We start from the raw sequence: 144179 nt of genomic DNA, 5'->3' as shown, positions 1-144179 counted from the left end.
AATGAAACCCTATTCCCTATATAGTGCACTACTTTTGACCAGAGCCCTATGCACCCTGCCCAAAAGTAGTGCACTAAATAGGGAGTCATTTGGGACGTACACCATGTCACCTAATCTGATCTGGTAATCTGTGACAGCTCATGCCCACTTTCACACACACACACACACACACTCCTCAAACACCTGTCCCAAAGCGACAGACCCAACAGCTGCTCTGCCCCCGATGGTCGAGCAGCACACACCAGTCTTTGTGTGTTAGCAAACTGCTGACCACTCAACACACACTTTTTGCCCACATACTGTCAGCTGAGCAGTTAAAGGCCGCAGAGGGGTGTGTTAGTGTATGGCTTTAACATGCTCGAGCATGGCACGGACCACGGCTTTCATTCCACACAAAAGACAGATGGTTATATCACACGCCACAGGTCATCAATTCATTTGACTTTGGTTTCAAATCCCCTGCAAGCACATACGATTAAGGAACAGTAAACTGAGCTGTGCTGTTGTAACAGTAGGTTCTATCCCTGTCCCTCACTGGGCGCAAACCAGTTACGTTCTGCACAACAATCCTTTGATTCCACATCAGCTACTACGTACAGATGTAGGATCAGATTCCCTTCCCCCAATCCTAACCTTAACCATTAGTGGGGAAAATGCAAAACTGACCCAAGATCAGCAACTTCACTCTACACCAAATCAGCTACACTGTCATAAACCAATAACCCACTTCATTTTCAGCAAGCATTTAGTATACAGAGGAGAGGGGACGATTTTCATACGTTATACATTTATTCCACAAATATTACAAAGACATATTTAATGACAAGGTTATAGACATGATCATTGTTGGGGGGTAGGGGGAGGAGTCTGTTTAGGGGCAGAGGGCGGAGTCAATGTATCTGAAACAGTTTCATTGACTGATCCTGTGGGCACCTCAACCTGCAGAGAGGGAGAGGCATTAGGATTAAATCTGCAGTTCAATAATTAAGTATGAATAGATACTGATAGAGATTCTTAAAGGGATATTTCACTTTTTAAAGGATCACTTTACTCAAACACATGTATTTTGTTCATTAGTCAACTGTTGATATGGACCAAAAATGGTGCACGTCAGCAGAACAGATTTTCGAGATAGAACCCTTTCAGTAAAAATCTAAAAGTGTGATGATGCGTTTTAACTCATTTTTGACTTACTTACGGTGCTGTTGTTTCATCCAAACCATTCAAAATAATGTGGAAGCGTAACCTGATCCTCACAACATTTGTAATGCTTTTGAATGCACCGCTAGCTGTCTCCATCGATTTCCAGTAGCACTGCTACATGCTGTAAAAATGCCAGCCAGGTGATTCTGGACATTGGTAAATAACCAGACAACAACCTTAAAAACAGTTCAGATGAAATGACAACACCCTAGGTATGTCGCATACAAGCTACAACTTCAAAAAAGTAATGAGGTTATTTTCTTTACCAGCTTCTCTGCCCTGCTCCTCAGTTTCCTCCACACAGTGTGGTGGGCCTAAGGAAAGAGAACAGAAGAAATCGATGAATGACTCACTCAGTGAAACTAATCACCTCACTGACACTCACTCACAAATCGGATACATTCTAAGATGCTTCATACATAGACAGAAACATCTCCTGCAGATGTGTGTGTGTGTGTGTGTGTGTGTGTGTGTGTGTGTGTGTGTGCGCGTGATTATGTACCTGTAGCTGGAGGGGCAGTGAGAGCCCCTGGGCCCGGCGGTGGAGACCCCACTCGTCCTCTCCTAGAGGGTGGATGGCGGTGACCTCGTACTGAGAGCACAGCCCTGTCCTGGCCACCAAGGGGCCCCCACTCAACAGAACATGGTCCCCACACCTAAGAGACAGACAGATAGGAGGTGAGACAAGAGTATGTGTGTCATATATGTGTATGAGTGTGTATGAGAACACAGTGAAGATGAGTGTGTCTCAATAAGGATGTGAATAGTGTGTGTGTGTGAGAGAGAGAGAGAGAGAGAGAGAGAGAGAGAGAGAGAGAGAGAGACATCTACCGCGGTACAGTTCCTGTAGCTCACCTGTAGAGCATCACTGTGCCTTTAGGACTTTGTGCTGACTTCTCCTCCACTTCCTCCTGCTTACACCTGCAAACACAGACAAAGACACAGGCACAGCTAGAACACTGGAAGAGAGAATATGAAACAGAGTAAAATAAGTGAAAAATAGCTATGAAAACATGGAGGAAAAGGGATAGAAGGGAAAATATTGCAAGAGAAGAGAGGTTTCGAATCTGGCTTTGCCAATAGACCTTCAGTCCAGAAAATAGCTACCAACAAGCCATACACATCTATGACCTAAGGTGAAATCCAACGTTTGTATTGTGTTTCTTTTCCATTAAATACCTATGTAATTGAGAATGCTAGTTCTGTTCACAAACACAACGTCAGCTCTTATGTAAGTAAGCATTTCACTGTAATGTCTGCACCTGTTGTATTCGGCGCATGTGACCAATAAAATTTGATTTGATTTGATTTGATATGGGTCTCATAGAGCTGGTTGTTGCATCTGCCTTATTTTCATTTAGGAGGTTATAACCTGTTATAACAGCACGTAACAAGCTGCTACACATTCTCAGTCCTCCGAAAGGGGGTACTGATAGCCAAATTCAATACCTTTGCATTATTTAGGTTTTGTCTTGTATATTCTATCCCCCAAAAATGATACAATTGAACAACAGAGGGTCTAGAAATAAAGTACCTGCTGTGAGAGAAGACCTCCAGGGCCACTGGGGGCGCTACCTCCAGAGGCTCCCAGGGCAGGTCCTGATGGATCAGCTGCTGAGCACCACGTGTCAGAGAGCGCAGGGACTCCTGGGACACACACACTCTCAGGTCATTTCACTTTGCTCAACACACATGCACTGTGGGGTCCGAAATGATTGACACCCTTGATAAAGATGAGCAACAATGACTGTATAATGTATGCAATATTTAAAATATATATATTTTATATAAGTGATAATGCCCAAGAAGCCGGTGTTTGGAGGATATATTGGCACAGGTGTTGTTAGGCCGGCAAACTGTGCCAATATATCCTCACAGGTGTTGTTAGGCTGGCAAACTGTGCCAATATATCCTCACAGGTGTTGTTAGGCTGGCAAACTGTGCCAATATATCCTCACAGGTGTTGTTAGGCTGGCAAACTGTGCCAATATATCCTCACAGGTGTTGTTAGGCCGGCAAACTGTGGCAATATATCCTCCAAACACCGGCTTCGAGGGCATTATCAACATATTCAAATAATGATTGACATATTTTCAATAAAAACGTAATTTTGATGAATTTATTCATACTATTTCATCCTTCCACAAGATATAGTCCCGACACAAATCTAGGATTGCTACCCAAGCCGGCTGGTTGTTCGTTCTATCGGTTCGGTTGCCAGAGACGCGACCCAGTCGCTCAGTCTTTTTTTGTTCTGTATCTATGGACGCGACCCAGTCATTAGTTCTAAATGTTACATTGCCATACTGGCTGTTCTTATCCCTTGCTTGCTAGTCAACTACGGCTAACTTACAGTCACGTCAAACAGTGCAGCCAGAATAACAACAGTAGCGGCATTTGCATTTGTTTAAGCTGTTTTTTAGTGACATTTATTTGGAGACATCCATAACAATGAGCTAATGAGGTGCAATTTCGCCTGGCTTAGAAAATGTGCTCTCTCGTCAGGACACTGTTGTTCAGAGGAGCAAGCCAACAACACAGCTAACACAATCACTTCAAACTGAAGCTGGAAAGACTGCAAACTAGCTGCACTTCGTTTCATTTTACTTCTTTCAACAGACATTTCTTTGTATCCATAAAAATGCCAGCTGATTCATGATTTCGACTGGCTGAGAAACGCTGCCTGCCTTTCTGTCTCGTCCCGACACGTTCATTACTATGGGACAGCAGGAGATCGAATTTGAATATCGAAACAAAGTTGTAAATGTCGGAGAGACAGACAGCAAGGTTTATACAAATCTCCGCTGTTGAAAACTACATTTTAGTCTAAAAGAAATGTGAGAATGTCTAGATGCTTTTTATAGTGGAGATCAAGTTTATAAAGTGCCTGGCTGGGTTGATGAGACAGTGGATTGCGCAGTGAGATGGAACAGAGTAAATAGGCATTTTAACATGGTGGTAACTTGTGGAATAGACACCGGCTGGAATGCGGTTTTAACCAATCAGCATTCAGGATTAGACCCACCCGTTGTATAAACTAATACAATTGCTCAGAGAAAGAGATTGTTTAACAAGTTTTTTTAAAATGATCTAAAAAAAACTCATTGACACCCGTAAAGATTCTTATAAATAAAGTAGTCAAAGTCAAGTAATTGGTCCCATATTCCTAGCACGCAATGACTACATTAAACTTGTGACTCTACAAACTTTATGGATGCATTTGCAGTTCGTTTTGGTTGTGTTTCAGATTATTTTGTGCCCAATAGAAATTAATTGTAAATAATGTATTTGGTCATTTTGGAGTCACTTTTTTAATAATATGTTTTTAAAGACTTCTACAATAATGTGGTGGCTGCCATGATTACGGAGAATCCTGAATAATGATGATTGAGAAAGTTAGAGGATCAAAGATCATACCCCCCCAAGACATTCTAACCTCCTCTGTTACTGGTAATGGTGAGAGGTTAGCATGTCTTGGGGGTATGATCTTTTGACCCTCTAACTTTCTCACTCATCATTATTCATGATTCATTCAGGATTATCCGTAATCATGGTAGCATTGCACATTAATGTAGAAGTGTTTAGAAACATATTCTATTCTTACTTATAATAAATGTGACTCCAAAATTACAAAATACATTTTTTACCATTATTTTCTATTGGGCACAAAATAATCTGAAACACAACCAAACCTTTGACTACTTTATGTAAACTCTTTAGGGGTGTCAATAACTTTGACCCCTACCTTTTTAAGAAACAAAACTATTACTTGTTAAACAAAATCTATTTCTCTGAGGAATTGTATTAGTTTAAAATAATATAATAAAAACAATATTTCCATACAATATAGCTCAGTATTTGAATTTTTGATTTTATACAGTCATTATTGCTAATCTTTATCAAGGGTGTCAATCATTTCGGACTCCACTGTAAGCACACGAACACAACAGAGAATAACAAGTGTTTACACACACCAGAGATTAACATACATATTTACACAAACCAGAAAATAACACACATACACTGACCTCTGAAGGGCTCCAGGCGTCTAACTGAGGATCCAGCACCACATCACAACAGAATGCTCCTGAAGTTACTGCAGAGAGCGAGAGCGAGAATAAACATTGTATGTATTATATACACTGTGTGTACAAAACATTAGGAACACCTTCCTAATATTAAGTTGCACCCCCTTTCGCCCTCAGAACCGCCTCAATTTGTCAGGGCATGGACTCTACAAGGTGTTGAAAGTGTTCCACAGGGATGCTGGCCCATGTTGACTCCAATGCTTCCCACAGTTGTGTCAAGTTGGCAGGATGTCCTTTGGGTGGTGGACCATTCTTGATACATATGGGAAACTGCTAAGCATGAGAAACCCAGCAGCGTTGCAGTTCTTCTGACGTGGAAATTCTAACCAATGAGGAGAGACTTTGTTATTTCTTCAAACAATCACACTTTATTTATCTATTAATTATTGCAATAATGGAGCTGGTCAACGACCACCCGAATGACACGAGGAGTACAGAAACCTTATATAGGCAAGCCATCTTATGCAAGCATGTACAAAACTCGTGATCTTGGTGCGTGTATTTTCTGGACAATGAGACGGAACTGGGGTACAGGGTACAGACTAACTGTGAAAAAGGTAGTCTCATTCTGAGAACAATAGGTGTTAAAACAACAGGAAATCTCCCCAGACATAGTTCCTCAAAAGTAGATTAATGATCCCTCGAACCAGGCAAGCAAGCATCTTTCGCTGTCTGCCTAGATGTGTGGGATTTGACACCCAAACACACACAGACGCTTGAACCTTTTGCCCAGCAACAGGCCCTAGCCAGGACACCAGCTTTATCACTAGTGCGCCGGATTCAACACTTTGCTCTGGTTTCAGTAGATTAAGAGGAACAGGTTATTTTCCTTCTGACTAGCAGGAAACCATAGGTCTCGCCTGTCAGCTCTTGGCTGTGCGCCCAGACATCATGCACATATTTCTCTAAACCTAGGTTCCTATGCTACACACATAGAACAGTTAGAAACAGGCCCATACCCATGCACACATAATCCCATCTCATATGATCTAGTTATATCAATAATCTCAGAATTAATGCCTAAGCAACTAGGCTTAAAGAAAAAGCTTCTAGTAAACAAGCATGATAAAGGTTTAACAGAAATTCCCATCACACTTCACACCCTCAAACCGGTGCGCCTGGCACCTACTACCATACCCTGTTCAAAAGGCACATCAATATTTTGTCTTGCCCATTCACTCTCTGAATGGCACACGTACACAATCCATGTTTCAATTATCTCAAAGCATTCTTTAACCTGTCTCCTCCCCTTCATCTACACGGTTTGGTTACTACTGAAATGAACTGTATTTCATTATCCTCATTGCATTGTACAGTATTTACTGAAATGCTGTACCACTATACTGCTTTGTCAATATCTACAAATTGTATTTCATGCCAATAAAACAATCTCAATTTGAGAGAGACAGCGAGAGCCAGAGAGAAAGAAAGAGCAAAAAAGCGAGCGAGAGAACGAGCGAGGGTAAATAAAAGCTGGTTACAAACAGTGCCTTCGGAAAGTATTCAGACTCCTTCACTTTTTCCACATTTTGTTAGGTTATAGCCTTACTCTAAAATTGATTACATCTTTATTATCCTCATCAATCTACACACAATACCCTATATTGACAAAGCAAAAACTGGGTTTTTAGAATTTTTTAAAAATGTATAACAAATAGAAAGATTGAAACATCACATTTACATAAGTATTCAGACCCTTTACTCAGTACTTTGTTGAAGCACCTTTGGCAGCGATTACAGCCTCAAGTCTTCTTGGGTATGACGCTACAAGCTTGGAACACCTTTATTTGGGGAGTTTCTCCCATTCTTCTCTGCAGATCCTCTCAAGCTCTGTCAGGTTGGATGGGAGCGTCGCTGCACAGCTATTTTCAGGTCTCAACAGAGATGTTTGATCGGGTTCAAGTCCGGGCTCTGGCTGGGCCACTCAAGGAAATTCAGAGACTTGTCCCGAAGCCACTCCTGCGTTGTCTTGGCTGTGTGCTTAGGGTCGTTGTCCTGTTGGAAGGTGAACCTTCGCCCCAGTCTGAGGTCCTGAGGATCATATACCTTACCTGTCACACTAGACCCACTTCAATTTGCTTACCGCCCTAATAGATCCACAGACGATGCAATCGCCATCACACTGCCCTATCCCATCTGGACAAGAGGAATACCTATGTAAGAAAGCTGTTCATTGACTATAGCTCAGCATTCAACACCATATTACCCTCGAAGCTCATCATTAAGCTTGAGGCCCTGGGTTTGAACCACGCCCTTTGCAACTGGGTCCTGGACTTCCTGACGGGCCGCCCCCAGGTGGTGAATGGAGGAAACAACATCACTTCGCTGATCTTCAACACTGGGGCCCCTCAAGGGTGCGTGCTCTGCCCCCTCCTGTACTCCCTGTTCACCTATGACTGCGTGGCCAAGCACACCTCCAACTCAATCATCAAGTTTGCAGATGAAACAACAGTAGTAGGCTTGATTACCAACAATGACGAGACAGCCTAAAGGGAGGAGGTGAGGGCTCTGGGAGTGTGGTGCCAGGAAAATAACCTCTCACTCAACGTCAACAAAACAAAGGACATGATCGTGGACTTCAGGAAACAGCAGAGGGGGCACTCCCCTATCAACATCGATGGGACCGCAGTGGAGAAGGTGGAAAGCTTCAAGTTCCTTGGCGTACACATCACTGACAAACTGAAATGGTCCACCCACGCAGACAGTGTGGTGAAGAAGGCGCAACAGAGCCTCTTCAACCTCAGGAGGCTGAAGAAATCTGGCTTGGCACCTAAAACCCTCACAAACTTTTACAGATGCACAATTGAGAGCATCCTGTAGGGCTGTATCACCGCCTGGTACGGCAACTGCACCGCCCGCAACCGCAGGGCTCTCCAGAGGGTGGTGCGGTCTGCCGAACGCATTACCGGGGGCAAACTACCCGCCCTCCAGGACACCTACAGCACCCGATGTCACAGGAAGGCCAAAAAGATCATCAAGGACATCAGCCACTGCCTGTTCACCCCACTATCATCCAAAAGGCGAGGTCAGTACAGGTGCATCAAAGCTGGGACCGAGAGACTGAAAAACAGCTTCTATCTCAAGGCCATCAGACTGTTAAATAGCCATCACTAGCACATTACAGGCTGCTGCTGCCTATTGAAATCATTGGCCACTTTAAGAAATGGAACACATGTCACTTTAATAATGTTTACATATCTTGCATTACTCATCTCATATGTACAGTTGAAGTCGGAAGTTTATATACACTTAGGTTGGAGTCATTAAAACTCGTTTTTCAACCACTCCACAAATGTCTTGTTAACAAACTATAGTTTTGGCAAGTCGGTTAGGACATCTACTTTGTGCATGACACAAGTAATTTTTCCAACAATTGTTTACAGACAGATTATTTCACTTATAATTCACTGTATCACAATTCCAGTGGGTCAGAAGTTTACATACACTAAGTTGACTGTGCCTTTAAACAGCTTGGAAAATTCCAGAAAATAATGTCATGGCTTTAGAAGCTTTTGATAGGCTAATTGATATCATTTGAGTCAATTGGAGGTGTACCTGTGGATGTATTTCAAGGCCTCTTTGCTTGACATCATGGGAAAATCAAAAGAAATCAGCCAAGACTTCAGAAAATTTGTTTGTAGACCTCCACAAGTCTGGTTCATCCTTGGGAGCAATTTCCAAACGCCTGAAGGTACCACGTTCATCTGTACAAACAATAGTACGCAAGTATAAACACCATGGGACCACGCAGCCATCATACCGCTCAGGAAGGAGAGGCGTTCTGTCTCCTAGAGATGAACGTGCGAAAAGTGCAAATCAATCCCAGAACAACAGCAAAGGACCTTGTGAAGATGCTGGAGGAAACAGGTACAAAAGTATCTATATCCACAGTAAAACGAGTCCTATATCGACATAACCTGAAAGGCCGCTCAGCAAGGAAGAAGCCACTGCTCCAAAACCGCTATAAAAAAGCCAGACTACGTTTTACAACTGCACAAAGATCTTACTTTTTGGAGAAATGTGTTCTGGTCTGATGAAACAAAAATAGAACTGTTTGGCCATAATGACCATTGTTATGTTTGGAGGAAAAGGGGGTAGGCTTGCAAGCCGAAGAACACAATCCCAACCGTGAAGCACGAGGGTGGCAGCATCATGCTGTGGGGGTGCTTTGCTGCAGGAGGGACTGGTGCACTTCACAAAATAGATGGCATCATGAGGAAGGAAAATTATGTGAATATATTGAAGCAACATCTCAAGACATCAGTCAGGAAGTTAAAGCTTGGTCGCAAATGGGTCTTCCAAATGCACAATGAACCCAAGCATACTTCCAAAGTTGTGGTAAAATGGCTTAAGGACAACAAAGTCAACTCCCCTCCATGTCTCCGACCACTACTCTGTATCCTTTTCTCTCTCGCTCTCCTCCAACACTACTCACTCTGCCCCTACTCAGATGGTAATGCGCCTTCGCAACCTTCGCTCTCTCTCTCCCGCTACTCTCTCCTCTTCCATCCTATCATCTCTTCCCTCTGCTCAATCCTTCTCCCTCCAATCTCCTGATTCTGTCTCCTCAACCCTCCTCTCCTCCCTTTCTGCATCCTTTGACTCTCTATGTCCCCTATCCTCCCGGCCGGCTCGGTCCTCCCCTCCAGCTCCGTGGCTTGATGACTCATTGCGACCTCACAGAACAGGGCTCCGGGCAGCTGAGCGGAAATGGAGGAAAACTAGACTCCCTGCGGACCTGGCATCTTTTCACTCCCTCCTCTCTACATTTTCTTCATCTGTTTCTGCTGCTAAGGCCACTTTCTACCACTCTAAATTCCAAGCATCTGCCTCTAACCCTAGGAAGCTCTTTGCCACCTTCTCCTCCCTGCTGAATCCTCCTCCCCCCCCCCTCCTCCCTCTCTGTGGATGACTTCGTCAACCATTTTGAAAAGAAGGTTGACGACATCCGATCCTCGTTTGTTAAGTCAAATGACACTGCTGGTCCTGCTCACACTGCCCTACCCTATGCTTTGACTTCTTTCTCCCCTCTCTCTCCAGATAAAATCTTGCGACTTGTGACGGCCGGCCGCCCAACAACCTGCCCGCTTGACCCTATCCCCTCCTCTCTTCTCCAGACCATCTCCGGTGACCTTCTCCCTTACCTCACCTCGCTGATCAACTCATCCTTGACCGCTGGCTATGTCCCTTCCATCTTCAAGAGAGCGAGAGTTGCACCCCTTCTCAAAAAACCAACACTCGATCCCTCTGATGTCAACAACTACAGACCAGTATCCCTTCTTTCTTTTCTCTCCAAAACTATTGAGCGTGCAGTCTTTAGCCAACTCTCTTGCTATCGCTCTCAGAATGACCTTCTTGATCCAAACCAGTCAGGTTTCAAGACTGGTCATTCAACTGAGACTGCTCTTCTCTGTGTCACAGAGGCTCTCCGCACTGCTAAAGCTAACGCTCTCTCCTCTGCTCTTGTCCTTCTAGACCTGTCTGCTGCCTTTGATACTGTGAACAATCAGATCCTCCTCTCCACCCTCTCCGAGCTGGGCATCTCCGGCGCGGCTCACTCTTGGATTGCGTCCTACCTGACCGGTCGCTCCTACCAAGTGGCGTGGCGAGAAGCTGTCTCCGCACCACGTGCTCTCACCACTGGTGTCCCCCAGGGCTCAGTTCTAGGCCCTCTCCTATTCTCGCTATACACCAAGTCACTTGGCTCTGTCATATCCTCACATGGCCTCTCCTATCATTGCTACGCAGACGACACACAACTAATCTTCTCCTTTCCCTCTTCTGATAACCAGGTGGCGAATCGCATCTCTGCATGTCTGGCAGACATATCAGTATGGATGACGGATCACCACCTCAAGCTGAACCTTGGCAAGACGGAGCTGCTCTTCCTCCCGGGGAAGGACTGCCCGTTCCATGATCTCGCCATCACGGTTGACAACTCCGTTGTGTCCTCCTCCCAGAGTGCGAAGAGCCTTGGCGTGACCCTGGACAACACCCTGTCGTTCTCCGCTAACATCAAGGCGGTGACCCGATCCTGTAGGTTCATGCTCTACAACATTCGGAGAGTACGACCCTGCCTTACACAGGAAGCGGCACAGGTCCTAATCCAGGCACTTGTCATCTCCCGTCTGGATTATTGCAACTCGCTGTTGGCTGGGCTCCCTGCCTGTGCCATTAAACCCCTACAACTCATCCAGAATGCCGCAGCCCGTCTGGTGTTCAACCTTCCCAAGTTCTCTCACGTCACCCCGCTCCTCCGCACACTCCACTGGCTTCCAGTTGAAGCTCACATCTGCTACAAGACCATGGTGCTTGCCTACGGAGCTGTGAGGGGAACGGCACCTCCGTACCTTCAGGCTCTGATCAGTCCCTACACCTAAACGAGGGCATTGCGTTCATCCACCTCTGGCCTGCTGGCTCCCCTACCTCTGCGGAAGCATAGTTCCCGCTCAGCCCAGTCAAAACTGTTCGCTGCTCTGGCACCCCAATGGTGGAACAAGCTCCCTCACGACGCCAGGACAGCGGAGTCACTCACCACCTTCCGGAGACATTTGAAACCCCACCTCTTTAAGGAATACCTGGGATAGGATATGAATGCACCAATTTGTAAGTCGCTCTGGATAAGAGCGTCTGCTAAATGACGTAAATGTAAAAAAAAAATTCAATGTAATGTATTGGAGTGGCCATCACATAGCACTGAGCTCAATCCTATAGAACATTTGTGGGCAGAACTAAAAAAGCGTGTGCGAGCAAGGAGGCCTACAAACCTGACTCAGTTACACCAGCTCTGTCAAGAGGAATGGGCCAAAATTCACCCAACTTATTGTGGGAAGCTTGTGGAAGGCTACCCGAAACGTTTGAATCAAATTAAACAATTTAAAGGCAATGCTACCAAATACTAATTGAGTGTATGTAAACTTCTGACCTACTGGGAATGTGATGAAAGAAATAAAAGCTTAAATAAATCATTCTCTCTACTATTATTCTGACATTTCACATTCTTAAAATTAAATGGTGATCCTACTGAACTAAGACAGGGAATTTTTACTAGGATTAAATGTCAGGAATTGTGAAAAACAGAGTTTAAATGTATTTGGCTAAGGTGTATGTAAACTTAAACTGTATATACTGTATTCTATAATATTCTACTGTATCTTAGTCCATGCCGCTCGTCCATATATGTATATATTCTTAATTCCATTTCTTACTTAGATTTGTGTGTATTTGGTATATGTTGTGAAATTGTTAGATATTACTTGTTAGATATTATTATTGATATGAGAGAATGCCAAGAGTGTGCAAAGCTGTCATCAAGGCAAAGGTTGGCTATTTGAAGAATCTCAAATATAAAATATATTTTGATTTGTTTAACACTTTTTTGGTTACTATCGATTCCATATGTGTTATTTCATAGTTTTGATGTCTTCACTATTATTCTACAATGTAAAAAATAGTAAAAATAAAGAAAAACCCTTGAATGAGTAGGTGTGTCCAAACTTTGACTGGTAGTGTATGTAAATAAGGTATTTGTGTTTTTTACTTTTAATACATTTGCAAAAACGTATAAAAACGTGTTTTCGCTTTGTCATTATGGGGTATTGTGTGTAGATTGCAGAGGATATATATATTTTTTAATCCATTTTAGAATAAGGCTGTAACGTAACAAAATGTGGAAAGAATCAAGGGGTCTGAATACTTTCCGAATGCACTGTATACTGTTGATTAGAAACACAAGAAACACCCCAATCCCCATAGGATTCAGTTCCTATCTGTTAGCTAGATGCTAGTAATTTCTTGATGTTTTTTTTACTGAAAATGGTAGGGAAAACATGGGTGTGAGTGTTTCCTGGCATATACCTGACACCTCTGGGACTCTGAGCAGCTCCACAGAGAAGTCCTCTTTAAAGGCATCCTGAAGGACCTGGCCCAGGAGGGCTGCACACGACCGCCAGTATGCCTATGGAGGGAGAGAGAGGCCACACACACACATAAATATAAACCATCAGCCAATCACTACAGTCACATTATTCTGAGATCAGTCAGTAACCACCACCAGAAAACCACCACTTTGGGGGCAAATATGGCTGGTGTTAAAAGTTTGCTGTATACAGGATCTATGGCCCTGTACACTAGAGTCTACATGTACACTGCAGAAATGTTGATCTTACCTAGATACTGGATCTCTTAACATTAGAATGCAATGACTTGACGTCTTAACAAGGTCAATTATCTTAGTGCACTGGCAAATCATTTTGCTTACTTTAACCTAAAAAAAAGGCTTGAAACAAGTCAGAATATCTTAAAACAAGACCAATTATCTTGATGCATTTTCTGGGTGAGCGAGATCAATTCAAAACAAATATATATATATATATATATATATATATACACACACACATACAGTGCCTTCAGAAAGTATTCAAACCCCTTGACTTATTCCAAATGTTGTTGTGTTAGACAGAATTTCAAATGGATTAAATTGAGATTTTGTGTCACTAATCTACACACAATACCCCAAAATGTCAAAGTGGAATTTTGTTTTTAGAAATATTTACAAATAAAAAAAAACTGAAATGCCTTGAATCATTAAGTATTCAACCCCTTTTATGGCAAGCCTAAAAAAATAAATGTGCTTAACAAGTCAGATAATAAGTTGCATGGACTCACTGTGTGCCATAATAGTGTTTAACATATTTTGGAATGTTTACCCCATCTCTGTACCCCACACATACAGTCGTAGTCAAAAGTTTTGAGAATGACAAGTATTGGTCTTCACAAAGTTTGCTGCTTCAGTGTTTTTAGATATTTCTGTCAGATGTTACTATGGTATACTGAAGTATACAGTATCTATGGCCCTTTTGTTTTTAGATATTTTTGTCAGATGTTACTATGGTATACTGAAGTATACAGTGTCAAAGGCTTTTATTGACAATTTCATTAAATTTATGCAAAGAGTCAATATTTGCAGTGTTGACCCTTCTTTTTCAAGACCTCTGCAATCCGCCCTGGCATGCTGTCAATTACCTTCTGGGCCACATCCTGACTGATGGCAGCCCATTCTTGCATAATCAATGCTTGGAGTTTGTGGGTTTTTGTTTGTCCACCCGCCTCTTGAGGATTGACCACAAGTTCTCAATGGGATTAAGGTCTGGGGAGTTTCCTGGCCATGGACCCAAAATTTCAATATTTTGTTCCCCAAGCCACTTAGTTATCACTTTTGCCTCATGGCAAGGTGCTCCATCATGCTGGAAAAGGCATTGTTCGTCACCAAACTGTTCTTGGATGGTTGGGAGAAGTTGCTCTCGGAAAATGTGTTGGTACCATTCTTTATTCATGGCTGTGTTCTTAGGCACAATTGTGAGTGAGCCCACTCTCTTGGCTGAGAAGCAACCCCACACATGAATGGTCTCAGGATGCTTTACTGTTGGCATGACACAGGACTGATGGTAGCGCTCACCTTGTCTTCTCCAGACAAGCTTTTTTCCGGATGTCCCAAACAATCGGAAAGGGGATTCATCCGAGAAAATGACTTTACCCCAGTCCTCAGCAGTCCAATCCCTGTACCTTTTGCAGAATATCAGTCTGTCCCTGATGTTTTTCCTGGAGAGAAGTGCTTCCTCGCTGCCCTTCTTGACACCAGGCCATCCTCCAAAAGTCTTCACCTCACTGTGCGTGCAGATGCACTCACACCTGCCTGCTGCCATTCCTGAGCAAGCTCTGCCCCCCACAGCTGAATCAACTTTAGGAGACGGTCCTGGCACTTGCTGGACTTTCTTGGGCGACCTGAAGCTTTCTTCACAACAATTGAACCTCTCTCCTTGAAGTTCTTGATGATCCGATAAATGGTTGATTTAAGTGCATTCTTACTAGCAGCAATATCCTTGCCTGTGAAGCCCTTTTTGTGCAAAGCAATGATGACGGCATGTGTTTCCTTGCAGGTAACCATGGTTAACAGAGAATGAACAATGATTTCAAGCACCACCCTCCTTTTAAAGCTTCCAGTCTGTTATTCTAACTCAATCAGCATGACAGAGTGATCTCCAGCCTTGTCCTCGTCAACACTCTCACCTGTGTTAATGAGAGATTCACTGACATGATGTCAGCTGGTCCTTTTGTGGCAGGGCTGAAATGCAGTGGCAATGTTTTTGGGGGATTAAGTTCATTTTCATGGCAAAGAGGGAATATGGAATTAATTGCAATTCATCTGATCACTCTTCATAACATTCTGGAGTATATGCAAATTGCCATCATAAAAACTGAAGCGTCAGACTTTGTGAAAATTAATGTGTGTCATTTTCAAAACTTTTGACCACGACTGTACTATTATCTGTAATGTCCCTCAGTCGAGTAGTGAATTTCAAACACAGATTCAACCAAAAAGACCATGGAATTTTTCAATGCCTTGCAAAGAAGGGCACCTATTTTGTACCACCAGGTGTGCAAAGCTCTTAGAGACTTACCCAAAAAGACTCAAAGCTGTAATCGCTGCCAAAGATGATTCTAACATGTATTTACCCAGGGGGTTGAATACTTATCTAATCAAGAAACATTTTTTTTTTTTTACTTTGACATTACATAGTATTTTGTGTCGATCGTTGATATTGTTTTACAATTAAATCCATTTGAATCCCAATTTGTAACCCAACAAAATGTGTAAAAAGTTAAGGGTTGTGAATATTTTCTGAAGGCACTGTAAGATTTAAAATGTTTGCAGTGTAGATCCATTGTGCTGAACACCTCCGTTCATTATTATCTGTGGTGCTGTACGCTCCAGGGTGAAGTTTCCCCTTAGTACAGATTGAGGATCAGCTTCTCTTCTCCCAACCCTAACCATTAGTGGGGGAAACGCAAAACTGATCCTGATCTAAGGGCAACTTCACCCTACACGGGTCCTATATACCTCAGTGCATATATACCTATATACAGTGAGGGAAAAAAGTATTTAGTCAGCCACCAACTGTGCAAGTTCTCCCACTTAAAAAGATGAGAGAGGCCTGTAATTTTCATCATAGGTACACGTCAACTATGACAGACAAAATGAGAAATTCTTTCCAGAAAATCACATTGTAGGATTTTTAATGCATTTATTTGCAAATTATGGTAGAAAATAAGTATTTGGTCAATAACAAAAGTTTCTCAATACTTTGTTATATACCCTTTGTTGGCAATGACACAGGTCAAACGTTTTCTGTAAGTCTTCACAAGGTTTTCACACACTGTTGCTGGTATTTTGGCCCATTCCTCCATGCAGATCTCCTCTAGAGCAGTGATGTTTTGGGGCTGTCGCTGGGCAACACAGACTTTCAACTCCCTCCAAAGATTTTCTATGGGGTTGAGATCTGGAGACTGGCTAGGCCACTCCAGGACCTTGAAATGCTTCTTACGAAGCCACTCCTTCGTTGCCCGGGCGGTGTGTTTGGGATCATTGTCATGCTGAAAGACCCAGCCACATTTCATCTTCAATGCCCTTGCTGATGGAAGGAGGTTTTCACTCAAAATCTCACGATACATGGCCCCATTCATTCTTTCCTTTACACGCATCAGTCGTCCTGGTCCCTTTGCAGAAAAACAGCCCCAAAGCATGATGTTTCCACCCCCATGCTTCACAGTAGGTATGGTGTTCTTTGGATGCAACTCAGCATTCTTTGTCCTCCAAACACGACGAGTTGAGTTTTTACCAAAAAGTTATATTTTGGTTTCATCTGACCATATGACATTCTCCCAATCCTCTTCTGGATCATCCAAATGCACTCTAGCAAACTTCAGACGGGACTGGACATGTACTGGCTTAAGCAGGGGGACACGTCTGGCACTGCAGGATTTGAGTCCCTGGCGGCGTAGTGTGTTACTGATGGTAGGCTTTGTTACTTTGGTCCCAGCTCTCTGCAGGTCATTCACTAGGTCCCCCCGTGTGGTTCTGGGATTTTTGCTCACCGCTCTTGTCATCATTTTGACCCCACGGGGTGAGATCTTGCGTGGAGCCCCAGATCGAGGGAGATTATCAGTGGTCTTGTATGTCTTCCATTTCCTAATAATTGCTCCCACAGTTGATTTCTTCAAACCAAGCTGCTTACCTATTGCAGATTCAGTCTTCCCAGCCTGGTGCAGGTCTACAATTTTGTTTCTGGTGTCCTTTGACAGCTCTTTGGTCTTGGCCATAGTGGAGTTTGGAGTGTGACTGTTTGAGGTTGTGGACAGGTGTCTTTTATACTGATAACAAGTTCAAACAGGTGCCATTAATACAGGTAACGAGTGGAGGCCAGAGGAGCCTCTTAAAGAAGAAGTTACAGGTCTGTGAGAGCCAGAAATCTTGCTTGTTTGTAGGTGACCAAATACTTATTTTTCACCATAATTTGCAAATAAATTCATTAAAAATCCTACAATGTGATTTTCTGGATTTTTTTTCCTCAATTTGTCTGTCATAGTTGACGTGTACCTATGATGAAAATTACAGGCCTCTCATCTTTTTAAGTGGGAGAACTTGCACAATTGGTGGCTGACTAAATACTTTTTTCCCCCACTGTATGTGGTGTTGTGTTGTACCTGGTTGACCAGCAGTGGGTCTGTGTCTTTGAAGGTGAGCAGGGAGAGGGAGCAGGATTGGGTGAGGGGCTGATGCAGGGGCCAGGGCTTTCCGTCTACTAAGGCCAGGGCAGAGCTGGTTACATACCACTCTTTCAAGTCTGAGAGAGAGATTTAATATGATTCATATTATATACTTTTTCTGACTGCCTTGACAAAATCATACAGCATACAGACAATCCATGCATGAAACGTATTCCACACACTGGCTGTACTGTACTAAGTATGCAGCTGTGTGGCACACAGACACACACACAGGTATCATCCCTGTACTCACGGCGTGCACAGCTGTGTGGTGTGGACACTCCCTTGTTCATGACAAGCAGGGTGCCCTGCAGACCAGGTATTTGCAGGGTCACCTCGATCTTTTCCGTGCGCGGGTACAGGGCGCGCTGGCGAGCCTGCTCCCGGGAAAACACGACGCTGCGCTGACCACGTACCTCCGCAGCCGAGGGACGCACAGACGCAGCACTGGACGCCAACCCTGAGTCAATGATACATAGGCAGTACATGATTAGACAACACACTAGGAATAATACAAATTTCCTAGGCCTAAACTAGTTTGAAGATTAAATATTTAATGGAATTCACAATTTGTTGGTCTTCATTGGAATAGTGTTATTGGGAACTAGCTATTGTCGTAGTAAATATATTATGTTATAGCTTGGTCTGACTAAAATCTTGTGCATAACCCATCTTGTGTTGGGCCTTGGGATTTAATACAATGCACAAAGACTTCTATCTTGTCGGCCTTATCAGCAGGTGGCTATGGACAACACCCACGCCATAGGTCTCTCAGCTCTCCCAAACTCACGAGTTATTGCTCTGAGGACATACACACACACACCCCCCCACACACACACACATACACACACACACACACACACACACACACACACACACACACACACACACATCATCATCGTTAAACATACACACACATACACACACACACATACACACACATACACACACACACATACACACACACATACACACACATCATCATTGTTAAGCACACACACACAAAAAAACCCTTCTCTTAGGCTGAACATCTGAAGACAGAGAACCCGACTCAGAGCCAATGCAATGGAGATGACCTCGACCAACTCATCAGGACCAATCGGAAGATCAGAACTACTAGAATCAACCTACTTTATTTTATTGTATAAAATGTCAGCACACAATGTTTTGGGGCGCGCTCTCAGATATCTCCCTACGAGGTTGACGAACGGGTCCGTGCACGCGATTTCAGATATCTTTACCTCTGAATAAACTGCCTTATATTATACAATTATCCACCTTGTCCAAAAGTCTCTACTTGGTCTCCGTTCTCCAGTAAACTTGTTTCATCAACACTATCCCTTGAAAATCAATTCCCGAAAAAACGCAGCCACATCATCTGACAGCAAGAATATGGCAACTGATTTTCACAATCCCACGTCCCACAAGTTAGCGATGCAGCAACCGAGATTAGCTATATAAACTATCTCACTGTCATAGTTTACATAATTAACATTTGTTGATGATGATGTCCTCATCATCTAATCTTGTACTTAGCAACACCCAAGGTCATTTTGTATACAGTGAAGCTATCTAGTTAGCATTCGGTAGTTAGCCCATGTTTTTTGAGTGGCAGCGGTTGTGTGGTCAGAAATACTGTACTTACGGTGCTGGAGAAGTTGACATACGGTACGACACGCCATTGTTGCGTTTGGGATTTTGGCGATGAGTCTCTGGTACTGGTTTAACAGTAGGCAACCAATGCCGGCCTAAATTATGTGTATTTTACAATGCTATTTTTTGTGGAGTTCGTTTTGACTCCATGCCTGTTTAAAGAGCAACGTTGATTACGGTCCGGGTAGAATCAATTGGTGGGGTGTTGAGTAGTTCCCATATAAGCGCTTGAGAGGACACTATGTTCCAAAAACAGACAGCAGGTGTAGTTGTAATATGTTTCAGTAAAGCATGAACAATTTTATTGATAGTTTTGTCTGTTCAGAGATGTGACTCACTGATAGACCAGAATGTAATTGTTGACATCTGACCTAGGCTCAATGTATGGGGATATCTAGCCTGGACAGCCGCTAGTGGTCGCTATTGTATTTAAATATACAAAATCCCCATGCTATGGCAGGCCCTATAAAAGACAAACTCATTAATATCTCTTTAATTTCATAATTTTTTAGTTATTGCGGGTGTAGTGAAATGCTTGTGTTAATTGCTCCAACAGTGCAGTGATATCTAACGATACCTAAAAAAAAAAAACGAATCTAAGTGTAAAATAATGGAATTAAGAAATATATAAATAGTAGGAGGAGCAATGTCGGAGTCTGCCCCAGAGTAAAATATATATATACAGTGGGGAGAACAAGTATTTGATACACTGCCGATTTTGCAGGTTTTCCTACTTACAAAGCATGTAGAGGTCTGTAATTTTTATCATAGGTACACTTCAACTGTGAGAGACGGAATCTAAAACAAAAATCCAGAAAATCACATTGTATGATGTTTAAGTAATTCCTTTGCATTTTATTGCATGACATAAGTATTTGATCACCTACCAACCAGTAAGAATTCCGGCTCTCACAGACCTGTTAGTTTTTCTTTAAGAAGCCCTCCTGTTCTCCACTCATTACCTGTATTAACTGCACCTGTTTGAACTCGTTACCTGTATAAAAGACACCTGTCCACACACTCAATCAAACAGACTCCAACCTCTCCACAATGGCCAAGACCAGAGAGCTGTGTAAGGACATCAGGGATAAAATTGTAGACCTGCATAAGGCTGGGATGGGCTACAGGACAATAGGCAAGCAGCTTGGTGAGAAGGCAACAACTATTGGCGCAATTATTAGAAAATGGAAGAAGTTCAAGATGACGGTCAATCACCCTCGGTCTGGGGCTCCATGCAAGATCTCACCTCGTGGGGCATCAATGATCATGAGGAAGGTGAGGGATCAGCCCAGAACTACATGGCAGGACCTGGTTAATGACCTGAAGAGAGCTGGGACCACAGTTTCAAAGAAAACCATTAGTAACACACTACGCCGTCATGGATTAAAATCCTGCAGTGCACGCAAGGTCCCCCTGCTCAAGCCAGCGCATGTCCAGGCCCGTCTGAAGTTTGCCAATGACCATCTGAATGATCCAGAGGGGGAATGGGAGAAGGTCATGTGGTCTGATGAGACAAAAATATAGCTTTTTGGTCTAAACTCCACTCGCCGTGTTTGGAGGAAGAAGAAGGATGAGTACAACCCCAAGAACACCATCCCAACCGTGAAGTATGGAGGTGGAAACATAATTCTTTGGGGATGCTTTTCTGCAAAGGGGACAGGACGACTGCACCATATTGAGGGGAGGATGGATGGGGCCATGTATCACAAGATCTTGGCTAACAACCTCCTTCCCTCAGTAAGAGCATTGAAGATGGGTCGTGGCTGGGTCTTCCAGCATGACAACGACCCGAAACACACAGCCAGGGCAACTAAGGAGTGGCTCCGTAAGAAGCATCTCCAGGTCCTGGAGTGGCCTAGCCAGTCTCCAGACCTGAACCCAATAGAAAATAATTGGAGGGAGCTGAAAGTCCGTATTGCCCAGCGACAGCCCCGAAACCTGAAGGATCTGGAGAAGGTCTGTATGGAGGAGTGGGCCAAAATCCCTGCTGCAGTGTGTGCAAACCTGGTCAAGACCTACAGGAAACGTATGATCTCTGTAATTGCAAACAAAGGTTTCTGTACCAAATATTAAGTTCTGCTTTTCTGATGTATCAAATACTTATGTCATGCAATAAAATGCAAAGGAATTACTTAAAAATCATACAATGTGATTTTCTGGATTTTTGTTTTAGATTCCGTCTCTCACAGTTGAAGTGTACCTATGATTACAGACCTCTACATGCTTTGTAAGTAGGAAAACCTGCAAAATTGGCAGTGTATCAAATACTTGTTCTCCCCACTGTATATACACAGTACCAGTCAAAAGTTTGGACACTCATTTAAGGGTTTACATTGTAGAATAATAGTGAAGACATCAAAACTATGAAATAACACATATGGAATCATGTAGTAACCAAAAAAGTGTTAAACAAATCAAAATATATTTTATATTTGAGATTCTTCAAATAGCCAACCTTTGCACACTCTTGGCATTCTCTCAAATCAAATCAAATTTCATTTGTCACATACACGTGTTCAGCAGATGTTATTGTGGGTGTAGCAAAATGCTTGTGCTTCTAACTCCGACAGTGCAGTAATATCTAACAAGTAATATCTAACAATTTCACAACATATACCCAATACACACAAATCTAAGTAAGGAATAGAATTAACCCAAAGCACAGCTCCAAACTATGCAATAACTATTTAGGGAAGAAGCAGTCAGCTGGTATTCTGTCTATAATGGAGTGGCCAGCACAGTCACCGGATCTCAACCTTATTGAGCTGTTGTGGGAGCAGCTTGACCATATGGTACGTAAGAAGTGCCCATCAAGCCAATCCAACTTGTGGGAGGTGCTTCAGGAAGCATGGGGTGAAATCTCTTCAGATTACCTCAACAAATTGACAACTAGAATGCCAAAGGTCTGCAAGGCTGTAATTGCTGCAAATGGAGGATTCTTTGATGAAAGCAAAGTTTGAAGGACACAATTATTATTTCAATTAAAAATCATTATTTCTAACCTTGTCAATGACTATATTTCATTTACATTTACATTTACGTCATTTAGCAGACGCTCTTATCCAGAGCGACTTACAAATTGGTGCATTCACCTTATGATAGCCAGTGGGACAACCACTTTACAATTTTTTTATTTTATAATTTTTTTATTTCTAGAGTATATTTTTAATTTTCATTTGTTTTATATATATATTAATATATATTTTTAAGTTTGTTTATTATTATTATTATTTATTTTTTGTGGGGATGGGGTGGGGGGTGTAGAAGGATTACTTTTATACTATCCCAGGTATTCCTTAAAGAGGTAGGGTTTCAAGTGTCTCCGGAAGGTGGTCAGTGACTCCGCTGTCCTGGCGTCGTGAGGGAGCTTGTTCCACCATTTCCACCATTTCCACCATTTCCTATGCATTTTGCTATATTTCCTATTCAAACTCATTTCATGTATGTTTTCATGGAAAACAAGGACATTTCTAAGTGACCCCAAACTTTTGAACGATAGTGTGTGTGTATATATATATATATATATATATATATATATATATATATATATAGTTAAGTAAACAAGATAATGGCAACTGCTCTGCCTCTGACCGCAAGGCACTACAGAGGGTAGTGCGTACGGCCCAGTACATCACTGGGGCCCAGCTTCCTGCCATCCAGGACCTCTATACCAGGCGGTGTCAGAGGAAGGCCCTAAAAATTATCAGACTCCAGCCACCCTAGTCATAGACTGTTCTCTCTGCTACCGCACGGCAAGCGGTACCGGAGTGCCAAGTCTAGGTCCAAAATACTTCTCAACAGCTTCTACCCCCAAGCCATAAGACTCCTGAACAGCTAATCATGGCTACCCGGACTATTTGTATTGTCCCCCCCCCCCCCACCCAACCCCCACTTTTAAGCTGCTGCTACTCTGTTTATTATTATTTATGCATAGTCACTTTAACGCTACCCACATGTACATATTACCTCAATTACCTCGACTAACCGGTGCCCCCGCACATTGACTCTGTACCCGTACCCCCTGTATATAACCTCCTACTGTTATTTTATTTTACTGCTGCTCTTTAATTACTTGCTATTTTTAGTTTTTTCTTAAACTGTATTGTTGCTTAAGGGCTTGTAAGTAAGAATTTCACAGTAATGTCTACACCTGTTGTATTCGGCGCATGTGGCAAATAAATTTTGATTTGATTTGATTTGTCATGCATGGCTCAGACCCTGAGGGCCATCGAGAGCAGTCAGATCTTCCTGTCCCGTTCTAGTGTTGCCCGGCCCTGCAGCCCAGCCTGAGCTCCTCCAGCAGCAGTAGCATGGACAGCAATGTCTTCTGCTCTGATGAGCCACGAAGGGTTACAAGGTCCAGGACCAGGTCCAGCAGAACCGCTAGCTTAGCATTAGCCTGTCTCTATGTCTGTGCCTTGTTTGTTAGCATTAGCTTAGCATTAGCTTGTCTCTATGCCTGTGACTTGTTTGTTAGCATTAGAGTTAGCTTTGGCTCCGTTTATTGCCCCTGCAGCTGGCTCATGTTTCCCTGGATCCTGGATCGCTATCCTGCTCTTCCTCCTGAGGGTCTTCCTGACCACCGGTGAGTGTCACATCACATGTTCACACATCTAAATGTCATCCTATGTAACTAATCTGTGTCCCAAATTGCACCTTATTCCCTATGGACCCTGGGCAAAAATCGTGCACTAAATAGGGAATAGGGTGCCATTTGGGATGTATCCTAGATTTCCTATATATCTAACTTGTACTGGTACATGAGACAGATCCCCTGTCCACCCCAAACCTAGTGTGTGTGTGCACGCGCATGTGTGTCATCCACCCCTCTAGCAAAACATTTAAACAATATCTTATCTCTCTATTGGGTAGAATTGGAGTGGTTTACTTTGTGCACAAACAAATACAGAATTTACTGACACCTGATGCTTTTGGTGAGGTTGACGTCTTCTAGTACCAGGTCATTTGTCTACTGGTGGGTTGGCATCACTGCTGCAGGTCAGGGTCACTGAACTGCCCTCCACTATTTCACCAGAGGAACAAATTACATACAAAATATAGTAATGTCATTAACAAAAAATGTTTTACAGGCCTACATATACAGTTGAAGTCGGAGGTTTACATACACTTAGGTTGGAGTCATTAAAACTCGTTTTTCAACCACTCCATACATTTCTTTTTAACAAACTATAGTTTTGGCAAGTTGGTTAGGACATCTACTTTGTGCATGACACAAGTAATTTTTCCAACAATTGTTTACAGACAGATTATTTCACTTATAATTTACTGTATCACAATTCCAGTGGGTCAGAAGTTTACATACACTAAGTTGACTGTGCCATTAAACAGCTTGGAAAATTCCAGAAAATGATGTCATGGCTTTAGAAGCTTCTGATAGGCTAATTGACATAATTTGAGTCAATTGGAAGTGTACCTGTGGGTGTATTTCAAGGCCTACCTTCAAACTCAGTGCCTCTTTGCTTGACATCCTGGGAAATCAAAAGAAATCAGCCAAGACCTCAGAAAAAAATGTGTAGACCTCCACAAGTCTGGTTCATCCTTGGGAGCAATTTCCAAACTACTGAAGGTACCACGTTCATCTGTACAAACAATAGTACGCAAGTATAAACACCATGGGACCACGCAGCCGTCATACCACTCAGGAAGGAGACGCGTTCTGTCTCCTAGAGATGAACGTACGAAAAGTGCAAATCAATCCCAGAACAACAGCAAAGGACCTTGTGAAGATGCTGGAGGAAACAGGTACAAAAGTATATATCCACAGTAAAACGAGTCCTATATTGACATAACCTGAAAGGCCACTCAGCAAGGAAGAAGCCACTGCTCCAAAACCGCCATAAAAAAAGCCAGACTACGATTTGCAACTGCACATGGGGACAAAGATTGTACTTTTTTGAGAAATGTCCTCTGGTCTTGATGAAACAAAAATAGAACTGTTTGGCCATAATGACCATCGTTATGTTTGGAGGAAAAAGGGGGTTCCTTGCAAGCCGAAGAACACCATCCCAACCGTGAAGCACGGGGGTGGCAGCATCATGCTGTGGGGGTGCTTTGCTGCAGGAGGGACTGGTGCACTTCACAAAATAGATGGCATCATGAGGAAGGAAAATTATGTGGATATATTGGAGCAACATCTCAAGACATCAGTCAGGAAGTTAAAGCTTGGTCGCAAATGGGTCTTCCAAATGGACAATGAACCCAAGTATACTTCCAAAGTTGTGCCAAAATATCTTAAAGACAACAAAGTCAAGGTGTTGGAGTGGCCATCACAAAGCCCTGACCTCAATCCTATGGAAAATTTGTGGGCAGAACTGAAAAAGCGTGTGCGAGCAAGGAGGCCTACAAACCTGACTCAGGTACACCAGCTCTGTCAGCAGGAATGGGCCAAAATTCACCCAACTTATTGTGGGAAGCTTGTGGAAGGCTACCCGAAACATTTGACCCAAGTTAAACAATTTAAAGGCAATGCTACCAAATACTAATTGAGTGTATGTAAACTTCTGACTCACTGGGAATGTGATGAAAGAAATAAAAGCTGAAATAAATCATTCTCTCTCCTATTATTCTGACATTTCACATTCTTAAAATAAAGTGGTGATCCTAACTGATCTAAGACAGGGCATTTTTACTAGGATTAAATGTCCGGAATTGTGAAAACTGAGTTTTAATGTATTTGGCTAAGGTGTATGTAAACTTCCAACTTCAACTGTAGTAATGTCATTAACACTTTTTTTTTTCTGCACTTCATTAGGCCTACATCAAGTAGTCTAAAACTCCAAAACTGTCTTAATCACTATTCTCTGTAAAAAACGTTTTCAAATAACTTAAAAAGGCATTTTCTAAAAGTAGTTTGTCGTTATAATTTGACACAGTTCCAATATGATTCTATATACCCATTGGGCTCACTCTGCTCAAAATTAGTGCACTACGGAATAGGGTACAATTTGGGACAGAGACCTTTACTGCAAACAACACAATTACTTACCCAACAGGATAAATATTGGCAGTAAATACCATCAGCCCCTTTGTATTTACCAAGTTCCATTCTATTCCAACAGCACAACATGCAGTAGATCGTAACTGGATACAGAAATCACCAGTCTGGCTCACACAGTTAGTTTTTTGTAAGGCGTCCAGAAACACAACAACTACCTAATCAAAAAGATGACTTCATAAAAGCCTGTAAAATGTGGTGTGGGAAGTTATGTTCAAAGTCTAGAGTTTATTAATAATTGTAAAACAAATCTATCGCATTTCATCACACCGTTCAATGTATAACATCATGTCATTAAATACATTTGACTATTTTTCCACGTTTGTTGAAGATTAATTTAATGAGGTGCAAAATAAAACTTTTTTACCATTTTGTCTCTGAAGTGGGAGATTAAATGCAACTGTACACATAAAAACATCTGAAGTCAACCACGAACCTCAGGTAACAAGGCAAACAATTTGTTGTGTATGGCAACAGAGATGCACAGATGACGTCAGCCTGATCTATGTGAAGCATTACAGATTGCACAATAGAAACGTAAAGGTTATTTCCAATTGAGCCGACATATGCAGTCTCCGCTAACACCAGAAAATTGGCTTTAAATTTCTATCACACTGTAACGCTGATCTTTCGCGATACGGATTTAATAGAGCGTTTAGACTGTCTTTCTGTCTGTCTGTGCTTCTGTCCATCCTTCTGTCTTGGTGAGTTTGATTGTACGTACTCAACAGTGTCCCATGCTCTGCGCCATCCTTTTGAGTCAACACACTATGTAGGCCTAGAATGTTTATCTGTTTTCTTTGACCCCTGTTGCCACATGCTTCTCTGGCGAATGTGTAATAGAGGGAGTTCGGTGTATCACTGTCGCATGAAGAATAACCTTGCCTGAGACCTAAATACTTGGATAGCTCACCGTCACAAACGTGTTTTATTCATTGGGGGCAGTATTGTCCTGTCTTGGCCCCTCCCGCTGTCACCCTCTCACACCGCCACCCCCCTGGAGCTGGTAAATACTGCAGACGGAGCAGCAGGGCTCCTATTTGTCCAGCCCCCTGTCCGCCACACTCTCACAGACCCCCCCCCCCCCCCCCAAGCTATTGTATACGGCAGGATAAGCCGCAGCAGGGTTCCTCTCTGTCGGGCAGCGAGGACGAGTCCATCTGTCGGACGATCTCAGTGAACAGCTCGTCCACCATGTTCTTGCTCTTGGCTGAGGTCTCCAGGAAGGGACAGCCCCAGTCCTCGGCCAAAGCCTGGCCCTCTCCACACGACACCTCCCTCTCTCCCTCCAGGTCCACCTTGTTCCCCACAAGGATCACCGGCACACTCTCGTACCTGGGAGGGAGAGAGAGAGAAAGTGTGTGAGAGAGAGAGATGGGGGAGATACATTATATCTGTGTGCATCTCTGTATTTATTACAGCAATGGGAGCTCTATATTCATGTACAGAATAGAGATAGAGAGAGACATAGACATATACAGTGCATTCGGAAAGTTTTCAGACCCCTTGACTTTTTCCACATTTTGTTATGTCACAGCATTATTCTAAAATGGATTAAATTGTTTATTCCTCTCATCAGTCTACACACAATACCCCATAATGACAAAGCAAAAACAGGTTTTTAGAATTTTTTCCAAATTTATAACAAATAAAAACTGGAAATATCACATTTACATAAGTATTCAGACCCTTTACTCAGTACTTTGTTGAAGCACCTTTGGCAGCGATTACAGCCTTGAGTCTTCTTGGGTATGACGCTACAAGCTTGGCACATCTGTATTTGGGGAGTTTCTCCCATTCTTCTCTGCAGATCCTCTCAAGCTCTGTCAGGTTGGATGGGGAGCGTCGCTGCACAGCTATTTTCAGGTCTCTCCAGAGATGTTTGATCGGGTTCAAGTCCGGGCTCTGGCTGTGCCACTCAAGGACATTCAGAGACTTGTCCCGAAGCCACTCCTGCGTTGTCTTGGCTGTGTGCTTAGGGTTGTTGTCCTGTTGGAAGGTGAACCTTCGCCCCAGTCTGAGGTCATGAGCGCTCTGGAACAGGTTTTCATCGAAGATCTCTCTGTACTTTGCTCCGTTCATCTTTGCCTCGATCCTAACTAGTATCCCAGTCCCTGCCACTGGAAAACATCCCCACAGCATGATGCTGCCACCACCATGCTTCACCGTAGGGATGGTGCCAGGTTTCCTCCAGACGTGACGCTTGGCATTCAGGCCAAAGAGTTCAATCTTGGTTTCATCAAACCAGAGAATCTTGTTACTCATGGTCTGAGAGTCTTTAGGTGCCTTTTGGCAAACTCCAAGCGGGCTGTCATGTGCCTTTTACTGAGAAGTGGCTTCCGTCTGGCCATTCTACCATAAAGGCCTTATTGGTGGAGTGCTGCAGAGATGGTTGTCCTTCTGGAAGGTTCTCCCATCTCCACAGAGGAACTCTAGAGCTCTGTCAGAATGACCATCGGGTTCTTGGTCACCTCCCTGACCAAGGCCCTTCTCCACCCATTGCTCAGTTTGGCCGGGCGGCCAGCTCTAGGAAGAGTCTTGGTGGTTCCAAACTTCTTCCATTTAAGAATGATGGAGGGCACTATGTTCTTGGGGACCATCAATGCTGCAGACATTTTTGCCAAGAGTTTGCAAAGCTGTCATCAAAGCAAAGAGTGGCTACTTTGAAAAATCTCAAATATATTATAATATATATACACTGCTCAAAAAATAAAGGGAACACTAAAATAACACATCCTAGATCTGAATGAATGAAATAATCTTATGAAATACTTTTTTCTTTACATAGTTGAATGTGCTGACAACAAAATCACACAAAAATTATCAATGGAAATCAAATTTATCAACCCATGGAGGTCTGGATTTGGAGTCACACTCAAAATTAAAGTGGAAAACCACACTACAGGCTGATCCAACTTTGATGTAATGTCCTTAAAGCAAGGCAAAATTAGGCTCAGTAGTGTGTGTGGCCTCCAAGTGCCTGTATGACCTCCCTACAATGCCTGGGCATGCTCCTGATGAGGTGGCGGATGGTCTCCTGAGGGATCTCCTCCCAGACCTGGACTAAAGCATCCGCCAACTCCTGGACAGTCTGTGGTGCAACGTGGTGTTGGTGGATGGAGCGAGACATGATGTCCCAGATGTGCTCAATTGGATTCAGGTCTGGGGAACGGGCGGGCCAGTCCATAGCATCAATGCCTTCCTCTTGCAGGAACTGCTGACACACTCCAGCCACATGAGGTCTAGCATTGTCTTGCATTAGGAGGAACCCAGGGCCAACCGCACCAGCATATGGTCTCACAAGGGGTCTGAGGATCTCATCTCGGTACCTAATGGCAGTCAGGCTACCTCTGGCGAGCACATGGAGGGCTGTGCGGCCCCCCAAAGAAATGCCACCCCACACCATGACTGACCCACCGCCAAACCGGTCATGCTGGAGGATGTTGCAGGCAGCAGAACGTTCTCCACGGTGTCTCCAGACTCTGTCACGTCTGTCACATGTGCTCATTGTGAACCTGCTTTCATCTGTGAAGAGCACAGGGCACCAGTTGCGAATTTGCCAATCTTGGTGTTCTCTGGCAAATGCCAAACGTCCTGCACAGTGTTGGGCTGTAAGCACAACCCCCACCTGTGGACGTCGGGCCCTCATACCACCCTCATGGAGTCTGTTTCTGACCGTTTGAGCAGACACATGCACATTTGTGGCCTGCTGGAGGTCATTTTGCAGGGCTCTGGCAGTGCTCCTCCTGCTCCTCCTTGCACAAAGGCGGAGGTAGCGGTCCTGCTGCTGGGTTGTTGCCCTCCTCCACGTCTCCTGATGTACTGGCCTGTCTCCTGGTAGCGCCTCCATGCTCTGGACACTACGCTGACAGACACAGCAAACCTTCTTGCCACAGCTCGCATTGATGTGCCATCCTGGATGAGCTGCACTACCTGAGCCACTTGTGTGGGTTGTAGACTCCGTCTCATGCTACCACTAGAGTGAAAGCACCGCCAGCATTCAAAAGTGATCAAAACATCAGCCAGGAAGCATAGGAACTGAGAAGTGGTCTGTGGTCACCACCTGCAGAACCACTCCTTTATTGGGGCTGTCTTGCTAATTGCCTATAATTTCCACCTGTTGTCTATTCCATTTGCACAACAGCATGTGAAATGTATTGTCAATCAGTGTTGCTTCCTAAGTGGACAGTTTGATTTCACAGAAGTGTGATTGACTTGGAGTTACATTGTGTTGTTTAAGTGTTCCCATTATTTTTTTGAGCAGTGTATATATATATATATATATACAGTTGAAGTCGGAAGTTCATATACAAACATAAAACTCGTTTTTCAACCACTCCACAAATTTCTTGGTAACAAACTATAGTTTTGGCAAGTCGGTTAGGACATCTACTTTGTGCATGACACAAGTAATTTTCCCAACAATTGTTTACAGACAGATTATTTCACTTATAATTCACTGTATCACAGTTCCAGTGGGTCAGAAGTGTACATACACTAAGTTGACTGTGCCTTTAAACAGCTTGGAAAATTCCAGAAAATGATGTCATGGCTTTAGAAGCTTCTGATAGGCTAATTGACATCATTTGAGTCAATTGGAGGTGTACCTGTGGATGTATTTCAAGGCCTGCCTTCCAACTCAGTGCCTCTTTGCTTGACATCATGGGAAAATCAAAAGAAATCAGCCAAGACCTCAGAAAAGAAATTGTAGACCTCCACAAGTCTGGTTCATCCTTGGGAGCAATTTCCAAACGCCTGAAGGTACCACGTTCATCTGTACAAACAATAGTACGCAAGTATAAACACCACGGGACCACGCAGCCGTCATACCGCTCAGGAAGGAGACGCGTTCTGTCTCCTAGAGATGAACGTACTTTGATGCAAAAAGTGCAAATCAATCCCAGAACAACAGCATAGGACCTTGTGAAGATGCTGGAAGAAACAGGTACAAAAGTATTTATATCCACACTAAAACGAGTCCTATATCGACAAAACCTGAAAGGCCGCTCAGCAAGCTCTTAAATGCTAGTAAAACTAAATGCATACTCTTCAATCGTACGCTGCTTTCACCCGCCCGCCCGACTAGAATCACTACTCTCGGCGGGTCTGACTTAGAATATGTGGACAACTACAAATACCTAGGTGTCTGGTTAGACCGTAAACTCTCCTTCCAGACTCACATTAAGCATCTCCAATCCAAAGTTAAATCTAGAATCGGCTTCCTATTTCGCAACAAAGCCTCCTTCACTCATGCTGCTAAATATGCCCTCGTAAAACGTACTATCCTACCGATCCTTGACTTCGGCGATGTCATTTGCAAAATAGCTTCCAACACTCTACATAGCAAATTGGATGTAGTCTATCACAGTGCCATCCGTTTTGTCACCAAAGCCCCACCAAAGCCACCATTGTGACCTGTATGCTCTCGTTGGCTGGCCCTCACTACATATTCGTCGCCAAACCCACTGGCTCCAGGTCATCTATAAATCACTTCTAGGCAAATCCCCGCCTTATCTTAGATCATTGGTCATATTAGCAACACCCACCATAGCAACACCCACCTGCAGGTATATCTCACTGGTCATCCCCAAAGCCAACACCTCCTTTGGCCGCCATTCCTTCCAGTTCTCTGCTGCAAATGACTGGAACGAACTGCAAAAATCTCTGAAGCTGGAGACACTTATCTCCCTCACTAACTTTAAGCATCAGTTGTCTGAGCAGCTTACCGATCACTGCACCTGTACACAGCCCATCTGTAATTAGCCCACCCAACTACCTCATCCCCATATTGTTATTTACATTGTTCATTATTTTGCTCATTTGCACCCCAGTATCTCTATTTGCACATCATCTTCTGCACATCTCACTCCGGTGTTAATACTAAATTGTAATTATTTTGCACTATGGCCTATTTATTGCCTTACCTCCATAACTTACTACATTTGCACACACTGTATATAGATTTCTATTGTGTTATTGACTGTACGTTTTGTTTTTTGTTTATTCCATATGTAACTCTGTGTTGTTTTTTATCGCCCTGCTTTGCTTTATCTTGGCCAGGTCGCAGTTGTAAATGAGAACTTGTTCTCAACTGGCTTACCTGGTTAAATAAAGGTGTGTCAGAGGCGTCAGTGACGTGGATGTGGTGTAGGAGTCAAACACAGGACACAGAAGCTTCGTCCAACCGACTTTACTAAACAAACAAATAAACACTGGCCTCAACTAAACAGGAGGCGAACTATACGCAGCAGTGCGTAAAACACCAAAGTGCAATAGCGCACGAAACACAGTGCGACTATCCTAAATATACAAACATGCGAAAACGAGCAGCACCAAAAGACAGGCGGAACAATTACACACAACACACGACTAGCAAAACGAGAAACTTATAGGATACATAATTAACACTAAAAGGAAACAGGTGTACAAAGAAGACAAAACCAAACAAACATCGATAACATACAACGGTGGTAGCTAGTACTCCGGGGACGACGACCGCCGAAGCCTGCCCGAGCAAGGAGAAGGAGCAGCCTCGGCCGAAACCGTGACAGTACCCCCCCCTTGACGCGCGGCACTAGCCGTGCGCCGACCCCGGCCTCGGGGACGACCAGGAGGACGCGGAGCAGGGCGCGTGGGATGACCACGGTGGAACTCAGTCAGGAGAGACGGGTCTAAGATGTCCCTCCTCGGCACCCAGCACCGTTCCTCCGGGCCGTACCCCTCCCACTCCACGAGATATTGGAGACCCCCCATCCGACGTCTCGAATCCAGGATGGACCGAACTGTGTACGCCGGAGCCCCCTCGATGTCCAGTGGGGGCGGAGGAGTCTCTCCTATCTCACAGTCCTGGAGTGGACCAGCTACCACCAGCCTGAGAAGAGATACATGGAACGAGGGGTTAACGTGATAATCAATAGGCAGTTGTAACCTGTAACACACCTCGTTCAGTCTCCTCAGGACTTTAAAAGGCCCCACAAACCGCCGACCCAGCTTCCGGCAGGGCAGGCGGAGGGGTAGGTTTCTGGTCAAGAGCCAGACTCGATCTCCAGGTGCGTACACCGGACCCTCACTGCGGTGGAGATCGGCGCTCGCCTTTTGTCGACAGATGGCCCGCTGCAGATGGACGTGTGCAGCGTTCCACGTCTCCTCCAAACGCCGCACCCACTCATCCACCGCAGGGGCCTCGATCTGGCTCTGATGCCATGGTGCCAGAACCGGCTGGTACCCTAACACACATTGGAAAGGGGTTAGGTTGGTGGAGGAGTGGCGGAGAGAGTTCTGTGCCATCTCTGCCCAGGGGATATACCTCGCCCACTCCTCCGGCCGGCCCTGGCAATACGATCTCAGAAACCTACCCACATCCTGGTTCACTCGTTCTACCTGCCCATTGCTCTCCGGGTGGTATCCCGAGGTAAGGCTCACCGAGACCCCCAGGCGCTCCATGAACGCTCTCCAGACTCTGGAGGTTAACTGGGGACCTCGATCAGACACTATATCCTCAGGTACCCCGTAGTGCCGAAAGACGTGGGTGAATAGTGCCTCAGCGGTCTGTAGGGCAGTAGGGAGACCCGACATTGGGAGGAGACGACAGGCCTTAGAGAACCGATCCACAACGACCAGTATAGTGGTATTCCCCTGAGAGGGGGGAAGGTCTGTAACGAAATCCACCGAGAGGTGAGACCAGGGTCGTTGTGGAACGGGCAGGGGTTGTAACTTCCCCCTGGGCAGGTGTCTAGGCGCCTTACACTGGGCGCACACCGAGCAGGAGGAGACATAAACCCTCACATCCCTGGCTAATGTTGGCCACCAGTACCTAGCGCTAAGGCAGTGCACTGTCCGGCCAATACCTGGATGTCCAGAGGAGGGTGACGTGTGAGCCCAATAAATCAATCGATCCCGAACCTCGAGCGGAACGTACGTCTGACCCACAGGACACTGTGGAGGACTAGGGTCGGTACGCAACGCCCGCTCGATTTCCGCATCGACCTCCCACACTACCGGTGCCACCAGACAAGACTCTGGCAGTATGGGAGTGGGCTCAACGGACCTCTCCTCTGTGTCATACCGCCGGGACAGGGCGTCTGCCTTACCGTTCTGGGACCCAGGGATGTACGTGATTTTAAATACGAACTGGGCTAGAAACATGTTCCACCGAGCCTGACGAGGGTTCAATCTCCTAGCTGCCCGGATGTACTCCAGGTTACGGTGGTCAGTCAAAATGAGAAAAGGGTGTTGAGCCCCCTCAAGCCAATGCCTCCACACCTTTAGGGCCTGTACCACGGCTAACAGCTCCCTGTCCCCTACGTCATAATTTCGCTCCGCTGGGCTGAGCTTCTTGGAGTAGAAGGCACAGGGGCGGAGTTTAGGTGGCGTGCCGGACCGTTGCGATAGCACGGCCCCAATACCGGCCTCTCACGCGTCCACCTCTACCTGAAATGGTAAAGCGGGATCCGGATGCGCCAGCACCGGGGCCGAAGTAAACAGGTCCTTCAGTCTCCCAAAAGCCCTGTCCGCCTCAGCTGACCACTGCAAACGCACCGGACCCCCCTTCAGAAGAGACGTTATGGGAGCTGCCACCTGTCCAAAACCCCGGATAAACCTCCGGTAGTAATTTGCAAAACCCAAGAACTGCTGCACCTCTTTAACCGTGGTTGGGGTTTGCCAATTACGCACGGCTGACACACGGTCAACCTCCATCTTCACCCCTGACGCGGACAACTGATAACCCAAAAAGGAGATAGACTCCTGGAAAAACAGACATTTCTCTGCCTTGACATACAAGTCGTGCTCCAACAGCCTCCTCAACACTCGGCGCACCAGAGCTACATGCTCGGCTCGGGTAGAAGAGTACACTAGGATGTCGTCAATGTACACGACCACCCCCTGCCCCTGCATGTCCCGGAAGATCTCATCCACAAAGGATTGGAAGACTGAAGGAGCATTCATCAACCCGTATGGCATGACGAGATACTCGTAATGACCCGAGGTGGTACTAAATGCTGTCTTCCATTCATCGCCCTCCCTAATGCGCACCAAGTTGTAGGCGCTCCTGAGATCCAGTTTCGTGAAGAAACGCGCTCCGTGTAATGATTCCGTCATAGTCGCAATCAGAGGGAGTGGATAACTGTATTTCACAGTGATCTGATTGAGACTACGGTAATCAATACACGGGCGCAATCCTCCATCCTTTTTCTTCACAAAAAAGAAGCTTGAGGACGCAGGGGAAGTGGAGGGCCGTATGTATCCTTGTCTCAGAGACTCGGCTATGTATGTCTCCATAGCCCCCTTCTCCTCTTGAGACAGAGGATACACATGGCTCCGCGGAAGCGCTGCTCCTGCCTGGAGGCCTATCGCACAATCCCCCTGTCTATGAGGAGGCAACCGCGTCGCCCTCGTCTTGCTAAACACGAGTGCTACCTCCTCATACTCAGGGGGGATGTGCATTGCGGGCACTTGGTTCGGACTCTCCACCGAGGTCGCCCCCACGGAAACACCTAGACATCGCCCCACACACTGGGCAGACCACTCCTTAAGAGCCCTCTCTTGCCACGAAATGGAGGGATTATGGGTAATCAACCAGGGAAGCCCCAGCACCACTGGATACGCAGGAGAGTCGATCAGATATAACTGAATAGTTTCCTCATGACCCCCCTGCGTACTCATCCTAAGTGGCGCTGTGACCTCCCTAATCAACCCCGATCCCAACGGGCGGCTATCTAGGGCATGGACAGGGAAGGGAGCATCAACAGGAAGGAGGGGAATCCCTAACTCTACACAAAAATTCTGATCAACAAAATTCCCAGCTGCGCCTGAATCTACTAGCGCCTTATGCTGGATATGAGGTGCAACCTGTGGAAATCTTACAGGTATACATAAGTGCACAACAGAGAGCTCTGGGTAAGTGGGGCGCCTACTCACCTGGAAGGTCTCCCCAGTGCGTGGCCTGTTGTCTCGTCCTCCTGGAGACCCTCCCCAGCACCTAGCCGCAGTGTGCCCTCCACGGCCACAGTTGGTGCAGGGGACGGCCCCCCTCGGGCTCCTTCTCCTCCTCTCTCTAGCGCCAGCACCCCCAAGCTCCATAGGGCTCGGCTCGGAGGTGCTGGAGGGTGGAATGGACGGCCCCCACTCGGGACGTCCGCGGGTGGCCAGCAGGGTGTCAAGACGGATGGACATGTCCACCAACTGGTCGAACGAGAGGTTAGTGTCCCTGCAGGCCAGCTCTCGGTGGACGTCCTCCCGCAGACTGCATCGATAGTGGTCGATGAGGGCCCGCTCATTCCACCCTGCATCTGCCGCTAGAGTCCGGAACTCCAGGGCGAACTCTTGTGCGCTCCTCTTCCCCTGTCGGAGGTAGAATAGACGCTCCCCCGCCGCTTTCCCCTCAGGTGGATGGTCGAACACGGCCCTGAAGCGGCGGGAGAACTCCGCGTAGGTGATAGTGGCGGCGTCTATCCCCCTCCATTCGGCGTTGGCCCACTCCAACGCCTTTCCGGTGAGACAGGAGATGAGGGCGGAAACGCTCTCGTGTCCCGAGGGCGCCGGGTTTACGGTGGCCAGGTAGAGTTCCACCTGCAGGAGGAACCCCTGACACCCGGCAGCGGTGCCGTCATACGCCCTCGGGAGCGAGAGCCGAATCCCACTGGATTCCGGAGCTTGGATGGGAGGACTGACCGATGGTGGTGGTAAGCTGGGTGGAGGTGTGGGTACCCCTCTGGCCTCCCATCGGTGCAGAGTATTTATCACGTCCTGCAGGGCGGTCCCGAGTTGTAGGATCCTATCGTCCTGTCCGCGGACGCGCTCCTCCAAAGACTCGGGCGCTGCTGCTGCTCCTGCTGACTCCATTAGATGGTGTGTAATTCTGTCAGAGGCGTCAGTGACGTGGATGTGGTGTAGGAGTCAAACGCAGGACACAGAAGCTTCGTCCAACCGACTTTACTAAACGAACAAATAAACACTGGCCTCAACTAAACAGGAGGCGAACTATACGCAGCAGTGCGTAAAACACCAAAATGCAATAGCGCACGAAACACAGTGCGACTATCCTAAATATACAAACATGCGAAAATGAGCAGCACCAAAAGACAGGCGTAACAATTACACACAACACACGACTAACAAAACGAGAAACTTATAGGAGACATAATTAACACTAAAAGGAAACAGGTGTACAAAGAAGACAAAACCAAACAAACATCGATAACATACAACGGTGGTAGCTAGTACTCCGGGGACGACGACCGCCGAAGCCTGCCCGAGCAAGGAGAAGGAGCAGCCTCGGCCGAAACCATGACAAGGTGAAATAAAAATAAAATAAAAATGTACAAGCACAATCGTGGCATCAGCGTCAGGCAAACAGGCATTGGATGTAAAAACGTTCCTTTTTAGTGTCATTTAAACTTTTTTTAACTTACTTTTATCTTTGACTGTCATTCTACCCCCCCGCCCAGCAACTTCACTCCCACTTGTCTCCAGTTCCACATCCCAACCCTCAATTTCCCTCAGCCCATCCCACCTATCTCTGCTGGTCACCCTCTTCGGATTTCTGCGCGCCATATATCTTTCAACTATACTGTGATGTTTAACATACAATTTTAATCTATCTAATTGAATAGAATCCACAGATTGTGAGTTGAAGATAAATACTTTTACTAAGAGTATTAGTAATTGACTGACCAGGTCTCTCCAAATCTCCCAACAATGCTATTTCTAGGGTCAGTTTTAGATGAATGTTATGCTTTTACAGCCATTCCTGAACCTGAGACCAGAAACAGGCTACCTGAACAAATGGTCTATTGATTCTGTATCCTCGCTACAAAATCTGCAGAGCTGCGATGGTTGTATGACCCAAATATTCGACATTTTGTTGGTGGCAAGAATTCCGTACAATAATTTTAGCTGAAAAGCACAAAGTCTTAAATCTTGCGTTGTTTTATATATCAACTCATACACCCTGTGCCATGGAATCGGTACATAAAAAATCTCTTCCCAGCTGTTTTGCAATATGTTTGGCACAGCTGTCAACATCCTGGTCCTCAAATGAAACTGGTATACTTTCCTATTTATGCTATTTCTGTTCCTCCGCCAGTTTTGATCCTTTATATTGGGCAGACAGACCAGTTCCCTACCACCTCCCGCTGCCACCTGCCTCCTCAATTTTTGGGGTAGTGCTGTAATCAATTGGTTGTAATCTTGGATTGAGCAGACCTTCCCATACAATTCCGATAGCTCCATGAAATACATAAATCTACCGTTCCAATTTACAATATAATTTAAAAACAAAATACCCTTCTAAAACATATTTCCCATAAATAAAGGTATTTTATCAACCAGCACATTTGAGTTCAACCATAATATTTGTTGTAATATTTATTCTATATTTTCTGGGGGATGAAATTGAAATTGTAACCAGCTCTGCATTTCTTGTTTGAAAAAGAGAGATACTTTGAACAAAGTTTCATTTTCAATTAATCGAAAAATGAGAAATGGCAATCTGCACAAATGCAAAAAGGCCATTTTTAAACAAGGGATGAGCTTTTCTTAGTAATCTAATGCAGAACCATTTTGTGTTCAAGTAAAACATTTGTATACCGTAAGTGAAGAAAGCTTTTAGAGAGAGGTTTAGTGCATTTATATTTAATAATCTCAGCCCACCCAGTTCATATTCATTATATAGATAGGCATGCTTTATCTTTTCTGGTTTAGCAAACCTGTTAAAGCAAAAAAAAAATTTGCTCAGATGATTTGAAAAACAAATCATCAGTAGTAGGCAGTGCCATAAGTAAGTGAATAAACTGAGATATGACTAAAGAGTTAATCAGTGTAATTTTCCCATAAATAGACAGGTATTTACCTCTCCATATTTGCAGGATCTTGTCAATTTGTACTAGTTTTCTATTGACATTCATTGTGGAGAGCTCATTTATATATTTTGTGATATGAATACCAAGTATGTCTACTTCACCGTCAGCCAATTTTATAGGTAAACTGCAGGGTAATGTAAAAGTTATGTTTTTAATGATCCAATACGTAATATGGTACACTTATCATAATTAGGTTTTAGTCCAGAGAAGCCAGAAAAGTAATCTAAATCTTCAATGAGACATTGCAGGGTTCTAGCTTGCGGACTTAATATATAACTTGAGTCATCGGCATACATGGACACCTTCGTTTTTAAGCCTTGGATTTCTAATCCTTTAATGTTGTTATTTGAGCATATTTTAATAGCTAGCATTTCGATGGCCATAACAAATAGATATTGTGACAGCGGACACCCTTGTTTAACTCCTCTTGACAGTTCAAAACTGTTGTAGCCCCTATTTACCATTTTACACCTGGGGTTGCTATACATTACTTTTATGAATTGAATAAGAGACTCACCTAAATTGAAAAAATCCAGACATTTATATAAAAAATCCAGTATTACTTTATCAAAGGCCTTTTCAAAATCTGCTATGAATACCAGGCCTGGCTTCTTAGATGTTTCATGTTGTTCTATTATTTATAGTAGTTGTCGTATATTGTCTCCAATGTATCATCCATGTAAAAAAACCTGTCTGATCAGGATGAACAATACCTGGTAAAACCTTTTTAATTCTGAGTGCTATTCATTTCGCTATTATTTTTGCATCACATCATTGAAGATATAAAATATTTAGCTTCCTCTTTTAAAATATCATTTGGAGAATCATGGATGACTCCGTCTTAAGTAACAAGTTTCTGCAAATTATTTTTGGTAGCAAGAAGTGTGGATCATCCTGATTTGGACCATATAGACTAATGAGCCAAATCAGTTTTTCATCCACTTTCATATTCAAAAGGGTCCACCTTTCTTGCGGATCATTCCTGAATGTTTCGTTCGGATCAACATTTTTGTTAATTAGTCTCATCACACCTTTTGAGTTCCTTTGTCCTTGTCACGACTTCTGCCGAGGCTGCCTCCCCTCCTTGTTCGGGCAGGTTTCGGCATTCGTCGTAACCGGCTTACTAGCTACTGCCGATCCCATTCTCATCACTCCACTTGTCATGTCTTGTCTTGTCAATCATACACACTTGGTGCTCATTCCCCTAATTAGTATGTGTATAAGTGTTCCCTCTGTTCCCCTTGTCTTTGTGAGTGATTGTTTCATTGTGAGAGCGAGTAGCTCAGTTGAGCTTTCCCTTGTGATAGTTTAATTTTGACCCTGGGTGCGTTTTATTTATGTAAATGGGATAAACTCTGGACTTCGGTGTTTTACCTCCTGCGCCTGACTCCTTTATTCACACCTCGTCACAGAATCACTCACCCGCTGAATGGAGTCAGCAGGAGAAGACAGCATGCCTGTAGTTGTGGCAAGGGTCCAGGAGCATTCCTCGATAATGGCCAACTTGGGGGAAGCGATGGATCGGGTTCTTCAGGTAGTACAACGCCTGGAGAGGAGAGGACCCGATCTATCGAGACCAGCTGGTCAACCGGATCCAGCCACCTACACCTTAGCCCCTGGAGGGATCCAGATATCCCGGCCACCAGTCGATTCAGGCGCGGCTGGGAACTTTATGGACAGGGCATTTGCACGCCGTCAAGGCATTTCATTGGTTCCCCTATCCATTCCACTCCCCATCAGAGCACTTGATAGTCGACAATTAGGGTCCGGGTTGGTTAAGAAGGTTACTGTACCAGTCACCATGATTACACAGGAGACGCATGTTGAGCAGATCACTTTTTTGATTGAGTCTCCTGCTTACCCTGTAGTCTTAGGTATTCCGGGGTTAGCCCTTCACAACTCCAATTTTTCATGGCCACAGAGGGTTCTTACGGGGTGGTTGTGTGAGTGTCCGGGTAGGTGTCTAGGTGTTTCCGTTGGTGCGACCATGGTGGAAAGTCCAGACGGTACCCCCACCGTGCGCATTCCCCCTGAATACCATGACCTGGCGCTCGCGTTTTCCAAGACGCAAGTGACTAAATTACCACCTCATCGGGAGGGGGATTGGGCGATAAACCTTCGGGTAGACGCTGTACCTCCCAGCAGTCATGTGTATCCCCTGTCGCAGGCTGAAACGGAGACTATGGAAACATACGTCACAGAGTCCCTGCGCCAGGGGTATATACGTCCCTCCACTTCACCCGCTTCCTCGAGTTTCTTCTTTGTGAAGAAGAAAGATGGCGGTTTACGCCCGTGCATTGATTATCGACCACTGAATAAGGTGACGGTACAATTTAGTTATCCTCTTCCCCTCATTCCTTCAGTGATTGAGTCAATGCATGGGGCCCGTTTTTTCACCAAATTAGCGCTCAGGAGTGCCTACAACCTGGTGCGTATTCGGGAAGGGGATGAGTGGAAAACAGCATTCAGCACAACCTCGGGGCATTATGAATACCTGGTGATGCCCTACGGTTTGATGAATGCTCCATCCGTTTTCCAGTCCTTTGTGAACGAGATGTTTCGGGACATGCTTGGTCGCGGTGTGGTGGTCTACATCGATGACATCCTGGTGTATTCCGCTACGCGCGCCGAGCATGTGTCCCTGGTTCGCAAGGTACTGGTCCGACTGCTGGAAAATGATATTTATGCCAAGGCAGCTAAGTGTGAGTTTTTCCAGCAGTCAATCTCCTTCCTCGGATACCGCATTACTACCACAGGTGTGGAGATGGAGGGAGATCGCATTTCAGCCGTGCGTCATTGGCCAACTCCAACCATGGTGAAGGAGGTGCAGCACTTCCTTGGCTTTGCCAACTACTATCTGAGGTTTATTCGGGGCTTTGGCAAGGTCGCAGCTCCCATTACCTCCTTGTTGAAGGGTGGGCCGTCCCGGCTCCGCTGGTCTGCTGAGGCTGATTTGGCCTTCAGTAGATTGCGGGGTCTGTTCACTTCAGCCCCGGTACTGGCTCACCCCGATCCATCACTACCATTTGTAGTGGAGGTGGATGCGTCCGAGGTAGGGATAGGCACTGTCTTATCCCAACGCTCGGGCACACCACCCAAGCTCCGCCCCTGTGCCTTCTTTTCGAAGAAGCTCAGCTCGGCGGAGCAGAACTACGGCGTTGGTGATCAGGAGCTGCTGGCTGTTGTCCGAGCTTTGACGGTGTGGAGGCATTGGCTCGAAGGGGCGAAACACCCTTTCCTCGTCTGGACAGACCACCGTAACCTGGAGTACATTCGGGCAGCGAGGAGGCTGAATCCTCGCCAGGCCAGGTGGGCCCTCTTCTTCACCCGGTTTGATTTCACACTCTCACACATTCCGGGTATGAAGAACGTGAAGGCAGACGCACTGTCTTGGCTGTATGACACAGAGGAGAGGCCCAGAGACAACACCCCCATACTCCCGGCCTCATGCATTGTGGCGCCGGTAGTATGGGCGATGGACGCGGATATAGCGCAGGCATTACGCACAAATCCATCTCAACCGCAGTGTCCGGCTGCAGTATGTGCCTGCGCTTATCCGTGATCGTCTGATCTACTGGGCACACACGTCACCCTCCTCTGGTCATCCAGGTATCGGTCGTACAATGCGCTGCCTGACCGAGAAGTACTGGTGGCCTACCTTGGCTAAGGACGTGAGGGTGTATGTTTCCTCCTGCTCAGTGTTTATTTTTTTATTTTTTTTATTTCACCTTTATTTAACCAGGTAAACCAGTTGAGAACAAGTTCTCATTTACAACTGCGACCTGGCCAAGATAAAGCAAAGCAGTGCGATAAAAACAACAACACAGAGTTACATATGGGGTAAAACAAAACAAAGTCAAAAATACAACAGAAATACATATATATACAGTGTGTGCAAATGTAGCAAGTTATAGAGGTAAGGCAATAAATAGGCTATAGTGCAAAATAATTACAATTAGTATTAACACTGGAATGATAGATGTGTAAGAGATGATGTGCAAATAGAGATAGTGGGGTACAAATGAGCAAAATAAATAACAATATAGGGATGAGGTAGTTGGGCGGGCTAATTTCAGATGGGCTGTGTACAGGTGCAGTGATCGGTAAGGTGCTCTGACAACTGATGCTTAAAGTTAGTGAGGGAGATAAGTGTCTCCAGCTTCAGAGATTTTTGCAATTTGTTCCAATCATTGGCAGCAGAGAACTGGAAGGAATTGCGGCCAAAGGAGGTGTTGGCTTTGGGGATGACCAGTGAGATATACCTGCTGGAGCGCAGACTACGGGTGGGTGTTGCTATGGTGACCAATGAGCTAAGATAAGGCGGGGATTTGCCTAGCAGTGATTTATAGATGGCCTGGAGCCAGTGGGTTTGGCGGAGAGAGTTCTGAGCGTATTCTGCCCATGGCAGGAACACCGACCACTCCCCCGGCCCGTCCTGACAGTAGGTCCGCAGGAACCTACCCACATCTTGATTCACCCTTTCTACCTGCCCTTTACTCTCGGGGTGAAATCCAGAGGTCAGGCTGACCGAGACCCCCAGACGTTCCATGAACGCCTTCCAGACTCTAGACGTGAACTGGGGACCTCGGTCGGACACTATATCCTCTGGTACCCCGTAGTGCGCCCAGAGTAAGGCACATAGGCACCTCCCAGTGGGTAAGCTACAACCTTTTCCAGTTCCACAACGACCATGGTCTCACCTTAGTATTGCTTTTCTTACTGATCTTCCCCTCTCCCAAGGTAACACCACTATCCTTGGTCGTTGTGGATCACTTTTCGAAGTCCTGCCGCCTTCTTCCTCTGCCCGGTCTCCCCACGGCCCTACAAACTGCGGAGGCTCTGTTTACTCATGTCTTCCGGCACTACGGGGTACCAGAGGTTTCTTTAAAGCTGCAATATGTAACTTTTTGTGTGAGTCGACCAAATTCACATAGAAATGTGTCTTATAGATCTGTCATTCTCATTTAAAGAAAGTCTGAGAAGCGGCAGATATGTTCTATGTGCGCTATTTCTATGCTTCCCGTTTCTAAGTTTAGTTTCTGCATCTTTTACTTTCGGTTTTGTACCTGCAAATTCAATATTTTGGGTTATGGAAAATACAGTACCAGTCAAAAGTTTGGACACACCTACTCATTCCAGGGTTTTCCTTTATTTGTACAATTTTCTACATTGTAGAATAATAGTGAAGACATCAAAACTATGAAATAACACATATGGAATTATGTAGTAACCAAAAAAGTGTTAAACAAATCAAAATATATTTTCTATTATTTCTTAGTTTTGATGTTTCACTATTATTCTACAATGTAGAAAATAGTAAAAATAAAGAAAAACACTTGAGGTACTGGTACTGTATATTTCACAGCAGTTTAGATGGTACAATGATTCTGTACACTATACTTACTTGTTTTGCCACATAAACTGAAATTAGGCTAACTATTAGAATTTTAGCAACCAGCAAATGGCTAAGCGATTTCTGCATAGTGCATTTTTAACTCACATGGTAGTCCTTGTGTGTTTTTTTGTTGTTGTTTTTTAAATAATATTTTCTACTATTTATATACACTACCGGTCAAAAGTTTTAGAACACCTACTCATTGTAGAATAATAGTGGAGACATCAAAAGTATGAAATAACACATATGGAATCATGTAGTTTTTTTTCAACAAATCAAAATAAATTTTATATTTGAGATTCTTCAAATAGCCACCCTTTGCCTTGATGACAGCTTTGCACACTCTTGGCATTCTATCAACCAGCTTCATGAGGTAGTCACCTGGAATGCATTTAAATTAACAAGTGTGCCTTGTTAAAAGTTAATTTGTGGAATTTCTTTCATTCTTAATGCATTTGAGCCAATCAGTTGTGTTGTGACAAGGTAGGGGGGTATACAGAAGATAGCCCTATTTGGTAAAAGACCAAGTCCATATTATGGCAAGAACAGCTCAAATAAGAAAAGAGAAACAACAGTCCATCATTACTTTAAGACATGAAGGTCAGTCAATCCGGAAAATTTCAAGAACTTTGAACGTTTCTTCAAGTGCAGTCGCAAAAACCATCAAGCACTATGATGAAACTGGCTCTCATGAGGACCGCCTCAGGAATGGAAGACCCAGAGTTACCTCTGCTACAGAAGATACGTTCATTAGAGTTACCAGCCTCAGAAATTGCAGTCCAAATGCATGCTTCACAGAGTTCAAGTAACAGACACATCTCAACATCAACTGTTTAGAGGAGACTGTGTGAATCAGGCCTTCATGATCGAATTGCTGCAAAGAAACCACTACTAAAGGACACCAATAAGAAGAAGAGACTTACTTGGGCCAAGAAACACGAGCAATGGACATTAGACCAGTGGAAATGTGTCCTTTGGTCTGGAGTCCAAATTGGAGATTTTTGGTTCCAACGGCCGTGTCTTTGTGAGACGCGGTGTGGGTGAACGGATGATCTCCGCATGTGTATTTCCCACCGTAAAGCATGGAGGAGGAGGTGTTATGGTGTGGGGGTGCTTTGCTGGTGACACTGTCTGTGATTTATTTAGAATTCAAGGCACACTTAACCAGCATGGCTACCACAGCATTCTGCAGCGATACGCCATCCCATCTGGTTTGGGCTTAGTGGGACTATCATTTGTTTTTCAACAGGACAATGACCCAACACACCTCCAGGCTGTGTAAGGGCTATTTTACAAAGAAGGAGAGTGATGGAGTGCTGCATCAGATGACCTGGCCTCCACAATCCTCAACCAAATTGAGATGGTTTGGGATGAGTCAGACCGCAGAGTGAAGGAAAAGCAGCCAACAAGTGCTCAGCATATGTGGGAACTCCTTCAAGACTGTTGGAAAAGCATTCCAGGTGAAGCTGGTTGAGTGAATACCAAGAGTTTGCAAAGCTGTCATCAAGGCAAAGGGTGGCTATTTGAAGAATCTCAAATATAACATATATTTTGATTTGTTTAACACTTTTTGGGTTCCTACATGATTCCAATAGTGTTATTTCATTGTTTTGATGTCTTCACTATTATTCTACAATGTAAAATATTGAAAAGCCGTTGAATGAGTAGGTGTTCTAAAACTTTTGACCGGTAGTGTATATCTATATTATTATTATCACTGCATTGTTGGTAAAGAGCTCTCAAGGTAAGAATTTCACTGTACTGTTTTACACCTGTTGTATCCTGTGCACGTGGCAAATAAACATCGAAACTTGAACTAAGCAAACGAAGAACGGTCATTTAAGAGTTGTTGGCCATGAAGTAGATATGAAATGTGATCCTTGCAACTGCTGAAGTATAGGTTCGGAACACCTTTATGGAGTGATGTTAGTTCCAAATTAAATTTCTCAATTTATGTTGGTACTAATATCACTCCATAAACGTTGCTGGTTATACCATATGTAGCAACACAACAAGAACACCTTTGTGTTTTTGAAAGGCATTTCCATTCTTTGTTTCGCCTGAAGGAGTGTCAGCCTTATGGCTACCTGCTCCCTTATCCACCACACCTACACCAGCTTCCTAAAGCACAGTCCAATTACACTAATGACTGCAGAGCACGCACCCTCTCCAGCACAATGCCCCCCAAACCTTGAGCTGCTGTTGTTTCATTGTGCTCATCTGTCGTTAATTAAAGGTGCAATCTGGGATATTTGCATGCAATTTTTTTGCAGGCAAGATATTTGCAGGAAATGTTTGATCATTAAAATTAATGGGTCAGTGCAGTCAAATTCGTGATTTTTCTGTGTTTTATATATACACTACCGTACAAACGTTTGGGGTCACTTAGAAATGACCTTGTTTTCGAAAGAAAAGCAATTTTTTTGTCCATTAAAATAACATCAAATTGATCAGAAATGCATTGTAGACATTGTTAATGATGTAAATGGCTATTGTAGCTGGAAACGGCTGATTTTTTATGGAATATCTACATAGGCGTACAGAGGCCCATTATCAGCAACCATCAATCCTGTGTTCCAATGGCACGTTGTGTTTGCTAATCCAAGTTTATAATTTTAAAAGGCTAATTGATCATTAGAAAACCCTTTTGCAATTATTATGTTAGCACAGCTGAAAACTGTTGTGCTGATTAAAGAAGCAATAAAACTGGCCTTCTTGAGACTAGTTGAGTATCTGGAGCATCAGCAATTGTGGGTTCGATTATAGGCTCAAAATGGCCAGAAACAAATAACTTTCTTCTGAAACTCGTAAGTCTATTCTTGTTCTGAGAAATTAAGGCTATTCCATGCGAGAAATTGCCAAGAAACTGAAGATCTCGTACAACGCTGTGTACTACTCTCTTCACAGAACAGCGCAACTGGCTCTAACCAGAATAGAAAGAGGAGTGGGAGGCCCCGGTGCACAACTGAGCAAGAGGACAAATACATTAGAGTGTCTAGTTTGAGAAACAGGCGCCTCACAGGTCCTCAACTGGCAGCTTCATTAAATAGTACCCGCAAAACACCAGTCTCAACGTCAACAGTGAAGAGGTGACTCCGGGATGCTGATCTTTTAGGCAGAGTTGCAAAGAAAAAGCCATATCTCAGACTGCCCATCTAATCTTTTCTTTTAATTGGCCAGTCTGAGATATGGCTTTTTTTCCCATTTAAAAATCAGCCGTTTCCAGCTACAATAGCCATTTACAACATTAACAATCTCTACACTGTATTTCTGATCAATTTGATGTTATTTTAATGGACAAAAAAATTGCTTTTCTTTCGAAAACAATAACATTTCTAAGTGACCCCAAACTTTTGAACTGTAGTGTATTTTCACACTATGATGTTGGAATAATAATGTGAAATTGAAACTATGATGATAATACCTTTTTTAGTGTAAGAGCTGTTTAAAAGACTGCCTGAAATTTCAGCTTGTTTTGCATGGGTGCAGTTTTGGCCTGCCTGGTGACATCAAGTTAATAGACCAATAACAAATTAGAGTTTCAAACCCTTCTGCCAATAACAGCTAGTTTTCAGGTTACATATCCCTCCCATTAGGCTCCTCCAATTAGGTCCCTCACTCAGACCTATCCCATACAGTCCTAGCAAAATTCTTGCTTAAGAAATTGCTTTTTGCTCAGAAGCTATTTTTTTTTATTTTTGATCATTTCAATTGAAAACAATCACAGTAAGGTACTTAATTGTTACCCAGAAATTATTTGATATTGAGATAGAAACGGCTGCATTGGACCTTTAATGATATATCCCCATTGATTCTTGAAAAATATAACTGCAGTTGGGTTGAAACACAAATACCAGATTGTGGCTTTAACATTGCAACTGTCCCAATGCTGTAGCCTTATGGTGGCTAAGCTAACATACAGTAGTTACAGTGGGGGAAAAAAGTATTTAGTCAGCCACCAATTGTGCAAGTTCTCCCACTTAAAAAGATGAGAGAGGCCTGTAATTTTCATCATAGGTACACGTCAACTATGACAGACAAAATGAGAAAAATAAATCCAGAAAAACACATTGTAGGATTTTTTATGAATTTATTTGCAAATTATGGTGGAAAATAAGTATTTGGTCAATAACAAAAGTTTCTCAATACTTTGTTATATACCCTTTGTTGGCAATGACACAGGTCAAACGTTTTCTGTAAGTCTTCACAAGGTTTTCACACACTGTTGCTGGTATTTTGGCCCATTCCTCCATGCAGATCTCCTCTAGAGCAGTGATGTTTTGGGGCTGTCGCTGGGCAACACGGACTTTCAACACCCTCCAAAGATTTTCTATGGGGTTGAGATCTGGAGACTGGCTAGGCCACTCCAGGACCTTGAAATGCTTCTTACGAAGCCACTCCTTCGTTGCCCGGGCGGTGTGTTTGGGATCATTGTCATGCTGAAAGACCCAGCCACGTTTCATCTTCAATGCCCTTGTTGATGGAAGGAGGTTTTCACTCAAAATCTCACGATACATGGCCCCATTCATTCTTTCCTTTACACGGATCAGTCGTCCTGGTCCCTTTGCAGAAAAACAGCCCCAAAGCATGATGTTTCCACCCCCATGCTTCACAGTAGGTATGGTGTTCTTTGAATGCAACTCAGCATTCTTTGTCCTCCAAACACGACGAGTTGAGTTTTTACCAAAATAGAACCATATGACATTCTCCCAATCCTCTTCTGGATCATCCAAATGCACTCTAGCAAACTTCAGACGGGCCTGGACATGTACTGGCTTAAGCAGGGGGACACGTCTGGCACTGCAGGATTTGAGTCCCTGGCAGCGTAGTGTGTTACTGATGGTAGGCTTTGTTACTTTGGTCCCAGCTCTCTGCAGGTCATTCACTAGGTCCCCCCGTGTGGTTCTGGGATTATTGCTCACCGTTCTTGTGATCATTTTGACCCCACGGGGTGAGATCTTGCGTGGAGCCCCAGATCGAGGGAGATTATCAGTGGTCTTGTATGTCTTCCATTTCCTAATAATTGCTCCCACAGTTGATTTATTCAAACCAAGCTGCTTACCTATTGCAGATTCAGTCTTCCCAGCCTGGTGCAGGTCTACAATTTTGTTTCTGGTGTCCTTTGACAGCTCTTTGGTCTTGGCCATAGTGGAGTTTGGAGTGTGACTGTTTGAGGTTGTGGACAGGTGTCTTTTATACTGATAACAAGTTCAAACAGGTGCCATTAATACAGGTAACGAGTGGAGGACAGAGGAGCCTCTTAAAGAAGAAGTTACAGGTCTGTGAGAGCCAGAAATCTTGCTTGTTTGTAGGTGACCAAATACTTATTTTCCACCATAATTTGCAAATAAATTCATAAAAAATCCTACAATGTGATTTTCTGGAGAAAAAAAATCTCAGTTTGTCTGTCATAGTTTATGTGTACCTATGATGACAATTACAGGCCTCTCTCATCTTTTTAAGTGGGAGAACTTGCACAATTGGTGGCTGACTAAATACTTTTTTCCCCCACTGTAGATAGATGTTCATTTTGAGTACTGAAGGAGAGCTAGGGAAAAGAATAACAAAACGGATGTGGAGTCCCAAGAGATGCTGTGATGACGGACTTCCCACGCTGTGCTGCTGCTGCTGGGCTGTGTATGTGTGCGTGTGTGTGTCTGCGCGTGTGGGGGAGGGAGTCATTCTGCTTATAACTTATAAAAACTAAACACAACACAACAAAAGGCCACATAGTTTTTGACAACAAAAATAAATAGGGCAAATCAGTGAATTCAACATGAACCATAACAGTAACTTCAACTAAATAATGTTCCTTGCTGTAACTTTAAAGCTCAATGGCAAACCGGGGAATGAGGCCTAAGAAATGGGTCTACATTGTGATAATTTTCAAATTGAGCCCAGTACTTCTAAAACATAGCTACCAGTATTGGTTTGTATTCCATTTCATAGCCTATATGTTTATGTTCTTTAAATCATGGTGACCATTACCCATTTTTTATTTTTATTTTTATTTTATCCAGATAGACTTACAATATTGAGTGCATACATTTTCATACTGGTCCCCCGTTTGAATCGAACCCACAACCCTGGTGTTGCAAGCTCCATGCTCTACCAACTGAGCCACGCAGGACCTTGTGGGCACCAAACATTTTGCTACGGTGTGCCTAATGAACACCACCACCACCCTGTTGAGCCAGGATGTGGGTTTAACGTCCACCTCAGAACTTCAGTCAGAGGTCCCTCCTGGGAAATGTAGTTTGAGACCACACCCCATTGCACAAATGACTACACTTAACAGCCCGTGTTGTTCCTCTCTTGCTATTAAACACAGCATCAGTGCAGCGTGAAACCCAATCTGAAGTGCTTTGAAAACCCAGCTTCTAGGTCGATCGACTCATCCTTCACATTCATGCGAGGAAATCGTTAAGATCAAGTTGGAGCACAGCCAGGTTGGATTTCCGAAACAACAATATACACGATACAGTAATTTATTTGGTTATTTTGTGGGTGCCGTAACAAGAGCTGAAGGTACATACACACACACACACACACACACACACACACAAAGCCCAAATGACCTCACTCTTGGATCTCCAGCTAGTTCATAGGATTCCGCTGCCAGGAGTCAAACGTGGCTTTAGGTTATGTGCCTTCTCACTAATGGAGGACTGATGTTTCCTTGGCTTCCAACTCCAACACAATCCCAAGTTGTGATGAGTGAGGATATAGTGCACTTCTGCTCGCTGGCTCAGCAATAATGGGTTTTGTGAGGCAGTAAAATTAATGTAAAGCCACTTTCTGGAGTTAGCTAATTTGAGTAGGGTGAAGTTGCCCCTAGACGCTGATCTTGGCTCAGTTTAGCATTTTCCCTACTAATGGTTAAGGTTAGGTCTGTGGGAGGGGAAGCTGATCCTAGATCTGTATCTAGAGGAAATTTCACCCCGGATCTAGGTAATGTATGCCAGGAGGAGCACTGTGCATCTTAGTAATGACAGGCAGGACAATAGAAGCTAAACCAAGCTAAACCAACCCGAGCTGTCCTGGGATGGCCAGTAAAGTACGGTTCGCATTGGGTTGGCCCTATAGAGTGAATCAGGCATCTGTTTGCCACTTCATCGTCTCACTTGTTCCAACTAACAGAGCGAAACTCTTGACCATGTGATCTGAGCAGGACAAGTTATTGCCAATAACTAGGACCTGTAGTTTTTCCTGGGCTTTTCTCTAGACCTCCGTGTCTAACATCTCTGGTTACAAAGATACAGTACTTCCTAACTGAGTTGACAGGGAGGAGGGAAACTGCTATTCTGGACCTGGTCTGCATTGTAATAGAGATGACCTACAGTGCCTTCAGAAAGTATTCACACCCTTTGACTTTTTCCACATTTTGTTGTGTTACAGGCTGAATTTTAAATGTATTACATTTTGATTATTATTATTATTGTGTCCTCGTGTAAATAGCCTGTTTTTTTTTGTTGTGTCTTTTTTCGTATATATTTCTCTATCTCACTTTCCATCCTTAACTAAATATACTTTCCTGCAACCCGCCACACCCATTGTGGAACGGATTCTATTATTTCTTAATTCCTTTTATCAAGAACCCACGGATGAAACTAGCCAGCTAGCCAGCTAACTAGCTACTTGCTATTAGCTATTGCTATTAGCCACCGTTAGCGGTCTTCACCACTGTCCGTGGCCTGCACTACCTACCAGCCAGCTCTAGCCTGGACAATTATCGGCCAGTCTGCACAGCGTGCTATCGACCCAGAGCATTTCTGATTTTCTGCCGGAATCACTGAATCACTGGACCTTAACACCGGATCATCACAACTAGCTAGCTGCAACCAAATATATGTTGTTGTTGGCTAATCACCACTAATCACCACTTGTCCCAAAGCTTGCACCAGTTAGCCTTGAGCTAGCCTCGAGCCAGGCCCATCTCCCGGCTATCCACCTCTCTGTCAACCGGACGGGACCTCCTAGTGTCGACACAGAGCCCCACCGATCCATCACGACTGGTCTGCCAACATAATCATCTGATGTGGTTTCAACAGGCTTCCCGTTGCGACGACCACGAAGATCCATCTGCTAGCACCGGCCCGCTAGCACGCGCAATCAACAGCCGTGCCTCCTGCTCACCTGTGCTGTAGGTGCCTACGAACTGCTCCCGGACTTACCTATTGCTGTTCACTGGACCTTATGATCACTCAGCTACACATCTGATGCCCGCTGGACTGTTCCTTTACACGGTACCCCATCCTGTTTTATCTGTTTAGCTTCAGCCCAAACTTTCGTCACCATTACCAGTTATTGTCTTAGCCCTCTCGAATAACACCTGTGATTGCGTTATGCCTCTCTCCCATGTCAATATGCCTAGCCTATTGCTGTTTGGGTTAGTTGTTATTTTACTATTTCACTGTAAAGCCCCCAGTCCCGCTCAACCTGCCTCAGATAGCTTCTTTGTCCCACCCCCCATACACACGGAGACCGGCTCAATCGGTACCTCCAGTGATGCTATCTCTTTCATCGTTACCCAATGCTTAGGTGTACTTGTCACACCCTGGCTCTGGGACTCATTATGTTGAGCCAGGGTGTGTTCATTTCTATGTGTGTATTTCTGTGTTGGTGTTCATTCTAGTTTGTTGTATTCTATGTTTGCCTGAGTGACTCCCAATCAGAGGCAACGAGTGTCAGCTGTTGGCTGGTTGTCTCTGATTGGGAGCCATATTTAACTGTATGTTTTCCCTTTGTGGTTGTGGGTTTTTGTTCCGTGTTCGGTCATTGATACCGTGGACGTCACGAGTTGTGTTTTGTTTTGTATTTTGATGCTTTAACTAATTAAAGTATGTTTGTTCATCACGCTGCGCCTTGGTCTACTCCTTACCTCGATCGTTACAGAAAAACCCACCATGCAACGACCAAGCAGCGTGTCCAGGGGCAGCCCTTGGGGTGGACATGGGAGGAAGCGCCGGGAAAGGCCCTGGCGAAAGAGGAGCAGCGTGTCCAGGAGCAGGCAGCCTGGACATGGGAGGAGATATTGGACGGTAAAGGGTCCTGGACTTGGGGGGAAATCCTGCCGGGATGGATCGCCGGCCATGGAGTGAGACAGTGGAGAGGCGACGGAGAGAGGAGCAACGGCGTGATCAGGGTCGTCGTCGGACGGTCGTGAGGCAACCCCAGACATTTTTTAGGGGGGGGCACACGGCATGGACGACGGGGCTGACAGAGGAGAAAAGGGGGCAGATCCAGAAGGCCACCAGGCCAGGGGTTCACCGCCCTGTACGTCCTGTGCGGATGCCTCACACAGAGTGTGTGAGGGTAGGCATTCAGCCAGGACGGGTGGTGGCCCCTCTTCACTCCAGGCCTCCTATCCGTCTCCACAGCCCGGTTCGGCCTGTCCCTGCTCCACGCACCAAGCCTACGGTGTGCGTTGCCAGCCCAGCCCGGCCTGTCTCTGCTCCACGCACCAAGCCTACGGTGTGCGTCGCCAGCCCAGTCCGGCCTGTCCCTGCTCCACGCACCAAGCCTACGGTGTGCGTCGACAGCCCAGCCCGGCCTGTTCCTGCTCCACGCACCAAGCCTACGGTGTGCGTCGCCAGCCCGACCCGGCCTGTTCCTGCCACTCGCACCAAACCTACGGTGCGCGTCGCCAGCCCGGTCCGGCCTGTTCCTGCCACCCGCACCAAGTCTACGGTGCACGTCGCCAGCCCGGTCCGGCCTGTTCCTGCCACCCGCACCAAGTCTACGGTGCGCGTCGCCAGCCCGACCCGGCCTGTTCCTGCCACTCACACCAAACCTACGGTGCGCGTCGCCAGCCCGGTCCGGCCTGTTCCTGCCACCCGCACCAAGTCTACGGTGCGCGTCGCCAGCCCGACCCGGCCTGTTCCTGCCACCCGCACCAAGTCTACGGTGCGCGTCGCCAGCCCGACCCGGCCTGTTCCTGCCACTCGCACCAAACCTACGGTGCGCGTCGCCAGCCCGACCCGGCCTGTTCCTGCCACCCGCACCAAGTCTACGGTGCGCGTCGCCAGCCCGACCCGGCCTGTTCCTGCCACTCGCACCAAACCTACGGTGCGCGTCGCCAGCCCGGTCCGGCCTGTTCCTGCCACTCGCACTAAGCCAGGGGTGCGAGAAGTCAGCCTGGTAAGGCCCGTTCCTTCTCCACGCACCAAGCCAGGGGTGCGAGTCGTCAGCCTGGTAAGGCCCGTTCCTCCTCCACGCACCAAGCCAGGGGTGCGCGTCGTCAGCCTGGTAAGGCCCGTTCCTCCTCCACGCACCAAGCCAGGGGTGCGAGTCGACAGCCTGGTAAGGATCGCTCCTGTTAAGTCCAGTCCTGCTCCAGCCGGCGGGGCCAGACTGGACCAGGGGCACTATGGGGGGTGTATTGGAGGGTGGTGGTCAAGGCCGGAGCCAGAACCGCCACCGAGGAGGTATGCCCGCCCAGCCCTCCCCTGGTTTGTTTAGTTGAGGCGCGGTCGCAGTCCGCGCCTTTAGGGGGGGGTACTGTCACACCCTGGCTCTGGGACTCATTATGTTGAGCCAGGGTGTGTTCATTTCTATGTGTGTATTTCTGTGTTGGTGTTCATTCTAGTTTGTTGTATTCTATGTTTGCCTGAGTGACTCCCAATCAGAGGCAACGAGTGTCAGCTGTTGGCTGGTTGTCTCTGATTGGGAGCCATATTTAACTGTATGTTTTCCCTTTGTGGTTGTGGGTTTTTGTTCCGTGTTCGGTCATTGATACCGTGGACGTCACGAGTCGTGTTTTGTTTTGTATTTTGATGCTTTAACTAATTAAAGTATGTTTGTTCATCACGCTGCGCCTTGGTCTACTCCTTACCTCGATCGTTACAGTACTACCACTGTACTCATACCTTTCCATATCCTTGTCTGTACATAATGCCCTGAATCTATTCTACAATGCCCGGAAATCTGCACCGTTTATTCTCTGTACCCAACGCACTAGAAGACCAGTTCTTAAAGCCTTTAGCCGTATACTTATTCTATTCCTCCTCTGTTCCTCTGGTAATGTAGAGGTTAACCCAGGCCCTGTAGCCCCCAGTATCACTCCTACTCCCCAGGCGCTATCATTTGTTGACTTCTGTAACCGTAAAAGCCTTGGTTTCTTGCATGTTAACATCAGAAGCCTCCTCCCCAAGTTTGAGTTATTCACTGCGTTAGCACACTCTGCCAACCCTTATGTTCTAGCAGTGTCTGAATCCTGGCTTAGGAAGGCCACCAAAAATTCAGAAATGTCCATCCCGAACTACAACATTTTCCGTCTAGATAGAACTGCCAAAGGGGGCGGAGTTGCAATCTACTGTAGAGATAGCCTGCAGAGCTCTATCATACTATCCAGGTCTGTGCCCAAACAGTTTGAGCTCCTACTTCTAAAAATCCACCTCCAAAAATAGGTCTCTCACTGTTGCCGCTTGCTACAGCCCCCCCTCAGCCCCCAGTTGTGCCCTGGACACCATATGTGAATTGCTTGCCCCCATCTATCCTCAGAGTTCGTACTGCTTGGTGACCTAAACTGGGATATTCTTAACACCCCGGCCGTCCTACAATCTAAACTAGATGCCCTCAATCTCACACTAATTATCAAGGAACCTACCAGGTACAACCCTAAATCCGTAAACATGGGCACCCTCATAGATATCATACTGACTAATTTACCCTCTAAATACACCTCCGCTGTCTTCAACCAGGATCTCAGCGATCACTGCATCATTGCCTGGGTCCGTAATGGGTCCGCGGTCAAACGACCCTAAAACACTTTAGCGAGCAGGCCTTTCTAATTGACCTGGCCCGGGTATCCTGGATGGATATTGACCTCATTCCGTCAGTAGAGGATGCCTGGATGTTCTTCAAAAGTGCTTTCCTCTCCATCTTAAATAAGCATGCCCCATTCAAAAAATTCAGAACTAAGAACAGATATAGCCCCTGGTTCACCCCAGACTTGACTGCCCTTGACCAGCACAAAAACATCCTGTGGCGTACTGCATTAGCATCGAACAGCCCCGCGATATGCAACTTTTAATGGAAGTCAGGAACCAATATACACAATCAGTTAGGAAAGCAAAGGCTAGCTTTTTCTAACAGAAATTTGCATCCTGTAGCACTAACTCCAAAAAGTTTTGGGACACTGTAAAGTCCACGGAGACATCTGGCCCTTCATGGTATACATCTGGCCCTTCATTGGACACCAACGAGCTTCAATGCCATACAACACTCCTTCTGTGGCCTCCAACTGCTCTTAAACGCTAGTAAAACTAAATGCATGCTCTTCAATCGAACGCTGCTTGCACCCGCCTGCCCGACTAGAATCACTACTTTCGGTGGGTCTGACTTAGAATATGTAGACAACTACAAATACCTAGGTGTCTGGTTAGACCGTAAACTCTCCTTCCAGACTCACATTAAGCATCTCCAATCCAAAGTTAAATCTAGAATCGGCTTCCAACAAAGCCTCCTTCACTCATGCTGCTAAACATGCCCTCATAAAACTTACTATCCTACCGATCCTTGACTTCGGCGATGTCATTTACAAAATAGCTTCCAACACTCAACTCAGCAAATTGGATGTAGACTATCACAGTGCCATCCGTTTTGTCACCAAAGCCCCATATACTACCCACCATTGTGACCTGTACGCTCTCGTTGGCTGGCCCTCACTACATATTTGTCGCCAAACCCACTGGCTCCAGGTCATCTATGAATCACTTCTAGGCAAATCCCCGCCTTATCTTAGCTCATTGGTCACCATAGCAACACCCACCCGTAGTATGCGCTCCAGCAGGTATATCTCACTGGTCATCCCCAAAGCCAACACCTCCTTTGGCCGCCATTCCTTCCAGTTCTCTGCTGCAAATGACTGGAACGAACTGCAAAAATCTCTGAAGCTGGAGACACTTATCTCCCTCATTAACTTTAAGCATCAGTTGTCAGAGCAGCTTACTGATCACCGTACCTGTACACAGCCCATCTGTAATTAGCCCACCCAACTACCTCATCCCCATATTGTTATATACATTGTTATTTATTTTGCTCATTTGCACCCCAGTATCTCTATTTGCACATCATCTTCTGCACATCTATCACTCCAGTGTTAATACTAAATTGTAATTATTTTGCACTATGGCCTATTTATTGCCTTACCTCCATAACCTACTACATTTGCACACACTGTATATAGATTTTCTATTGTGTTATTGACTGTACGTTTTTGTTTATTCCATATGTAACTCTGTTGTTGTTTTTATCGCACTGCTTTGCTTTATCTTGGCAGTTGTAAATGAGAACTTGTTCTCAACTGGCTTACCTGGTTAAATAAAGGTCTACACACAATATCCCATAATGTCAAAGTGGAATTTCGTTTTTAGAATTTTTTACAAATTAATACAAAATGAAAAGCTAAAATGTCTTGAGTCAATAAGTATTTAACCCCTTTGTAATGACAAGCCTTAATAAGTTCAGGAGTAAATATTTGCTTAACAAGTCACATAATATGTTTTCCAAATGCCTCGCAAAGAACAGCACCGATTGGTAGATGGGTAAAATAAAAAATCATACAGACACTGAATATCCCTTTGAGCATGGTGAAGATATTAATTAGGCTTTGGATGGTGTATTAAAACACCCAGTCACTACAAAGATACAGGGAAGGAAGGAAACCGCACAGGGATTTTACCATGAGGCCAATGATGATTTTAAAACGGTTACAGAGCTTAACGGCTATGATAGTAGAAAACTGAGAATGGAACAACATCATTGTAGTTACTCCATAATACTAACCTAAATGACAGAGTGAAAAGAAGGAAGCCTGTACAGAATACAAATATTCCAAAACATGCTTCCTGTTTGCAACAAGGCACTAAAGTAATAGTGTGAAAAATGTGCCAAAGAAATGAACTTTTTGTCCTGAATACAAAGCGTTATGTTTGGGGTTAATCCAACACATCACTGAGTACCACTCTTCATATTTTCAAGCATGGTGGTTGCTGCATCATGGTATGGGTATGCTTGTCATCGGCAAGGACTGGAGAGTTATTTAGGATAAAAAGAAATGGAATGGAGCTAAGCATAGGCAAAATCTGATAGGAAAACCTGGTTCAGTCTGCTTTCCAACAGACACTGGGAGATTAATTCACCTTCCAGCAACTACAATGATGTTGTTCCATGCTCTTCCTCCCGGACTGCCCGTTCCATGATCTCGTTGACAACTCCGTTGTGTCCTCCTCCCAGAGTGCAAAAAACCTTGGCGTGACCCTGGACAACACCCTGTCGTTCTCCGCTAACATCAAGGCGGTGACCCGATCCTGTAGGTTCATGCTCTACAACATTCGGAGAGTACGACCCTGCCTTACACAGGAAGCGGCACAGGTCCTAATCCAGGCACTTGTCATCTCCCGTCTGGATTACTGCAACTCGCTGTTGGCTGGGCTCCCTGCCTGTGCCATTAATCCCCTACAACTCATCCAGAATGCCGCAGCCCGTCTGGTGTTCAACCTTCCCAAGTTCTCTCACGTCACCCCGCTCCTCCGCACACTCCACTGGCTTCCAGTTGAAGCTTGCATCTGCTACAAGACCATGGTGCTTGCCTACGGAGCTGTGAGGGGAACGGCACCTCCGTACCTTCAGGCTCTGATCAGTCCCTACACCCAAACGAGGGCATTGCGTTCATCCACCTCTGGCCTGCTGGCCCCCCTACCTCTGCGGAAGCACAGTTCCCGCTCAGCCCAGTCAAAACTGTTTGCTGCTCTGGCACCCCAATGGTGGAACAAGCTCCCTCACAATGCCAGGACAGGGGAGTCACTCACCACCTTCCGGAGACACTTGAAACCCTACCTCTTTAAGGAATACCTGGGAGATAGGATAAAGTAATCCTTCTACCCCCCCCCCCCCCCCCCCCCCCAAAAAAATAAAAAAATGTAAAGTGGTTATCCCACTGGCTATAAGGTGAATGCACCAATTTGTAAGTCGCTCTGGATAAGAGCGTCGGCTAAATGACGTAAATGTAATGTAAATGTAAGCAAGACAATAACCTAAAACACAAAACCAAATCTACACTGGAGTTGCTTACCAAGAGGACATTGAATGTTCCCGAGTGGCCTAGTTACAGTTTTGACTTAAAACCTATGCCAATACTTGAAAATGACTGTCTAGCAATGATCAACAACCAACTTCACAGAGCTTGAAGAATGTTAAAAAGAAAAATTGTCAAATATTGCACAATACAGGTGTGCAAAGCTCTTAGACTTACCCCAAAAGACTCACAGCTGTAATTGCTACCAAAGGTGTTTATAACATGTAATGACTCAGGGGTGTGATTAATTATCTAATCAAGATATGTTAGTGTTTTGTTTTTCATTAATACATTTTAAAAAATCGAATTTTTCTTCCACTTTGACATTGCAGCGTATTTTGTGTAGATCATTGACAAAAAAGACAATTAAATCCATTTGAATCCCACTTTGTAACAGAACAAAATGTTGAAAAAGTCAAATGGTGTGAATACTTTCTGAAGGCACTGTATGTGGGACAACCTGACCAGTTCAGGTTTCGTATGGGTTCTCCATCTGGCTAGAAGTCCAACATCAAACCTAAGGGCTTCTGGGTAATAGAGTAAAGGTGAAGCACAGCTGGACTTTCATGACTAACACATGACCTGGATGAATCAGATAATATCTCCTCAAAGAGCAGAGGAAGCTTGTTTGGTTTCACATGTCCAATATAAATCTAAGCAGATGTGGGCCCAGCCCTGCTCAAGTATGTTCGATCCAAAGGAATCAAATCATGCTCACACACACACATACTAATTTGCAATTAGTAGTGGAATAAACTAGAGTAATTACTAGACCATTAGAATTTACTACAATATAGCCTATATTCACTGATTTCAATAGGGCCGTAGGCCATGACTCTGATCATGTTCCAAATTAACTTTCAATCTAGTGACACAGTCAGGGAATTAATATCAAACTCAGAAATCACCTTTTAACTCTGATGATCTGATCTCTCATTGGCTTGATGTCTTGGAAACTCTGTTGGTTGACCAGACTGTAGACTAGTATGAAGCCCTGGCCGTTCTTGATGTAAAGGTCTCTCATAGAAGCAAACTGCTCTGTCCCAGCAGTGTCCAGAATCTCCAGCACCGACGGGGAGGAATCCACCTCGATCTCCTTTCGATAAAAATCTTCAATTGTCGGGTCATACTTCTCTATGAAGGTTCCGGTCACAAATTGCACGGTGAGAGCAGACTTGCCGACACCTCCGCTGCCGAGGACCACGACTTTATACTCACGCATTGCCCCACTGATGCCGTCAAGGATGATTAGAATAATTTGTCAAAATGCCACTGCCTCCTGCCGACATCAAAGCAATTAAATAGGCTAATCTAAAGTAATAACATTTTATAGAATGTCCATATCATAACACAAAATAGCCTACGACAATTGATGGGACATTATAATAACTAATAACTTCATTACAGAAAACCCCACATTAATAATCTAAGAGAAAAAAAGGAAAAAAACATATGCATTTGAGTTCGACTATCTATAGCCTGATTTGTTCATAATTTCAGACCATGGTTAAAAACTTGCTTCAGTTCTGCATGCCTTCTTCAGGAATCCTTTGGAGACTCCAGAATGATTTACGCAGAGGGAAAACATAGTTTTGAAATACCTTGCTGGAAAGGTTAGGCTGGCATATGTAGTACATTCCGAATTGCATCACTCTATGTCCACCACTTATGCCTTTCTGACATTCTTCAGTCGCCATTCTCGCGGGTGGTGACAAAATATCTCGTCTCTCATCGGTGTCCGTAGGCCTTTATGCGATCTGTCTCCCATCTCAATGACGACCACACCTGAAACAATATAATATGCCTACTCTCTCTTATGGAAAGAGGCTAACAGACGAATGGAGCTTTTCATTGGTTACGTCCCACTTTAAGCCTCGCCCACATGTTGTACGTCAGGTTGTATCAGATACTTTTTCTTGAAAACAATAGTCTGTACAATAGTGACATCTTCAGACAGAACAGAATCAAGTATGCCTATCTGGTACCAACCCGGATGCTTTTTATATGGTAACTGCTCCTCACCTAACGAAACAAGGGAGACCAAGAACCAGTCATGTGTGATCATGGGAAATCAGCAAATTGTATCACAAATAGCGATAAAAAAAAAAGTGCTTAAACAATGATTCACTGTTAATTTGTATCTGCCCTAATCTATTCAAATACATCAATTTCAACATGAACAAAGGGAAAATATTCAAGTTATATACATGTTCAGTAATAAGCGTATCATTTTAAATCCACTGAATGCGCCGCTAAATTCATAGAATCAGTTATGTGAGTAACCTCTGATATCCGCTATTAGCGGTTGTGACAAACAGAGCGGTTTCTGTTTTCTACCTACACATTTGTCTCTAACTTTTGAGGCATCTTATCCGATTATTTAAAAAAAACAGCCAGATCGATTTTATCCTGGATTGCAAAAAAGAGGATTACAGAATCCGGATCATTTTGATCTAGGTTGAACATTTTGAAAAAATGGGCGTAGGGTGAAAAAACCTTAGAAAAACTGTCCAGAAAGGTAACCAATATAAGCAACACTCGTTATGTTCCGTTTAACTTGTTCAGTGATTTTTTGGTTGACATTTAGAAAGTGCACATAGAAAATACACACTGCTACGGTGCGTTCCCATTGAACTGTTTAGTGTAGATAAAAAACAGCTAGAAGTAATGTCACATCTAAAAAAAAAAAATCTAAAAACCTAGTGTCTCGAATAAAAATGAAGTGGTTGAAGTGTTTCCATTATCCATTTAGGTATATTGCACATTAATAAATTGGTGACAGCCTGTATGCCCTCCCAACTACAGTGCCTTCAGAAGTATTCACACCCCTTGGCCTTTCCCCCAAACGGTTGTGTTACAGCCTGAATATAAAATTGATAAAATTGAGATTTTGTGTCACTGGCCTACACACAATACCCCATAATGTCAAAGTGTAATAATGTTTTTAGATTTTTTTTATGGCAAGCCTAAATAAGTTCAGGAGTAAAAAAGTGATTACAAGTCACATAATAAGTTGCATGGACTCACTCTGTGTGCAATAATAGTGTTTAACATGATTTTTGAATGACTACTTAATCTCTGTACCCCACACATACAATTATCTGTAAGGTCTCTCAGTCGAGCAGTGAATTTCAAAAACAGATTCAACCACAAAGACCAGGGAAGTTTTCCAATGCTTCACAAAGGGCACCTATTGGTAGATGGGTAAAAAAATAAAAAAAATAAAAGCAGACATTGAATATATTTAAGCATGGATGGTGTATCAATACACCTAGTCACTACAAAGATACAGGCGTCCTTCCTAACTCAGTTGCCGGAGAGGAAGGAAACCGCTAAGGGATTTCACCCTACTAACCTAATTGACAGAGTGAAAAGAAGGAAGCCTGTACAGAATAAAATATTATAAAACATGCATCCTGTTTGCAATAAGGCACCAAAGTAAAACTGCAAATAATATGGCAAAGAAATGAAATGTATGTCCTGAATACAAAGCGTTATGTTTGGGGCAAATCCAACACATCACTGAGTACCACTCTTCATATTTTCAAGCATGGTGGTGGCTGAATCGTGTTATGGGTATGCTTGTCATCTGCAAGGACTAGGGAGTTTTGTAGGATAAAAATAAACGGAATAAAGCTAAACACAGGCTAAATTAGATATTTTTGTATTTGATTTTCAATACATTTGCAAAAATGTCTAAAATAAACGTTTGTTACATAGTTGAAAAAACATTTAGCAAGCAGTAGGAATTTAGAATTACATGTGGAGTGGAGCTTTATATAGTAGTTATGTGATGACATCACGTGCCCCGCGTATCTTCAAAATTATCCAGCAATCCTAATCTTTTAAAAATAAAATACTGTTTCCATCATCATTTGTCGCAATAAAGATAGTTCAAGTAAAGAAAAATCCACCCGTCGAAACAGATAACATTTTGTTGATCTTTACAACATGTCTCCTATAGCTGCCGTTTCCATTACACGTCGCAATGTTTTTTGAGACATTGCTTTTGTTGAATAAACCTGTGTCAATGGAAACCTGTCTACTGATATGTATAATACTTTATTGCAGAGGACGACAGTGTCCATTATTTTCAGCATGGGGCACTAGCAACTTTGGTTTAGTGTTGCAACAACTAAAGATTGGCAACTCGGGCAAAACCAAAGTTCAATGTTCTTCAATGCAGCCTCGATCCAATGGCCTACTGCAGGGTTCTTCAATTCCGGTCCTGGAGGGCCGAAACATCTCTGTTTTTCATCCTCTCCTTCTAATCAGGGGCTAATTCAGACCTGGGACACCAGGTGAGTGCAATTAACTACTAGGTAGAAATAAAAAACAGACGTGTTACGGCCCTACAAGACCGGATTTGAAGAACCCTGGCCTACTGTATCAATAATGAAAAACAAATCGGCCATATTTATATCTCCCAGTTAGATATACAGAAATAAGTGAAGTTGCTGGAGCGTCATCCAGGAATGAACTGGTTGCTAAAATGGGGCTGCTCACTTAGTCCTTTATGTAACTACACTGCTCAAAAAAATAAAGGGAACACTAAAATAACACATCCTAGATCTGAATGAATGAAATAATCTCATTAAATACTTTTTCCTTTACATAGTTGAATGTGCTGACAACAAAATCACACAAAAATTATCAATGGAAATCAATTTTATCAACCCATGGAGGTCTGGATTTGGAGTCACCCTCAAAATTAAAGTGGAAAACCACACTACAGGGTGATCCAACTTTGATGTAATGTCCTTAAAGCAAGTCAAAATGAGGCTCAGTAGTGTGTGTGGCCTCCACGTGCCTGTATGACCTCCCTACAACGCCTGGGCATGCTCCTGATGAGGTGGCGGAGGGTCTCCTGAGGGATCTCCTCCCAGACCTGGACTAAAGCATCCGCCAACTCCTGGACAGTCTGTGGTGCAACGTGGCGTTGGTGGATGGAGCGAGACATCAATGCCTTCCTCTTGCAGGAACTGCTGACACACTCCAGCCACATGAGGTCTAGCATTGTCTTGCATTAAGAGGAACCCAGGGCCAACCGCACCAGCATATGGTCTCACAAGGGGTCTGAGGATCTCATCTCGGTACCTAATGGCAGTCAGGCTACCTCTGGCGAGCACATGGAGGGCTGTGCGGCCCCCCAAAGAAATGCCACCCCACACCATGACTGACCCACCACCAAACCGGTCATGCTGGAGGATGTTGCAGGCAGCAGAACGTTCTCCACGGCGTCTCCAGACTCTGTCACGTCTGTCACGTGCTCAGTGTGAACCTGCTTTCATCTGTGAAGAGCACAGGGCGCCAGTGGCAAATTTGCCAATCTTGGTATTCTCTGGCAAATGCCAAACGTCCTGCACGGTGTTGGGCTGTAAGCACAACCCCCACCTGTGGACGTCGGGCCCTCATACCACCCTCATGGAGTCTGTTTCTGACCGTTTGAGCAGACACATGCACATTTGTGGCCTGCTGGAGGTCATTTTGCAGGGCTCTGGAAGTGCTCCTCCTGCTCCTCCTTGCACAAAGGCGGAGGTAGCATTCCTGCTGCTGGGTTGTTGCCCTCCTACGGCCTCCTCCACGTCTCCTGATGTACTGGCCTGTCTCCTGGTAGCGCTTCCATGCTCTGGACACTACGCTGACAGACACAGCAAACCTTCTTGCCACAGCTCGCATTGATGTGCCATCCTGGATGAGCTGCACTACCTGAGCCACTTGTGTGGGTTGTAGACTCCGTCTCATGCTACCACTAGAGTGAAAGCACCGCCAGCATTCAAAAGTGACCAAAACATCAGCCAGGAAGCATAGGAACTGAGAAGTGGTCTGTGGTCACCACCTGCAAAACCAGTCCTTTATTGGGGGTGTCTTGCTAATTGCCTATAATTTCCACCTGTTGTCTATTCCATTTGCACAACAGCATATGAAATGTATTGTCAATCAGTGTTGCTTCCTAAGTGTACAGTTTGATTTCACAGAAGTGTGATTGACTTTGAGTTACATTGTGTTGTTTAAGTGTTCCTTTTATTTTTTTGAGCAGTGTATATAGAGAGGTATCATCATCACATGACTCAACACTGTGAAAGAAGGCATACATCATCCTGCAAGTAACCCAGTAAACAATACTCGATATTAAACGTTTTCCATTGCAAACATGATCGTAGATATACTTCAGGACCCTGATACATCCTCAAATCACAGGTGTCAAAATCCATTACTGAAGGTGCCAGTCTGCACTACAGGTTTTCCTTTTAAAATCTCTGCATTAGACCTGAAAAACCATGGGTGTGGACTCCCACTTACACCAGTGGTTCCCAACTCCAGGGCCCAATACAGGCTAAAATATTGGCCCCATGTAGGCTGCCCACGTTGGGCCAATGCGCCTTTGTTCATCGGCTCCTCATTGGCCCTAAAGCAGTTGGCCCCAAGGGCAGCCCTCACCATTTGGGCCCCAATATGAGTTTATGGTATTGGCCCTATGTGTTTTGCCCACCCTATGCCAATTTATCAGTTTGATCTATTATTTATCTATTATTTATTTATTACAATTTAACTCAAATATAAAGTGTACAATTTCCAAGTCTTATAGGTATTTAGTGAATTTGTTACATTGTATCAGAAAGACAACCAAGTTGTTACTATCATACTTATACTGTATTTTTTACAAGATAAACTGCGCAGTTTCCAATGTCACATGTTTAAAACAATCTTTATTATGTACATTAGAAATTATCTATGTTTTGTGTGTGTGTTATTGCTTAGCTGGATGCCTTGAAGCAGCAGAATTCCAAATATCAAGAGAAGGTCAACCTGTCTAAGGAGCAGCTCAGCTCAGAGAACCAATAATTCATATACAGTATACACTAGATGACTGACATTTCCTTAAAGGATATATTTTTTAGATTAGTAATGTTACCTTCCAACAACAAAATACTTAAATACATGTAATTTTGTCCTTGAAACATTTAATTGAAACACTGTGGAATTCCATTCATTCCTATGGAGGACTGCTCCTACTGAGGTGTGCCAATATGGCCAACTGTCATGCCCTGGCTCTGGGGACTCTTAAAAGTTGAGCCAGGGTGTGTAGTGTCTGTGTTGTGTTTTCTATGTTCATGTTCTAGTTCGTGTATTTCTATGTTGGCCGGGGTGGTTCCCAATCAGAGGCAGCTGTGGCTCGTTGTCTCTGATTGGGAAAAATACTTAGGCAGCCTGTTTTGCACAGTTCATTGTGGGATCTTGTTCCGTAAGGTTTGTTTTGGTGTTTAACCTAGGACTTCACGTATCGTTTTGTTATTTGTGTATAGTACTCATTAAAAGATGTACGCATATCACGCTGCGCCTTGGTCCGCTTCATATAACGACGATCGTGACACCAACCAGTGGCTTCAAAGCCTCTCAATGGCTAATACATAGCATCAGCAATCCAGGGTTTATACTGCATACATCATTGCAGAGAACCAGAAAATCAGCAGCCTGTGCCAGGAGATGGAGAAGCATCCAGCTGCATATTATGCTTGCTGATGCCGTGTAGTCTGCTAAACTCAAAGCGCATGTGCGTGATGCTCAGGTGGTATTTTTGCATCTCAAATGGTAGCACATGTGCTCGCCTAACCTGTAGACGTTTGTTGGTCTCATGTATCGCGTGAGTCAGTTGCATTGTTCCAGGACGTCAATACCAGTAGACACACTAGCTGTGGTCCGGGCGTTATGTTAACCGCTGTTGCTTATACAGCTAGCTAGTACACGCTAGCTAGTACACACTATTTTTCACATTGTAGTATTGTGCACATGCTAGGCAGAGATGGTAGGGGGACTCACAACTCATAAACACATCCTATTTTGTCTATGTAGAGCAAGATGATGGTAAGGATCTTCAACTAATAGGCATAAACCACCTGAATATTGATATTCATTCGATTTTACTTGAAGGTTGGGTGATTTAGAGAAATAAATGGTTATAAAAATAACATTTTCAAACACCAAACAATTGGGTGGCCAACCCTTCTGGAGAGCAAGCAGGATTTTCTTCCAGACCTATTTTAAAGAGATGGTTCACCAAAATTACAAAATACAAAATATTTGTGTCCTTACCTTGAAAGCAGTCTATGGACAAGGAGACTGTAATCTATGATTTGGTTGCCCACGGCCATCAACCATTAATATTAGTATTCCCTGTGCAGAGCATTTGTCTAGTGGTAACACACCCCTGCGCATACAACTAAGAACAGGGATCAATCCCTGCTTCCAACTTTCTCACATTTTCTCCCACTTGCCTGTCTCCCAATGTAATTTAATTACTGTCTGAATAAGTGTCAAACCACCTAAAAAATATTAGCATACTTTAAACTTCATCCCACAAAAATCTAAATGTAAAAAAGTAATTGAATTTTGAGTGTTGTATTTCATGTTCAAAGCATTCTGAATACACCTGACCTGTGATTTTTTTTCACCATGGTCATAGGCCTAAGCAATTTTCCCTCAAACACTGAGCAAATTTCAGGTCTGCTGAGCTCAAACTTGAACTTTGTGAAAATTCTGTGCAACTTTCGGCGCACATTTACTGTGAACACTGAGGCTGTACCCACTTTAAGTTACAGTTTCAGACAATGGTCAAGTAGGCTACTGTGGCTATTTGATCATAATGTAGTCCTACCAGAGTGGCCTACCATCAAAAACAAGGGAGAAAATGCATCCCATAACATTAACATGGAAATAGCTGTTCTATCATTCAGCCTACAGTAGCAGCCAATGTGTGGTGTTCAATGTAGGCCTACATTCCATGAGACTTTTGAAAAAAACATGCAGGGTTTGACATTAACCTGTTTATCAACTTGTCCTTCAGACAAGGAGGTGACTGAAAATGTTGTTGTGTTGTTTGATGCAAGAAACCACTTTACAAAATAAAATGTATTATTATTCCCATACCATTATCACAGAGAATCAGACAAATTATGCTACCCTCTGCCTATTGGCTCCAGCTTATTCAAGCCTGTCTCAAAATACAACACTGCCCCTTTAAGCCAAAAGAAAGCTCTTTACTTGACTGACTTTTCAAACATGTCTAGAAATGTACCGCTTTTGTGCTCTTGTAGGAAGCAATCACTCCCCCATTGCTGACTACAAATGATCTTTAACTGGGCTAATAACTCACTAACTAGCAAAGGATACTGTATGAACAAATGTGAACACGTGGCTACATGCACCTCTCGCTTTGCATCTACTCATGACCACTCATGCAGTAAACACAGTCCAGTTCAAAGTGAATGGCACAGATCCATAAATGGCAATAGTCTATTTGCATATAGTCCTACTGCAGCAATAGAATCCTACATATACAGTTGAAGTCAGAAGTTTACATACACTTAGGTTGGAGTCATTAAAACTAGTTTTTCAACCACTCCACAAATTTCTTGTTAACAAACTATAGTTTTGGCAAGTCGGTTAGGACATCTACTTTGTGCATGACACAAGTAATTTTCCCAACAATTGTTTACAGACAGATTATTTCACTTATAATTCACTGTATCACAATTCCAGTGGGTCAGAAGTTTACATACACTAAGTTGACTGTGCCTTTAAACAGCTTGGATTCCAGAAAATGATGTCATGGCTTTAGAAGCTTCTAATAAGCTAATTGACATCATTTGAGTCAATTGGAGGTGGAGCTGTGGATGTATTTCAATGCCTACCTTCAAACTCAGTGCCTTTTTGCTTGACATCATGGGAAAATCAAAAGAAATGTTATAAATTGATTTGCATTTTAAATGAGGGAAATAAGTATTTGACCCCTCTGCAAAACATGACTTAGTACTTGGTGGCAAAACCCTTGTTGGCAATCACAGAGGTCAGACGTTTCTTGTACTTGGCCACCAGGTTTGCACACATCTCAGGAGGGATTTTGTCCCACTCCTCTTTGCAGATCTTCTCCAAGTCATTAAGGTTTCGAGGCTGACGTTTGGCTACTCAAACCTTCAGCTCCCTCCACAGATTTTCTATGGGATTAAGGTCTGGAGACTGGCTAGGCCACTCCAGGACCTTAATGTGCTTCTTCTTGAGCCACTCCTTTGTTGCCTTGGCCGTGTGTTTTGGGTCATTGTCATACTGGAATACCCATCCACAACCCATTTTCAATGCCCTGGCTGAGGGAAGGAGGTTCTCACCCAAGATTTGACGGTACATGGCCCCGTCCATCGTCCCTTTGATGCGGTGAAGTTGTCCTGTCCCCTTAGCAGAAAAACACCCCCAAAGCATAATGTTTCCACCTCCATGTTTGACAGTGGGGATGGTGTTCTTGGGGTCATAGGCAGCATTCCTCCTCCTCCAAACACGGCGAGTTGAGTTGATGCCAAAGAGCTCGATTTTGGTCTCATCTGACCACAACACTTTCACCCAGTTCTCCTCTGAATCATTCAGATGTTCATTGGCAAACTTCAGACGGGCCTGTATATGTGCTTTCTTGAGCAGGGGGACCTTGCGGGCGCTGCAGGATTTCAGTCCTTCACGGCGTAGTGTGTTACCAATTGTTTTCTTGGTGACTATGGTCCCAGCTGCCTTGAGATCATTGACAACATCCTCCCGTGTAGTTCTGGGCTGATTCCTCACCGTTCTCATGATCATTGCAACTCCACGAGGTGAGATCTTGCATGGAGCCCCAGGCCGAGGGAGATTGACAGTTATTTTGTGTTTCTTCCATTTGCGAATAATCGCACCAACTGTTGTCACCTTCTCACCAAGTTGCTTGGCGATGGTCTTGTAGCCCATTCCAGCCTTGTGTAGGTCTACAATCTTGTCCCTGACATCCTTGGAGAGCTCTTTGGTCTTGGCCATGGTGGAGAGTTTGGAATCTGATTGATTGATTGCTTCTGTGGACAGGTGTCTTTTATACAGGTAACAAAAACTAAGATTAGGAGCACTCCCTTTAAGAGTGTGCTCCTAATCTCAGCTCGTTACCTGTATAAAAGACACCCGGGAGCAAGAAATCTTTCTGATTGAGAGGGGGTCAAATACTTATTTCCCTCATTAAAATGCAAATCAATTTATAACATTTTTGACATGCGTTTTTCTGGATTTTTTTGTTGTTATTCTGTCTCTCACTGTTCAAATAAACCTACCATTAAAATTATAGACTGATAATTTCTTTGTCAGTGGGCAAACGTACAAAATCAGCAGGGGATCAAATACTTTTTTCCCTCACTGTACTGTAATATTAAATGTGTTTAAAAGGGTAATTTCACATGAGCTCCTGCACATGTTTTGAAACACATAATAATAAAATAAAAAATATCTATCCATAAACGTCTTATTTTTAATTGATCTGTTATTTTATATATATATATTTTTTACATATATTTGACATTCAAAAAGTTAGGGACAGAAACTCATAAGCATCATACCATCTGTTTCCAATATTTTATATGATAATTGAATGATGCAATGTTATGTAACAATAAGGCATGTAAGTACTTGGAAGGTATTATTGGGCAAACTTTGAAAGGCAAAAAAAGAGAATGCTAGCAGACAGAGCATGTAAGACAGAGTACACGCAAGCCATGTCACGTTGATGAAGGGAACATTTATGCAAGCAAGCATCAATGATTAATTGCAGAACTGTTGGGGAGTTTCCATTGCCGCCTGACAAGAAAAGCCAAACGAGATAATTTATTGTCACTTGGGGCTCTATTCAATCTGTATCGTGGAAGTTCAGCATTACAGCGTGATTGAAATTTAAAGGCAATGTTTCCACATTAGCGGAGACTGCATTCACGTTAAATGCTGCATAAGTCGGCTCAATCGGAAATTACCTTTCCATTTCTATCACGCCATTTGTAACGCTTCAGCGATACAGATTGAATAGAGCCCTATATTTGGATTTAAATGGAGCAGCATTATAGAAACTGCTAACTATATACTGTACACCAATGGTTAATTGAGCTTGGACTGCTGAGCTTCCAGCTAAAATACTCACATCCTTGATCTAAAGCATTGCAGATTTGGGTCCTGCTGTAGAGACCACATTGTCCACATCTCTGTGGGATTCAGTTTGTGCACCACCATGAGCTCCCTGTAAATGCAGGGGTTGAAGTGTGTCACCCCCTTTTTGAGCCCAAAGGTCTTGAAGCCAGAGTGGTGCGTCGGTGTAATGTTCATCTTCTGTAGGCATAAGCCCACAAAGACATCATCAATGGGGAACAGGTCAATGCTGGACGCTGCCACTCCCAGGCTCAGCACAGTCAGTCTTGACATCAGGTAGCCCCCACCGCCAGCGTATAGAGGATATGGCTTGTTGGGGTACATCTCCACTGGTATGAAATACTTACTTTGTTTGTACCGGACTGGATAGCCAGACATGATGTTCCCAGCATACAGTTGCTCAGAGGGCTTGTTGTCCTTAACATATTCCACCAGATTGCTGGTGTAAACAAAAACATCATCGTCCCCTTTGAACACATAGTGGGCCCAGTAGCACTCCAGGCTGAACCATTTGAGGAAGTGGACCTCCTTCAGGGTCAGGTTGAAAAAACTGTCCTCAAAATCCCACTGCAGGATGTCCCCAAACTGCCTGCTCTCCCACTCCAGTAACTTCTGCAGTGGGTAGCCCTGTATTTTGTCTGAAGACTTACCTACTAGGAACAATAGTTTCACCTTTTTACCCTGAACATATCCCTTCTTCCCCCATGTGCTCCGAAGTGCAATCCTGCGATCAACCTGGATGGCTGTCGACTTAATGGCCAGCAGGAGAAAGACGTCATTCTGACAGGGTGTAGGAGACAGCAGGCGGGGGAATGTCCTGCAGTGTTTGTACATGAGGAAGTTATGGTGGGTAGGTGGGATAGAGGATGGAATGTTGTTCATGGTTTCATTCAGGGAACAATTGAAAACATCCACAGTGGACTGTGACCGTGTTGGTGTGGTGGAGGTAGAAGTGTTCCAGTGCCTGTCTGTGTGGTCCATGCGCAACAGTCTGAAGACGCCAATCAACAATGCAGTACCAATGACAAGGGACCATCTACTGCGCCTTTGGTTTCTGAAGAGGATCCTCATGGTTCTGAAAAAGAATTGCAAGCACACCACTTTTTAGCCACAAGGAGACATAATTGGAACTGGTATATGAAGTAGGCCTGCAATAGGCTACAAGTGGCACAATTTATTTAGTCTCATACCAAAAGTATGTATGTCACACATTATTGTGCCTCTGGTGTAGCCTGTCATGTTTGGCATGGCAAGGAGTGGCACATACCTCAGGGGCTTTCTCAAGTACAGAATAATACACCTGTATGTGGACAATATACAGGCCCTAGGCCAGCTAGGAAATTTGTGTGACTTGACCTATTTGATTACCCCTGCCCTAGGCTATGCTTAACAACCCAGCTAACAATTCTAGGGAGAGAGAAAGACTTTGTAACGTTACCCATAATGTTCCCCTGATGTTTGAGTGTCCAGATTTCCACTAGTTTTGGTAACATTCTATGTTTGTTATCAAAAACCTCCTAAGAACCTATTTAGCATGTTTTGGCATTAGAGTTACGCAAAGAATTCCCTTAATGTCAAACAGAACTTATCCAGAACGTGGTTATCACGTAAAATCAAATCAAATTGTATTTGTCACATGCTCCGAATACAACAGGTGTAGACCTTACCGTGAAATGCTTACTAACAAGCACTTAACCAACAATGCAGTTCAAGAAATAGAGTTCAGAAAATATTTATTAAATAAACTAAAGTAAAAAATAAAATAAATATTAACAAAATAAAATAACAATAACAAAGCTATGTACAGGGGGTACCGGTACCGAGTCAATGTGCGGGGGTACAGGTTAGTCGAGGTAATTTGTAAATTTAGGTAGGGGTAACGTGACTATGCATAGATAATTAACAGTCAGTAGCAGCAGTGTAAAAACAAGGGGGGGGGGGGGGGGGGGGGGGGGGGGGGGGGCATTTGGGCATTTGATTAATTGTTCAGCAGTCTTATGGCTTGGGGGTAGAAGCTGTTAAAGAGCCTTTTGGACCTAGACTTGGTGCTCCAGTACCGCTGGCGGTGCGGTAGCAGAGAGAACAGTCTATGACTTGGGTGACTGGAGTCTTTGACTATTTTTACATTTACATTTTAATCATTTAGTAGATGCTTTTATCGAGAGCGACTTACAGTTAGTGATTGCATACATTTTTCATACTGGCCCCCCGTGGGAATCGAACACACAACGCTGGCGTTGCAAGCGCCATGCTCTACCAACCGGTTGCATCACCGCCTCTGACACCGCCTAGTATATAGGTCCTGGATAGCAGGAAGCTTGACCACAGTGATGTACTGGGCCATATGCACTACCCTCTGTAGCGCCTGGCCTCACAACCGCAGACCACATGTAACCACACCAGTCCAGGACCTCCGCATCCGGCTTCTTCACCTGCGGGATCGTCTGAGGGGGGTTGGGGGGATGGGGTGCTGAGGAGTATTCTGTCTGTAATAAAGCCCTTTTGTGGGGAAAAAAACAAATTCTGATTGGCTGGGCCTGGCTCCTCAGTGGGTGGGGCTGGCTGCCAAGTGGGTGTGCCTATGCCCTCACAGGCCCACCCATGGCTACACACCTGCCCAGTCATGTGAAATCCCTAAATTAGAGCATTATTTATTTATTTCAATTGACTAATTTCCTTATATGAACTGTAACTCAGTAAAATCTTTGAAATTGTTGCATAATGCATTTATATTTTGTTCAGTATATTTCACGACTAACACCAGCTATGACGGCGAAATCCCTATTTGCTGTTCCATCTAAAAAGTCACTGTGCATCTCTGTCCAATCAGCCCAGCCAGGCAATTGATAAACATGATCTCCACTGTAAAAAAGCATCTAGACAATATCTCCCCTTGCTTTTGGCTAGCATTTGGTTTGACCCACTGTCATCACAACCAATGTTAGTGCTACACAGAGAATACACCAATAGTCGGTAACAATAATTTGGCCCAGGTGGTGACCTTCTTTCCCGGTCTGGGTTCTGCTGAGGTCCTGCTCCTAGTCTACTTTCTGACAGATACAGCATTCTCTCTCTCTCATCACCTTTGTGTGTGTGTGTGTGTGTTCTGTGTGACATGATTTGTGTTATGTTCCAATTCTCTACCTCAGGGGTTCAGCTCGAGAACCAAATTAGGAATTAACTGTCCTCCAATGACCCAAATTAAGAAAAAATAGTATTATATGTGATTATAAATGTATTAACTCGTGACCCACCTTTCACATGCCCAGGGCACACTTTGGGTCCCGACCCACAGTTTAAGAAACTCTGCTTTACCTCTCTAAGTGTGCACTAATGGCACACCTCATCATTGACTTTAAAGCATTGGATTGAGTTGTTCTTTTTTTTCATTCTGGTTTGTATTTAAAACCCAGCAATTGCATATGATTTCAGATTTGCTGATCAAAAAGCACTGAACACATTTTATCTGTCATAATGTTTTTAATAATAACATAAGTTGAATACCAATACACTACCAATGCACAATGCTACACTTTTGGGAAAGATACAATGCCCGTAAGAACCCTGATAATAGTATTTATCGAATTAAGAACTCTTTGTTTGTTTTACAGGTTGTGGAGAGGGTTGCAGAGGAGGTTGTGGAGGAGTGAGCCCTTGACTCCCCTGTACCATAGAAGGTGACCAGACAAGACAATTGTGTAATCCGGTGTGTGTGTGTCAATCAGATTGCAGATTTCTCTGAACCTGTTAACTGAAATTATAAATGTGTTAATTGTTTATATTTAATTGTGTAATCTTGTGTGGTGTGTGTGTGTGTGTGTGTGTGTACACATCTTCTAAATAAAATGTTAAATATATTTTGTTTAATTCATGCATCCTTATGAGAAAGTTAAGAAAACCATCTATGGGAACCTTTAGGGAGCATTGGCAACATTCAGAGAACATTCCCAGAATGTTCCTAACTTTGTAACCTTCAGAGAGCTTTCCTAACTTTGTAACGTTCCCAGAACGTTCCCCACTACCTTCAATACAACCAAACGTTAAGAAAACCATCCATTTGAACCTTTAGGGAACACTGGTGCAATGATCAGGGAACATTCCCACAACCTTCAGAACCAAAATGTGTTATCTTGGTGTTACTGTTTAGAGCAAGTTTTCAAGGTGTTTGTGGCTGGGCGTTGTGGTAATTCGGCCATTCTAAGGCTCTGGTGGAATTTTCTATACAGCCTGCCAAGTGCAGGCACGATCACGGATCTGGTGGCATTTTGCAGAAGCCCCAGATCCATGCTTTCTTTGGAGAGGTGGATTGTGGATTTTGCTCAATGGGAAAGTTATTTTTTTTAAATGCTTAGGATCAATGTTGTCACAGTTGCTTCTTGTTGAAAAGGTGCTAACGTTAGCTTGCTATAGCTAGCTATCATCTTCCTCAATCCTATAGAAAATGTGTGGGAAGAACTGAAAAAGCGTGTGCGAGCAAGGAGGCCTACAAACCTGACTCAGTTACACCAGCTCTGTCAGGGGGAATGGGCCAAAATTCACCCAACTTATTGTGGGAAGCTTGTGGAAGGCTACCCGAAATGTTTGACCCAAGTTAAACAATTTAAAGGCAATGCTACCAAATACCAATTGAGTGCATGTACACTTCTGACCCACTGGGAATGTGATGAAAGAAATAAAAGCTGAAATGAATCTTTCTCTCTACTATTATTCTGACATTTCACATTCTTAAAATAAAGTGGTGCTCCTAAATGACCTAAGACAGGGCATTTTTACTAGGATTAAATGTCAGGAATTGTGAAAAACTGAGTTTAAATGTATTTGGCTAAGGTGTATGTAAACTTTCGACTTCAACTGTATGTATCAAATGGTAACCTACAATAGCATTTAAATGAATAGGCTACTTTGAATGTCAGTTTCATTGACTTTTCCCCATAAAAAGAGCCACACGAGGGCGTTCCATAACTTTCATTTCACATTTCCACTCCGGCAGCCCCCGAGACTCAATAATTGAGCATGTATAAAACATATCGCTTGATACCGTTTTCTTTAAGCAAAGTCAACATTAGAATGCAGTTTAAACCACCTCCGACAGAATTTAAGTAGGCCAATTTGACAGGAAAAAACGCGAACATGGCACAACACTGGTTTCCGTTTGCTTTTACTTTTAGGTAACCGAGATTAGTAATGCCGCGTTCGAAAAAACAACTAAAAAATTAGCTCCGACTGGGAACAATCGTTTGAACCCTCATCTAACTCGCGAGTTCCAACTCGGAAACTCGGGCCTCTTTCTAGAGCTTCGACTTTCTGACCAGAAAAGATCACTGACGTCATAATATGACCTCGTATTATTCCGAGTTCCCAATTGTCTTGAAAGCACCATAAATATCCTAAACCTAGCTAGCTAGACTGGAGAGAGGAAGGAGAGAATTCACTTTGTGTTTCATCTGCTGCTGGCTTTCTAATGTTTACTCACATACGTATTTCCACATGTAATTTATTACATTAGATTGTTATTCTATAAAGACTAATTGTGTGAATATTGTTGACAAATCATTTGTCGTTTTCCATACTAAAAAGTGAAGTGACACTTACAGTTTACCATGTAGGCTACAGGCAATAGGCTATGTTCCTCCATCTATGTTTACTGTTCTAATTACGTTGGTAACCAGTTTATAATAGCGATAAGGCACCTCGGGGGTTCGTGTAACCTCGGGGGTTCGTGGTATATGACCCATATCTACCATGGCTAAGGGCTGTATCCAGGAATATCTGCTACCATTATCTGCTACCTGGACAAAAAAAAATATTCTTAACCATTTAAAAAATTGTTTCAAACAACATGGTTATTCACTTACTTGTTATTAAAAGAAGACGCAGTTGGACCATCAAAATAGTTGTAGCCTACTCAGGACATTAATTTAGGTGAGAATTGAAGTGTGTCAAACATCCACAGCACAGTCCAAGAGGATAAGCAAGCAATGTTTGTACATCTGTCGCTAAAACGCTCAATTCATAATTTGCTTGATCCCGTTATTATGGCCTACTATACCCGCGATTTTAAAGAAGTTATGCTATTCATCTAGATAATCATTGGGAATTGACTCAACTATACTATATTCAATGGTTACCAAGTTCCAGTTGCCTACAGTCTGGAATGGGAAGTTGCCTTTATAGTCACCTATAGCAGACCTGAAGGGCGTGCCTTGCGCTTTGTCATTAATGTGCTTCCTGATAGCAAGACCACTTTAGCACTCTTACATACTCATATTATTATTGATGTGCTTGCTGAAAGCAAGGCCACTCTAGCACACTTACATACTCTAATTAATGTGCTCAGTGAAGGCAAGACACAAGATGTCTTACATACTTCTCTTACTGTGCTTGCTGAAGGCAAGAAACTCTAGATTTCTTACATACAGTACTCATATTATTATTATTATTTCATTTCTTCGGCTTGCTTTAAGACATTAAAACAAAACCAACATTCAAATGTGCAGACGTCCCCAACTTAGATTAGTTAAGAAAATATTTTTGATAGCGTTTATACTTTTTGAACTATAACAATATTTAAAATATTCTCCAATGCATTTACATCTAAATCAGGGGGTCATATACAGTGAGCTCCAAAAGTATTGGGACAGTGATACGTTTTGTTGTTTTGGCTCTCAACTCCAGCACTTTGGATATGAAATGATACAATTACTATGAGGTTAAAGTGCAGACTGTCAGCTTTAATTATTTTAGGGTATTTTCATCCATATCGGGTGAACCGTTTAAGGACCCTGGGACCCACCTCCCTCTGCAACTGGATCCTGGACTTCCTGACGGGCCGCCCCCAGGTGGTAAGGGTAGGTAACAACACATCTGCCACGCTGATCCTCAACACGGGGACCCCTCAGGGGTGTTTGCTCAGTCCCCTCCTGTACTCCCTGTTCACTCATGACTGCATGGCCAAGCATGACTCAATACCATCATTAAGTTTGCAGATGACACAACAATGGTAGGCCTGATCACCGACAACGATGAGACAGCCTATAGGGAGGAGGTCAGAGACCTGGCCGTGTGGTGCCAGGACAACAACCTCTTCCTCAACGTGATCAAGACAAAGGAGATGATTGTGGACTACAGGAAAAAAAAAGAGGACCGAGCACACCCCCATTCTCATCGACAGGGCTGTAGTGGAGCAGGTTGAAAGCTTCAAGTTCCTTTGTGTCCACATCACCAACAAACTAACATGGTCCAAGCACACCAAGACAGTCGTGAAGAGGGCACGACAAAACGTATTCCCCCTCAGGAGACTGAAAAGATTTGGCATGGGTCCTCAGATCCTAAAAAGGTTCTACAGCTGCACCATTGAGAGCATCCTGACTGGTTGCATCACTGCTCGGCCTCCGACCGCAAGGCACTACAGAGGGTAGTGCGTACGGCCCAGTATATCACTGGGGCCAAGCTTCCTGCCATCCAGGACCTCTATACCAGGTGGTGTCAGAGGAAGGCCCTAAAAATTGTAAAAGACTCCAGCCACCGTAGTCATGGACTGTTCTCTCTGCTACCGCACGGCAAGCGGTACCAGAGCACCAAGTCTAGGTCCAAGAGGCTTCTAAACAGCTTCTATCCCCAAGCCATAAGACTCCTGAACATCTAATCAAATGGCTACCCAGACTATTTGCATTGCCCCCCGCCCCCCACCCCCCCCCCCACCACACACACTTCTACGCTGCTGCTACTCTCTGTTTATTATCTATGCATAGTCACTTTAATAACTCTACCTACATGTACACAATACCTTAAGTACCTCGATTAACCGGTTGAGACTTCAGAGAGGCCCAGCCCTACTTTCTGATACAAAATACAGTGATGTGTGCTGAACCTATCGCATCTATGCTTCAATAAAGTGGCAGCTGGATTCAAACAGATGATATCGCCATAGTCGATAACTGGAATAAATGTTGACTAAACGATTTGCTTTCTGCTATTTAATGAAAGGCATGATCTCTTCCTGTACAGGAAGAGTATTGTAATTCTCAATTTCTTAACTAACTCATCAACATGTTTTTTTTGTAGGAAAGCCTATTTATACTCAGGGACATGATCAATTAGTGCACAATGCAATGTACCTACGTACGCTTAAATCATCAGATTTTTTAAAATGTGATTTAGAAAATAGCATATACTTGGTTTTCCCTGCAATAAGGCCAGGCACCACAGGCTGAAATGAAATTTTTGGATCTACCTATACATTTTGAGATTTGTTGGTATTTTGGTCCATTAATATGTGACTCGTTTCAGGAAACTAGGCGTATGTCGCGCGTCACTACTTCACAGGAGAGGCATTTGAACGTAAACATATGTCTAAACAAAATATTTGTCTAAACAAAATATTCCACTATGCAAGTAACCATTTCACTGTACCGTTTACACCTTCTGTATCCTGTGCATTATTTGATATAGTGTGAGTTTACCAGAGACGGTAATGTGAAGAACAACACGACCTGCACCAAAGTCAAATTAGGATATAACGTTAGGCCAATGAGACAGCGTCAAAGTTCAAAAATTCCCTGGTAGAATGCCCTGCTTTTATTTCGTCACACTCTCAACCGTAAGCTATTTTCTGTAATTAGCTCGCCCTTAACTTGTAAATAATGATCTTGTTGTGAGTTTCTTTTCCTGTAATAATGAATACAAATTAGCTAAAGTTAAGACTTTGTCAGCTATATGATATGGTCATTATTTGAACTGGCTAGCCAGCGAACTTAATGTCAGCTAGCTAGCTAACAAGCTGGTAACTAACCAAAACATTGTTTTGAAAGTTGCTTTTAGTTGCCTGGTTTGCTAGATTAACATATACCAAATACATTTTTAAACTCATGTGTTTATTGGTGTTAAAATACACCATTTATGCTATTTTGGACCACCAGGCTGCTTGACATCAGCATCATTTTTGTGTTTATACTTTTTAATAAGGACAACGACAAGTTTGATGTCGGACGACAATAGAATGTTCATGATGTCACTGCGACAACTGTCTACAGACATGTCGATAGACGTAGTATAAACCAGCCTTTAGTCTTGAAATCTTTGGTTGTTTAGCACATTACCACACTTACTCTGTTTAGCACATGGCCTCACATGTGTTTCCTTAAAGAGATGGGTGGGGCTAAGGCTTAAGAGGGTGTGAATGATGCTGAATGGATGTAAACAAAGAAGAGCTCTCCAGTAGGTGTACCAAAACATGAAAGGGCCATTTTCTCAAAAGTGGAGTTACAAGTTTATCAACTTTCAAAGCAGAATTACTTCCTCATTGTTCTTCAACTGTAATGTATGATAAACCATTTTCGCTCTCTTAGTCTCTACTTTTATCCAATGTAAAAATAAAGAAAATTCAAATGTTGCTACACAAGACTGAATCGAGCCGGTCAGTCACATATTAGTATTTTCAAAAGGTTAACATACATTTTCTTATGATGAAAATGTATATTTTCTTTAGTTTATCATACTTCCGTCATCAACGTTTTCATTCATTTTAACCACTTTAAAATGGACATACATCAACAACTTAAAATCTCATTACATTAAATTACACATAATTTAAAAGCCCATTTCATAGAGAATGTTACGAACAAGACTATATTTAGTACTTTGAAGAGATGGCGATGGGGTCTAAATAGGCATTTGGCAGTCTAAATTCAGTGTACTTCCCTTACAAAAATGTACCATGGTAGTACAATGAAAAAAAAAAGGAAAATACCATGGTATTTTCAAGCCCCGATATTGACCAAAAACCCATGATAGTCCTGTGGTGGAAAAATTATGACATAAGCTTATTAATTGTTTAACCCTGGCTATATGATTGTGTGTATTGGTTGCTATAATGTAATACATCCCAATTGAGATGTTGTGGCAGGACTTGAAACGAGCAGTTCATGCTTGAAAACCCACACATCACTGAGTTAAAGCAGTTCAGCATGGAAGAGTGGGCCAAAATTCCTCCACAGCGACGTGAGAGACTGATCAACAACTACAGGAAGGAGTCATTGCAGCTAAAGGTGGCACAACCAGTTATTGAGTGTAAGGGGGCAATTACTTTTTCACACAGGGGAATTGGGTGTTGCATAACTTTGTTTATGAAATAAATGAAATAAATATGTAATTGTTGTGTTATTTGTTCACTTATATTCCCTTTATCTAATATTAGGTTTTGGTTGAAGATCTGATAACATTCAGTATCACAAATATGCAAAAGTAGAGAAAATTAGAAAGGGGGCAAATACTTTTTCATAGCACTGTATTTGCTATATGACATGTGTTATAACTAGTTACCTTTGTGCTCACAAGAGGAGGAAGTTTCAGTGTGTGTGTGTGTGTGTGTGTGTGTGTTAACACACACCCAAGAGAGAACCTTGAGCTTCTTGGGTGAACACCCAGAAATAGCCTCTGAGAAATGTATCAGGAGCAGGTGTCTTGTTACAACATTCTCTATTTCACCCAAGCCTCCTCCCTTGTGCTGAGGATGAATCGTGTTTATGCGAGTTGTATGTATCCTAGTATAAAAGGTGTTCTGGGACAGTGTTAAGTGAATTATTTAACAAACTATTTCAGTGTCTCTGTGCGTCTCCCAAAAGGTTGTAAGTCTTTTGGGATTTAAGTAACGGACAGAGTCCCAGTCTGCATAGTCAGAGATTTATTCATTGAGAATTCTGCAATCACAATTTCAGAGTCCATCTTTTATACTCATACGTCATACAAAAAACCCCTCCCCTCTGTAGGCGGGCTGTAGTTTTCCACTTTAAAACTGCTCTCCTGACCATCAGTTCACACACACACACACACACACACACACATATACATACATGCATACACACATACATACACACACACACACACACACGCGCATACACACACACATACATACACACATACATACACACTTTCTTATCATAGCCTACTCCCTGCATTCCTCAGTTATCGCCGTTCTCACAATATTCTGCACCATGTTTCATAACAGTTTCTCTCCTCCCTAAATTGGGAGGCCTCTTTATCTTGGTTTCTCAGTTGTCTGTAGATAGTTCTCCTTGTCCTTTGTCTGGCCTAACTCTTACTCACATTGCTAAATAGTAGTTCAATGTCATAGTCTTTACTGGTCCTATACTCACACATTCTAACACATTTCACACAGTTTCAGGGTGTAATAATTAGTTATTAATAATTATTATATCAATCCACCCTTTGACTAATATTACACACATACTCACAAAATATATGTTGTTATAGAAATGAATCACATACATTGAAGCTTATAAGTTAATTTGCATATAAAAACATAAAAAATGGTCTCATTCAATACAGGTTCATCAGGGTTACCCCATGATTAAAAGCGTAACGTTACTCTTTAGCAATGGTACCTAACCTGTTTACCCACTATCTGGAAACAACAGTCTAAGCCTATAGTGAAGAACATTTGCTTCATCACATCCTGCAACATCGGTTAACTAGTACATCATACTTAAAACAAGACTTTAATACACAAAAGATCCAGTCTAAAACTATCTGAATCGTCGTCGTCCTCCACCAAGCCTGGTGGGTCATATTCTTCATTCCTTAGGTCGGAGTCCGGGACTGGGCTGTATCTCACCATCTGCTGTGATACTGCTCCAACGCCTTGCTCACCAATCCTCGGACACAGGGAATAAGACAACATCCACAAAGAACAAACATACCCATAGAAGCTAAAGCTGCACCCAGAACAGTTGCAACAATAGCTTTCCATTTTCCAAACATGTTATCAAACCAACCAGTCATTGATGTATTCACCCCCCAGTTCTCAGCCCATTCTTTACATCAATGCAGTGAGTCCTGCCAGTGCTCTAGTTACTGTACCATCTGGGGCTGTAATGTTGGGGATAAACATACAACAATGACCTCCCACCATCTTGCAAATCCGCCCTTCTCTGCTAAAAGCATTTCGAGAACCAAACTATTCTGCAGGTCATGAGTGAGGTGGCGGATAGTTGGCCTGAGATTCTCTTCACTGCATCCCCTGTCTAGTTAACAAACCTTTGTAGATGTAATTAATCCAGTCAACATTTTAATCAATTTTAACCCACCAGAAAAACATTGTTGTAAACCCTTCTCCAATTTGATCTGTGATTCGCATTACTTTGGTGTCTATAACATTGATAATCTCCGGGGTTCATGGTGAATTGGGGTGCCTTAGTATTATCCTTTTTAAGAGTGGTTATTTTAATATCAGAACAATTAGGTGAGGTTTGGTTTGATCCCAAATCTATCACACAAGAGAACATGGTCTGAGGCATAGGTGCAGTTACAAGGGTTGGCCTACCTGTTGAACAGGAATTTCAATAAGTTTGACCCAACACCCTAGCTGTGTAGTTCATCCACCTTACCCAGAAGTTCTCATTTGAAATTCCTTCTACTTCTCCTTGGTTCATTTCCTGCAAGAGGAAATATTCTACCCTTGGTGGTTTAGTGCTATTTAGGATTCCTTCTGAGGGCCTTCCAAAGGGTATTAGATTTGGTACCTCTGGTGATCACATTAGATCTACCTGCTGTTCTGTCTCGGGGGTGGAATATTCATTTATCTCCTGAAAAATGAACATCAAACATATCTGCCCCGAAATCATCAACACAGGCCCAATAGTTCCTTACTATGTCATCTTGCATAATTGACTTTACCTTTATCACCAGTTCCGTTTTACATTTATCATGGGTTTGTTTAATTCCCCATCGGTGTACTGCGTCCATTCCATTCTCATAGTATGTTCCCCAGGTATGTTTAAACGCCCTTGCCCAAGGACATGAGCGTTCCCCAGTGCAAATGTATTTACTATACCTTCTAGGAACTAACTTTCTTGTACACGTCCCCTTCTTACCAAAGCCCCCAAAACCTGAATTTATTTGCAAATTATGGTGGAAAATAAGTATTTGGTCAATAACAAAAGTTTCTCAATACTTTGTTAAATACCTTTGTTGGCAATGACACAGGTCAAATGTTTTCTGTAAGTCTTCACAAGGTTTTCACACACTGTTGCTGGTATTTTGGCCCATTCCTCCATGCAGATCTCCTCTAGATAGTGATGTTTTGGGGCTGTCGCTGGGCAACACGGACTTTCAACTCCCTCCAAAGTTTTTCTATGGGGTTGAGATCTGGAGACTGGCTAGGCCACTCCAGGACCTTGAAATGTTTCTTACGAAGCCACTCCTTCGTTGCCCGGGCGGTGTGTTTGGGATCATTGTCATGCTGAAAGACCCAGCCACATTTCATCTTCAATGCCCTTGCTGATGGAAGGAGGTTTTCACTCAAAATCTCACGATACATGGCCCCATTCATTCTTTCCTTTACACGGATCAGTCGTCCTGGTCCCTTTGCAGAAAAACAGCCCCAAAGCATGATGTTTCCACCCCCATGCTTCACTGTAGGTATAGTGTTCTTTGGATGCAACTCAGCATTCTTTGTCCTACAAACACGACAAGTTGAGTTTTTACCAAAAAGTTCTATTTTGGTTTCATCTGACCATATGACATTCTCCCAATCCTCTTCTGGATCATCCAAATGCACTCTAGCAAACTTCAGACGGGCCTGGACATGTACTGGCTTAAGCAGGGGGACACGTCTGGCACTGCAGGATTTGAGTCCCTGGCGGCGTAGTGTGTTACTGATGGTAGGCTTTGTTCCTTTGGTCCCAGCTCTCTGCAGGTCATTCACTAGGTCCCCCCGTGTGGTTCTGTGATTTTTGCTCACCGTTCTTGTGATCATTTTGACCCCACAGGGTGAGATCTTGCATGGATCCCAGATTGAGGGAGATTATCAGTGGTCTTGTATGTCTTCCATTTCCTAATAATTGCTCCCACAGTTGATTTCTTCAAACCAAGCTGCTTACCTATTGCAGATTCAGTCTTCCCAGCCTGGTGCAGGTCTACAATTTTGTTTCTGGTGTCCTTTGACAGCTCTTTGGTCTTGGCCATAGTGGAGTTTGGAGTGTGACTGTTTGAGGTTGTGGACAGGTGTATTTTATACTGATAACAAGTTCAAACAGGTGCCATTAATACAGGTAACGAGTGGAGGACAGAGGAGCCTCTTAAAGAAGAAGTTACAGGTCTGTGAGAGCCAGAAATCTTGCTTGTTTGTAGGTGACCAAATACTTATTTTCCACCATAATTTGCAAATAAATTCATAAAAAATCCTACAATGTGATTTTCTGGATTTTTTCCCTCAATTTGTCTGTCAAAGTTGACGTGTACCTATGATGCAAATTACAGGCCTCTCTCATCTTTTTAAGTGGGAGAACTTGCACAATTGGTGGCTGACTAAATACTTTTTTCCCCCACTGTATAACAATATTTAAAATATTCTCCAATGCATTTACATGGAAATCAGGGGGTCATATACAGTGAGCTCCATAAGTATTGGGACAGTGATACGTTTTGTTGTTTTGGCTCTCAACTCCAGCACTTTGGATATGAAATGATACAATTACTATGAGGTTAAAGTGCAGACTGTCAGCTTTAATTATTTTAGGGTATTTTCATCCATATCGGGTGAACCGTTTAAGGACCCTGGGACTAAACACCTCCCTCTGCAACTGGATCCTGGACTTCCTGACTGGCCGCCCCCAGGTGGTAAGGGTAGGTAACAACACATCCGCCACGCTGATCCTCAACACTGGGGCCCCTCAGGGGTGTTTGCTCAGTCCCCTCCTGTACTCCCTGTTCACTCATGACTGCATGGCCAGGCATGACTCAACACCATCATTAAGTTTGCCGATGACACAACAGTGGTAGGCCTGATCACCGACAACGATGAGACAGCCTATAGGGAGGAGGTCAGAGACCTGGCCGTGTGGTGCCAGGACAACAACCTCTCCCTCAACGTGATCAAGACAAAGGAGATGATTGTGGACTACAGGAAAAAAAAGAGGACCGAGCACACCCCCATTCTCATCGACAGGGCTGTAGTGGAGCAGGTTGAAAGCTTCAAGTTCCTTTGTGTCCACATCACCAACAAACTAACATGGTCCAAGCACACCAAGACAGTCGTGAAGAGGGCACGACAAAACCTATTCCCCCTACGGAGACTGAAAAGATTTGGCATGGGTCCTAAGACCCTAAAAAGGTTCTACAGCTGCACCATTGAGAGCATCCTGACTGGTTGCATCACTGCTCGGCCTCCGACCGCAAGGCACTACAGAGGGTAGTGCGTACGGCACAGTACATCACTGGGGCCAAGCTTCCTGCCATCCAGGACCTCTATACCAGGCGGTATCAGAGGAAGGCCCTAAAAATTGTAAAAGACTCCAGCCACCCTAGTCATAGACTGTTCTCTCTGCTACCGCACAGCAAGCGGTACCAGAGCACCAAGTCTAGGTCCAAGAGGCTTCTAAACAGCTTCTACCCCCAAGCCATAAGACTCCTGAACATCTAATCAAATGGCTACCCAGACTATTTGCATTGCCCCCCCCGCCCCCAATTTTACGCTGCTGCTACTCTCCGTTTATTATCTATGCATAGTCACTTTAATAACTCTACCTACATGTACACAATACCTTAAGTACCTCGATTAACCGGTTGAGACTTCAGAGAGGCCCAGCCCTACTTTCTGATACAAAATACAGTGATGTGTGCTGAACCTATCGCATCTATGCTTCAATAAAGTGGCAGCTGGATTCAAACAGATGATATCGCCATAGTCGATAACTGGAATAAATGTTGACTAAACGATTTGCTTTCTGCTATTTAATGAAAGGCATGATCTGTTCCTGTAAAGGAAGAGTATTGTAATTCTCAATTTCTTAACTAACTCATCAACATGTTTTTTTTGTAGGAAAGCCTATTTATACTCAGGGACACGATCAATTAGTGCACAATGCAATGTACATACGTATGCATAAATCATCCGATTTTTTAAAATTTGATTTAGAAAATAGCATATACTTGATTTTACCTGCAATAAGGCCAGGCACCACAGGCTGAAATGAAATTTTTGGATCTACCTATACATTTTGAGATTTGTTGGTATTTTGGTCCATTAATATGTGACTCGTTTCAGGAAACTAGGCGTATGTCGCGCGTCACTACTTCACAGGAGAGGACACTGCCCCTTTGTTTCTCTCTGCAGTCGCGATGGTTATGACCTGTTTTGGTACAGTATTTACACGGGGCCACACACCCTCCCTGACTTATTATAGCTCTCTAATCTCTTCAACTCTCTGTGTTTAAATTCTCTAGTCTTTCCTGACTCTCTTCCGAGCCTCCAAAAGCCATACTCTCTTTGTGTCTAGCCCCTCTTCTATATAACAAGTTATTCAAAACAGTTTCACACAACAATTGGAATCACCCCTTCCTGTATAGGAACTAGTCCCCCAGAATTATCTCCTACTCTACGAAGGATTTCATCCCCACAATGTAATCTTGATAATTCCTGACAGTCTCATACAACATGAATGGGTTCTCCCTCTTCTCTATACAACCACCTGAAAGTATTCATAGATGTGACTTTTGAGCAAATATTAGGTCTCACACGTATACAGCCTTACATGATTATTGGTTAACACTATCGGTAACCCAGAGTTTGTAAGGCTCCAGTTTCATGAAACGGATAGAGTTATGGCAAAATCTACAGCTGTTTTTGACTTTACTAATATTCTATTTCTCACACATGCTATTTTAATTCCTTCTGGTGTACTTATTGTATTTGTTTAACCCTGATTATTTGTTGACTGTTCTATAATCTCTTACAGGTTACATCCCATAGGTGTACTTTTAATAGTTCCTTCTATCTCAACACCGGGTAGTTTCTTTTGGTAATGGCCTATTACCGTGAATCGTTACGGACCCACCAACAGGTTGACTAGTCCCCCAGAATTATCTCCTACTCTACGGAGGAATTTATCCCCACAATGTAATCTTGGTAATTCCTGACAGTCCCTTACATTTCACTTAAAATGGCTATGCATTGATCAATTTGCTACTTTTCAATATTTTAGCAAGTTCTCAAATCAATTTCACCAAGTAATGAATAAAAACTACTGACCTTATCCTTGCAGCCGAGATTCAATATAGGTTTGGATTCCGTCACCGTCTCTGTCATTAATCAGGTGTCCTCTGGCCTGTTTTAACCCTTAATGTCAAAGGGCAGGACTTTCTATTTACGAATGTATCATTCGCCCGTCGACGGTTTTCAGAGTTACCTGGAATGACAGAAGCAGGTATTGGAGTCCGGCTCAGAAGGACCAAGCTGTTAAGTGAATTATTTAACAAACTATTTCAGTGTCTCTGTGAGTCTCCCAAAAGGTTGTAAGTATTTTGGGATTTAAGTAACGGACAGAGTCCCAGTCTGCATACTCAGAGATTTATTCATTGAGAATTCTGCAATCACAATTTCAGAGTCCATCTTTTATACTCATACGTCATACAAAAAATCCCTCCCCTCTGTAGGCGGGCTGTAGTTTTCCACTTTAAAAGTGCTCTCCTGACCATCAGTTCACACACACACACATACACACACACACACACACACACACACACACACACTTTCTTATCATAGCCTACTCTTTGCATTCCTCAGTTATTGCCGTTCTCACAATATTCTGCACCATGTTTCATAACGGTTTCTCTCCTCCCTAAATTGGGAGGCCTCTTTATCTTGGTTTCTCAGTTGTCTGTAGACAGTTCTCCTTGTCCTTTGTCTGGCCTAACTCTTACTCACATTGCTAAATAGTAGTTCAATGTCATAGTCTTTACTGGTCCTATACTCACACATTCTAACACATTTCACACAGTTTCAGAGTGTAATAATTAGTCATTAATAATTATTCTACCAGACAGACCCCCTGGTAGAGCTTCTGACCAATCAGTACTGAGTGTGCAGAGTTTGTTGTAACCTCTCCGCTGGCGTGAATCTTAATAAAGTTAATTTACTAATTGACTTGATGAGTCCTTGATGGTAATTTCCATTACAGTACCACAGTATTTTTTCCACTGTACTACCACGGCAGGAAAATACCATGGTATTTTCCTGCCATGGTAGTGACAAAAGAAAACATTTTTTATTGTACTACCATGGTACAAAAATGCACCATGATAGTACAATCAAAAAAAATACCATGGTTTTGTTTACAATGTATGGTGGTCTGTGTCCCACCATTTTTTGGATATAGTGACCAAAAACGTAGTAAGTTACGGTACTCAATGCAACATTGACTACTCACTCTGCAATGGCAAAGCATAGGCCTAGTGTACCCTCTTAAACCCCTTTGGCTCATAGTGAAAAACCACAACACACATGGTCTAGTAGTGGTGTACCTTGGGACCTGGATAGGGTATGAGAAGAATGAAGGGAGTCTGACACTTTGAAGATAAGGTTCACAATTAGTGTATCTGGTGCTTCTCTCTTCAATACAGTTTTCAGTTTATTCAGCCATTATAATGAGCCCTTCCTCCTATAGATCCTTCCACCAGCCTCCACTGTATCCTATGTTTGTAACTCACTCACCATGAAGATAAGGTTTAAAATAATTTGTTTATATGGTGCTTCTCTCTTCAGTTTTCAGTTGGCTCTCTTATTCAACTGACTCACTAACTTAACTAGGCAGGCTAGCACGAGAGCCCGTGAAGCAACCACTAGAGCAGGGGTTCCCAAACTTTTTTGGTCCGTGACCCCATTTTGACCATGTGAAAAGAATGATGTACAAATTTAAGTAATTAACAGCCAATGTTTATTTTTAATTGGGGCTATGGCAGTCAATTGCAAAACATTCTAACAGTATTTCTGATTTTATTCTCAACTCACCATCACATACGTTTAATGTGGGGCTATGACAGTCAATTGCAAATTAGTCTGACAGAATTACTTTTCTCGCCACCATAATGGAGATGGGTGCGCTTGATGCATGTCGCGTCAGAGCTTCTCAAAGTCAGGGGGCGTGGTCGACAGTCCTCATCTCTCTTCTCACATCCAACCAGGATGAATATTTGTTTTTAATGCAGACGAGAGCACTGAATCACCATACCATGAGTTTTAATAATCGGAGGGAGACGGTACAGTATTCCCTTTGAGTCAGGAACCAAAACTCCTAAATAGTGACCCGTGAATGTGTTGTTTGCAGCATTCGGTCACATGACAGCTCGATCAGCTGTTCGATTTCACTTACCAGCATGTCAACTGAGCCAGGATCAGTGACAATTTTAGAATGTAAGTCTTGGTGGGGCAAACCAAAAAATAAAACACAATTCGATGCATGGCAGCAAAGCCACTACACAACACTAAACAATACATCAATTGCACTATAACGGTGACCACAAACTGTTAGGGCCTATTTGTAAGTCGCTCTGGATAAGAGCGTCTGCTAAATGATGTAAATGTAAACATAAAGCGGTCCCAACAGCAGAGCTTTCTTTTCAGCACCATGGAGTGAATCCTTACCACTGCTACACCTGGCTATCAGCGGAGCCTTGTCTGGCTGCGAAACAGTTCATTCAGCCTCATTTACTGCCTTTAAAAAAAACATAGCTGACATGGCTGACTTGCTTAAACCAAATATGGTTTCTACTGACAATTGGGATGTACAAACTATGGCATAAGGGGATGATGAGCGGATAAGAGGCAATCCGTAATTTTGATTAAGACATTAATGAGCGAGCTAGGACGGACGTAGTCAATATAACTATTTGTTCAGAACTTTTGAAATGTACAGCAACAGAATTCAGAACATGGGCCATTCTTACAGTATTCTCCTTGTACACCAAGTCAGAACCTTAGGATAAATAACACACACTTCTATTGAATTTTGTCAGGCCGCCCAAAAAGTTACATATTGCAGCTTTAAGTATACTTAAAACTGAATACTTATAGACTTTTACTGAAGTAGTATTTAACAGGGTGACTTTCACTTGAGTCATTTTCTATTAATTGTTTTCCAAAATGTTGATGGATCACCAGTTGAGTCAGCATTAGATCTTAGAAAGTAGCTTGATTTCGTTTTTTTTTGCCTGAAGAGCTGCCAATCAGCTACCGAGTCAGTTTGCCTACATTTGAGTAATTTAGCAGATGGTCTTATCCAGAGCGACTTACAGGAACAATTAGGGTTAAGTGCCTTGCTCAAGGTCTGGCCTTGGCCCAGGCCTGATTTCTCATCATGAAGAGATCAGAGTTCTGTAGAGAACCAAGGATTTGTTCTATTTTTTTACTTTGAGGCACTTGAAGGGGAAATGTTTGTCTACCAGATAACAATAATATGAATAATAATAACAACAATAATAATAACAACAGATTGGAAAAATTCTAGAGCCAAATCAGGGTCAGGCATGCAGCTGATAGAGAAAAGCTCTGAAAAATACAGATCATGAAGGAACGCCTAGGGCGAGAAATGTTTCAACATTTCTCTTCATAATTATACGAGGATTAGAGTTTTTCAGTTTGGTAACTCTAATACAAGCAATAGGACAGTGGTCACTGAGATCATTTGCAAAGACACCACTGGCCAAGTACTTATGGGGGCAATTTGTCAGGATTAGGTCAATCAGCGAGGAGTTCTTTTTTTCTTTTACATTAATCCGTGTGGGTTTTGAAATCCCCTACAATGACAAATTCAGATGACAGAAAAGGTCTAAAATACTCAGAAAGAGTACCCACAGCATCCGCCATCTACCTACTTTTTCAATGATAACTAGTCACTCTCATTACTACTGCAGTCACTACAAATACTCTAATTTATTTTACATAAATACTTTAAGACAAGCTAGCAAGGACATTTTCTTTAGGAAATATACTTTTCTAGTATTATGACTACTATTCGTACAATTTTTGTTTTTGTTTACTAGTCCTCTTGAACCATTTAAGATACAGTGCCTTGCAAAAGTATTCATCTCCCTTGGCGTTTTTCCTATTTTTATTTCCTATGATCTCAGGATATATACAGTGAGGGAAAAAGGTATTTGATCCCCTGCTGATTTTATACGTTTGCCCACTGACAAAGAAATGATCAGTCTATAATTTTAATGGTAGGTTTATTTGAACAGTGAGAGACAGAATAACAACAACAAAAATCCAGAAAAACGCATGTCAAAAATGTTATAAATGTATTTGCATTTTAATGAGGGAAATAAGTATTTGACCCCCTCTCAATCAGAAAGATTTCTTGCTCCCGGGTGTCTTTTATACAGGTAACGAGCTGAGATTAGGAGCACACTCTTAAAGGGAGTGCTCCTAATCTTAGTTTTTGTTACCTGTATAAAAGACACCTGTCCACAGAAGCAATCAATCAATCAGATTCCAAACTCTCCCCCATGGCCAAGACCAAAGAGCTCTCCAAGGATGTCAGGGACAAGATTGTAGACCTACAAAAGCCTGGAATGGGCTACAAGACCATCTTCAAGCAGCTTGGTGAGAAGGTGACAACAGTTGGTGCGATTATTCGCAAATGGAAGAAACACAAAATAACTGTCAATCTCCCTCGGCCTGGGGTTCCATGCAAGATCTCACCTCGTGGAGTTGCAATGATCATGAGAACGGTTAGGAATCAGCCCAGAACTACACGGGAGGATCTTGTCAATGATCTCAAGGCAGCTGGGACCATAGTCAACAAGAAAACAATTGGTAACACACTATGCCGTGACGGACTGAAATCCTGCAGCGCCCGCAAGGTCCCCCTGCTCAAGAAAGCACATATACAGGCCCGTCTGTAGTTGTTGATCAGTCTCTAACATCGCTGTGGAGGATATTTGGCCCGCTCTTCCATGCAGTACTGCTTTAACTCTGCGACATTTGTGGATTTTTGAGCATTATTTGCTCTCTTCGGGTATTACCACAACATCGCAATCGGGTTTAGGTCTGCTTTTCAGCCATTCTGATGTAGACTTGCTTGTGTGTTTTGGATCATTGTCTTACTGCATGACCCAGCTGTGCTTCAGCACCAGCTCAGTTTCCTTAAGTCAAGCCATGGAAATGTGATAAGCGATGAGTTTGCTGTTTGTGAAGAGAATAAAGATGTTTAATTCTATCAAGACACGAGGAGCGCGCATGACAATGACCGCTGGAGTGTGCACAATGGCGCCGGAGGGGATGGCTGCCGTTTTATGGGCTCTTAACCAACTGTGCTATTTTGTTTGTTTTTCGCATTGTTTGTAACTTATTTTTGTACATAATGTTGATGCTACTGTCTCTTATGACCGAAAAGAGCTTCTGGACATCAGAACAGCGATTACTCACCTTGAACCGGACTAATAATTTTTCTTTAATGAGTCGGACGTGAGGGATTTGCTCCAGACACCCGATAGGGCCCTCATCCCCGTTATTTGCAGTAGAAAGAGACAGAGATATTGCGGAAGGAGATCGGGGTGCCTGGTAAGGAGCCGGCGACGAATGGCTAATCTGCCTTTGCCATCGGTACTATTGGCCAATGGACAATCGCTTGATAATAAAGTGGACGAACTACAAGCACGTATATCCTACCAACGGGACAACTGTAATATCTTATGTTTCACCGAGTCGTGGCTGAACGACGACATGAATAACATACAACTGGCGGGTTATACACTATATCAGCAGGATAGAACATCAGCCTCTGGTAAGACAAGGGTTGGCGGTCTATGTATATTTGTAAACAACAGCTGGTGCACGATATATTAGGAAGTCTCAAGGTTTTGCTCGCCTGAGGTAGAGTATCTCATGATAAGCTGTAGACCACACTATCTACCATGAGAGTTTTCATCAATATTCTTCGTAGCTGTCTATTTACCACCACAAACTGATGCTGGCTCTAAGACCGCACTCAATGAGCTGTATAAGGCCATAAGCAAACAGGAAAACGCTCATCCAGAGGCGGCGCTCCTAGTGGCTGGGAAATTGAATGCAGGGAAACTTAAATCCGTTTTACCTCATTTCTACCAGCATGTTAAATGTGCAACCAGAGGGAGAAAAAAATCTCCAGACCACCTTTACTCCACACACAGAGACGCATACAAAGCTCTCTCTCTCCCTCCATTTGGCAAATCTGACCATAATTCTATCCTCCTGATTCCTGCTTACAAGCAAAAACTAAAGCAGGAAGCACCAGTGACTCGTATAATAAGAAAGTGGTCAGATGAAGCAGATGCTAAGCTACAGGACTGTTTTGCTAGCACAGACTGGAATATGTTCTGGGATTCTTCCGATGGCATTGAGGAGTACACCACATCAGTCACTGGCTTCATCAAAGACGTCGTCCCCACAGTGACTATACGTACATACCCCAACCAGAAGCCATGAATTACAGGCAACATCCGCACTGAGCTAAAGGGTAGAGCTGTCGCTTTCAAGGAGCGGGACTCTAACCCGGAAGCTTATAAGAAATCCTGCTAGGCCCTCCGATGAACCATCAAACAGGCAAAGCGTCCATACAGGACTAAGATCGAATCGTACTACACCGGCTCCGACACTCGTCGGATGTGGCAGGGCTTGCAAACTATTACAGACTACAAAGGGAAGCACAGCCGCGAGCTGCCCAGTGACACGAGCCTACCAGACGAGCTAAATTACTTCTATGCTCGCTTCAAGGCAAGTAATATGCCAGTAACACTGACAGATGCATGAGAGCATCAGCTGTTCTGGACGACTGTGTAATCACGCTCTCTGTAGCTAATGTGAGTAAGACCTTAAAACAGGTCAACATTCACAAGGCCGCAGGGCCAGACGGATTACCAGGACGTCTACTCCGAGCATGCGCTGACCAACTGGCAAGTGTCTTCACTGACATTTTCAACCTCTCCCTGTCGGAGTCTGTAATACCAACATGTTTCAAGCAGACCACCATAGTCCCTGTGCCCAAGAACACTAAGGTAACCTGCCTAAATGACTACTGACTCGTAGCACTCACGTCTGTAGCCATGAAGTGCTTTGAAAGGCTGGTCATGGCTCATATCAACACCATTATCCCAGAGACCCTAGACCCACTCCAATTTGCATACCGCCCCAACAGATCCACAGATGATGCTAAGCGAAGGACCCTGGGACTAAACACCTCCCTCTGCAACTGGATCCTGGAATTCCTGACGGGCCGCCCCCAGGTGGTAAGGGTAGGTAACAACACATCCGCCACACTGATCCTCAACACGGGGGGCCCCTCAGGGGTTCGTGCTCAGTCCCCTCCTGTATTCCCTGTTTACTCATGACTGCATTGCCAGGCACGACTCCAACACCATCATTAAGTTTGCCGATGACACAACAGTGGTAGGTGTCATGTGAATTTCTATCTCTAATTCAACCTAAGCTTGAATCATTACCAGAGGTTGTAAGGCTCTGGTTTTAATCATAAATGATTCAAGGTCCATAACCACGAAGAAGGATTTTTTGTATGTTTATTCATGGAGAGCTCTGACGCCAAAAACACAAACATACCATTTTATACCTCCTGAACTTGACTCCTCCCACCTTTAGGTGGCTTTTCTAAACAGTTTCCGCCTTCCCCTTCACCCTTGAATGTTTAGTACCGCCCCCTCTGTTAGTGGGTTGACACTACATGATAATTCTAACATTTAAACTGTATTTGGGGTGAAATCCTTTAGTCATTATTCTTAAAATCCAAATTAATCTAACAATCCACCCCTTTGACTAAATATTCCCACATTCAGGATAAATGTATTTTACAAGCATGATTAATCTCAGAGATCACATCAGAACTAATAAACATTTCATCCAATTGCGGTCTTTCAGGGTCCAAATCCTCGTCATCCACCAAGCCTGGAGGATCGTTTTTCACATTCCCCTGGTCAGAGTCCGGAGTCAGTCCATCTCTCATCATTGTTTAGATACTGCATTTCACCAACGCCTGACTCACCAATCCTCGGACACAGAGAACAAGACAACAACCACATAATACAAGAATACCCATACAAACACTGACCGCTCCTAAGATGGTGGCTGCTAGGGTTTTCCATTTACCAAATATTTCATCAAACCACCCTATCCACAATGTACTAACTTCTGAGTTCAGTTCATCCTTCACTTAGTGCAGTTAATTCTGTAAGAGCTCTGGTGACTGTCCCATCCAGTGTGGTGTTGTTAGGGATAAATGTGCAACAATGGCTTATCTTTCTATAGACACCGGCCCTTTCTGCCTGATCTAGAACCAACCTCTACTAAGTTATGAGCGGGATGGCGGATAATCGCTCAGAGATCCCCTTTACTGCATCTCTAGTCTGGTCAATAAATCGTTGTTGGTTGTAATAGATATAATTTATCCAATCCATATTTTTGTTTATTGTCACCCACCAGAAAAATGTTGTGGTAAAACCCTCCCATATTTGATTCATAGCTTTGTATTCGTCTGGAACACCCCTGGGGATGCCGATACCATCTATCCAAATTGGGCTATTTCCTTCCTGACCTATATTTATTTTTCTCCTGTTTATTCTTCCTTTCACTGGTCTTTGATGACCAATTCTTACAGGTTGGACCAACAATACTGGTGCACAAGTACCCACCCATCCCTCTGGTAATGTCTGCCGAATGCTCCCTTTGTTAGTGCATGCCCACCACACATCAGTCAGAGGGATGGTTAGGCACCTAATTTTTTTTTCCTCCCTTCCTTATCTAAATCAGTCACATTAATTATCTCCTTACAGCCATCAAAATCACCCAAGTTACGGGTGCCATTTCTATGTCTGTAACACTGGTATTCGCCAGGAGTTAAAGTGAATCTAGGTGGGCTGGCCGAGTATGTAAATTTTGCCAGCCCAATCCCTGTGCAATTTGGCTCTTTTTGATTGGACCCCAGGTCTAATACACAGGAAAACATTGCCTTTGGCATTGGGGCGGTCAACATTGTCGGTCGCCCAATGGAGCATGCATAACAATTGGTCTCCCCCAAGGCCCTAGCGGTGTATTTCATCCACTTTAACCAGAGATTATCATCAGGGACCCCCTCCACTTCCCCTTGGTTCCATTCTTGGAGGAGAAAATCTTTCATAGTGGACGGGTTAGTCGAATTGACTCCGTCATCCCTTGACTGATCTACTCGGTCTATTGCTGTTAGTGGATTAATGACAGTACCTGTGCTTTCCATATCTTTTGACTCCATCAAATGTAATCTTAGACAAGTATCCCATCCGTATTTGTCCGCGCAAGCCCAGTAAGTTCTTTTCATGTCCTCTTTAGTGACCTTTACTATCGTTACTACAATCTCCGTGGGGATGTCGTTATACCTTCTTATCCTCCATCTTACTCCCCACCCTTCTCTGACCCCTATTTTGTAGATCACTCGTCCTTGACGGTCAGTATGTCGGGTCGCTTCCCTTTTATTTCTTAATAATGGTAAGGCCATAGCGTAATTGGTGCGAGGTGGTGGTGGATCTTGACATACCAAGACTATTGCCGAGACTACGATGCAGCTCAGGGTCACCCATATTCCCAAAAACCGCCAACCCTCTCCTGTCTTGAGTCCTTCTGCTCGGTACCACCCCATACTCACACCCTAGGAACACACTACAGTGATGATAGGTCTGGGTAGGAGATCTTCGTTGACAGAGGTGACCCCCGGACCCTGTGGCACAGTTCTGCTCGCCAACTCTGCGCGTGCTAAGTGGTGCTTGTATGTGGTCTTACCTTCTTGCAGTGGGTAACATGGACCCAGGTTCCTCTCTCTGCTATTCTAATGGCCAAGGCGGTGACCAACATAACCTGATAGGGCCCTTCCCAACAGGCCTGCTTCCAGTTTTCCTTCTAGTGACTGGATGCTCACCAGTCACCTGGTTAGATAGTGGGTCACCTTCTCCTTTAGTTCACCTGTGGGGCACAAAACCTCTGACATACGGGTGTGGTTAATAAACTATCTTCACACATGTTCAGATTAATCTAACAATTTCTGACTGCATTCTCTTTTTAGACTGTATCTAAAAAAATGTTTTTTTTTTTAAAGTATTTTGTCCTCTCCTTCGTATATTATTTAATCCTACAATTAGCCTCTTCCCCCCTCTTGACACATAGTTCTGCTTATGTGTCAATATTACCACCTTCCTAAACATTCCCTTAGGTAATTTATCAACAAATTGCCATGCCTTTCATTTTTGAGATTGTCTTTTGCTTCTTTATTGCCCCTCCCACTTCCTTTGTCTTTATGGCGGCTAAATTCGACTTTCATTCAGTTCAGAATCAATTAGTAATCCAATCAATCAATCTCTTATCTTGTAAAAACACTTATGTTTAGTTCAACCTCTGTTCTACCCCGGCTCTCCCGGGCTTGACCTGAAGACTGATTGTTGGACATGACAAGTCCATATTTAGGTCAACTAAGTCTTCTGCCAAGCAACAAAGAATAAAAACCTATATGTTCGTGATTAACCCAGTTATCTCTAATAGCCCACCAAAAAAAAAAACATCATCTTTAAATCACGACCAATGTCATATCCCTCTTTACTCTCTACCATTTGGGTAACATCCCTGATATATGTATGCCTCCCTAGAGTTCCCAATGATTTTACCATGGGCCGCCATTGCCTTCCCATAGATAAGATCACTTAATTTACCCGTATGCAGTACATAATGGAGTACCCAAGCTTTACAGCAGTCTATCCTTACCAAAAAGCTCATCATTCTTCATCTAATTATTTTTTTCTCTAGTCCCTATCTACCTGATCCTATTGCTAAATCAATGATCTAGGCAATAGTTGTCTCGCCTTAGATTGTACATTCCTGATTACTGCAGCTTATTCCATTAATTTAGGTTCAAATATCCCCCAACCAACCGTTCCATCCTACAGCATAGTAAACACCACCCATGAACTGTTGAAAATCCCCTAAATTCAACATAACAACCCTTTATAAACATCATGCTGGGTGTGTTTTTTTTATTTGAAAAACCCAATTGAAAAATAACAATCAAAGATAGTTAGGCTCAACTTAATTTGGTAGCTCCCTCTTATGACCTAAATACTGCCTAACTTCACTACTGCTCCCCCTTGCCCTGAGCAATATTCCAATGAGATAAGCTAATCTCTTTCTCCTGGTTATACATTTTGTTAACCTTCAATTACCATCCGTAATCTAAAGATGGTAGTACACACAAAACATGATACAGATATCCCCAGTCCTAACCCATCAATAATGTTTGTATCAATCTAATTCCTTATAACTAATCCATAAAACCACTCAAAATTCTTCGAGTATACAATGATTATTTAATTATTATTTAATTGATTACCCTAAATCTGCTACATGTGATCTCATTTCAAATGATCCATTATCAATTATTTGATCCACCCCCTAGTAAAATCTCTCTCCCCTTCTATTCTGGAGTTCTACCTCTACCAGCTATTTCCCCTAGTGGCCATTAAATACTCTGCTCCCATCTGTTCTTTTTCTTACTCTGTTAGTCTCTGCTTTTCAAGCTCCAGAAACTGTTGTCTCTGTCTCTCAGCCTGCTTGTTTTTCAAACCTAAACAGTTGCCTTCTCTCTATTTATTTTATTCCCCCCCTAAACTGTGTACTTATAACCAATGTTTTTTCAATCCATCATTCTAATAGTAAAAACGATATCCCATTGTTCACATAACAAAACTAAATTATTTTTTTAGAATCCACCATTTATTTTCATCCACCACTGGTGTTACTCAACCTATACAATAAAGTAATAACCATTTGAATTTATCAAAGCACTTCCTCTCAGTAAAGTCTCCCGACCTCCACTTTTTCCCGCCAACCAGAGCCATAAATTATTATCCTTTGTCCTACTCAACTTTCACAGCTCTATCGCTACTTCAGTTCGCCATCCAATTTCTTCAACTGTTCTCTCTGATTCGGCCCTAATCAATAAAACAAATACTTGATATCGTTGATAAGCATACACTTAAGGATGATATTCCATAATGTCATTCGTACTTGTAACATGTTTTCATAGACCTATCTAGAATACTACTAAAGCTATCTTATGCAACTTTTAATACACGTAAAAACTCTCTCTCTCCACCCATTCCCTATTGAATAAGTGAGTTTTTAACCCCCAACCACGCTCCAAATCTTCCCTTTAGCATTAACCAACCAAATACTAAGTAGTATCCGGTTACCATTCATCCCAGCCGTTGAATTCCCTCATACACACATATTTCACCTTATGCCATTCAAATGCCCAACACAACATAATAGTTCAATGCAACCCTCTATTGGTTCTGCAAGTCGCTCCGGACCAGAGCGTCTGCCAAATGACCAAAAATGCAAATGTAAATATTCTCTACTTTCTCACTCATGACGTACGTCTACGTTTGAGTGCGAAAGTTCATACATATGCATCGTTGGAATTTTATAGGTACCTCTCAAATAATCGCTTTGTGGTGTTTTTAGCCAATTCTTAATTGACACCAATAATTTTTTCAAACATTTTACCCGTTGAACCAAAAAATTGACTGTCCCATTCCTTTTCTTTACCCCTGCAGTCACGATGGTTAAATATTCCTTTGTTACCGTTAAAGCACTTTCGCGCTTAAAAAAAAAACACTCGCTCTCTCTAGCCCCTCCTTTCGCTGTTTTTTCAAATTCATTTTATATGCATCTGCCTAATCATATAACTTCTAACTTTTTACTTCGAGATGCCCAATAAATTCATACCTCTTCTCCCAAATGGATCCATAAAACATATTTCTTCGATCTCTTCCTAACATATATCTTTCATCCCCCGTTAATTCTCGGACCTCTTTAGAAGATTTATTTCCCATGGTGGAAAAATAAAATTCCCCCCCTTTAGTAATAATTCCCAGAATTATTCTTCTAGGAGCTATTATTTTAGTGCGTCTCTTGAGCCAATGTATGATCTGCTTTTGTAATTAACCATTTAAAATTATTTAACCCCTAACCCAGAGTTTTTTATTTAAAACTCCGGTTTCATGAAAGGGGTCGATAACCATTTTTTCTCACGCGACCTAATTTTTTTTTTAGCTCCTTCCTTGAAACAATTATCACGTATACTGATGGATTCTCAAGTCTCACACGTACACAACATTATACAGTCATTTGCTAAACCTATTTGTAACCTAGAGGTCGTAACTGCTCTAGTTTCATGAAACACACAGAGTTCTAGCAAATCCCCAGTCGTATATGCGACTTTTGACCTGTTTTATGTATCCTTAGCACACGACAAAAATCATCCCTTTCCCTGTTTATCGTAGCACTGTACCCAGTACAGTCTCAATAAAAACTAGTTTACATTGGTGATGGCCTCTCACCCCTTGTCATTTCGGACTAGATTATTCTGGTAATAGCTATTTACCTAGGGTCAATTGCGGACCCTCCCCGTTTTGTAATAATTATTACTTCCTTTGAGATTTTGGTAACTATTCTCTGCCCTCCACAATAATTACTATTCTCATACAAGTTCAAATCATTTCACCAAAATCCATGAATAAAAATTACTGACCTTTTCCTTGCAGTTTGGATTTAAATGCTTTTTCAAACTTGTTAACGTCTTTATCGTTCATAAAGAGTAATCACCGGCCTGTTTATAACCTTAACGTCGAAGGCCAGGACTCTTTCACGGATGCTATCACCCGCCCGTGCACGGGTTTCGGTGTCCTTAGAACGATAAAGACGTATTTAAGCTCCGCTCAAAGGACCAATCTGTCATGTGAATTTCTATCTCTAATTCAACCTAAGCTTGAATCATTACCAGAGGTTGTAAGGCTCTGGTTTTAATCATAAATGATTAAAGGTCCATAACCACGAAGGAGGATTTTTTGTATGTTTATTCATGGAGAGCTCTGACGCCAAAAACACAAACATACCATTTTATACCTCCTGAACTTGACTCCTCCCACCTTTAGGTGGCTTTTCTAAACAGTTTCCGCCTTCCCCTTCACCCTTGAATGTTTAGTACCGCCCCCTCTGTTAGTGGGTTGACACTACATGATAATTCTAACATTTATACTGTATTTGGGGTGAAATCCTTTAGTCATTATTCTTAAAATCCAAATTAATCTAACAGTAGGCCTGATCATCGACAACGACGAGACAGCCTATAGGGAGGAGGTCAGAGACCTGGCCGTGTGGTGCCAGGACAACAACCTCTCCCTCAACGTGATCAAGACAAAGGAGAGGATTGTGGACTACAGGAAAAAGAGGACCGAGCACGCCCCCATTCTCATCTCACTGCCTGGTATGGCAACTGCTCGGCCTCCAACCGCAAGACACTACAGAGGGTAGTGCGTACGGCCCAGTACATCACTGGGGCCAAGCTTCCTGCCATCCAGGACCTCTATACCAGGTGCTGTCAGAGGAAGACCCTAAAAATGGTCAAAGACTCCAGCCACCCTAGTCATAGACTGTTCTCTCTGCTACCGCACGGCAAGTGGTACCGGAGCGCCAAGTCTAGGTCCAAGAGGCTTCTAAACAGCTTCTACCCCAAGCCATAAGACTCCTGAACATCTAATCAAATGGCTACCCAGACTATTATGAGCATTACAAACCAGAAACATGGAGATAAGACAGATATTGTGCAAAGCTGTGTTACTCCCGCCCCGCTGGCAGGTATAAAAGTAACATTGCGGTAGTTCTGTTCTCAGTCTATTTAATTTAAACTCATTTACCCTAGAAATGAAATTACAGTTGATAATGGTAGAGGACATGTACAAGTTGTTTGCCATAAAATATGGTGTCTCTAGCTCTATCGATCTCAGAGTAATTAGTAAGAAAACAAAAAGTGTTACTTTCATCCTGGTTATCGCCTACTGCTACTACTATTAGGCTTACTTCTACCAGTAAACTATACTACTACAATTACTATTTCCATCACTAGTGCGGTCACAACTTCTACTGTTATTACCCCACTAAAGGCTACTATCCCACTACTATTTATAATACAGCCTCAAATTTAGCACAAAGCTTCTTTTTTACCCCCACTATAACTTCCCAATTAATTTTGGCAGAATGCAGGCTTCAACATTCTAAACTGTAATCACTGCTACATTCAGAATGTATAAGATCTTTTGAGATCTTGAAAACACATTATATTGCTTATGATGCTATAGTACTCACTCTACCCTAATATACTAACCCACTACACTAACTCCACACCCACATACCACAGAAAAATAGCTCACTATAACTTACCCATAGCTTACGACACCCAATCGCACACATTTTAGGAAATATCATTTTCTGTCTGCTTACACTAAATATATTTATATATACATGAGGTTTCATAACAAAAATATATGTTATACTGTAACAGAGACAGAGCTTTTTCATCAAAGAAAAACCAGTGTGCTTTTGACAGTTATAGACTGTTTGCAAAGACAAAGAATAAAAGGATATTGCAATATACCTTGCTCATCGAATTATATTGGTTCCTACTAGTAGCTGCACAGTAATATGCACAAATGTGTCAGATTACAGTAGTGTTCTTACTGAATTATCACAAAGTTTCACACCAGTAAAATGTATCTATAGTAAACAGTGTGAAACTGGTCATGCAATCTCCATACCTGGCCTAGAATGTTCTCTTGCTTGGAGCTGTGAAACTAGTCATATGCAATCTCCATACTTGTTCTAGATGGTGTTCTTACCTGGAGCAGGGAAGGTTAAATTGTCATGTCAGAAGGCGCAGCGGACAAATGTTTCATACTTTCATATTACATCTAAGAAAAATGACAGATCAAAACAATTTGAAGATGAAATAATCTATTAATTCAAAAGGATTTCATGCAATGCAAAATGTAAATAGCAAAATTGGTTTTTGTCCATACAATCTACTTCAGCTGCTCAAACAGTTTTGTATCCAGACTATCCACCTATGCGTCATAGCATTAGTTTTTTCTACCTCCAAAAGCTTCAAAACACACTAGCAAAGCTTTGTATTCCCAGACCCCAAACCACCACCACAAATGCCCATACACCCTTCCATGTTGGATCCTCCACAGTTCTTGAACCGTTTATGCTACAAACCCCAAATCAACGTTGACATGTTCACACGGACAACTTAGATTGCTACAACAGCTTTATTAACTATGAAGCCTGTTCTATCCCCATTCATTTCAATGGCGGAAGAACTGCCACAGAACTGTCAGAATGTTCAAACTAAAGCTATTAACACGAAACCAACTTCCAAATGTGCAGACTACCCCAACTTAGATTGCTTGAGAAAATCTTTTTGAAAGCATGTATACTTTTTGTACTACAACAATATTAAATGAGCTCCCAATGCATTTCAATGGCAAGAAATGGCCATAAACTTGAATGGTAAAAATAAATTCTAGACCTATCTCCTCTTTCACCATTTAAGTTATCAACACCAAACCAACGTTAAGACGTTCAGACTGACCAAACTTAGATCGTCTGCATTCCGATTTTGTATCCTATTTATAGTTTTTGAATTATAACCATTTTAAATTAACATGGGTTTGAATGAGAACCACAGGGTTTGAATTAGTGGCAGCTATTTAAAATGGTCCTGCTCCTTGGCCAATTAAGGAACAAGACCAACTATAAAACTTTCAGTAAACTATAAACAATTTGTTTAAAAAATCCCCCTAGGTTCCTCGATATTAGGGAGTTTTTCCTGTCCATTGTGCTTTTGCTTCCGCATTGGTTTCTCTTTCGGGTCTAGACCGGGTAACCGTAAAGCACTTTGTGCAAACTGCTGATGTAACAAGGGCTTCATGAAATACATTTGATTAATTACTTGTGCTTTACTGAGGGGACAAAAAGTTATATTGAATCTTTTTGTGCATTCTGCAATGTATTTTTGTTCTGTTTATAGTTCAACAACCATTCCCAATAACTCTGGGTCAGCGAATGTGTATCTATTGATCTGCAACAAGAATGTTGTAGCAAAGGGATCATCAACTACATTCAGCCGCGGGACAATTTTTTCTTGAGTGGATGGTCAGGGGGCTGGAACATAATTACAAATAATTTGTAGACTGCAAATTGACCGCAAGAAGCCCAAACAGATATAATATTTGACTAACACAGTCATTTCAAACCTTGCTTATATTTGTATATTATGTGTAGGGATACTTTGGAACATATTTCCAAAACTAAAATCACTTGGAGCTGACTTGCTGTACTTTTTATAGTCTTTTATGTCCAACAATAATAAATAAATACATTATTTTGCTTAGAAAACTTGGGTGGCCAGATAAAAATCACCTGCGGGCCGTCTGTCATTCACCGTGTCCATAAGATCATTATTCAATTTTACATTTACATTTTGGCCATTAGCAGACACTTATCCACAGTGACATACAGTCAGTGCATTAAACTAAGGTAGGTAAGACAACTGCATTTCGAAGTCATTATTCACGTAAATAAGGTCATTTCAATAAACATCCTTTCATTTTTTCTCTCTTTCTTTATTTCAATAGATTTTACACTATCTTGCTGGAACCAAAACATTTGACTATAGTAACATAAAATAGCACAAAATATACGCACAAAGAAAACAGAAAAATGGTTACATCAAAACTAATTATCCAATGAGGGTCTTGTCTTTTTCACTATAGATATTTTTTGCAAAGTAGATGGGATACTGCATTTCTGATGACAAAGCAGTCTCAATTCATTACCTGGGTAATATTCAATAGTGCACACCGTAGCGAAACGATTTGCAACGGAAAACGAAAACAAGCGTTTCTTATTGGACAAGTTCAGCTTGTCCCTTCCCGTTTCGGCATGTTTGCTTCCTAGTGAATACGACCCTGGCTGCAGTCCTTTTAGGGACCATTCAGCATGGCATGTTGGCCACAGCCCTCATCGTCAAGCTCTCAACAAGGAGAGAATAGGGCCCTGTTCCAATACTTTAACAAATGCATTGTTCCTTCCTCCCATCCTTGAAGAAATACCTAATCTGACATGGCTGGATTGGGGAAAGCTATGTGATAGAACTATTGCTTACACCTATTAAATTGTGTTAGATCAGTAAGTAAGTAAGGAAGGGTGTGTTATTAAAGTATTCGAACGGGGCTTAGGACACAAGACTGCTTTCTGTACAGCAGTCGATCCTTTTGGCTTCACCTTTCAAAAACGCAAAAATTTTTAAAACAAACATATATATATATATATATAAATACTTTTTTGCGTTTTATATATATATATATAAATAAACGAAAAAGTCTGTTCAGTAGAGACCAGTTTACAGCCTTTTAAAAACGTTTCTTAACAGCTCTGGAACATAAAACCTTAAGCACGATGGACTTTCGATAAGGCAAAGTGTTTGGATAAGCTGTGTCTGCCCAGCTGACCCAAGTGCTTATACATTTCTCTCTTACCATCAGTCAGTCAATGTCAACAGATTTCATTTCAATAAAATACATTTCTCAGTACAATTCCATTCACTTGGGCACAACCATGGACCCCATTAAAGGAAAACTCAGATTTTTGTCTCGTGTGCAGACAATGTGTTTTTCGGTATAACTAGAAACATTCAGTACGTTATCATTTATTAATAAAAACAATGTTTGTGTTTTTCATGCAAGATGCTCAAAGGTTATTTCTCTGATACGAACTGGTAGTGATTATTAAACAGAATGACTGTGTTACTGGTGTATAGTAACTTTGCCATACCTAATGAAATTGGCATCGGTAATAATTAAATACTTTTACTTTACCGGAAGAAGTGCAATCCTTAACTGATGATAAACAATCTAACAAACTACATTCATAAATATTTTTCCATTGGTGTGCATGAAACCAGTGGTCCTTTCTCAGGGGAAAAGTTGTACATCTTAACTTTTCAATTAATAGATTTGTTATAATTTTATCCTAAATATCATTGGTAAATGTGTCTATTACATATTACACAAGTGTTAAAGTTACACCTTTACAGAGGCTGCTAAGGAAAATTGTCATAATCACGACAAATAAGACATGTTGAAATCTGCTTTACAATCTAGTGATGTATGCAGTGTTCTAGAAAAAAAGTCAACTTAACGATTACATAATTTACAAAAATACAGAACTTTAGTAATTGCAACTTTATGTTGCCACAGCAACAACTTAATATTGTTACGAAATACTATCATACTAGAGTGAAAAGTACATATTTTAAAATATTTTTTTGGGTAAAATGTCACCTATACAATTAACATTTTCTTATTTTCTTTTCTCTTTTTTTTTTTAAACAATATAAGCAATTCTAAAGCCTTGCTCATTACTGTAATGCGATGACCTGTGTTGATGACAAGGCAAGGGAGATCCAGTAGCTTTCTATTGGTGGCTTTTTAAGACTCCACCCCCTTGCTCCAGATCTGCATCTCATTGGCTGACCAATGAGACCAGACCTTGTAGGGATGCACAGCTCAATAAATTACATTCATTTCAAAATAGAATAGGATATAACATCATTCTGACTCATTTGACAAAACAGTAAAATACGATAAATTAGAAAATAATATATTCGATCACCTTCCACACCAAAAATTACATTAAAACTAACTTTTTTGAAGAAAATCTGTGGAAGTGAAATTTTTTAAAAAAGAAAATCAAAGACCAGTGCCTTATTATTTTTGAACCAAAGGTGTCTTGTTGTGGATTGTCTGTGTTGATCAAGTACCATGAAAATATGTCATGATTCTGATCCTTTTTGTTGAACACACATACACACAGGGAAAATAATAGGCTGTGTAGTATCAAGAAATGTGATTTAGAGTCAAAATACATACATCTCATAAAACAATTAGGTAATAACATGGAGGTTGGTTTAAAACAATGCTCGTACACAAACTATATCATGACATAAAATAATGGATTGTTCTGGTGACACACATACCTTGATGCTTAACATTATAAAACAAATTGAAATAAATTTGAATTAATTGCTGCTACAACCATGAATATAAATTCTCAAAAGTAAGAGACACGTTACATTTATTACACACACACACGTCACAATTTCCTGTATTCTCAATCACTTTTTCCAATGTAAACTACTAAAAACCTATGGTAAGAACAAAATATTACATAATGGAATATTTATCAAACATTCTACCAAGCTATCTTGGTTAGTTTATATATTTTTTTTGTCATGTTAAATATATGTTTACAATAACACTAGGGTACTGCTTTAACTATGGCATGTGCACGAAAAGTGAATTGTCATTTTTTTTCTCTAAATAGGTCAACATACTTTTGGGAACTTGAACCATCCTTTGATATATTCTTATTTTTTCTTTGACATAAAGTACGTTTCTCCAGATGCTTGTTGTTTTAAAGTTAAAGGATTTTTAGGCACTTCTACAGTTTTTCTCGAATAGAAACAGGATTCTCGGTGATAGCAGGGTGACGACTGACAGTCACAGATAGCCCTCCAGTCAATAACTTCAAGTCATCTCACGATGATGACGAGCATCGTCGAATGCACCTTTTTTTGAGTCGTAGCACTTGTTTCACCCCTCGCCGATCCCACCCTTATCCCTCCTTCTAGACCCACCCCTAACCCTCCCAAAGGCCTTGCCCCTGTGGTCTTGACTCTGGGGCCTCTGGTGGACTCACAGTCTATCTGTTCCAGTCTGCTGGCAGACGTCCATGGCTTGGCCCACCAGGCTGAGGCTCCATCCCGCCGAATGCTTTCGGCCAACCGCAAGCTTTCGTTAAACCCTTGGCACACAAACCGGGGCCCATATAGGCTAGTAGCACTCCCTGATGCCCAGTATAACTCTCCCCAACACCGACCCCTCTGAGGCTCACACCCAACCAACCACACGCACAGATACTCCCACAACCCAATGTCAGCACCCATCCAAAAGAAACTGAAAATGTAACAAAGGAGAAAAAATCGAAATTCTAGGTTCATTTTTTCAAACGTGCACAAAAACAAGGCCCGACTGCATGTATGGGCCACAAAGCTGTTCCACGTCTGTTTCCTTGCAGATCGACTCCGATCGCTTCTGTCCGTCCATCTGTCAGTCGCGATGACTTTTGTTTGGCAAGCCGTTGGTTTTCCAGAGATGAAATGTTGGCAAGTGGTTCATATTGAGCGCATACCACGCCATTTTAAAGGGTGATGGGGGAGCACGTTCAAACCATCGTTAAGAGAACAGTCATTGAGTAAACATATGCCTGTCGTCTGCCGTAACATTTGTATTTTTAAAATAATTAAAACAAACAAAAAGTAAAACAATCCCTCTAGCTTGGCCTGGAGTGCCAGTTGCAACCAGGGGCTTCTCTGTGACTAAAAACAATTAAGCACTTTTGACAATAAGCACTAGTTCTCTTTTAGTGCAAATAAGGTGTTTTCCATGGGTGAACATTTGTGCAGATCGAGGTTCCGTTTCGAAAACAAAATATAAAATGACCTACATTACTTTAACAGAGAAAACAATCGTTAAAATGAACTCATCGCCATCTCTCCACTAAGTAAGTGTATGTAGTTCAGTACATTTTTTTTGTCGTCCTTTTCATGGCAATAGTTTCCTAGCAATACATATACATCTTTTTGTTGTGTGCATCTTCTTACACCAGCACTCAAGTCTTATGGTTATTGGTAGTATTACACTCTTAGCATGCAGGTTGCTGTAGTGGAATGGGAAGGTAGTATGTACAGAAGAAGGGCTGTTTTGGGCTTCGTAGTGCAGCTTCTTGACACACCATTTCTTTCCTGAGAGTTACTTCAGGATAATCTGCGGGAGAGGTGAAGAAAAAGAAAAATGGAGAACAAAACGTCAGTTCATCGCCTAAGCCTTTTCAACTAATTGGCTCCATCTCAATTTATGTTTCCGTGATTCCTCACATCTGATCCCCTCGCCTTCTCAACCATATTGGAGAAGAAGAGCCAAGTTCCCTCTGACCTTCTCCAATGCCTTTTGAAAAGGAGGCGAGTAGAGAGGATGCAAGGAATCCAGGAAAGATTGAGAAAGAGACAGATTATCGTCGTGGAGTTGCTAAAAAGCCAATCCCTAACATACACTACATTACCAAAAGTATGTGGACACCTGCTAGTCGAACATCTCATTTCAAAATCATGGGCATTAATATGGAGTTGGTCCCCCCTTTGCTGCTATAACAGCCTCCACTCTTCTGGGAAGGCTTTCCACTAAATGTTGGAACATTGCTGTGGGGACTTGCTTCCATTCAGCCACAAGAGCATTAGTGAGGTTGGGCACTGATGTTGGGCGATTAGGCCTGGCTCGCAGTCGGCGTTCCAATTCATCCCAAAGGTGTTCGATGGGGTTGATGTCAGGGCTCTGTGCAGGCCAGTCAAGTTCTTCCACACCGATCTCGACAAACCATTTCTTTATGGACCTCGCTTTGTGCACGGGGGCATTGTCATGCTGAAACAGGAAAGGGCCTTCCCCAAACTGTTGCCACAAAGTTGGAAGCACAGAATAGTCTAGAATGTCATTGTATGCTGTAGCGTTAAGATTTCCCTTCACTGGAACTAAGGAGCCTAGCCTGAACCATGAAAAACTGCCCCAGACCATTATTCCCCCTCCACCAAACTTCACAGTTGACACCATGCATTTCGGGAAGGTAGCGTACTCCTGGCATCCGCCAGACCCAGATTCCTCTGTCGGACTGCCAGATGGTGAAGCGTGATTCTTCACTCCAGAGAACGCGTTTCTACTGCTCCAGAGTCCAATGGCGGTTAGCTTTACCCCACTCCAGCTGATACTTGGCATTGCGCATGGTGATCTTAGGCTTGTGTGGGGCTGCTCAGCCATGGAAACCCATTTCATGAAGCTGACGAACAGTTCTTGTGTTGACATTGCTACCAGAGGCAGTTTGGAACTCAGTAGGAGACACGATTTTTACATGCTACGCGCTTCAGCACTCGGTGGTCCCGTTCTGTGAGGTTGTGTGGCCTACCACTTCACGGCTGAGCTGTTGTTGCTCCTAGACGTTCCACTTCACAATAACAGCACTTACAGTTGATCGGGGCAGCTCTAGCAGGGCAGAAATTTGATGAACTGACTTGTTGGAAAGGTGGCATCCTATGACGGTGCCACATTGAAAGTCACTGAGCTCTTCAGTAAGGCCATTCTAATGCCAATGTTTGTCTATGGAGATTGCATGGCTGTGTGCTTGATTTTATACACCTGTCAGCAACGGGTGTGGCGGAAATAGCCGAATCCACTAATTTGAAGGGCTGTGCACATACTTTTGTATATATAGTGTATGTGTATGCAATGTAGATCCTACAAGCTCATAGTAAGTCATTTTAATGGCGTGAGTGGAGTCATTTGACTTATGATTATGAAGAAAAAAAGAAATAAAACAAAACAAAAAGCTGAATGTTATATTGATGTTGTGTGATGTCCCGTTGGCTCCTAGTTGCTTACCGCTGGTTACCCAGACAGAGGCCCTCTCCAAACCCCTTGCCTCTACCCCCCTAGGCACTTGCGTAGATCCAAGAAGACTAGATGGGTGTAAGTAATTTTAGAGGGAAAGGTGGAGCTACACATATCCATTTCTTTCAAATCTACAAAATAGATCAACTGTTTAGGTGGTAGGGTCTAGGGGTCGTTTTTGGACAGGGCCACATAAAGCAAATTATTGGCTTCAGCTTAGAAAGCAGACAGATACAGTAGATGAGCCGGCTGATGCATGGAGGACCACCATGATGCGTTGTACCAGCTACAGCATTGAAATAGAATGACTTTTCCGCTTTTAGACATTCTATTTCTACGCGTTACAGGCCAATGCTAGCAAAGGCAAAAGGTAATTTCACACACATGCATGTATGCTAGGAAATGCAGTACCACAGATATCACTAATGAGGACAGCAGTAACAACAGCGAATCAGATAATCAGTAATATGGAGTGAGTGAATGAGCCATGACGGACAGAAAAAAGGAAATGAAAGGTCAGGGGTGGATGCCTGACCCACCATAAAAGAAAAGCAAACACTAGATGATCTTGGAATAAATGTGTGTGAGACACTGATTGCACTGTATGTTTTTTGTGCCTATGATGGCACTTTACGGAAATCCTTATTGCAGACTGCAGCCCCAAAGGGGACATTGTAAAATCATCCTGCAAATATGTGAACCAACTTACTTTTTCTAACCAATGTGACAGAACCGCCACTAGTGTATCTTGGTGTATTTCCCAATTCAGCCAGAAGAGGGCGCCCCCCACATCAACATCAGGGCAGTGAGAGGGTTGACCTGCAGGTACTTATGATCAAGACTATTGTCTGTACGGCTGACCCAAATTAGTTGACTCGTCGATTGTTTGGTCATTAGGCTGTTGGTCGACCAAGATTGTTTTAGTCGAGCAGTAACAAATATATATATATATATATATATATATATATATATATATATATATATATATATTTGCGCCCCCTCAGTGAACTAATCCATTGCGGAGGCATAGACTAAAAGCCAATTTATGCTTGATCCGAAAATGTGGTCGGAGGCTCCATATGGAGGTTGTGACGCAAATGCGGAGCCTCCAGAGGCATGCAGAAACCAAATCGAGCTCCGTGCCGCATTGCCATGCGCCTCCCAATAGTTTTTTACAATGCAGAGGGCTCTGCATAGCTCCGCATTGACATGATTGGTTGATGGTAGGTGGGGGCGGTACACCCTGTAGAAAACACAAACTCACTTCCTTGACAACAGTATGAAGTATGAATGCTCTAACTTCTGCTGAGGCCGTATCACCGTAAATGCTGCATGGCCAATGAAGACGTCGGATTGACCGTGACTTCTCTCTCCAGACTTTGTGCACATTCATTGTTTCATAACTTCATTGTGTGTATTATTTGCGTTTGATTGTTAGTGTATATCAATTCCCCATTACATATATCACCAGTAGTATATTTACCGTTCATTCCTATCATTTCTAATCTACAATGTTTATTACTTTGGTTAAGGTCATTTATTTTAATGCATTCAATATATTATTATTCCAATCTTCCTGTTATCATTGTCGGAGTGGACACATTGTTCGCAGAGTGCACAACCTATGCTACACTTGTGAGAAACAAGTTTTGGTTTATATAAATTCCAATTGTCAATTTAGTAATTGTCTTTTGTTTGGAGTGCTCCTGTCAATGTTGAGTAAGGACGCGCATACATAGAATTAGGCCTATTGGCTACCTGGCCTGCTAGCAAATGTAGGCATATAAATGTGCCCATTTGGGGATCTGATAGTATTTCTGATTGGCTTAACGCACCAACACTAAACGACCTGTGGAGCTTCTCAAAGTAATATTTTCTTCAGCTCGAACAGCAAGCAAAGTCTGTTTTAAAATCCATTGAGGACTACAATAGTTCCTCAATGTATTTGAAAAATCTTTCCAGCTCTCTCCCTTTCGATAACCACTCAGCGTGAAAGGGAAAAATCTCATGCTCTGATCCAGTGGAAACGTCATAAAATAGGCATTTACATTTTAGTCATTTAGCAACGCTCTTATCCAGAGCGACTTACAGTTAGTGAGTGCATACATTATTTTTTTTATTTTTCATGCTGGCCCCCCGTGGGAATCAAACCCACAACCCTGGCGTACCTGATTACTTCTCATCAGTGCTTGACTTGGACTGAAATTAGGTTCCAGTACTCATTTTGGGTGCTGGTACTGTTTATATTTAGGTGCAGGAGCTCCACAACACTGAGCTAATATTCTATAAGAGGAACAGGAGCTCAAGCAGTAGAACATTTGAGGTGCCGGTACTCAGCAGCTCCGGTGAGCTTGTGCCCAAGTCAAGCGCTGCTTCTTATCCCTTGCGCAAATAGCTTACAGTTGTGTCTGTCCTGAGCTCACTGGCGCTGGAAACTGAGGGCCCAGAATATTTTATACAATGTTGCAAGTTCACTAGCACAAGCTTAGGCCGGACCCAAGTTAATAGTTGATACAATGTTTCAAGTTCGTTGCAGACAGGCCATGTGTAGCCAATGTGATTTATAGGATATTTATTTTTATCAGGATATTTTCTACCTACAGGCAGCAATGTTTTTATTTGTTGGCTTTACCGTTACGAAAAAAAAGATTGCAGTCAGAGTGCAGTATAACTGCAGTTTGCTGCAAATACTGCAGTAAGTTTACTGCAGTAAGTTTGCAGTGTAACTGCAGTTAGAGTGCAGTATAACTGCAGTTATTCTGCAATTACTGCATCCAAAATACCACAGTCGACTGCAGTTACTGAACTTTTACTGCAGTTTCAAAACTGCAATCTTTTTTTGTAAAGGTATGTAGGCTATTTTTACATAGTTGGCAATAGAAGTTACTTTTTAGGTTTGTATCATTTTCATTTAGATTTGGATATAATTTTTATTAACCACATGAAAATGATTTTGAGATATGAAGACATTACTATAAATATAATAAAACTGTTTCACAAAAATGTGCATATGAAAACCATAACCGGCACGCATATCGGTAGAAATGGTAAGATAAATTGGCATTCCAAATAAGAAAGGTTGCTGACTCCTCGTGTAGCCTATTACCGGCAACTTCAGGAGAGTATCTGAGAAAGCCAGCAGGAGCGGGAGGAGAATAGTTTGTTCAGGTTACGTTTTTCTTCTGGTTATATTGATCTCTGGCGCCCTCTTGAGGTATTTGTCTTATTTCATCAAACCGTAAGCTTAAAGCATCAGACAAGCTCAAGCATATAGTTGATTTTATTAAAACACATAGGGTGTGTCTATACATGGAAAAATACCCGTTTTAAAAATGTCAACCAATCGACTGGTCGAAAAAACGGACGACTTTCTGTTGACAAATATTTTTTGTTGTTGTCGGGGACAGCCCTAATTGTCTGTATTTCGAGATGACCTCTAAAGCTAAAAACAGACTATGTCGATGAACGGTTAAAAGCATCGGGTAGCATATTGAATCGCTACATGTTGAATCAGCACCGTTCGTCGACATCCAGCAGGCCAACGTCCATTATGGTGTGTCCTGTTCTTTAAAGGTCCAATGCAGCCGTTTTAATCTCAATATCAAATCATTTCTGGGTAACAATTAAGTACCTTACTGTGATTCTTTTTGACCATTTTAATTGAAAACAAACAAAAATAGCTTTTTAGCAAAGATCAATTTCTCAAGCAAGGATTTTGATAGGACTGTCTGGGAGTGGTCTGAGTGGGGAGGAGAAAACAGAACATTTGCTGTTATTAGCAGAGAGGTTTGGAACACTTTCTTATTGGTATATTAACACATTTACCGCCTGGTGATGTCACCAGGCAGGCCAAAACTCCATCCCACCAAAACAGGCAGAAATTACAGGCGGTCTTTTCCAACAGCTCTTACACTAAAAGGGCATTATCCTCATGATCACAATTTCACAGTATTATTCCAACCTCATAGTGTGGAAATATATATAAAACACACATTTTGACTGCACTGGACCTTTAAAAGAGGATCCCCTTCACCTATGTCAAACATGTTACGCTGTTCCAAAACAAACTATTACAAATCTTACTGTGAAAACACAATGTGTATGGTATATTAGATAGACAACTCACGTAATACTGTAGCTGGGTTGTGTCTGGACTGTGAAGACATATACCCTGAATCCCTATCCATTGCTTACACCTATCCACTCTGCTCAGATCTACACAAGTGCATAGGGGCTAGGGGGTGATTTGGGATTCAGGTCCCCCCGCCATATGGAACCCTTTTCCCTGAATAGTGCACTACTTTTGACCAAAGCCCATAGGGACGGACGCAGAATGCAGAATGCAGACAGGGAGAGGGCGTGTGAAGGGAAGGCTATGGCTGTCTTTACAGCTCCTGTAAGACCCAGGCACAGTCACAGCCTGCAGCTGTTAGCTAGTGTCCATGCATCATGATTAGAGCGATGCGTTTCACTGCGATGATGAGTCAGCGATGATGACGAGATCCACATTGGAACATTAAAAGCGCTCCCCCCCTCAGTTTCTCCCTGCCCTTCTCTCTTCCTCCCCCTCTCTCTCTCCCACTTTTCCTCAGAGACAACACCATCGCCATCTGAGACTGGGAGGCTGCATGTGTTTGTGTGTGCCGTATCCTCCCCGACACACACCTCGCGGTCTGATCATCAGCTGCCTCACCTGAACACAGGCACAGCAGCAAACCTTACAGATGTGCTACTCTGAGGGTGGTGTGATGTTAGGGATGCGTCCGAAATGGCACCCTATTCCCTATATAGTGCACTACATCACTGATCAGTGATTTTGATGTGTTACAGACTTAATTTAAAATGTATTGAATCAAGATATTTTTGTCACTGGCCTACACACAATGCCCCATAATGTCAAAGTGGAATTATATTTTTCCAAATCTTTCCAAATTAATTAAAAATGAAAAGCTGAAATGTCTTGAGTCAATAAGCATTCAACCCCTTTGTTATGGCAAGCCTAAATAAGTTCAGGAGTAAAACATTTGCCTAACAAGTCATATAAAAAGTTGCATGGACGCACTGCAATAATAGTGTTTAACATGATTTTTGAATGACTCTCTGCTTCAGAGTGCAAGCGGACCTTAGACTGGGGCGAAGATTTACGTTCCAACAGGACAATGACCCCAAGCATACAGCCAAAGCAACACTGGAATGGCTTCAGAACAAGAACGTGAAAGTCCTTGAGTGGCCCAACCAAAGCCCAGACTTGAATCCCATTGAAAATCTGTGGAAAGACTTGAAGATTGCTGTTCAATGCCGCTCCCCATCTAACTTAAGAGATCTTGAGAAAATCTGCACAGAAGAATGGGAGAAAATCCCCAAATCCAGATGTGCAGAGCTGAAACAGACATACCCAAAACGACTAAAAGCTGTAATCGCCACCAAAGGTGCATCTACAAAGTATTGACGCAGGGGTGTGAATACTTATGTAAATGAGATATTTCTGTATTTCATTTTCAAAAAGATTTCTAAAATAAAAATAAACATGTTTTCACTTTATCATTATGGGGTATTCTGTGTAGAGGCTGATATTGATTTTCATCCATTTTGAATTCAGGCTGTAACAACAACATGTGGATTAAGTCAAGGAGTATGAATACTTTCTGAACGCACTGTATAACCTAACTCAAAATCACGCAAACAAAACTGAACACTGATGAAACACTATATTGGTCACAAAGACAACACACAAATGTATATTTAGGCACACTCACCATGACACTAAAGAGGCCAATTGGGTCCCTTTACTATTTTTTGACCAAATAAAGCCTGGGATTGAATGTAGAATGATGTGAAACCCGACGAAAAATCAACCATCACTTTCTACACTGAGCATCTCTCAATATAAACCAATTTGAGGGAACAGTGTGAAATAATGATGATTCACCGACAACCGGAAGTCTTGATGATCATGGATCGACGTCATCCGTCCAATACATTTCTGGGAAAGCTCACTGACGACTGAGATGTAAATCAAATCTCATCAAGCCTGTAACGTGGCCACGCCCAAGGCCTTGCTAAGTGGGGTTAATGGCAGACATTGTTTGCTGCTGGCCCTCCACCTGGTTGGCAGTGCGCTGTAATTGTCAGGTCTAAAGTGGTTGTGTATGTGTTTGCGTCAACCGACTTCCGCACCAAACTGCACCTTCCCGGCCCCTGCTGACACAGAGCCATGTGTCTAACTAGTAACTGTTCCTATCTGGAGCCATTTTAGGCCTTTCCGGAGACGTCCTTCCTGTCTCCTGTAACAGTAATATAGCAGATATGGCCACCCTGGATCGACAGTTCCCTCAAGGCTTTCGTCCTCACCCATCACCGCCAAGCAGAACAGGGAGTCAGAGAGTGAAGCTGTGTTTGCTGACAGGAGCCAACATGGTGGATGGAGATGGAGTGGCTAGGTTTTTTTAGGTGGCAAAGAAGTGTGTGTGTGTGTGTGTGTGTGTGTGTGTGTGTGTGTGTGTGTGTGTGTGTGTGTGTGTGTGTGTGTGTGTGTGTGTGTGTGTGTGTGTGTGTGTGTGCGTGCGTCACAAGACATACAGGTGATGTTTCTAACGCAGGTGAAAAGGGAAACTTGACATTAACGTAAAGTGGATGAAAAACAACATAGATGCAAAACAAAAACTAGGATCTAATGCAACACAAGACAACAAAACTATTATTTGCAAATGTGAGAGCTCTGAATAAGTGCTTCACTGGGCCATTGTGTGACACGGCCAATAAAATACTAGACATATACTTGTTCAAAACGTACGGGAGTCCCGTGAAATAATAGCCAACACATTCTGACACGTGTGGCAGACATTGAAATATACCACAGTAGCAGACTAGACTAGACCATGAATGAGTTTCCCTGTTGGGACAATAAAGTTTGAATTGAAGGATGTGGAGATTGGGCTCAGCCATAGAGTTGGATAGATGGCGCACTTGGCCCAAAGCCTGTTTTGGCATAGGCAGTGCCATTGAGGGCTTTTGCCATTTTTAAGTAGTCAACTCTTCAGCACTCATAGAAGTAAAATAAGAAATTGACTACTTTACTTGAAATTATAGGAGATAAGCTCTCTAGTGTATCTGTATGGACTATGGTCATCAAGCACTTATTTAGAGCTCTGGGACTGGATGAAAGAAAGCTTTAAAATGAGCAAACCTGATTGGCTGGCGCTGCTGCTGCGTAGGGGACACTTGTGGCAGGAGTTGTTGCTGCAGAGATAGTAGCAGGCGTAGCACTGTACATCATGGGTACTTTTTCGGAAGGGGGGGGGGGGACCATGGAAGCAATGAACAGTTAGGCAGTGGAGGCAGTGTAGTAACCATGGCAACGGGTGTTGATTGTTTGGTTGTTGTTTTTGGGCATGATGCATATTACAGAGAGGGGCGAGCCATCGTTAGGTTAGCCCAGCAGAAGGCGTGCGCATCACAATGCAAAAGCGAGAGAAAGCATGGGAGAAAAGAAAGAGAAGAAAAAGCTGATTATAATCACAAGTAAGGAAATTTGGCCCGACAATCAGTTGTTCCCAGAGAGGACTGAGTGAGATATAATGAGTGGTATTATAAGATTGAGATTAACTAGAAAACAATTAAAGCCCCCTCAAGATCGAGAGCTTTTCTACCAATTGTGTTCACCTTCTTTCTTTTTTCTCTGGGAAACTGATTACATTTCCTAATCAGAACAGCAAAAACTTTTCAACAACCAATTCATTTCGAATTACTTTTTTAAATAATAGTAATACTGATAATGATAAGAATAACACTTCACATTTCATAATTAGGGTATAAGACAGTAAGTAGCTAAGTAACAAAATATATTAAATCCTAATTGAGAATAATCTCTTACAGGTGAGCTCAAATTGACGTGTAGGACTTTGCATCACTTTGTGGAGCATTTCAGTAAAAAACAGTCATGCACTCTAGCCCAATGTTCTACAACAGTGCCTCTCACTGTGTCACAACATCCAGGACCTTTGTGTCACCTGTAAGCGCTGACATCTCCCGGCCTATGGCCTGCTCCCGCTCTCCCCCCAATTTAAAGAGGCTCCATGGTGAAGTTTCCCCTAGGTACAGATCTAGGATCAGCTTCTCCTCCCCCAATCCTAACCTTAAACATTAGTGGGGAAAATTCAAAACTGACCCAAGATCAGAGTCTAGGGGCAACTTCACCCTATACCTTTAAAAGCATATGTGAGAGAATGAAAAAGGGAAAGGAAGGAACCTACCAAGGCTGCTAGCAGGAGTCATGCACAAGACTGACCCTGTGTGATCATGCAGTGGAGGAGAGTGAACAGAGGGTTAATAAGGGGAGGAGAAAAACATGTTAAGAGAGAAGAGAGACAGATTTTGGTGGTTGCCTGGTCCCAAATCGGTTTGTGCTGTATGGCATGACATTGACCATAGGAGTCGGCAAGAAAGCACAAACAGATCTGGGACCAGGCTACAGATTTTGGAAGCAAGCTATATAAACAACATGCCTTTAAACAAATTTCACAAGCCTGCAATTGGTATGATTGCACTGTGCAGTTTGGTTCCACTTGTAGTCTTATGCCATACACTATGTCTGGTCTGGGGCTAAACATTCTCAGTCAGAGCTCAATTTGATATACAGTACAATAAAGCATGCAAAAATATTAACTGTTCTGGAGGGGGTGGGAAGGTAAGGTCACACATACTACAAATGAGCCTTTTTCGGTGTCAGAGGAGGTTTATTAGCCTCAGATCGGTGTGTCCTATCTTGCCAACTCCTATGATCTCTGTCACAGCAGACACATGGCGTGACAATGGCAGTAGGAGCTGGCAAGACAGCACACACATATCTGGGATCAGGCTAGATAAGGTTAAGGGCTGGATGCTTGGACCATGCAGTGAGAACGAATCAGACCTGGGTTCAAATAGAATGTCTTCTTTCAAATTACTTTATGCGTTGGATTGGGCCTGTCTGGAGTGCCAGATGGACAGGGTTGCACTTATGGTTCCGAAAGTGCTAGGCGAGCTCAATAAAGCACAGTTTGAGTATTCGAAGGGAAAATTATATTAATGGAACCTAGGTCTGGTGTGAACACACCATTCTGAACAAGCTTCCTACACTGGGAAATAAAGTGGAAGGAGAGGAAGGGTGTAGAGGCCATGGAGGATGATAACACTAAAGAAGGGAGTAGGTAGGGAGGGATAGGGGGTTAGGGAAGGTAGTCTCATCCACATTTATCTACTTCCCCAGAGTCAGATGAACTCGTGGATACCATTTGTATGTCTCTGCGTCCAGTATGAAGGAAGTTAGAAGTTGTTTTGCGAGCCAATGTTAACTAGCATTAGCGCAAGATAAGCGCACAGACTGGAAGTCTGCCGTTTTATAAGTAGGCGTTAAAATGCCTGGTCTACTATATTCATACAGTAATATATCCTATCATCAGCCACAAAATAGTTTTACCGCTGTGATCAAAGGATATCCATGCCTTTACCTTGTCCTGGCACCTGGCTGCAATTACACATTTATATGATAGGCGAGCATACCGTTGCTGTGTCCCAAATGGCACCCTATTCCCTATATAGTGCACTGCACTAGCTTTGAACAATGCCCATATCAACTTGATTTCCACTTGAGGAAAAGCGGTTGATCACTCCTGTTGGTTTAAAGAGAGACTGGCCTCAAACTTTAGGAGAAGATATGGGGGATATCCTATTTCCTCACTAGCTCACCTGGTGAAACCTTTTAAGGGTTTTATACTTGAACTTTGCACTTTGATGCTTTTATGGGGAAACTGAAAGTTAGGGAAGCTCTATCCAGCGTGTGTCTACATGCTACATGTCTGTGTATCGGTGTACAAGAGTGTGTACAAACGTGTGTGTGTGTACATAAATGTGTATAGGGGTGTGTGTGTGTGTGTGTCTACATGCTACATGTGTGTCTGTGTGCATGTGTATGAACATGTGCATCTGTGTGTGTGTGTGTTGCAGGCAGGCGGGTGTACCCCCTACCTGTGGGAAAGCCACAGAAAGCTGTCTGCTGCTGCAGCTGTGCGTTGGCCAAGGCCTGCTGGTAGTGCAACATACTGGGGTGAAAGAGCGAGCTGGCCCCGTTGCTCTTCTCAAGTGCTGGTCTCTTTGGTAGGGGCTGCAGGCAACCGTGGGGGAACGCCTGTACGGGAGGGACGAGGAGACGTTAGATATGAGGCGGAGGCCTCAAAAATGACTACATTCACATGACTATTCTCGATTCTATAACACAAGAAATCACACTGCTGCTCTGGGTCTTTTGTGGCTACTAGCTACAAAACAGCACAAAGTTACGACAGAGTTACGACAAAAAAGTCACAATGGCAACTTAGGTTTAAATAACCACATGGGGACAATGAAGGAACTACACACGATATCTAGCAAGGCACTTATAAAATAATAATTTACAGCACAGTAACAAACACAAAGTGATACTTGGGAATTAACATTATCATTGTTGTTATACGATCAATCAATATAAATCATACTAAAAGAATAACTACAAGAATCATATTGGTGGATATTAATTGCATAATACAAATATTTGGGTGTTTAAAAAAGCAAAAAGCCAAATTAAAATTATTGTGAGTTGCTACAGTACATTAAAGAAGCTACATGCAAAGCAAAAGGTGAAAGGTCAAAGTACCAGTTCTACAGTTGCCTCGAGGGGTCGCTTCATTGCTTTGGCAGTCGACTGAGTCTTTAAATAGCAGGCAGCGAGCACATGATGTCAGTGGGCCAATGGGAGTCAAGCGTATTAACATACAGGTAACAGCAAGCAGAGGTGCGTCATGGGGGACAGCATTGCATTGTGGATAGGTGAGAAGGAAAAACAAAACAAAATAATCTGAATGCAGTATACCACGTACAAAACAATAGGCATGCACATAAACAAAAAATAGTTTGTTGTTGTTTGTTTAAAGAAACATATTGCTTAAGATCTGAATTAGTACGAAAGCAAAAAAACATCTACTATACCTACAGTTAAAAAGCTAAAGACATACAAAGATTTTCAAATGTACTTATGAAGTAAACAAACTATTTGCATAGCAGTTATTCGTTCTGTAAAGCTAGCTACTTCTTTACAAGTAAATCAGTTATCTAATCAATCAATGTATCAAAATATCTTGGGGTATTATTGATATAAACACAATTGACATTCAGTTGGGCCGAATCGTAACTTGAGATCTGTGCGCACAAGTCAACATTTCGCATAAATTTGACATTGTGATTTACGTGAACGTTTGAGTTATGTTCGCAGATCTAAAAAGGTAGGATTCGGCCTCTTCTGTATACACACTTGTACACTATCTGCTGTATGGAATATTGTTGTCTTTGTTGGTGCTTTGGTGTGACTGGCCACCATGACAGAATAGGCTGTGAGGGCAACATACATTTCTCACAGAAAAACACTAGTTCTTTGCTCTAGCCCTTACTATTGTGTTCAAAGAGCTGAAAGGACTGGATAGGTGAAAGCAATAGGAAACATATTAGAGGGCTAGGATGGAACCATCACTTAAAACTTATCCAGTCCTTTTAGATCTGAGAAAACAAAAACAAGACAAGGGGCTAAGGGAATGGGCTAATAGGGACTAGATGTTCTCAGCAAGTGAGAGTTTATGATCAATGGACAATGGAGGATCAAAAGTATTTTTGATTGGACAATGAAGGACCACAGGTCTTGTTGATTGGAATGATTAGCTTTTACAATAAAAGCAGTGCAATTTGGAACCAACGCACATTTTATGGAGACCATTATGACCAATGCTTTCATAGAAGATGCCCTATGGCAGACAATGGTAGACAGGAGAATGTTTTGGCAGACGGTCACATCCATTTCTGTCATGGGATAAAACATTCTGATTTAGGTGGTAAAAGCAAAACTATTGGTTTTCTTTCCATAACTGCACTAATACATGAGTGAACCCAAATGTGTAACTTGTTAGTGTGTGGTTAATGGGCAACTTTGGAGAGGTGAAAGTCAAAATGTGAATTGTAACAATATTAGTTATTCGAAAAGTTTTCTACATTTCCTCTTGGATTCTACAGCAAAAAAATTGATATTTGCTCAACGAAATAACATTCAAAGAAGATTTTTTTAAATGACGTTTGAAAAGAGTTTGTTAGCAAGCCTTCTGAATGAAACCAATCGATGACATTGCACAAAGGAAACAGCAAACATTGATGGGACAACCAAGGCACTTATGATTACTAGGCCATGCACAAGCCTTTGCTTTACGAGTAGGATAATACTACGTTTATTCGGTAACACTTTACATTAAGGTACCTTTTATAAAGGTACTAGGTATTTTATAAAGTGTTATCGTTCATTCCAAATGAATACACCTCAGATTCAGTGTTAGATTCAGACTGAAATGTTATGGTTAATGGAAGCGAACGGAGGAGGGGGTAGAAATATTCTGTTTTAATCAAAGGGGGGGGGGGGGGGGGGGGGGGCAAGCAAAGATGACACGATTCAACTTGCGACACGATGGAGCAAAATGTAATCAAATTACACCTCAGTGTAACTGTACAGTTGAAGTCGGAAGTTTACATACACTTTGGTTGGAGTCATTAAAACTCGTTTTTCCACCACTCCACACATTTCTTGTAACAAACTATAGTTTTGACAAGTCGGTTAGGACATCTACTTTGTGCATGACAAGTAATTTTTCCAACAATTGTTTACAGACAGATAATTTCACTTATAATTCACTGAATCACAATTCCAGTGGGTCAGAAGTTGACATACACTAAGTTGACTGTGCCTTTAAACAGCTTGGAAAATTCCAGAAAATTATGTCATGGCTTTAGAAGCTTCTGATAGGCTAATTGACATCATTTGAGTCAATTGGAGGTGTACCTGTGGATGTATTTCAAGGCCTGCCTTCAAACTCAGTGCCTCTTTGCTTGACATCATGGGAAAATCAAAATAAATCAGCCAAGACCTCAGAAAAAAATGTGAAGACCTCCACAAGTCTGGTTCATCCTTGGGAGCAATTTTCAAACGCCTGAAGGTACCACATTCATCTGTACAAACAATATACGCAAGTATAAACACCATGGGACCATGCAGCCGTCATACCGCTCAGGAAGGAGTCGTGTTCTGTCTCCTTGAGATGAACGTACTTTGGTGCGAAAAGTACAAATCAATCCCAGAATAACAGCAAAAGCACCTTGTGAAGATGCTGGAAGAAACAGGTACAAAAGTATCTATATCTACAGTAAAACGAGTCCTATATCGACATAACCCGAAAGGCCGCTCAGCAAGGAAGAAGCCACTGCTCCAAAACCGCCCAAAAAAGCCAGACTACGGTTTGCAACTGCACATGGGGACAAAGATCATACCTTTTGGAGAAATGTCCTCTGGTCTGATTAAACAAAAATATAACTGTTTGGCCATCATGACCATCGTTATGTTTGGAGGAAAAGGGGGGCAGCTTGCAAGCCGAAGAACACAATCCCAACCGTGAAGCACGGGGGTGGCAGCATCATGCTGTGGGGGTGCTTTGCTGCAGGAGGGACTGGTGCACTTCACAAAATAGATGGCATCATGAGGAAGGAAAATTATGTGGATATATTGAAGCAACATCTCAAGACATCAGTCAGGAAGTTAAAGCTTGGTCGCAAATGGGTCTTCCAAATAGACAATGACCTCAAGCAAAATGGCTTAAGGACAACAAATTCAAGATATTGGAGTGGCCATCACAAAGCCCTGACCTCAATCCTATAGAAAAGTTGTGGGCAGAACTGAAAAAGCATGTGTGAGCAAGGAGGCCTACAAACCTGACTCAGTTACACCAGCTCTGTCAGGAGGAATGGGCCAAAATTCACCCAACTTATTGTGGGAAGCTTGTGGAAGAATACCCGATTTGACCCAAGTAAAACAATTTAAAGGCAATGCTACCAAATACTAATTGAGTGTATGTAAACTTCTGACCCACTGGGAATGTGATGAAATAAATAAAAGCTGAAATAAATCATTCTCTCGACTATTATTCTGACATTTCACATTCTTAAAATGAAGTGGTGATCCTAACTGACCTAAAACAGGGAATTTTTACTAGGATTAAATGTCAGGAATTGTGAAAAACTGAGTTTAAATGTTTTTGGTTAAGGTGTATGTAGACTTCAACTGTATATCCTAAAACTCCACACATACCAGGAGCTAACCACCTGTACCCGTTGTTTATAATCTTATGTACTATAAACTTGGTTCTGTCTGGGGCATATTTCCAGATGACCAAATCTTTGGGGAATGTAAGCTCATGATACATTTATTGTTGGTACAGTTGCGGGCACTAAAAAGTTACACAATGCATGAGCAACATGGCACTCGGGCTCCTTTAGATAGTTTGTCACAAAAAACTGTACTGTGGTCCAACTTTTCAGTGCCCGTAACTGTATCTAACTTAGGACAAGAGTCTGGTCGAGTTTCCGGAACCATATGCTTCCCCCTGCGGCAGGGATTTCGGTTCTTGCTCCTATCCTGTCATAACATTTATAAATATATGTAAGTTCTCCTTTAAAAAAAACTAAAACAGTATCTAACTTACTGTACCTTGTGCCAATACATTGTAATGGCTTTATAGTACATGGTACATTTATTGAGAGAATTGCAGTGGGGAAATGCTCCCATAGAGCTGACTAAAAAGCTCTCTGTCCTCCGGTAAACCATTAACCCTGTCGCCCTAATATCTTATCACAGGTCACACCAGCTTAAGGAAACAGAGCGCAAGTTGTCATAAACTCATAATCATGTCTTCAACACTGGATGACGTGTGTTTTCCTATTGTTTTTGTCCTTTTCCTTTTAAACCTTAACTGTACTCGAGTCATATTTTCACCCAGTGTCAGTGGAGGTGCGGTTGGTGTTTTAGAGAGCAAGCAGCGATGGAGGAGCAAGCTGATGAGATGAAAAGCATGCCGGGCGATGCCATGGAATCAGACAGCAGCGCGAGAGCAGTGACGGCACAATGTGAGTGGCAGCGAGCAAGACAGAGCCAAGTTCGCCCATTCAACAGCCACTGACTCGGACCAATGTGGACACGGAGTATAGAGTGGGGAGGGAGGGTCACAGCCAAGTGAAAGTACTACTGCCAAAACCTGCTCCTGCCTGCCTGTCTCTCTGCCTGCCTGCCCGTCTCCTTGCCTGCCTGCCCGTCTCCTTGCCTGCCTGCCCGTCTCCTTGCCTGCCTGCCCGTCTCCTTGCCTGCCTGCCCGTCTCCTTGCCTGCCTGCCCGTCTCCTTGCCTGCCTGCCCGTCTCCTTGCTTGCCTGCCCGTCTCCTTGCTTGCCTGCCCGTCTCCTTGCTTGCCTGCCTGTCTCCTTGCTTGCCTGCCCGTCTCCTTGCTTGCCTGCCCGTCTCCTTGCCTGCCTGCCCGTCTCCTTGCCTGCCTCAGCGAAGGGTCCAATAATGAGGGAGTGGACCAATGACCAACCAGAGCCGTAATGTCAGTTTAGCCTCGCTTTGTCATCCGTCTCTTGATTCAATTTGTACTGATCTTCAGAGAGCTACACTTATCATTGAGAGGAGGGCGGGTCATTGTCTTTGTATGTATGATCAAGGGCATTGGAATAAAAGAGCTCCTAGCCTGAAGCTAATAATAGACAGCGTCCCAAATGGTACCCTATTCCCTATATAGTGCACTACTTTTGAACAGAGGGCTCTGGTCAAAAGTAGTGCACTATGTAGGGAATAGGTTGCCATTTGGGACGCAGCCTTAGACTGTTGTGGTCGTGTTATACAGTCGCTTTACCTTTTCTAAAGCCTGAAAACTATAGAGCCTTACAATGTCCTGAGTATGGGTTCAGTGGGCACATTTCCGTGAATTGTATAGAAGCGTCCATAATAGTATTCTAGGAAGGTGGTATATCAACTGTATGGAATAATAAAGCAGTGCTCCACATTTTATGTCCTTGTGTTCTTTTTTAGATGTGTAAAGTAGAATATTTAAGATTTAAGTGTGTACACTTTACCAAACTAGTCGTCTATAGTGGATTACATATTATAAACATTAGAAATAATATGCAAATATAGAGTGTATTTCCACATGATCTGACCCTTTGTCAGGTGTGCTGTCTAACATTGCTGGGGCTACAAAAGTCTTCTAATTTTCCCAAAAGTCCCAGGTTTTCCAGAAATCACGGTTCAAGGATTCCTGGATTCCCTCCTGATTTCAGGAATATTTCAACCAGGATTTCTGGAAAAACAGGGAATTTGGAAAAGTTAGCAGATTTTTACAACAGATTTGTGTGTGCTGTGAGGTACTACTAACTCTACACTAGAGGCTGTGAGGGCAGTGGAGGGTCTCACCATGGCAGCGGCTTGCACGGCCACAGCCGTCTGGTTGGCCTGGTGCTGCGCAGCCTTGATCTTGGCCTGCAGGTGGGCCGGAGGGTGGAAGTACTTGCACTTCTCCCTGGAGCAGCGTGACTTGATGTAGTCCATGCACACGGTCACCGTGTTGTCGCTGGTGTCAATCATAGGGCTGTCGCTGGGGTGAGCGAAGCGGCAGTCCGTCTCGCCACGCGCGCAGTTGCCCCGCTGGAACTCCCGGCACACCTGTGAAGGAGGGTGGGGTGCACACGGACAAACAGACATGCACACGTACATGGACAGACACACGCACAGTCACACACACACAACAATATTAGCTTACTTCTAACACTATTCTCAAGTATAATCCACATATCTCATACAACATAATAACACATACCAATAACATATCAACAACTTATCATTATGTTTATAACTATGGACTGAAAAATGTACAGACTGAGGTGTTTATCTATTCAGAGCCTGGGCGTAGTCAATCACAGGGGGCTTCACTCACAGCCTGGGATGTAAAACATAACACCGCACACTCACTAAGCGTGGGGAGAACACGTACGCATACGTGCACGCAAACACACACTGAAACAAACACACACGCAAAGACAGATACACACACAAAGCATGGAGAGAACACACACACACCCTCCACACACACGCGCAGAAGGCGGTAAACAGTCTCACTTAGTGTGGGAGTGTCTCCATTCCTCAGTGGAACACGGCCTCTCATTAGCAACCACATCGCTCTGTTGCTAAGTGACGGTACTTTGAGAAAAACACACAACACACCTACACTCCCAGGTCTGTCTGTGCTTACCATCCTTCCAAGGCTATTCTTTGTTTTCATTAACACAAAACGGTCTAGCTGCTTTGTTGTGGTATAAACAAAACCCCCATTGAAATAACCTCATCTATCTTAAGTAGATGTAATCAACGGTGAGGTATAGAATTCTGTTGGCCAGCGCACAAGTTCTTAAAGTTAGGTATTCTTTCAAAGTAAAGGTGTGAAAGGTGTGGAAAGGGAGTATGTAAAATATATGATTTATATCTCTGATTGGTGAGGTTAGGACTAGGTAAAATAAGATATGTGATAAGGGGTAACTTCTACCTCAACCTAGGTGTGTAAGGATGGTGTCATAAGAGAATAATTGTGATTGGTTAGTTTGTGATGTCCATGGAGAGGCTGGCTTTCCCAACTCCTCGTAGTGCAAACTCTTGATTCCTCTTATCGTGACTGGTTACTTTGTGATGCCCAGAGGCCGGCTCTCCTAACTCCTGGTATTGTAATTGGTTAGTTTATGATGTCTCCAAACTGCTAATATACTACGATATACTACGACTTCTGGTATTGTTATTGGTTAGTGGTGGTGTACCTCCAGCTTGTCCGTGCGTAGCAGCTTCTGGTTGGAGGAGGAGCTCTGCATGGAGCAGGGAGGGCTGCCGGGGACAATGATGCTCTGGGTGCTGGGCTGGAGCATCTCAGTGGGCATCATGCCCATGCTGTGGGTCATGTGGGTCAGGTAGGGAGCGTAGCTCAGCCCTGGGTTGGAGCCCAGGCCCTGGCTAATAGGAAACGACTGCTACCGAGGAATAGGGGGCGAGGTGGGGGGAAGAAGGGAGACAGAGAGGGATAGAAATGTTAAAGAGGTGAGAGAGAGACAGCAGGGGGAGAGAGAGAGACAGCAGGGGGAGAGAGAGAGACAGCAGGGGGAGAGAGAAAGGCAGAGAGAGAAGGGGTTGGATGGAGGAAGAGAGAAAGGGAGAGACACCGAAAGGGAGAGGTAGAGAGAGAGGTAGAGAGAGAGAGAAATAAACGATTGGACACATTGCACTTTACTTTCACCATCCCCGCTGAGCCAAGGAAGTCTGCTAGTCGCCTAGTAGTCCGTTACTCACCATGGTAGGCTGCATGGTCGTGCCAGGGAACATGAATGGCATCTGTTGAGCCAACATGGCTGCTGCTGTCTTCTGTTGTATGAGGTTGTTGCGGCCGTTGATCTCCAGCTGGGTCTTCAGGTGGGCCGGTGGGTGGAGGTATTTGCAGTTCTCTCGTGTGCATCTGCCCTGAAAAAATACAATTAAAAAAATATACATTAACACAAGTTAAAGACCCTGATCGGGTTGTCACAACAGAAATACAGAACCTGCCTAAAGGAAACCGAGAGGAGCGCAGCTAAACTAAAGCAGTAGATTATGAATAAACCCTAAAGACAGGTCAGAGGTTAGGTATATGCAGACAGTCTTCAATACATTGAATACTGAGGGCAACATTGATATTCACAGCTGATGCTTTTGCAGCGACTAATGGGGGATCCTAATAAATATAAAATATCAAGTGATGGGGAGTTTGGTGCATATTGGCCTCAGCGGCCGGGCGGGGCTGTGCGTAGCTAGCTCAGAGGTTTGCGCTCGTTAGCTAGCTGCTTCAATAAAGGATCTTTAAAACCGTACAATGTGTGGCTTGGCTTCAACGTCTGTTAGCAAGATAACGACGCCACAGATAGAACAAGGAGCCAGATGTTTCACCGGATGTACAGTGAGGGAAAAAAGTATTTGATCCCCTGCTGATTTTGTACGTTTTACCACTGACAAAGAAATGATCAGTCTATAATTTAAATGGTAGGTTTATTTGAACAGTGAGAGACAGAATAACAACAACAAAAATCCAGAAAAACGCACGTCAAAAATGTTATAAATTGATTTGCATTTTAATGAGGGAAATAAGTATTTGACCCCCTCTCAATCAGAAAGATTTCTGGCTCCCAGGTGTTTTTTATACAGGTGAGCTGAGATTAGGAGCACACTCTTAAAGGGAGTGCTCCTAATCTCAGTTTGTTACCTGTATAAAAAACACCTGTCCACAGAAGCAATCAATCAATCAGATTCCAAACTCTCCACCATGGCCAAGACCAAAGAGCTCTCCAAGGATGTCAGGGACAAGATTGTAGACCTACACAAGGCTGGAATGGGCTACAAGACCATCGCCAAGCAGGTTGGTGAGAAGGTGACAACAGTTGGTGCGATTATTTGCAAATGGAAGAAACACAAAATAACTGTCAATCTCCCTCGGCCTGGGGCTCCATGCAAGATCTCACCTCGTGGAGTTGCAATGATCATGAGAACGGTGAGGAATCAGCCCAGAACTACACGGGAGGATCTTGTCAATGATCTCAAGGCAGCTGGGACCATAGTCACCAAGAAAACAATTGGTAACACACTACGCCGTGAAGAACTGAAATCCTGCAGCGCCCGCAATGTCCCCCTGCTCAAGAAAGAACATATACATGCCCGTCTGAAGTTTGCCAATGAACATCTGAATGATTCAGAGGAGAACTGGGTGAAAGTGTTGTGGTCAGATGAGACCAAAATGGAGCTCTTTGGCATCAACTCAACTCGCCGTGTTTGGAGGAGGAGGAATGCTGCCTATGACCCCAAGAACACCATTCCCACCGTCAAACATGGAGATGGAAACATTATGCTTTGGGTGTGTTTTTCTGCTAAGGGGACAGGACAACTTCACCGCATCAAAAGGACGATGGACGGGGCCATGTACTGTAAAATCTTGGGTGAGAACCTCCTTCCCTCAGCCAGGGCATTGAAAATGGGTCTTGGATGGGTATTCCAGCATGACAATGACCCAAAACACACGGCCAAGGCAACAAAGGAGTGGCTCAAGAAAAAGCACATTAAGGTCCTGGAGTGGCCTAGCCAGTCTCCAGACCTTAATCCCATAGAAAATCTGTGGAGGGAGCTGAAGGTTCGAGTTGCCAAACGTCAGCCTCGAAACCTTAATGACTTGGAGAAGATCTGCAAAGAGGACTCAGACAAAATCCCTCATGAGATGTGTGCAAACTTGGTGGCCAACTACAAGAAACGTCTGACCTCTGTGATTGCCAACAAGGGTTTTGCCACCAAGTACTAAGTCACGTTTTGCAGAGGGGTCAAATACTTATTTCCCTCATTAAAATGCAAATCAATTTATAACATTTTTGACATGCGTTTTTCTGGATTTTTTTGTTGTTATTCTGTCTCTCACTGTTCAAATAAACCTACCATTAAAATTATAGACTGATAATATCTGTGTCAGTGGGCAAACGTACAAAATCAGCAGGTGATCAAATACTTTTTTCCCTCACTGTACATCCGGTGAAACATCTGGCTGTATACATCTGAAGCATCCGGTATCTATCTCCTGCTGTTGAAATGCCTCAGCTCCACACCACCAGGTAGTAAGGGCAGAGTAGTGAGAGCGCAGTGACCTAATTAGCAGAGCGTCAGCTCCCCAGTCACGGGTCCATTCTGAAATAGGACATTCTCCCTACCAGTCCACTGACAAACCAGCATACAGCCAGCCACTTCCATGCACACGCTGCCTAGCTAGCTCTGCCCTCCAAAATAGTTCCACTGTGGTTACTACTGCAGTATGCAAACAACAATATTTTAAGGTTTGCAGTGAATGTTAGGATGAGCCTAATGATGACCTTTGACGTGTTTTGATTGTGATTATTTTTGGATTGGAGTGAGCCGCTAAACATTCACCAATGAAGGCCGAAGGGATCTGTATAACATACCACCGTCTAGCCAGTGGTGTCATGTCCATAGGGGGCACCAAAAGAAATTCTGACGTTAAATAAATTACTAAACTTTTTAAGCCCACGTTGTATCATCATTATTTATAAAAATATCTGTCAGCGGTATTTTGAGGAAGGGAGAAAGATGTTTCCAAATTCCCGAAAGGGGGACCATCCCCCCTCCATCCTCATGTACTTCGTGCCCACTCTAAAATAATGGGTGCATGACGCCCCTGCTTTTATCCAAGGCAACATGCCAGAGAAGATTAACTGGACCACATTCTTTATGACTGAATATTTTTATTGACATCACATGTCAACATCAATCCTATAAGGGTGGTTGTAAATCCGAACCACGCTTTACGGTTCCCCCGTTTCAACATCCAGCTTATTGTTCCGGTCACGAACGTGAGTGGACCTTTAATCAAGGAGGGGTTATTGGACACCGGGGGGTCCGCAAAGCAAATAACGTGTAATCACGCTGCTCAGCCGGGTGTTGTCAGCCCGATACTAAATGAGAAACCTGATGAAAAGTGCTTGTTGTTTTTTACCCCACTGTGATTCAAAAGCACCAGTGGGAGCATCAAACTTAGAGCAGGCCTTCGCATTGATTTGATTTTAGATATGAAGTTAGGCATAGAAGGCCAACTTAGGACCGAGCTGAGCCCAACAAAGCTATAGCTAGATATAATATGATTATAAGTACTAAACCCATCATACAATAATCTCTAAGACAAGTCTGGGGCAAAGTAGTCTACACTGTTAAAAACAAACACTGACAGTTCTCTATCATCATGGGACTAATGCAGAGCTATTTTTCTGCTTCGGTGGTTAAAGCATAGGCCTTATATAAAAGGAATGCAATCATGCACTATCCTTCAAATAACTCATATTTCAGGATATGGTCATTTTCCCTTGTGGAGGGGCACAGAGGTCTTGGATCAGTGTGGGGGAATTCAAGTCGCCAGTCAGATGGGGTGCCACAGGGCAGCACTCCCCCTTCAATTTCTCCAGCTGGTTCGTGCCAGTGTTGCACTGTACTCCCGCTCAGTTTCTCCACTGGCGCATAATAGTGCTATCGATATCCCTCCTCCGCTCCACTTCATCCCCAGCCAAAGAATAATGTTATCGCTGCACCTTGCAGCCAAGAGCCTGAGAGGTGTCAAAACCAATCAGAGCCTCTCTCACTGACGCCGCTCTGGGCAGACAGACTCCATGGCGACTGCTGGGAGGGCAAGAGTGATGGGGATGCGGTGCTGCAGAGGCTGAGCTTTGGATGCCTTCCCTGTGACTGTGAGGATGGCTTGAAGGGCATTAGATTGTCAGGGGTCACGGTTCTATCACATGCTTGAGTAAGGCCAGGGTTTCTTTTTTTTTTTCTGACCACCTGGACCAAACCCCAGACCCTAGTTATAGCCTATTTCATGTGGTCAGGAAAAAAACACAGAAAAACCTGGGTTGCTTGGTTAGAAACAAGCCAGATGACAACAATGCTTTCTTGGTGACAATTTGCTGCCAGTGTCGTGATTGATTCAACGCATTCAGTGCCAGTTTTGAGCATCGTTACTCACCATTTGAGGGAGGAGTTAAGCAGCCATAAAAACCACTTGGGGAGAGCGTTTCATTTGACACATTAGGAATTTATCAAACATTGGGGGTTATAATCATAAGTGTTGAGCACAGCGGTTAATATGCTCTCCCCCTACATGACTTTACTTCTGCTTATTAGCATTGAAGGAGCGGTGTACATTTTAACAAGCGGTATTAAATGATAATCACAGGGTCCTTTTCAGTCAGGTACTAATTAACTAACAGCCCATTGGCTCACGACATCACAGTGATGCTGGCTAGAACACTTATGCAGTAGGGACACGTGAGATGACGCAAGCAGGGTCGGTCTGTTCAGAGGGAGTCGTGCCACTGACTCTGCAGATAAGAGATGACGAGAGAAGCGTTTCTGGCTGGCTCCCCTCTCTGAGCAGAGCGCCCCGGAGCATACCTCATGTAACAATGACAGTGCTAAAAAGCTGCCTGTCTCAGATGATGAAACACTGACGAGAGACTGTCATTAGAGCTCGAGTCAGATGTTATCTTGCCTGGGGGGGGGGGGGGGGGGGGGGGGGTAGAAAGAAGCCCCGTTGTCTTAACCACCCACACTGACGGAGCCTCGGAGCACGCATTTATGAAAAGGGGCTTTTGAAATCTGAGGCACATGATTACCCCGTTAAATAAACCCCTTTCAGACGCTACATCGTTCAGATGTAATGACACAGCGTATCCCTTCTGCTAGCTGGGTCTGTTTCAAAATTACAGCACAAAGTCAAGGATCTATGCATCTAGCTAACTTGTGATACTAGGCCTAATAATATAATAGGGTTAAGAAGATAATTATCTCTTAGGGGTTTGAAAAGCAATGACAATGAGGCCGGGAGTATACTACTACTAAATGCTGGCCCCTTTTTACATACTTAACCACAGGACCAGGCCTTCTTGCCACCCACTTTTAAAATCCTTGCTCTAGGGAGACTAAACCATCCTTTTTCTACCCAGTTAGAGGTCGCCCTTCCCTACCCATCCCTACCCAAATGAGTTTCTATGAACAGCCCATGTACACTACCGTTCAAAGGTTTGGGGTCACTTAGACCCCAAGCAACAGTGAAGAGGCGACGCCGAGATGCTGACCTTCTAGGCAGAGTTGCAAAGAAAAAGCCATATCTCAGACTGGCCAATAAAAAGAAAAGATTAAGATGGGCAGTCTGAGATATGGCTTTTTCGTTGCAACTCTGCCTAGAAGGTCAGCATCCCGGAGTCACCTCTTCACTGTTGACGTTGAGACTGGTGTTTTGCGGGGTACTATTTAATGAAGCTGCCAGTTGAGTACCTGTGAGGCGCCTGTTTCTCAAACTAGACACACTAATGCATTTGTCCTCTTGCTCAGTTGTGCACCCGGGCCTCCCACTCCTCTTTCTATTCTGGATAGAGCCAGTTTGCGCTGTTCTGTGAAGGGAGTAGTACACAGCGTTGTACGAGATCTTCAGTTTCTTGGCAATTTCTCGCATGGAATAGCCTTCATTTCTCAGAACAAGAATAGACTGACGAGGTTCAGAAGAAAGTTATTGGTTTCTGGCCATTTTGAGCCTGTAATCGAACACACAATTGCTGATGTCCAGATACTCAACTAGTCTCAAGAAGGCCAGTTTTATTGCTTCTTTAAATCAGCACAACAGTTTTCAGCTGTGCTAACATAATTGCAAAGGGGCTTTCTAATTATAAAATAGTCTTTTAAAATGATAAACTTGGATTAGCAAACACAACATGCCATTGGAACACAGGACTGATGGTTGCTGATAATGGGCCTCTGTATGCCTATGTAGATATTCCATTAAAAATCAGCCGTTTCCAGCTACAACAGCCATTTACAACATTAACAATGTCTACACTGTATTCTGATCAATTTTATGTTATTTTAAATGGACTAAAAAAATTGCTTTTCTTTCAAAAACAAGGACATTTCTAAGTGACCCCAAACCTTTGAACGGTAGTGTACATTAGATTAATCCCAGGGGGACGGAGATGAATGCCTCTAATTTCATGAACAGATTAAGATTATGCTCACTTAGCCTCCAAGGGGACAGGCCTAAATGGGTTAACTAATTACACCTATTAATTGTCCATGTGAATCCAAAGTCTTTAACCCCGAGAAATTGGGGGTTTCACATGCATGTTGTGATCGAATCATGGCAAGTCATTCAAATCATGGCACTTTTCCCTTGTCGTCATATTGGGGTAGTCAAATGGTACACCTCCAATTGACTCAAATGATGTCAATTAGCCTATCAGAAGCTTCTAAAACCATGACATCATTTTCTGGAATTGACCAAGCTGTTTAAAAGGCACAGTCAACTTAGTGCATGTAAACTTCTGACCCACTGGAATTGTGATACAGTGAATTATAAGTGAAATAATCTGTCTGTAAACAATTGTTGGAAAGATTACTTGTGTCATGCACAAAGTAGATGTCCTAACCGACTTGCCAAAACGATAGTTTGTTAACAAGAAATTTGTGGAGTGGTTGAAAAACAAGTTTTAATGACTCCAACCTAAGTGTATGTAAACTTCCGACTTCAACTGTACCTTAAAGGCAACACTGTGGCTGCCTGCTGCTGTACTGGCATGGCACCCCCTGCCCCCTTCCTAGAAAAAAAAAACTCTGACCCCCCCACCTTCTCAATCAGCTGTGCACTGAATCGAGACAGTGATAACTACGTGTCTGTGGGTGGCACAGCACAGAGGGCCGCTTTACCAGAGGCAGCAGAGTGGCGCTTCAGTTGAGGCCTCCGCTAACTACTCTCCATTTGCATTTTCCTTTCAATGGGGCTCTATTCTGCCTCGCCCGAGACAGAGGTTCGCCGTCTCTCCAGCCGACAGAGGTGAAAAAAAAAGTTAAACTAGACCCTAATTCCGGGAAGGCTGGGTGGCATGGCGGGCCCTCTCGTTATGGGGGTGGTGGGGGTTCAAACCCCCCACTTGTTATTGTTATTCATTATTCAATGTGTATTTATTCCTCATGTTACTATTTATATGTTTTATTAAATGTTTTATCTTATATTAAACTTGTTGAAAAATTACCTGTACGTAAGCATTTCACTGTTATTCTACACTTGTTGTCTACGAAGCATGTGACAAATTGAATTAGATCTATATGGCTTCGGGGGAGAGAGACGATTTTAGAGAATAAGAGTTATGAGGGAAGTGGTGGGGTTCTCTCTCTCTCTCTCTCTCTGTGTGTGACTAGGGTCAGACACAAGCTACTCATTCACCCTCAGGAGAAAGGCGCTGTACAGGGTTCGCATAGCTGAAACCCACATTATGACATTATCACCAGCCTGACAGCTCGACAGCCAGGATCGATGGCCGTTTGCCATTTCAATCAAGGGAGAAGAATCTGGTGAGACATAGCGGAACGCCATGGGCTAGGCATTTCTCTGTACGTTACAGTTAATGTGCTAAACATTATTTCTTAATGCCTTTGCGTTTCCAGAGACATCCACCACAACTCCTGAGATGACTGCACCTCTGGAGAAGCTCTGACAACACAAAGTCCTCTCTCTTTATCCGTTTGTCCTTCTCCCCATGGATGAGAGGAGGACTTTGCTCGCTGTGAGAACTGACACTAATTTCCCTGACAAGAAGCCGGCAATATCTGTAATCCCCTTACACCATATCAGAGGGGCTCTTGTGTCTCCACTGACCTGGCCAGGTGGCCTCTTCCCTTCCTCTTTCTTTCCCTCACCGTCACTCTCTCTGCGTCTCTCCCTCTCTTCATCTTTCTCTCTCCATCTCTCTCTGGGAATTAATGGCTGCTGACACGTCAGCCTTATTCCCAGTCAGGTGTGACATTTTAGCGAAACCTCGTGCAACGAGAACCCAACAGGATGGGCACTTACTGAACACGTTAAGGCCCAGAAAACGCAGGTCCTGACACCACTCTGGAAGAAAGCAGAACGGTTCTCGTTGCTGGATGCACACAGACAGGAGATCCCTTCATCCTCCTTAGGGGAAATAGTGTCCCTTTCTGGTGCCCTGTTCCACTCAGGCCCACTAGAACAGGTTCACTTACCCATGAATACTACTCAAGGTGCCATGACATCCGTAAGCAGTACTGGGCACCATAGCAGCAAATGGCTCTCATGTTGAGGCATTCAACTCCATGCACACAGGTCTTCTAAAAGGAAATAAGCACTAATGGAAATGCTGTACTTCCATACTGAAATTATATCCTATGGCTTTTAATCTTGACAGTTGAGAAGATGGACTATACCTATTAGCGTTTCCTTTAACTTAAAGACTTTCTTACACCATATAAATAGTAAAAATTAGAATCGAAGAAAGAACAGTAGATATATCTGTAACAAACCTTGCCCATTTTGTATCGGCCTACATGTCTGGCGAGTCTCATCATAATGCTTAAACACAAATGAGAGCCACCTTTTAACAAAAATGTATTAGGGAATAAAGGACTTTGTTTTTGCTTTTTGTCTCTCACACACACACACACACACACACACACACGTCTCCCATTGCATTTACGCACTGCCTACTAGATTCCAGTGTTGTCTCGGCGGTAATTACATATGCCTTTGTTTCAACACCCGTAATCCTAGAGATGGGCGAGCGGTGCTGCCGCTGACACGCCTGAGATTACCACAGGAGTGTGGCAAAGAGCCTCCTAAGCCTCCTGGCTTTCCAGTGCAGAGGAGAGGAGCGCGAGAAAGAGAGAGTGAGTGCTACAGATAGGTGGGGATAATTCCCCCTCCTGTTCTCTCAGACGCAGACACACACACACACTGTGTCATCTGTGTAGGGACGCTACCCGGCAGGGGTCCCTCTATCACGGGCCCACACACAAACACACACTCTTCACACACTCCCAAAAACACACATTTCCATCTGGGGAGAGGGCGTTGTATGAAAGTGTGGCAGGCAGTACTGTGTGCATCATAATTAGAACACTAACTCATTCTAATTCTTTGACTAACAACAAGGAGAGTGTATTCAGAGTGAGATGCTGCCTGGAACATTGAGCACACACACAGTTTCTGTGAAAGACGAGGACAGAATACAGCTTAAAAATAGCAGGGTGGCTCTTCATACACAGATGAAGCTTGAGATACAACAGAAATATACACACTCAATCTTTGACTAAAAGCAAGTCTAACTCCTGTGCTTGTTGAAAGAGGACTGTCTGACATTGTATTGTTGTGGATGAGTTATGAGGGAGCATCCAGACCTAAGAGCGAGTGCAATTTTTTTTTGTGCATGTGTGTTAGAGTTCAATGTGTGTTCTGCTTGCCTGTCAACATGGAGAGAGATAGGATTTGTGTGTGACTGTGTGTGTGTGTGTGTGTGTGTGTGTGTGAGTTACATCATCAGCTTTGTGTGTGTGTGTCTTCACTGCTCTTACTGCAGGTGGCTCCCAGCCTTATGCTGTAGCCCAGTTGGCTGGGCTGGTAATCCAGTGAGCCCTGCCCTACTCCAGTTAATCTGATCATCTGTGACCTGCTGAGACATGAAACCCACCCTGTTGAGCTGCACTAATCTAGCGTTAAATACACACAGGCACGCACACACCCACAGGCATGCACACACGTACCATCCCCATCTCTGTGTTGACAGGCCAAGGTAAAGGACTGAGGCAATACTCCTTACAACTAAGCCTAACTGTCATGAGCACTGAGTCCATTTCAGACACTTGCATACCAGTTGTAGATTTGCCTATTCGTCACTGACACCTAGGAGGAAAAGGATTGTAGAATAAGTACACTAAAAATTAGGGGTTCAACAAGGGTTCTTCTAAGATCCTCAAAGTTCTTCGAAGAACCTTAGGGTTCTTGGCACTGAAAATTGCCCCCAAAAGGTTCTTCCAAGAACCCCATAGCAGGTGGGGTTCATCGATTAACCTCATTAGTTGGTGGGGGTTCTTGCAGGAACCTAACTGTCCAACTGAAACATTTGAATTTGAAAGGATAGCAGTTGCAGGCACTTAACTGAAAAATGTAAAGATCTCCTAAATTTAAGGTAAGGTTTGTCCCTTGTTTGATCTAAATTGATATTTGTTTTATGATGATACCATCTATCTTTTCATATTTGTGCAAATCTTTCTGAAACAGAAAATGGATACAGTTCAATGGATATCAATCAACAAAGAGGTAAGAATCTGTATGCTATAAGAATATGTTGAAGGCTAGCTGCATTGAGTGCAGATTACTGAACTGCTCACTTTTGTGTCTGTGTCTGCAGGTTTACAGACGAGGAGGCATACAAAGGTACATCAATTGGTATTGGTATGTTATGCAGATCACATGTACCATCCTCCTCCCTTACCTCTTCAATTAAAATCCCATAGGCCTCTACATTATGGACAAGGTATGTGTATGAAAACCATTATCAAAATAGTTCACATTTACCACAAAAACCAAGGTATGACTACTGTCGTGTGCATGTTTTGTTAATCATCTGTATAATAACTATTTTTTGGATTTACAGACCCTACCTACACCTCTGATGAATATAAAAGGAAACCATGCACTGCAAAATCATTCTGGCTATGGATACGGAGAACATCAACACATAAACATCAACATGCCAGAGGATATTCCCATTGGACTTGGGGCTCTGCTGGGAGTTTACCTTATATTTAGATTTTTTTATTCTGCTTTGCCACTAAAATCATAATAAACACTGACAAATAAAATATTGTTTTATTGTTGGTATTGTTAAGAGTATTAATAATAATAATAATAATAATAATAATAATAATAATAGGGGAGGGGGGAGAGTAGTTCAAAAATTTACCCCAAAAAGTTCTTCAAAAGGTTCTTCGAGGATCCATTAAAAGGGGTTCTTTGAAGAACTTATAGGGGTTCCCCCACAGTTTCAATTTGAAGAACCCCTAAAGGATCCTCCAAGAACCTTTACTTTTTAGAGTGTACTGGCCAACGTCAAGCAGCAATTAGAGAGAAATAGCCATCTCAAGAGTCTATGGTGTTGCCATTAGTCTAATTAAGAAAATGAACAACAATTGCTAGCCTATCTATTTACAGTGCCTTCAGAAAGTATTCACACCCCTTGACTAATTCCATATTTTTTTCTCAAACATCTACACACAATACCCATAATGACACAGTGAAAAAAAGAAAGTGTTTACATTTTTGCAAATGAAATACAGAAATATCTCATTTACATAAGCATTCAACCCCCTGAGTCAATACATGTTAGAATCACCTTTGTCAGCGATTACAGCTGTGAGTCTTTCTGGATAAATCTCTAACCTGGATTATACAATATTTGCGCATTCTTTTTTAAATTCTTCAATCTCTGTCAAGTTGGTTGTTGATCATTGCTAGACAGCCATTTTCAAGTCTTGCCATAGAATTTCAAGCAGATTTAAGTCAAAACTTTAACTAGGCCACTCAGGAACATTCAACGTCGTCTTGGTAAGCAACTCCAGTGTAGATTTGCCCTTGTGTTTTAGGTTATTGTCCTGCTGAAAGGTGAATTTATCTCCCAGTGTCTGTTGGAAGCAGACAACCAGGACTTTGCCGGTGCATACCACTATTACATTTTTTTTTATTTTTTTTTTTAACTCGCTAGTTCTTGCCAATGACAAGCATACCCATAACATGATGCAGTCACCACCATGCTTGAAAATATGAAGAGTTGTACTCAGTGATGTGTTGTGTTGGATTTGCCCCAAACATAACTCTTTGTATTCAGGACAAAGTTAATTTCTTTGCCACATTTTTTGCAGTTTTACTTCAGTGCCTTATTGCAAACTCAACGCATGTTTTGGAATATTTGTATTCTGTACAGGCTTCCTTCTTTTCACGCTGTCATTTAGGTTAGTATTGTGGAGTAACTACAATGTTGTTTATCCATCCTCAGTTTTCTCCTATCACAGCCATTAAACTCTAACTGTTTTAAAGTCACCATTGGCCTCATGGTGAAATCCCTGAGCGGTTTCCTTCCTCTCCGGCAACTGAGTTAGGAAGGATGCCTGTATCTTTGTAGTGACTGGGTGTGTTGATACAGCATCCAAAGTGTAATTAATGACTCTAAAGTGATATTCTATGTCTGCTTTATTTTTTATTTTTTTACCCATTTACCAATAAGTGACCTTCTTTGCGAGGCATCGGAAAACCTCCCTGGTCTTTGTGGTTGAATTTGAGTTTGAAATTCACTGCCTGACTGAGGGACCTTACAGATAATTGTATGTGTGGGGTACAGAGATGAGGTAGTTATCCAAAAAGCATGTTGAACACTATTATTGCACATAGTGTGAGTCCATGGAACTTATTATGTGACTTGTTAAGCAAATGTTTTCTCCTGAACTTATTTAGGTTTGCCATAAAGGGGTTGAATACTTATTGACGCAAGACATTTCAGCTTTACATTTTTTATTAATTCCACTTTCACATTATGGGGAACTGTGTGTAGGCTAGTGAGACAAAATCTAAATTTAATCAATTTTAAATTCAGGCTGTAACACAACAAATTGTGGAAAAAGTAAAGTGGTATGAATACTTTCTGAAGGCACTGTAACTCTCACATGTTAGATGCCTTTAATCAAGACTCTAGAATTTCAATTGATATTCTAAAAAACATCAGTCACACCAGGGAGCCTCTGCAGGTACTCCTCACACTCAAACCATAAAAACCACAAACTTTGCACTTATTTTTATTCATTTCAACAAGGAATTCATTCAATTGCGTTGTTTTTTGTTTTGCTCTGCCTCCTTGATTTTACCTTTTTATGTTTTGAGTACATGCTTAATTCTATAGCCAAGTAATTTTTTCTCTTACGCGCCGGCCACCATTCACCCAAGCCTGAGCGCAGACCCTCACACTGCTTTTCTAGATTCATACAGAAAAACTGAATTCACATTTGTACATAAAACGCTACATCTTCTTTTCTCCAATCCTCTGAGGCTATTGATAGCGTGTTGAGTGTTTCAGAGTGATGTAAATCCATAGCCCAGACCAAGGGGGATAATGAGATGGAGGGGTTGGAGGGAGGAATGGAGGGATGAGGTGGAGGGAGAGCAGGAGCCGATCTATTCATCAAAGCCCCTTTCCAACACACTCAGCAAATGGATGAGCATAGATGCGTCCCAAATAGCACATCATTCCCTATTTAGTGTACTACATACCCATAGGGCTCCAGTCAAAAGTAGTGCAATAGGGTGACATTTGGGACGCAGACCAGGAAATCTGTAATATGGGAGACACGGCTGACGCAGGCCAGTGTGTCCAAGGTTACAGTGTTGGATTGTGTTATGGGCCTTTTCTATTATTTGCAATTCACTGAAGGAGAATGCTGTATTAGTGAATCACTCTCAGACTACGAAGTGGCACTTATAAACAAGACATGATATCAGTCATCCATATGCATTGAAATAGCACCATATTCCAGCCTCAGGTCAAAAGTAGTGCAGGTAGGGAATAGGGTGCCATTTGGACACCCTGATAAAGGATGTCATCCGGTAATGTAAAGAAAGAACCATTTTTTTCCATCAACATCAACATCAACTGCCCTTCAAGAGTGGCTTAGTATATGTGACTCATTTC

General features: G+C 43.0%; 4 protein-coding genes across 9 annotated transcripts; all 4 read right to left on the bottom strand.

Annotated features, from left to right (window-relative positions):
- Positions 1–775: 775 nt before the first annotated feature.
- On the bottom strand, positions 776–19725 carry LOC311116428 (large ribosomal subunit protein mL39-like). 2 transcript variants are annotated; one of them, XR_014611413.1, is made up of 11 exons: positions 19543–19725; positions 18151–18357; positions 17835–17974; positions 13149–13248; positions 5232–5299; positions 2738–2850; positions 2059–2124; positions 1706–1859; positions 1470–1517; positions 1195–1349; positions 776–939 (listed from the first exon to the last, which is right to left on the bottom strand). XR_014611413.1 is itself a non-coding variant. In XM_084191514.1 (10 exons), exons 1-10 carry the CDS (start codon positions 19577–19579, stop codon positions 841–843), a joined length of 1032 nt encoding a protein of 343 aa, XP_084047640.1. In that variant the 5' UTR covers positions 19580–19725; the 3' UTR covers positions 777–840. The 2 variants fall into 2 exon arrangements, 1 of the variants encoding a protein (XP_084047640.1); XM_084191514.1 differs by lacking the exon at positions 1195–1349 and having other exon boundaries at positions 777–939.
- Positions 19726–26775: 7050 nt separating this feature from the next.
- Positions 26776–61690, bottom strand: LOC311116431 (ras-related protein Rap-2a-like). Of its 2 annotated transcripts, XM_084191521.1 has the most exons (3): positions 61501–61690; positions 60808–61178; positions 26776–27900 (listed from the first exon to the last, which is right to left on the bottom strand). In XM_084191521.1, the coding sequence occupies exons 2-3, from the start codon at positions 61119–61121 to the stop codon at positions 27660–27662; spliced, it is 555 nt and encodes a 184-aa protein (XP_084047647.1). In that variant the 5' UTR covers positions 61122–61178; positions 61501–61690; the 3' UTR covers positions 26776–27659. The 2 variants fall into 2 exon arrangements, with proteins under 2 accessions (XP_084047647.1, XP_084047646.1); XM_084191520.1 differs by having other exon boundaries at positions 60808–61690.
- A 9609-nt stretch (positions 61691–71299) lies between these two features.
- On the bottom strand, positions 71300–78016 carry LOC311116430 (N-acetyllactosaminide beta-1,3-N-acetylglucosaminyltransferase 4-like). The gene is made up of 2 exons (XM_084191519.1): positions 77728–78016; positions 71300–72947 (listed from the first exon to the last, which is right to left on the bottom strand). The coding sequence occupies exon 2, from the start codon at positions 72941–72943 to the stop codon at positions 71864–71866; it is 1080 nt and encodes a 359-aa protein (XP_084047645.1). The 5' UTR covers positions 72944–72947; positions 77728–78016; the 3' UTR covers positions 71300–71863.
- A 29248-nt stretch (positions 78017–107264) lies between these two features.
- On the bottom strand, positions 107265–130518 carry LOC311116429 (muscleblind-like protein 2). Of its 4 annotated transcripts, none has more exons than XM_084191515.1 (7): positions 130378–130518; positions 129855–130061; positions 128464–128712; positions 122796–122849; positions 122132–122291; positions 119313–119407; positions 107265–110458 (listed from the first exon to the last, which is right to left on the bottom strand). In XM_084191515.1, exons 1-7 carry the CDS (start codon positions 130432–130434, stop codon positions 110444–110446), a joined length of 837 nt encoding a protein of 278 aa, XP_084047641.1. In that variant the 5' UTR covers positions 130435–130518; the 3' UTR covers positions 107265–110443. The 4 variants fall into 4 exon arrangements, with proteins under 4 accessions (XP_084047641.1, XP_084047642.1, XP_084047644.1 ...); XM_084191516.1 differs by lacking the exon at positions 122796–122849 and adding an exon at positions 120379–120414; XM_084191518.1 differs by lacking the exon at positions 122796–122849.
- Between the last annotated feature and the right edge of the window lie 13661 nt (positions 130519–144179).

The sequence above is a fragment of the Coregonus lavaretus genome (genome assembly GCF_964263955.1).
Source record: "Coregonus lavaretus genome assembly, contig: HAP1_SCAFFOLD_1214, whole genome shotgun sequence".
Taxonomy (NCBI): Eukaryota; Metazoa; Chordata; class Actinopteri; order Salmoniformes; family Salmonidae; genus Coregonus; species Coregonus lavaretus.
The sequence above is the reverse complement of the archived record's forward strand: the minus strand, read 5'-3'. Positions and strand labels throughout refer to the sequence as shown.

Excerpts from the sequence above, each read along its gene's own strand:
- LOC311116429 (XM_084191515.1), bottom strand. The coding sequence starts at position 130,434 with ATGTTGGCTCAACAGATGCCATTCATGTTCCCTGGCACGACCATGCAG. Across the intron at positions 130,062-130,377 it reads CGACCATGCAGCCTACCATG|CAGTCGTTTCCTATTAGCCA; the intron begins GTGAGTAACGGA and ends ATTCCTCGGTAG. Across the intron at positions 119,408-122,131 it reads TTTCTGTGGCTTTCCCACAG|TACCCATGATGTACAGTGCT; the intron begins GTAGGGGGTACA and ends CTTCCGAAAAAG.
- LOC311116428 (XM_084191514.1), bottom strand. The coding sequence starts at position 19,579 with ATGGCGTGTCGTACCGTATGTCAACTTCTCCAGCACC. Across the intron at positions 17,975-18,150 it reads ACCACACAGCTGTGCACGCC|ACTTGAAAGAGTGGTATGTA; the intron begins GTGAGTACAGGG and ends TCTCTCTCTCAG. Across the intron at positions 2,125-2,737 it reads GAGGTCTTCTCTCACAGCAG|GTGTAAGCAGGAGGAAGTGG; the intron begins GTACTTTATTTC and ends CTGTGTTTGCAG.
- LOC311116431 (XM_084191520.1), bottom strand. The coding sequence starts at position 61,121 with ATGCGTGAGTATAAAGTCGTGGTCCTCGGCAGCGGAGGTGTCGGCAAG. Across the intron at positions 27,901-60,807 it reads CAGATCATCAGAGTTAAAAG|GTACGAGAGTGTGCCGGTGA; the intron begins GTGATTTCTGAG and ends TCTCCCTCCCAG.
- LOC311116430 (XM_084191519.1), bottom strand. The coding sequence starts at position 72,943 with ATGAGGATCCTCTTCAGAAACCAAAGGCGCAGTAGATGGTCCCTTGTC.